Source organism: Tachyglossus aculeatus, chromosome 2, assembly GCF_015852505.1.
Source record: "Tachyglossus aculeatus isolate mTacAcu1 chromosome 2, mTacAcu1.pri, whole genome shotgun sequence".
Classification (NCBI taxonomy): domain Eukaryota; kingdom Metazoa; phylum Chordata; class Mammalia; order Monotremata; family Tachyglossidae; genus Tachyglossus; species Tachyglossus aculeatus.
This window is the reverse complement of record NC_052067.1, coordinates 173,358,529-173,485,445: the sequence shown is the minus strand read 5'-3', so window position 1 is coordinate 173,485,445 and position 126,917 is coordinate 173,358,529. Positions and strand designations below refer to the sequence as shown.

General features: G+C 45.6%; 2 protein-coding genes across 2 annotated transcripts; one reads left to right on the top strand and one right to left on the bottom strand.

The window, feature by feature from the left end:
- Positions 1-16,891: 16,891 nt before the first annotated feature.
- CAPZA3 (capping actin protein of muscle Z-line subunit alpha 3) lies at positions 16,892-17,920 on the bottom strand. Its single transcript, XM_038741851.1, has one exon. The coding sequence runs from the start codon at positions 17,863-17,865 to the stop codon at positions 16,924-16,926; it is 942 nt and encodes a 313-aa protein (XP_038597779.1). The 5' UTR covers positions 17,866-17,920; the 3' UTR covers positions 16,892-16,923.
- A 70-nt stretch (positions 17,921-17,990) lies between these two features.
- Positions 17,991-115,849, top strand: PLCZ1 (phospholipase C zeta 1). Its single transcript, XM_038771419.1, has 14 exons — positions 17,991-18,062; positions 21,736-21,909; positions 26,727-26,850; positions 36,085-36,316; positions 43,404-43,605; positions 54,374-54,518; positions 61,541-61,690; positions 66,564-66,821; positions 79,576-79,732; positions 82,866-82,982; positions 86,204-86,376; positions 95,798-95,930; positions 99,663-99,812; positions 115,679-115,849. Exons 2-14 carry the CDS (start codon positions 21,899-21,901, stop codon positions 115,759-115,761), a joined length of 1,935 nt encoding a protein of 644 aa, XP_038627347.1. The 5' UTR covers positions 17,991-18,062; positions 21,736-21,898; the 3' UTR covers positions 115,762-115,849.
- Positions 115,850-126,917: the final 11,068 nt, after the last annotated feature.

Genomic DNA, 126,917 nt, shown 5'->3' with positions numbered 1-126,917 from the left:
GTTAATTCATCTGTAAAATTGGGATTAAGATGATGAGCTCTATGCAGGACAGGGACTGTCAAACCCGATTGGCTTTCATCCACCCCAGCACTTAGTACGGTGCCTGGCACATAATAATCACTTAACAAATACCATTATTATTATTGTTATTATTATTATTATTATTATTCTCTGAGCCCCAGTCCCCTATCTGTAAAATGGGGAGCGAGACTGTGAGCCCCACATGGGGACAGGGACTGTGTCCAACCCAATTTGCTTGAGTCCACCCCAGCACTTAGTACAGTGCCTGGCACATAGTAAGCACTTAACAAGTACTGTAACTATTATTATCATTATTATTATTTACTTATTCTGTAAGTCCCAAGTGGGACCTGCTTAGTACTGTGCTCTGCACACAGTAAGCACTCAATAAATACGACTGAATGAATCTTTTATCTTCCCCAGCTCTTAGTAAAATGTTTGGCATATAGTAAGTGCTTAAGAAACATCACAATTATTATCACTACTGCATGTTTCCAAGAGCTCTGTGCAGTGCTCTGGACACAATAGGTATCCAGTCAGCGCAACAGACAGAGCAGTCGCGGAATCTAACTCACAAGCAAGATAGAAAGACCTTGTTTAAGCCAAGACGTCGTAAGGGCAGGTGAACCGTAGAGAGGTGATGATGGGTATTGCCGTCATTAATAACTGTGCCACTTTAAATCCAATTTAAAACTTCAATTAATCTAACCCAGCCACCTGGAAAGCTGGCACTGCTCTAATTGTCAATTGGCATTTTACGGTTTTATTCACAATATGTAGAACTGTGAAAAATCCATTAGGCAAACTAATTGGTTTCCCTGACACTGTCCTTTCCTGGTTCTCCTCCTATCTCTCTGGTCCTCCTCCTATCTCTCTGGTCTCTCATTCTCAGTGCTTCGCAGGCTCCTCCTTCCCCTCCCATCCCCTAACTGCAGGGATCCCTCAAGGTTCAGTTCTGGGCCCCTTTCTATTTTCCATCTCCACCCACTCCCTAGGAGAACTCATTCACTCCCATGGCTTCAACTACCACCTCTATGCGGATGATTCTCAAATCTCCATCTCCAGCCCTGATTTCTCTCCTCTGCAGTCTCCCATTTCATCCTGCCTTCGAGGCATCTCTCCTTGGATGTCCTGCCAGCACCTCAAATTTAACATGTCCAAAACTGAGCTCCTTATCTTCCTATTGTCCTCCCCATGACTTTCCCATTACCGTGGACAACACTACTACCCTCCCTGTCTCACAAGCCTGTAACCTTGATGCTATCCTAAATTTATTCAAAGCACATGTTCAATCCGTCACCCAATCCTTTTGGATGAACCTTCACAACATTGCTAAAATCCACCCTTTCCTCTCCATCCAAACTGCTACCACGTTAATACAATGACTCTTCCTCTCCCACCTGGATTACTGCATCAGCCTCCTTGCTGACCTCCCAGCTCCTGTCTCTCCCCACTCCAGTCCATCCTTCACTCTGCTGCCCAGATCATTTTTCTACAAAAACGTTCAAGTCACATTTCCTCACTCCTCAAGAGCCTTCAGTGGTTGCCCATCCATAGTCCCCCTCTACCCGGACTATGGATCCCACATTGGACTTTCCACCCCCACACACACTCTAAAATAATAATAATCATCATCATAATAATGGTATTTGTTAAGTGCTTACTACATGCCAACCACTGTTCTAAGCGCTGGGGAAATTACAAGGTGATCAGGTTGTCCCACATGGGGCTCACAGCCTTAATCCCCATTTTACAGATGAGGTAACTGAGGCACAGAGAAGTTAAGTGACTTACCCAAAGTCACACAGCTGACAAGTGGCGGAGCCGGGATTAGGAACCATTCATTCATTCATTCAATTGTATTTATTGAGCACTTACTGTGTGCAGAGCAGTGTACTAAGCGCTTGGGAAGTTGGCAGCATATAGAGACGGTCCCTACCCAACAATAGGCTCACAGTCTAGAAGGGGGAGACGGACAACAAAACAAAACATGTGGACAGGTGTCAGGTCATCAGAATAAATAAAAATAAAGCTAGATGCACATTATTAACAAAATAAATAGAACAGTAAGTATGTACAAGTAAAATAAATAGAGTAATAAATTGGACACATGACCTCTGACTCCCAAACCCGGGCTCCTTCCACTGAGCCACACTGCTTAAATGAACTTCAGCATCAATGATATCATTTTCAAATACAAACCATCTTCAAATACAATCAATCCATCAATCAGTGGCATTTATTGAACACTTACCATGTGAAGAGGAGCATACTAAGCCCTTCGGAGAGAACTATACCTATAGAGAAGGGGAGATGCAGGAGGGGGGCGGGGGGAGGTGAGAGATTAAGCAGGGAAGGCCTCCTGGAGGAGATGTGATTTTAGAAGAGCCTTGCTGGATGTGAAGGGGAAGGAATTCCAGTCATGAGGGTGACTTCCCCATCTGGCTTTTCACTTAAGGCCAGATTGAGAAGCAGCGTGGCTCAGTGGAAAAAGCACGGGCTTTGGAGTCAGTGGTCATGGGTTCAAATCTCGGCTCCGCCAATAGTCAGCTGTGTGACCTTGGGCAAGTCACTTAACTTTTCTGTGCCTCAGTTACCTCATCTGTAAAATGGGGATTGACTGTGAGCCCCCTGTGGGACAACCTGATCACCTTGTATCCCCTCCAGCGCTTAGAACAGTGCTTTGCACATAGTAAGTGCTTAATAAATGCCACTATTATTATTATTATTATTATTGCTTCCCACGTCGTGTGCCTAAATCCAGGTATGAAGGAGCTTGATTCCAGAAAAGGAATCGATGTTCAGTTCCTGCATCCCCTTTAAAAGTGCTTTGTTTGCCATTTTGTTTTCATTACTCCTCAAGAACGCTACTTTTGTGAGGTTTACGCATGAAACACTTCTGGTGTCAAACATCCGTTCTGGGGCTGGAAGGAATAACGTGTCAGGAAGAAATCTCTTCGTTCCCGAGGAATATATCCCCTGAAAATCCAGCTCCAGTGACAGCATCTACCATCTTGGGCAAATGCCATAAATACGAACTGTTATTTATATTCATAACTTCCTCACTGCTTGACTAGAACAAATAATTTCAAAGAGTCTTCAGACTGAATTTCATTATAAAAGATGACAATTTTATCCTGATAAGAACGGTTATGAAATTCTGCTTCATATTTGAAATGAAAATACATTTTTAAATGCGACACAATTATCAAACAGGTTAAGTACAGCGTATCTGGGGGAGGGGAACATCAACTGGATTTTCCCAATTCCTGAGATTCATTCATTCATTCAGTCGTATTTATTGAGCGCTTACTGTGTGCAGAGCACTGGACTAAGCGCTTGGGAAGTACAAGTTGGCAACATACAGAGACGGTCCCTACCCAACAGCGGGCTCACAGTCTAGAACGGGGAGACAGACAACAAAACAAAACATATTAACAAAATAAAATAAATAGAATAAATATGTACAAATAAAATAAATAGAGTAATAAATACGAGCAAACATATATGCATATATACAGGTACTGTGAGGAGGGGAAGGAGGTAAGGCGGGGGGATGGGGCAGCGGCGTGAAGTATGGATTGAAGTGGGGAGAGATAGGAGGATGGGAGATCAGGGAGGAGGCTGATGCAGTAATCCAGTCGGGATAGGATGAGCGATTGAACGAGGAGGGTAGGGGTTTGGATGGAGCGGAAAGGAAAGGAAAGAGATATTTGGGATGAGGCTGGGGACCCGATTTTCATTTTTCTTTTCGGTGGCCTCTGATCTCAGGGATTGGATACCGGGCAACAGGGAATGAAGAAACAACTCAAATCAGCCGGGTTTGATTTTGGCAGTTTGGGGTTTGTTTAAATCCATTGCGTGTTTTGGAAACTAAAGTCGAACTCAGTGTGGAGACAAGAGGCTCACAGACCAAATTAGTTGGTCCGTCAGTCAATCGTATTTATGGAGTGCTTACTGTGTGCAGATCACTGTAGTAAGCACTCAGGAGAGTACAATATAATTGGAAAGAGCACAGGCTTTGGAGTCAGAGGTCATGGGTTCAAATCCCGCTCCGCCAATTGTCAGCTGTGTGACTTTGGGCAAGTCACTTAACTTCTCTGTGCCTCAGTTACCTGATCTATAAAATGGGGTTGAAGACTGTGAGCCCCCTGTGGGACAACCTGATCACCTTGTAACCTCCCCAGCCCTTAGAACAGTGCTTTGTACATAATAAGCACTTAATAAATGCCATCAACATCATCATCATCAATATAACAGACACGTTCTCACTGTCTCCTGAGTCTGTCCTTCCTCTCCATCCAAACTGCCGCTTCGTAGATTGTGAAGCCCTCAGGCTCCATGTCTAAAACGTGCTGGTGGAATCTTTCCCAGTGCTCAGTACAGTGCTCTGCAGAGTTAGCACTTAATAAATGCTATTAATATTATTACTACCTCACTGGTTCCCAACTTGACTATTGCATCAGCCTCCTAGCTGATCTCTCTGCCTCCAGACTCTCTCTAACTGTCCATACTTCACTCTGCTGCCCAGATGAGTTTTCTACAAAAATGTTCAGTGCACAACTTCCTATTCCTCAAGAACCTCCAGTGGTTGCCCATCCACCTCCACATCAAGCAGACCCCTTACCATCGGCTTTAAACCACTCAATTAACTTCTCCTCCTCCTAGAGAAGCAGTTTGGTCTAGTAGAAGGAGCACTAGAACCGTGTTTGGCTCATAGTAAGGGCTTAACAAATACCATAATTATTATTAGGAGATACCCTGTAAATAATGATAGGTGTGGTGTTAAGTGCTTACTATGTACCAGGCACTGTACTAAGTGCTGCGGTGGGCAAGTCACAACTTCTCTGGGCCTCAGTTACCTCATCTGTAAAATGGGGATTAAGATTGTGAGCCCCACATGGGACAACCTGATCACCTTGTATCCTCCCCAATGCTTAGAACAGTGCATTGCACATAGTAAGCACTTAACAAATACCAAAATTATTATTATTATTATTACAAACACATCAGGTTGGGCACAGCCCCTTGTTCCCTGTGGGGCTCACAATCTCAATCCCCATTTTCCAGATGAGGAAACTGAGGCACAGAGAAGCGACTTACTCAAGGTCACACAGAAGATAAATGGTGGAGCCGGGGTTAGAATCCACGTCCTTCCAAATCCCAGGCCCGTGCTCTGTCCATTACGCCACATTACTGTCTTCTAGACTGTGAGCCCACTGTTGGGTAGCGACTGTCTCTATATGTTGCCAACTTGCACTTCCCAAGCGCTTAGTACAGCGCTCTGCACACAGTAAGCGCTCAATAAATACGATTGATTGATTGATTGATTACTGCTTTGTAAAGGTGTTTGAAATAGCTGCTCTCCCCTCCGCAGAGAAACCCAACAAAACATTTTCAATGTGTAAATATGTTTATGGGTGTGGTGATCCCACAATAAGCTGCCTTATTAATGACTGTTCGTGATCCCGCGAACAACAAGAAGGAAGAGACTGGCAAAGGCGCTGATGGACTCTACCTGAGACAGGTGATTGCACGGCATGGAGGGGGACGTGGCCTTCTCTCTCTGCTCTACCAGGTAACAGTCCTGGACCCATCCGTGACTGACACAGAGCCACAGCTGCTACATCTAAGGCAGATAAAAGACGGTTGTTTTGAGGCACGCAAAAGGGCACCTGGACATAGCTGAGAGGAGCAGAAGCATGTGGAGAAGCACTCCGAGAGCAGCACTGGAAAGCGGCAGAAGACAGTAGCACTTGGAAGCAGAAAGAAGAAGCATCGGCAGAATGGGCTCCTTTGACCCCAGGCTGGTATTGTACCCTTGGTGCAGTGGAGTGAATAAATGTGTGTGTGTGTCACTCCCTTGAACGCTGGTAAAACTAAGTAAAAAAAACTTTCTACATTGACCTTGGTGATCAGGGGTGTTGTTTGACTTCTCGTCCGTGTCACCGAGGCTCCCCTGTTCCAGGAAGGTCCCGGTTGGCATGAACCCGGGGCTCAATGGGCAGGAGTTGGCATATGTTACCAACTTGTACTTCCAAAGTGCTTAGTACAGTGCTCTGCACACAGTAAGCGCTCAATAAATATGATTGAATGAATGAATGGAGAGGTGAACAGCTTACGGGATCTGGATCAATTTTATGGGATTATTTAGTTTGAGGGCAATCTGAGACACTGGGGTTTGCTTTGGAAGAACCTTATAATAATAATAATAATAATAATGATGGTATTTGTCAAGTGCTTACTATGTGCCAAGCACTGTTCTAAGCGCTGGATTGAAACGGAAGCCAGTAACTCAGTGGGAATGAATGGATTCCAGGGGAGACTGTAGATGATGATGGTGTTTGTTAAGTGCTTACTATGTGTCAGGCACTGTACTAAGTGCTGGGGTGGATACAAGCAGTGTGGCTCACTGGAAAGAGCATGGGCTTGGGAGTCAGAGGCCTTGGGTTCAAATCCGGGCTCTGCCAACTGTCAGCTGTGTGACTTTGGGCAAGTCACTTAACTTCTCTGTGCCTCAGTTACCTCATCTGTAAAATGGGGATTAAGACTGTAAGCCCCATGTGGGACAACCTGATGACCTTAATAATGATGGTATTTGTTAAGTGCTTACTTTGTGCAAAGCACTGTTCTAAGTGCTGGGGGGATACAAGGTGATCAGGTTGTCGCATGTGGGGCTCACAATCTTAATCCCCATTTTACAGATGAGGTAACCGATGCACAAAGAAATTAAGTGACATGCCCAAAGTCACACAACTGGTAAATGGTGGAGCCGGGATTAGAACCCATGACCTCTGACTCCCAAGCCCGGGCTCTTTCCACTGAGCCACGCTGCTTCTTATCTTGTATCCTCCCCAGTGCTTAGAACAGTGCTTGAAAATAGTAAACGCTTAACAAGTGCCATCATTATTATTATTACAAGCAAATTGGGTTGGACACAGTCCCGGTTCTACATGATGCTCAGACTCTCAATCCTCATTTTACAGATGAGGGAACTGACGATCAAAGAAGTGAAGTGACAGCCAAGTGGTGGAGCCGGAATTAGAACCCGTGACCCGGGCGCTAGCCACTAGACCACACTGCCCCTTCGGCCTCCTCCAGAAGCTTGATGACTGGAGATGGAGGGGGTCTCCTCATTCGCCAAACCAGGCTCTCTAATCAGGGTCAGAGCCAGCGATGGATGAAAGAAGACAGTGTCAGTCATTCATTCAATAATATTTAATTGTATTTATTGAGCACTTACTGGGTGCAGAGCACTGTACTAAGCACTTCCCTCCTGAGACACAAACCGCTTTTAGCAGCAGGGAGGGTTTAGTTTTTCCAGAAGTTTTCTCCCTGATCTAACGGCAGCTGTGGTGTGTCTCAGCTGGGTCGTTTTCTCTGTTCACTGCTTTTTCCCCCTTGCAGGGCACATCAACATGTCTGTTGAGAAGCAGCGTGACTCAGTGTAAAGAGCGCGGGCTTGGGAGCCAGAGGTCATGGGTTCGAATCCCGCATCCCCCCACCTGTCTGCTGTGTGACCTTGGGCAAGCCACTTAACTTCTCTGTGATTCAGTTCTCTCATCTGTAACATGGGGATTAAGACTGTGAGCCCCACATGGGACAACCTGATCACCTTGCATTCCCCCAATGCTTAGAACAGTGCTTCACACGTAGTAAGCGCTTAACAAATACCAACATTATTATTATTATTAACTTAATTTATTCATTTATTTAACCTATTTATTTCTTTCTTTTAATGTCTGTCTCCCCCTCTAGACTGTCAGCTCATTGTGGACAGGAATGTGTCTCTTTGCTGATATATTTGTTCATTCATTCAATCAATCGTATCTATTAGGCACTTACTGTGTGCAGAGCACTGTCCTAAGCCCTTAGGAAAGTACACTACAATAAACAGGACTCTCCCAAGTGCTTAGTACAGTGCTCTGCACACAGCAAGTGCTCAATATACGATTGAATGAATGAATGAAATCAAACCTCGCTTATTCAAGCTCCTTATGGGCGGGGACCTGTCTCCTAATTCTGTTGTATCATCCTCTCCCAAGCACTTAGTACAGTGCTCTGCACAAAGTAACCACTCAATAAACTCATTCATCCATTCATTCATTCATTCAATCACATTTATTGAGCGCTTACTGTGTGCAGAGCACTGTACTAAGTGCTTGGGAAGTACAAGTTGGCAACATATAGAGACGGTCCCTACCCAACAACGGGCTCACAGTCTAGAAGGGGGAATAAATAACATTGATCGATGATGTCATCTGTTTCCTGCATTGCAGAAGAGGCCACTATGGGATCAATGGAAAGAGCCTGGTCTTGGGATTTAGAGGTCATGGGTTCTAATCCCAGCTCTGCCGCTTGTCAGCTGTGTGACTTTGGGCAAGTCACTTCACTTTTCTGTGCTTTGGTTCCCTCATCTGTAAAATGGGGATGAAAACGGTGAGCCCCCCGTGGGACAACCTGATCACCTTGTGTCCACCCGTGTTTAGAACAGTGTTTCACACATAGTAAGTGCTTAACAAATGCCATTATTATTCATTCTTATTATTTCTTATTATTATCGAAAAGTTTCTTGATGTTTATTGATAATAGTCTTTATTAAGCTTTTCCTGCACGCTAATCCCTGGAGTAGATACAAGGCCGGACTGGTCACAGTCCCTGTTCCACACAAGTTTCCCTGCCTAAGTAAACTGCCTAATTAATAAAAATAATAATAATAATGGTATTTCAATCAATCAGTCAATCAATCAATCACATTTATTGAGCCCTTACTGTGTGCAGAGCACTGTACTAAGTGCTTGGGAAGTACAATTTGGAAACATATAGAGACAGTCCCTACCCAACAGTGGGCTCACAGTCTAGAAGGGGGAGACAGAGAACAAAACCAAACATATTAACAAAATAAAATAAATAGAATAGATATGTACAAGTAAAATAAATAAATAGAGTAATAAATATGTACAAACATATATTTGTTACTTGCTTACTATTTGCCAAGCACTGTTCCAAGTGCTGGGGGAGATATAAGGTTATCAGGTTGTCTCAAGAGGGGCTCACAGTCTTAACCCCCATGTAGACACAGGGAAGTGAAGTGACTTGCCCAAAGTCACACAGCTGACAAGTGGCGGAGCTGGGATTAGAACCCATGACCTCTGACTCCCAAGCCTGGGCTCTTTCCATTAAGTCACACTGTTTCTCTTCATTCCCTCTACAACCCACCCGCATATTTGGCTCCCCTGATGCCAACCTTCTCACTGGGCCTCCATCTCAACTCATCTCATTAAGAAGCAGCATGGCTCAGTGGAAAGAGCCCGGGCTTTGGAGTCAGAAGTCATGGGTTCAAATCCCAGCTCTGCCAATTGTCAGCTGGGTGACTTTGGGCAAGTCACTTAACTTCTCCGGGCCTCAGAGACCTCATCTGTAAAATGGGGATGAAGCTGTGAGTCACCCATGGGACAACCTGATCACCTTGTGACCTGAACAGTGCTTTGCACATAGTAAGCACTTAATAAATGCCATATTATTATTATTATTATCCCTGTCATCGCCGACCTCTCACCCCCGTCCTGCCTCTGGCCTGGAATGATTGCCCTCTTCACATCCAACAGACGGGCACTCTCCCCCCTTCAAAGCTTCCTTGAAAGCCCATCTCCTCCAGGAGGCCTTCCCTGACTGAGCTCTCCTTTCCTCTTCTCCTACTTCCTTCTATGTTGCCATTGCATTTGGATTGCACCCTTTTCCCCCACCTCCCTCACCCCTACAGCACTTATGCTGTCCTTCCCAAGTGCTTAGTACAGTGCTCTGCACACAGTAAGCGCTTAATAAATACAATTGAATGAATGTCCATATCCACAATTTATTTATTAATGTTTGTCTTCCCTTCTAAACTGTAAACTCAATGTGGAAAGGGAACTTATTAATCAACTCTGTTATTTTGTACTGGTGCCAATCACTTCATTCATTCATTCAATCATATTTATTGAGCGCTTACTGTGTGCAGAGCACTGTACTAAGTGCTTGGGAAGTACACGTCATGGGCCTGGGGTTGACGGTGGGACAGGCGAGAAAGAGGCCCAGTGAGGAGGTGAGCAGCAGCAGAGGAGCGGAGGGTGCGGGCTGGGCTGTAGAAGGAAAGAAGGGAGGTGAGGTAGGAGGGGGTGAGGGGATGGAGAGCTTTGAAGCTGAGAGTGAGAAGTTTTTGCCTGATGCATAGGTTGACTGGTAGCCACTGGAGATTTTTGAGGAGGGGAGTAACATGCCCAGAGCGTTTCTGCGCAAAGATGATCCGGGCAGCAGCGTGAAGTATAGACTGAAGTGGGGAGAGACAGGAGGATGGGAGATCAGAGAGGAGGCTGGTGCAGTCATCCAGTCTGGATACGATGAGAGATTTAACCAGCAGTGTAGCGGTTTGGATGGAGAGGAAAGGGCCTGTGTTCTAATCCTCAGCCTCAGTGCCCTCCTCTTTAAAACAAGCATCCAATACTTATTCATTCATTCAATCGTATTTATTGAGCGCTTACTGTGTGCAGAGCACTGTACTAAGTGCTTGGGAAGTACAAATTGGCAATATAACAGTTAATCATACTCCCAAACTCAAAGCATACAGAATAAAAAGAACTGCGCAGAAGAAAGTTGCAGGACTACCTCTGGTCCTGTTTGAACCTACTTTCCATTTGGTTCACTCTGGACGCAGCTTCCGTAACAATGGTTACAGATTTTGAAGAACTTAAGGGTTGCAGCGAGAGCTGCAGATTCTGTCTCAAATATTGGTAACATCTATGCAAACTTTTGACTAATTAGTCAATTTATACTTACTCTCCCTCCTACTGAGATTGTGAGCTCCATGAGGGACATAGAATGTGTATCACCTGATTATTTTGTATCTACCCCAGCTCTCGGTATTCAGCGAGCATTTAACAAATACCCCAATTATGATTGTAAATAGAAAACAGAAAGAATTAAAAATTGGTGAATGGGACTTGAGGCTATTAATTTTGTTTTACAAGCATGCACCCAATAAGCAGCTTACATAGACTTCAATACCCTGTAATCAGATTAGTCACAGTATCTAAATCAGTATCTAAAATGGAGAATTAATAAATCAATCTGGCAGGGAGGGAAGAATATTTAATTATTACTGCAGCATTAATTGTCTATCAAAGGACAAGTTTGATTAGGCAGAAGTGTTCACAAGGGGTTTACCTTAAATTACACCCTGCTTCTTAATACTTAGATATTTGCTATCAAATTACCCTTTAAACATCCTTTTGCTGTAATTTACGAGGATCATTTCTCCTAAATTTAAGGCAGGATGATCTACATCTCCAATCACGTAAGAGTAGTTTCTGAAAATCTGCATTTGGCATATCATCAGTGGTACTTTGGGAGCATTCGCTCCGTAAAGAACACTGCACTTAGTGCTTGGGAGAATATAGTACAACAGAACTGGTAGTCATGTTTCCTGTCCACAGTGAGCTTACAGTCTAGAGAGGAAGACGAACCTTAATATACAAAAATAATTGAAGTTTAATTGTGGCGGAGGATGGGTGAATATCAAATGCCCAAAGGACACAGATTGAAGTGTGTAGCTGACACAGAAAGGAGAGGGAGACGGGGAAGAGAGGGCCTAATTGAGGACGGCTTCTTGGAGGAAATGTGACCTTAGTAATGCTTTGAAGGTGAAGAGAGTGGGGGTCTGGTGTCTATAGACAGGAAACCTGGAGGGAGTTCCAGGCCTGAGGGAGGCATCCAGAGTAAAACCTGAGCAGGTTTTGGCTGTTTCCAGTTAATCTGTTAAATTTCCCGTTGCAGTCTGGTTCCAATATTTCATTCTTTCATTCAATCGGATTTATCGAGCACTTACTGTGTGCAGATCACCGTACTAAGCACTTGGAAGAGTATCATATAACAGTAAACAGACACAAAGTCATAGTAGCCGTGTGAGCACATCTTAAGCATCAAGTCAAGAGAGGTAAGTCAGGTAAGGCCTCTTGGAGGAGGCGGGCCTTCAATAAGGCCTTGAAGGCGGGGAGAGAAATTATCTGTGGCTGTGAGAAGCAGTGTGGCTCAGTGGAAAGAGCAAGGACTTTGGAGTCAGAAGTCATGGGTTCATATCCCAGCTCTGCCACTTGTCAGCTGTGTGACTTTGGGCAAGTCACTTAACTCCTCTGTGCCTCAGTTACCTCATCTGTAAAATGGGGATGAAGACTGTGAGCCCCACGTGGGACAACCTGATCACCGTGTATCCCCTCAGTGCTTAGAACAGTGCCTTGCACATAGTAAGCGCTTAATAAATGTCATTATTATTATCTGTGGGATTTGAGGAGGGAGGGCTTTCCAGGCCAGAGATAGGATATAGGCCAGGGGTGGGCGGTGAGGCAGGTGAGATGGAGGCCCACTGAGATGTTAGCGGCACCAGAGGAGCGGATTGTGTGGGCTGGGATGGAGAGAGAAGGGAGGTGAGTTAGAAAGGGGCAAGGGAATTGAGTGTTTTAAAGCCAAGGAAGAAGAGTTTTGGTTCGATGCGGAGGTGGATGGCCAACCATTAGGTTTTTTTGAGGAGTGGGGAAACACGTTCTCAAAGTTTTTGGAGAAAAATGATCCAGGCAGCAGAGTGAAATATGGACTGGGGTGGGAGCTGAGAGGTCAAGAAGGATTAGGATGGAGTAGAGACCCTTTGGTTTTGGCAAGCAGGAGATCACTGGTGGTATATTTATTTGTACAGATTTATTATTCTATTTATTTTACTTGTACATATTTACCATTCTATTTATTTTGTTAATGATGTGCATATAGCTGTAATTCTATTTGTTTCTGACGACTTTGACACCTGTCTACATGTTTTGTTTTGTTGTCTGTCTCCCCCTTCTAGACTGTGAGCCGGTTGTTGGGTAGGGACCGTCTCTATATGTTGCCAACTTGTACTTCCCAAGCACTCTGCACACAGTAAGCACTCTGCACACAGTAAGCACTCAATAAATACGATTGAATGAATGAATAAATACGATTGAATGAATGAATGAATAAGATGGTCAGGTTGGACACAGTCCCTGTTCCACATAGGGCTCACAGTCTTCATCCCCATTTTACAGATGGGGATGAATACGATTGAATGAAGGAATGGTGAAGTCTGAGAGGGCAGTTTTTGTAGAGTGAAGGGGACAAAAGCCAGAATGAAGGGGGTTGAGGAGAAAATTGGAGGAGAGGAATTTGAGACAGAGGGTGTAGACAACTCGCTCAAGAAGTTTGGAGAGGAATGGTAGGATGGAGATGGGGCGATAACTGGAGGGAGCTGTGAGCTCAAGGGAGGGTTTTTTTTATGTTAGGGGAGACATGGGCGTGTTTGAAAGCAGTGGGGTTGAAGCCATTGGAGAACAAACAATTGAAGATGGCTGTTAGGGAGGGAAGAAGGAAAGGGGGCTAGTATTTTGACAAGGTGCAAAAAGGGGTCCGATGTGAAGCGGCATGGTTTAGGGGAAAGAGCATGGCCTTGGGAGTCAGAGATCATGGGTTCTAATTCCGACTCTGCCACTTGGCAGCTGTGTGACTTTGGGCAAGTCATTTCACTTCTCTGTGCCTCAGTTATCTTATCTGTAAAATGGGGATTAAGACTGTGAGCCCCACCTGGGACAACCTGATAATCTCGTGTCTCCCCCAGTGCTTAGAACAGTGTTTGGCACATAGTAAGTGCTTAACAAATACCATCATTAGTAGTGAAGCAGTGTGGCTCAGTGGAAAGAGCACGGGTTTTGGAGTCAGAGGTCATGGGTTCAAATCCTAGCTCCACCAACTGTCAGCTGTGTGACTTTGGGCAAGTTACTTAACTTCTCTGTGTCTCAGTTACCTCATCTGTAAAATGGAGATTAAAACTGTGAGCCCCCCGTGGGACAACCTGATCACCTTGTAACCTCCCTAGTGCTTAGAACAATGCTTTGCACGTAGTAAGCACTTAACAAATACCACTATTATTATTATTATTATATGTTCAGGTGGAGGGGGTGGATTTTGAGAGAAGGCAGGAGATCTCTATAGATACTGCTGAGAAAGATGGGGAAATTGAAGAAGTGCCAGGAGTGGGGAGGGATTGGGGAGGGTCAAGGGAGATTTTATGGAGCTCATGCCTGATAGTGTCAGTTTTCTTAATAAAGTAGATGACCAGGTCATTAGGAGCCAGGGATGGGGGAGGAGGGTGGACAGGGGTGTGAGGAAGGAGTTAAATGTCTGAAACAACTGGTGAGGGTGATGGGCATGGGTGTCGATAAGGCTGAAGAAATAATTTTGCTGGGCAAAGGAGAGATTAGGATTAAGGCACACAAGGATAAACTTGAAGTGGACAAAGTCGGCCTGATATTTTCGTTCCCTCCAGCAGCGCTCTGCAGCTCGTACACAGGAGCGAAGAACAAGGACTGTGGAGTTGATCCAAGGCTGTAGGTTAGTGGTACGAGATCAACAATGGGTTAGAGGAGATAGTGAGTTGAGTTCAGTAGAGAGGGTGGTGTTGAGAGCATCTGTTTGGTCATCCAGGGAAGGTAGTTTGACTGTAGAGGCTAAATGAGGCATGATGAGTTGAGAAAATTGGATGGGGTCAAAGGATCAGAGGTCCCTGTGGGGGGAATAGAACAGATTTATGGGGAGGAGGCATGTGGGAGAGAAGGCAAGTGAGGAGATTGTTGTCGGAGGAATTTCAGAGTAGGTGAGGGTAGAGAAGTGTAGTGGTTAGAGATGATGAGATTGAGTGTGTGTCCAAGTTGGTGAGTGGGTGAGGTGGGATGGAGCAGGAGGTCAATGGAGTTGAGAAGTAATAGCATGCGGGCAGCAGAAGGGTCATTGGGAACATCTATGTGGATACTGAAGTCCCCGTGTATCAAAGTGAAGATAAGCTAGAGAAGCAGTGTAGCTCTGTGTAAAGAGCCCGGGCTTTGGAGTCAGAGGTTATGGGTTCAATTCCTGTCCCTGCCACTTGTCAGCTGTGTGACTTTGGGCAAGTCACTTAACTTGTCTGTGCCTCAGTTACCTCATCATTTTCCTCTCCTCCTCCCCATCCCCCAAGCCTTACCTCCTTCCCCTCCCCACAGCACCTGTATATATGTTTTTTTCAGATTTATTACTCTATTTATTTTACTTGTGCATACTTACTATTCTATTTATTTTGTTAATGATGTGCATCTAGCTTTACTTTTTTTATTCTGATGACGACACCCGTCCACATGTTTTGTTTTGTAGTCTGTCTCCCCCTTCTAGACTGTGAGCCCGTTGCTGGGTAGGTACTGTCTCTATATGTTGCCAACTTGTACTTCCCAAGCGCTTAGTCCAGTGCTCTGCACACAGTAAGCACTCAATAAATACGATTGAATGAATGAATGAATGAATGAATGAATAAAATGGGGATTAAGACTGTGAGCTCCACGTGGGACAACCTGATCACCCTGTAACCTCCCCAGCGATTAGAACAGTGCTTTGTACATAGTAAGTGCTTAATAAATGCCATTATTATTATTAAAGTGGACATGGAAAAAGAGAGAAGGAATGTAAGAAAGGGATCAAACTGGTTAAAGAAGTTGGAGGTGGGACCTGGGGTTCGGTAGATGACCTTTTTTAGAATCTGGAGGGGTGGTAGAGGCGGATTATATGGGCTTCATAGGACGGGAAAGAAGGGGATGCAGGAGGTGGAATGGTGCCAGAAAGAAGCCGAAACCTTCTCCTTCCCCAGTGAGTCTGAGGGAGAGGGAGAAGATGAGGCTCCCTCATGAGAGAGCAGTAAGGATGACTGTGTCATCTGGAGAGAGCCAGGTTTCAGTGATGGTGAGGAGGAGGAGAAAATGGGACAGGAACAGGTCAAAGATGAAAGGAAGCTTATCTATGATGGAGCGGGAGGTCCAGAGGTTGCACTTGGGTGAGGCAGTGTCAGGGGTTTGGGAGGAGGAGATAGCGTGAGGGTGGGGTGAGGCGGGGTTGGATGGGAGTGAGTTAACAGGGCCCAGACTGGAGGGAGGAGGATGAGGGGTGGAGATAGGACAGGATAATAATAATAATAATAATGATGGCATTTGTTAAGCGCTTACTATCTGCCAAGCACTGTTCTTAGCACTGGGGAAGATACAAGATGATCAGGTTGTCCCACAGGGGGCTTGCAGTCGTAATCCCCATTTTACAGATGAGGTAACTGAGGCACAGAGAAGTTAAGTGACTTGCCCAAAGTCACACGGCTGACAACTGGTGGAGCCGGGATATGAACCCATGACCTCTGACTCCCAAGCCCGTGATCTTTCCATTGAGGATGACAGGGATGGGGAGGGGAGATGGGATGGGCTGACTGGAGAGCAGGGATTGAGGGGTTACGGTGCGGTCGGTGAAGTTTAAACCTTGTAGGTGAGGTAAAAGACAGCAATAACTATTTAATCTAGTGATACACCAAGGAGATGGTTGAATACTCCTTGGTTCCTCGAGGGTGAAGAGGTCAGTGTTTAGGAGAACCCTGAGGTGATGGTTAAATTGTCCTTGGGCCCCTGAGCATGAAGAGGCCCACGGTTAGGATAAAATAGGCTGGGTTGGACCAAGCCTGGGCCCTGCTGATAGACATAGTGAGCGGGGACCAGGGCCGACGTCGGACCACGTTTACCTGAGATTTTTCTGGATTCCTCTGGGCCCGTCCAACTTGAGGGATGCCCTTTAAAGACCTTCCCTGACGATGGCCCGGGCCCAGAACCCAGAATTCCCACTTCCCAGAGCAGGATTTGATCCATGCTACCCCCCGCAGAGTTCCTCGCCTCTCTCTCTTAGGCTCCCGGGACCATCGAGCAGCAAGATGGAACCAACCCCCGCCCTCCGGCCCGTCCCATTCACCAGGATGCAGACACCGTTCCCTCACGGCATCTGGGAGTGCCTGCTCCAGGCAGGCCTCCTTTATTCCACGGCCCTTGACCTCCAAACCTTCAGGGCTTTGGGTGGGGCGGGGGCGGGCGCGAGGAAGTCCCGGGGGGGCCGGAGGCGGGGGCCGGTGGGCCTCAGCTCGGCCAGGAGCCTGGGCCAGTTGAGGGTGGTGCGCGTGACTGGGAGGGCCCTCCGCAAGTCCTTCCGCAGCAACGTCTCCGCCAGGGCCCGCAGCTGGTCCAGCAAGGCCTCCTGGAACTCGCCCTCTTCCTCCTCCAGCACCCTCATCACCTGGCTCACCAGTTGGCAGCGGCCCACGGCCCCCACCGTCCGGTCCACCTCCTTGCGGGCCCCGAGGTGGACGTTGGCGTCCTTGAAGGCGTGGGCCCGGATGCGGAGGGTGCCCGACAGCTGGGCCGCCAAGGGCCCCGGGGTCACCGTCCAGGTGGACGTCCAGGCGGCGTTCCAGGGCCCCGTCGACCGGTGGCTGTGGTTCTCCACGCAGGCCACCAGGACCGGGCGGCCCCCCACGGATTTCCGGAACACGGCCCAGCGTCCGGAGGGGAAGCGGGACCGGACGTAGGCGCCCACGGCCTCGGAGAGGGCCGCTCTCAGGCCCTCTCCTTCGTCCTGCAGGAGGCCGTGGCCGTAGACCGCCCGCGCGCCGAGGCCCAACTGGTCCAGCACGAAGGACAGTCGGCTTTCAGGGTCCAGGAAGCCGTGGGGGCCGAGGTCGTTGAAGCGGGTCAGCAGGAGCCAATGGCCTTCGACCTGGACTGGCGTCAGGTGGTCCTTGTGGTGGCGGGCGGCCAGGCGGGGCCCCAGGGCCCGCAGCAGCTGCTCGTCCCGGAGCAGGACACGGAGGTCGGCCAGAACAGCCGGGAATTCGCCGGGAGGGGCCTGCCCCAGCAGACTCTCGGCCACCCGCTCTCTGGCCTCCAGGCTCAGTCCTTCATCCCCGCAGTCTTCGGGCATCTTGAGACGACTTGGCGAGAGGGGAGGGGAGGCCTGACCCAGAGCAGCTCCGGCCTTCGTCCCTCTGCTGAGGTCACAGAGAGAAGTGGGCTGGGGGTGGGGGGTGGGGGGGACACTGGAACTCCCAGAGTGTCACAATATACACTCCACCAACTCTCAGTCCGACCATCAACCCAGGCTCACGGGAGGGATTGGAGGTAAGTGCGTGGGGGCAAGATGGGAGCATGGGTGGGACGGAACGGAGCATGCTGGGTGCCAACTTTTGTCCCGGCAGGGTCTGGGACAAAGAGGGTGAAGGTCTTAGGGGGAGTCAGGGCCCTCACTGTGTCAGACCCTAGGAGTCATGGGTATCTAATGGGTGTACCCTGGCAGTGATAACAGACTCATTTAATCATATTTATTGAGTGCTTACTGTGTGCAGAGCACTGTACTAAGCTCTTGGGGAGATGTTATGGGGGTAAATAATGGGGGAAACCAGTGGGGGTATAATGGGGGAACTAATGGGGGTGTAATGACTGTAACTATGAGGGTATAACAGGGGATCGATGGGATATAATGGAGGCATCTAATGGAGTATAATGGGGATACCAATGGGGGGTAACTAATGGGAGGTATAATGGAGGTAACCAATGTGGGTATTGATAGGGGTAACTAATAACGGAGGTACAATGGGGGTAACCAATAAATGATGGAGGTGTAGTTGGTTCTAATCCCGGCTCTGCCACTTATGAGCTGTGTGACTTTGGGCAAGTCACTTCACTTCTCTGGGCCTCAGTTACCTCATCTGGAAAATGGGGATTAAGACTGTGAGCCCCATGTGGGACAAGCTGATTACCCTGTATCTATCCCAGTGCTTAGAGCAGTGCTTGGCACATAGTAAGTGATTAGCAAATACCATTACTATTCTTCTAGACTGTGAGCCTGTTGTTGGGTAGGGATTGTCTTTGTTGCCAAATTGTACTTTCCAAGCACTTGGGATAGTGCTCTGCACACAGTAAGTGCTCAATAAATATGACTGAATAAACGGAGGTGATCAAAGGGGATATGGATGGGAGAAGTGATTCGGGTAACTGTATTTCTATTTATCCCTGTTTACTTGTTTTGATGTCTGTCTCCCCTCTTCTAGACTGTAAGCCTGCTGTGGGCAGGGATTGTCTCTCTATTGCTGAATTGTGCTTTCCAAGGACTTACTATAGTGTTCTGCACACAGTAAGCACTCAGTAAATGCAACTCATTCATTCATTCAATCGTATTTATTGAGCGCTTACTGTGTGCAGAGCACTGTACTAAGCACTTCGGAAGTTCAAGTTGGCAACACATAGAGACAGTCCCTACCCAACAACGGGCTCACAGTATAGAAGAGGGAGACAGACAACAAGACAAAATATATTAACAAAATAAAACAAATGGAATAGCAAATATGTACAAGTAAAATAAATAGAGTAATAAATCTGTACAAACATATATTCTGGTGCTGTGGGGAGGGGAAGGAGGTAGGGCTAGCGGAGATGGGGAGGAGGAGAGGAAAAAGGGGGCTCAGTCTGGGAAGGCCTCCTGAAGGAGGTGAGCTCTCAGTAGGGCCTTGAAGGGAAGAAGAGAGCTAGCTTGGTGAATGTGCGGAGGGAGGGCATTCCGGGCCAGGGGGAGGACGTGGGCCGGGGGTCGATGGCGAGACGGATGAGAACAAGGTACAGTGAGGAGGTTAGCGGCAGAGGAGTGGAGAGTGTGGGCTGGCTGGAGAAGGAGAGAAGGGAGGTGAGGTAGGAGGGGGCGAGGGGATGGACAGCCTTGAAGCCGAGAGTGAGGAGTTTTTGCTTGATGCGTAGGTTGACTGGTAGCCACTGGAGATTTTTGAGGAGGGGAGTAACATGCCCAGAGCGTTTCTGCACAAAGATGATCCGGGAAGCAGTGTAAAATATGGAGTGAAGTGGGGAGAGACAGGAGGATGGGAGATCAGAGAGGAGGCTGATGCAGTAATCCCGTCGGGATAGGATGAGAGATTGAATCAGCAGGGTAGCGGTTTGGATGGAGAGGAAAGGGCAGATCTTGGTGATGTTGCGGCGGTGAGACCAGCAGGTTTTGGTGACGGATTGGATGTGAAGGGTGAATGAGAGAGCAGAGTCGAGGATGACTCCAAGGTTGCTGGCTTGTGAGACGGGAAGGATGGTAGTGCTGTCTACAGTGATGGGAAAGTCAAGGAAAGGCCAGGGTTTGGGAGGGAAGACAAGGAGTTCAGTCTTGGACATGTTGAGTTTTAGGTGGTGGGCAGACATCCAGATGGAGATGTCCTGAAGGCAGGAGGAGACCTGAGCCTGAAGGGAGGGAGAGAGAGCAGGGGCAGAGATGTAGATTTGGGTGTCATCAGCATAGAGATAACAGTTGAAGCCGTGGGAGCGAATTGGGTCACCGAGGGAGAGAGTGTAGATAGAGAACAGAAGGGGACCAAGAACTGACCCTTGAGGAACCCGTACAGTAAGGGGATGGGAGGGGAAGGAGAAGCCCACAAAGGAGACTGAGAATGAACGGCTGGAGAGATAAGAGGAGAACCAGGAGAGGATGGAGTCTGTGAAGCCAAGGTTGGATAGCGTGTTGAGGAGAAGAGGGTGGTCCACAGTGTCGAAGGCAGCTGAGAGGTCGAGGAGGATTAGGACAGAGTATGAGCCGTTGGATTTGGCAAGCAGCAGGTCATCGGTGACTTTTGAGAGGGCAGTTTTGGTGGAGTGTAGGGGATGGAAGCCAGATTGGAGGGAGTCAAGGAGAGAGTTGGCATTGAGTAATTTGAGGCAGTAGGTGTAGATGACTCGTTAAAGGAGTTTGGAAAGGAATGAATTGAACGAATGAATGAATGAATGAATAATGGAGGTAACCTAAGAGGGTATGATAGGGTAACTAATGGGGGTCATAACTAATGAGCTATGGGGGGGAACAGAGGGGTGCTATTAGGTGAATAAGAGATGGTGGTAGTTGGGTTGCTGTAGGGGAAGTGGGCACTGAGCAACTAACCCCAGGATGTCCTTCTAAGCTCTCACCTTGAGTGATAGTGTGAATGTCAAGGGACTTGAGGATTGGGAGTCTTAAGGAGAGGGAGAGAGAGAGAGAGAGAGAAAGAGAGAGAGAGAGACAGCAAGAGAGAGCAAGAGACATGAAGAGAGGGAGAGCAAGAGAGACAGCAAGAGAGTGCAAGAGGCAGGGAGAGGGAGACGGAGAGAGACAGCAAGAGAGAACAAGAGACACAGAGAAAGGGAGAGCGAGAGAGACAGCAACAGAGTGCAAGAGACAGGGAGAGGGAGAGGGAGAGAAACAGCAAGAGAGAGCAAGAGACATAGAGGGAGAGCAAGAGAGTGAGAAAACTCAAGAGACATAAAGAGAGAGGGAGCAAGAGACTGTGAGAGAGCAGGAGACAGAGAGAGGCAGAGTGAGAAAGTGAGAGAGAATGAGACAAAAAGGGAGAGCGAGAGAGACAGCAAGATAAATGTTGATCATGATGACAGTCTTAAGCCTTTACTATGTGCCAGGCACTATTCTAAGCACTTGGGTGGGTACAAGCTAACAGGATTGGACACAGCTCCTGCCCACATAGGGCTCACAGTCTTAATTCCCATTTTACAGATGAGGGAACTGAGGCCCAGAGAAGTGAAGTGACTTGCCAAGGTCACAAAGCAGACAAATGGCAGAGCTGGGATTAGAACCCCAGGTCCTTCAGGCTCCCAGGCCATGCTGCTCCTGATGGAGAGTGAGAGAGACAGCCAGAGAGTGGAAGAGATAGAGAGAGAAGGGGGCCCGGCGTGGTTGGCGGTGAATGGGATGGGGTTGGGGAAGCCAGTGGGGGAGACCCGACGCCGATGATGTCGTCTTCTTCCCTCTGTCCAGCGCTGCCAGACACCCGCGGCCCCCGTGAGCGGAAGACCACCGGAGGGACCATGAGCAGCAGGGAGAAGGAGTGATCTCTCCTACCCCTCACCCCCTAGCCCCGTCCTCACCACACACAGAGGAGGAGGAAGAGGAACAGCACAACACAGCTGGGCAGGGTGAAATGGAGGCCAAATATCCACCCAGTAGCCTCTTGGCCCACCATGTCCCTTGCTTAGCCTTCCTCTCTGGGCTCCTCCCCTTCCCCCCGCCAACCCCTCAACCTTCCCCATGGTGGCGGCTCCTCCTCTTCCTCCTTTTTCCTCCTCCTCCTTCTCTTTCCTCCTCCCCCTCCTCCTCTTCTTCTTTGTCCCAAGTCAGATCTGGAACACCCAAGACCCATCTATAGTAATAATAATAACTGTGGTATTAGTTGAGCGCTTACTGTGGGTCAGATACCGTACTAAGCGCTGGGTTGGATACAAGTAAATCAGGATGGACACAGCCCCCATCCCATATGGGGCTCACAGTTTCAATCTCCATTTTACAGAGGAGGTACTCTTGTAAATTCTGTAAACTCTAACTCCGTAAGAGAAGCAAGGAAACTTGCCCAAGGAAATGGTGGAGCCGGGATTAGAACCCATGACCTTCTGATTTCCAGGCCTGTGTTCTATCCATTGCACGATGCAGCTTCTGTATAGTAATAATAATAATAATAATATTGGAATTTGTTAAGTGCTTACTATATGCCAAACACTGTCCTAAGCATTGGGGTAGATACAAGATAATCAGGTTGTCCCACGTGGGGCTCACAGTCTTCATCCTCATTCTACAGATGAGGTAACTGAGGTCCAGAGAAGTGAAGTGACTTGCCCAAGGTCACACAGCTGACAATAATAATAGTAATAATAATGACAATGGCATTTATTAAGCACTTACTATGTGCAAAGCACTGTTCTAAGCGCTGGGGAGGTTACAAGGTGATCAGGTTGTCCCACGGGGGGCTCACAGTCTTAACTCCCATTTTACAGATGAGGTAACTGAGGCACAGAGAAGTGAAGTGACTTGCCCAAAGTCACGCAGCTGACAAGTGGCAGAGGTGGAATTAGAACCTATGACCTCTGACTCCCAAGCCCGGGCTCTTTCCACTAAGCCACGCTGCTTCAGTAGTAGTACTGGAATGTACTGAACATCCACTAGGAACTATGGGCTGTACTGAACATTTGGGAAAGTACACTAGAAGCCTGGGATATATTCCTCGCCCACAAGAAGCTTCCACTCTAATGGGGAAGGCAGATATTAAAAGATTTACAAAGGCAAATTTTATAACCAGGATTGGGTTTTGGCACCCCTCTAGTAATGGAGGGAGGGGCAGCTTGAGAGGTCAAGCAATTGGCTGTTGTTGGAGGAGATGAGCCCTCAATAAGTCTTTGAAGGAGGGGAGAGTCAGTGTCTGTGGGATTTGAGGAGGGAGGGGGTTTCAGGCCAGAGGCAGGACGTGGGCCAGGGGTGAGGGGTGAGACGGAGGCCCAAGGAGAAGGTTAACGGCAGCAAGGAAGCAGAGTGTGCGGGCTGGGCTGGAGAAGGAGAGAAGGGAGGTGAGGTAGGAGGGGGCAAGGGGATGGACAGATTGAAAGCCAGTGGTGAGGAGTTTTTTTTGATATGGAGGTGTTTAGGCAACCACTGGAGATTTTTGAGGAGGTGGATGGCGTGCCCAGAATGATTCTGTAGAAAGATGATCCAGGCAGCAGAGTGAAGTATGGACCAGAGTGGGGAAAGACAGGAGGTTGGGAGGTCAGCAAGGAGCTGATGTGGTAATCCAGGGGGGATACGATGAGTGATTGTATTCCTGTGGTAGCAGTTTGGTTGGAGAGGAAAGGACGGATTTTTTAGCGATGTTGTGAATGTGGGACTGACGGAATTTGGTTACAGACTGAAGATGTGTGTTGAATGAAAGAGAGGAGTCAAGGGTAACACCAAGATTATGGGCTTGTGAGACAGGAAGGATGGTGGGGCCGTTTACAGTGATGGGAAAGTCAGGGAGAGGACAGGATTTGGGTGGGAAGATACAGTGTTCTGTTTTGGACATATTAAGTTGAGGTGACGGGAGGACAGCCAAGCAGAGGTGTCTTGAAGGCAGGAAGAAATGCGAGACTGCAGAGAGGGAGGGAGATCAGGGCAGGAGATGTAGATGTGGGGAGCATCTGCATAGGGATAATAATAATAATAATAATAATAATGGCATTTATTAAGTGCTTATGATGTGCAAAGCACCACAGTGTGGCTCAGTGGAATGAGCCCGGGCTTTGGAGTCAGATGTCATGGGTTCAAATCCCGGCTCTGCCACTTGTCAGCTGTGTGTCTATGGGCAAGTCACTTAACTTCTCTGGGCCTCAGTTACCTCATCTGTAAAATGGGGATTAAGCTGTGAGCCCCACATGGGACAACCTGATCACCTTGTAAACTCCCCAGCGCTTAGAACAGTGCTTTGCACATAGTAAGCGCTTAATAAATGCCATTATTATTATTATATTATTATTATAAAGCACTGTTCTAAGCACTGGGGAGGTTGCAAGGTGATCAGATTGTCCCATGTGGGGTTCATAGTCTTAATCCCCATTTTACAGATGAGGTCACTGAAGCATAGAGAAGTAAAGTGACTTGCCCAAAGTCACACAGCTGACAATTGGCGGAGCCGGGATTTGAACCCTTGACCTCTGACTCCAAAGCCCATGCTCTTTCCACTGAGCCATGCTGCTCAGGACCCCTGCCCCTAATGAGGACCCCTGCCCCCAGCTGGTAGAGGGAGGTGGAGAAGAGAGGAGGGAGAGAGAGGGAAGCCATCGCATAGCCTACAGGAAAGACCCAGGCTTGGAAGTCAGAGGACCTGGGTTCTGATCCCTGCTCCATTGCTTGCCTGTCTTGTGACCTTGAGCAAGACACTTCACTTCTACGGACCTCAGTTTCCTCATCTGGAAAGTGGGAATTCAATTCCCAATTCCCACTTCCTACTGAGAATGTGAACCCTAAGAGGGACAGGGACTGGCCTGACCTGATGACCTTGTATAATAATGACGATAATAATAATGATGGTATTTGTTAGATGCTTACTATGTACCAGGCACTGTTCTAAGCACTGGGGTACATGCAAGGTAACCAGGTTAGACACAGTCCCTGTCAATCAATCAATCAATCATATTTATTGAGCGCTTACTGTGTGCAGAGCACTGTACTAAGTGCTTGGGAAGTACAAGCTGGCAACAAATAGAGACAGTCCCTACCCAACAGTGGGCTCACAGTCTAGAAGGGGGAGACAGAGAACAAAACCAAACATACAACAAAATAAAATAAATAGAATAGATAGGTACAAGTAAAATAAATAAATAGAGTAATAAGTATGTACAAACATGGGCCTCACAGTCTTAATCCTCATTTTATAGATGACGCACCTGGGGCCCAGAGAAGTGAAGCTCACTTCTCAGGTCAGACAGCAGACAGTGTGGCTTAGTGGAAAGAGCCCGGGCTCGGGAGTCAGAGGTCATGGGTTCTAATCCCGGCTCCGCCACTTATCAGCTTGGTGACTTTGGACAAGTCACTTCACTTCTCTGTGCCTCAGTTAGCTCATCTGTAAAAAGGGGATTAAGACTGTGAGCCCCATGTGGGACAAGCTGATTGCCTTGTATCTACCCCAGCGCTGAGCCTCTGTCTTGAGTCGTGAGGATGGAGACCCTGTGTGGAGGAGTTGATACTAGTGCCAGTGGCTTGCTTGGGGGGGCGGTCACACTTTCGGATCCCTGTCTGTCATGTAACTGCTGGGGATGGAGCGCAACGAGCATATTGACAGGCAGGGGTGAAGTACTTGCGGAGGGATTTGAGTGAGCCCAGGCCCTGCTGACGGACTCGGTGACCACGACCCACAGCAACATCAAGGTGAGAAGCTGCATGGCGTAGTAGATAGAGCCTGGGCCTGCGAAGCAGAAGGTCATGGGTTCTAATCCCAGCTCCACCACATCTGCTGTGTGACATTGCACAAATCACTTCACTTCTCTGGGCCTCAGTGATCTCATCTGTAAAATAGGGATTGGGAATGTGAGCCCCACGTTTTGTTTTGTTGTCTGTCTCCCCCTTCTAGACTGTGAGCCTGTTACTGGGTAGGGACCGTCTCTATATGTTTCCGACGTACTTCCCAAGCATTTGGTACAGTGGTCTGCACCCCGTAAGTGCTCAGTAAATATGATTGAATGAATAAATGACAAGGGACTGTATCCAACCCGATTTGCTTGTATCCATCCCAGCGTTTAGTACAGTGCCTGGCACATAGTAAGCACTTAACAAATAATACTATTATTATTATTATTATCATCAGGCTAGAGAATTGGGACACAGTGGCTGATACTTTCTGCCACCACTACAGTCTTGGCACTGGGGCAGACGATGACTCTTCCTCTTTTCAAACCTTATTGAAGACTTAACTCCTCCAAGAAGCCTTCCCTCACTAAGCCCCCCTTTTCTCTTCTCCCTCTCCCTTCTGTGTCGCCCTGACTTGATCCCTTTATTCCTGCCCCCACCCTTTCAGTCCATATCTGCAATTTTTTGTTTCTGTTACTATCCGTCTCCTTCTCTAGACCATACACTCGTTGTGAGCAGAAAATGTGTCTGTTCTATTGTACCCTCCCTAGCTCAAAGTACAGTGTTCTGCCCACAGTAAGCAGTCAATAAATACAACTGATCAATAAATACAATTGATTCTGACTGAGAGGCACTGAACGGAGCTAGGAGCGAGAATAAAGATCCTCAAACTTTTAGCACTTCAAAGTCTGCCAGACACCTCCAAGCTTCTCCTGATCCACTCTCTCCTGGAAGCCCCTTCCCTTTTCTGCCCCCAGACTCAAAATCAAAAATTGTCTTCCCAGGGCCTGTTTGCCACCCCCTTTGATTTCATTCTCTGCTTGCACGATTAGAATCCTTCTTTATCCCTGAATTTCTCATCTTCCTTAGCTGCCTCTTCTTAGGTGGTTTTTATCCATCATCCAGGATGATTTTAGATCAGGCAGAATTAACCTCGACAGGACCATGAAACTGCTGGAGAAACTGAAAATCCCGTGCGACTACGCTCACGTGAAATACATCTTTAAGGTGAGAAAATAGAATTTTTAAAATGAGCGTTTGAAGGACTTATTCTGGTGGGTCTAGGGACTTGGCCTGCTCTGGGCTGAACTTAAGCAGGGTGAGAAGCAACGTGGCCTAATGGAAAGAGCTCGGGACTGGGAATCAGATAATAATAATAATAATGATGATGATGGCATTTATTAAGCGCTTACTATGTGCAAAGCACTGTTCTAAGCGCCGGGGGAGATACAAGGCGATCAGGTTGTCCCACGGGGGGCTCACAGTCTTAATCCCCATTTTACAGATGAGAGAACTGTGGCACAAAGAAGTTAAGTGACTTGCCCAAAGTCACACAACTGACAAGTGGTGGAGCCGGAATTTGAACCCATGACCTCTGACTCCAAAGCCCAGGCTCTTTCCACTGAGCTCGCTGCTTCTAATCCCGGCTCCTCTGCTTGTCTGCTGTGCGACCTTGTTTAAGTCACTTTGCTTCTCTGGGCTTCAGTTTCCTCATCCCCGATCTGGGTATTCAGTCCCTGTTCTCCCTCCTATTTAGATTCTGAGCCCCATGAGGGACCTAATAACCTTGTAATCTACCCCAGTACTTATTACAGTGCTTAGCACATAGTAAGTGTTTAGCAAATACCACAATTATCATTATTATCCTAATTATTAATAATAACCTGGAGATGAGCAAATGGACGAGTGAGGCAGATGTAGTGACAAATTCCTCGGTGATGATGAAAGATCTACCGACTGTCACACTGTTCTTTCCCAAGCGCTCAGTACAGAGCACTCTACATAAGGTAAGTGTTCAATAAATATGACTGATTGACTGATGTATGTCATGGGGACCTCTGATAATAATAATAATAATAATAATGTTGGCATTTGTTAAATGCTTACTATTTATGAAGCCCTGTTCTAAGTGCTGGGGGGGGGATACAAGGTCATCAGGTTGTCCCATGTGGGACTCACAGTCTTAATCCCCATTTTACAGATGAGGTAACTGAGGCTCAGAGAAGTGAAGTGACTTGCCCAAAGTCACACAGCAGACGTGGCGGAGCCGGGATTAGAACCCATGACCTCTGACTCCCAAGCCCGGACTCTTTCCACTGTGCCACGCTGCTTCTCTACCAGACCAATTCCAAAGAGGAAGCCTGGAGACACAGCAGCAGTTAGGAACCTGGCTTTGGACAAAAGACCGAAACTTTTTATTTTTCTGAACTATGGTGAAAATAATCATTTCCTCTTCTCGTCATAAAATACAAAAGAACAGGCATGCATCTCAATTAATATCATTTAATAATAAAAAAACCTCATCTTTTCCACCCATTCATCCAATCGTGTTAGGCCATGCACCTCACTGCCCCTTGCTGTTTGGAGAAGTTGACATTTCTCCTCTACTGATCCTTTTTTCCCCATTTATCCTCCAGGATATTATTCTAGTCAGCATCCACAGTGAAGGATTAGGACTCAGAAATGACTTATGCATCTTTCATAAGGTCTTTAATTCCACAGGAAGTTCTTATCTGATCTATTTTGGGAACAATAAAGCATCTCGGTGCACTAACGAAAAACGTAGCTGATATTGGAGACCGTAGAGCTAAAGGAACCCACTGGGTAGTTGGAATTGTTTTCTCCAGAGGAGAATGGGTGGTTTATGAACACTTGGTCCACTATCAATATTTTGAAGAAAATTTTGTTTCAGTAAATAATGAGACAACAAATGCTCAGAGTGATGGAAGACCCCTTCAGATAAAATTCTTCACTGTCCTTGCCCATTGAAAGTTGTCAGATCTGTTGCATTTATTGAGAGCTATGTGCAGAGCACAGTACTACTACTACTACTAATAATAATGTTGGTATTTGTTAAGCACTTACTATGTGCCAAGCACTGTTCTAAGCGCTGGGATAGATATAAGGTTATTAGGTTGTCCCACTTGGGGCTCACAGTCTTGATCCAGCACTTACGATTGGATGAATGGGTGGAAAAGATGAGGTTTTTTTATTATTAAATGATATTAATTGAGATGCATGCCTGTTCTTTCGTATTTTATGACGAGAAGAGGAAATGATTATTTTCACCATAGTTCAGAAAAATAAAAAGTTTTGGTCTTTTGTTCGAAGCCAGGTTTGTAACTGCTCACATCCAAGCCGTCACCAAAACCTGCCTGTCTCACCTCTGCAACATTGCCAAGATCCACCCTTTCCTCTCCATCCAAACCGCTACCCTGCTCGTTCAAGCTCTCATCCTATCCCATCTGGATTATTGCATTAGCCTCCTCTCCGATCTCCCATTCTCCTGTCTCTCCCCACTTCAATCCATACTTCACGCTGCTGCCCGGATTGTCTTTGTCCAGAAGCGCTCTGGGCATGTTACTCCCCTCCTCAAAAATCTCCAGTGGCTACCAATCAACCTATGCATCAGGCAGAAACTCCTCACCCTGGGCTTCAAGGCTCTCCATCACCTCGCCCCCTCCTACCTCACCTCCCTTCTCTCCTTCTCCAGCCCAGCCCGCACCCTCAGCTCCTCTGCCGCTAATTTCCTCACCGGGCCTCGTCCTCGCCTGTCCCTCTGTCGACCCCCGGCCCACAACATCCCCCTGGCCTGGAATGTCCTCCCTCCGCATATCCGCCAAGCTAGCTCTCTTCCTCCCTTCAAGGCCCTACTGAGAGCTCACCTCCTCCAGGAGGCCTTCCCAGACTGAGCCCCCTTTTTCCTCTCCTCCTCCCCATCCCCCCAAGCCTTACCTCCTTCCCCTCCGCACAGCACCTTTATATATGTATATATGTTTGTATATATTTATTACTCTATTTATTTGTTTTATTTGTACATATTTATTCCATATATTTTATTTTGTTAATATGTTTTATTTTGTTGTCTGTCTCCCCCTTCTAGACTGTGAGCCCATTGATGGGTAGGGACCGTCTCTATATGTTGCCAACTTGTACTTCCCAAGCGCTTAGTACAGTGCTCTGCACACAGTAAGCGCTCAATACGATTGAATGAATGACTGCTTTGCACATAGTAAGCGCTTAATAAATGCCATCATTATTATTATCCCCATTTTCCAGATGAGGTAACTGAGGCAAAGAGAAGTGAAGTGACTTGCCCAGAGTCACACAGCTGACAAGTGGCGGAGCTGGGATTAGAACCTACGGCCTCTGACTCCCAAGCCCGGGCTCTTGCCACTAAGCCACGCTGGGAGAGTACAATACAACAGAATTAGCGGTTAACTTCCCTGCCCATAAGGAGCTTGCGGTTTAGAGGGGGAGAGAGACACTAATATGAGCAAATAAGTAATTTATAATTTATAATTTAAAGATATGTACATAAGTACAACAGAATTAGCAGTTAACTTCCCCGCCCATAAGGAGCTTGCGGTTTAGAGGGGGAGAGAGACACTAATATGAACAAATAAGTAATTTTTAATTTAAAGATATGTACATAAGTGCTGTGGGGTGGGGGTGGGGTGAATATCAAATGTCCAAAGGTCACATAGACAACATAGACAACGCAGAAGGGAGACGGAGCCGGGAAAAAGAGGGCTTCATCTGGGAAGGCTTCTTGGAGGAGATGTGACCTTAGTAATGTTTTGAAGGTGGAGACAGTGGCTGCCTGGTGGATATGGAGGGGCAGGTTATGGGGAGGATGTAGATTTTAAACCCTTGCTCTATAGATCAAAAAGTTTTCTCTGATTCATTTGTAACACTTCAGTTGCATCAACCCAATGCCCACTCCCAAGTGCTTATGGGTATTTTTTCCTGCCTCGGCTTGTGTGAACATATGCCTATTTTTACATGTATATTTAGATGTTTATTCAGCTCTTTGATCCTGCCATCTCTGCTACCTATTACAACCTTGCTCTTCTTTCATTCAATCATATTTATTGAGCGCTTACTGTGTGCAGAGCACTGTTATGCTGTTATGAGCACTGTTATGTTGCCAACTTGTACTTCCCAAGCGCTTAGTACAGTGCTCTGCACACAGTAAGCGCTCAATAAATACGATTGATGATGATGATGATGATGATGATGGAAAGTACAGGTCAGAAACAAAGACAGACAATCCCTGACCACAATGGGCTCACAGTCTAGACAGGGGGAGACAGACATTAGAAGAAGTAAACGGGCATCAATAGCATCAGTATCAATCAATCAATCAATCAATCAATCGTATTTATTGAGCGCTTACTATGTGCAGAGCACTGTACTAAGCGCTTGGGAAGTACAAATTGGCAACACATAGAGACAGTCCCTACCCAACAGTGGGCTCACAGTCTAAAAGGGGGAGACAGAGAACAGAACCAAACATACCAACAAAATAAAATAAATAGGATAGAAATGTACAAGTAAAATAAATAAATAAATAAATAAATAAATAAATAAATAAATAGAGTAATAAATATGTACAACCATATATACATATATACAGGTGCTATACATATATACAGGTGCTAAATAGAATTATAGATACATACAGATCATTAATATAAATGAATAGAATAATAAATATGTACATATATACGCAAGTGCTGTGGGTGAGGGGGAGTAGAGCAAAGGGAGCAAATTGGGGTGATGGGGAGGGGAGGGGAAGCAGAGGAAAATGGGGGATCAGTCTGGGATGGCTTCCTGGAGGAGGGGGGCTTTCAGTAGGGATTGGAAGGGACCCTGCCCACAACGGGCTCACAGTCTAGAAGGCAGGAGACAGACATCAAAAGAAGTAAACGGGCATCAATAGCGTCAGTATAAATAGAATTATAGATATGTACAGATCACTAATATAAATGAATAGAATAATAAATATGTACATATATACACAAGTGCTGTGGGTTGGGGGGAGTAGAGCAAAGGGAGAAAAGTGGGGTGATGGGGAGGGGAAGGGAAGCAGAGGAAAAGGGGGGCTCAGTCTGGGAAGGCCTCCTGGAGGAGGTGAGCTTTCAGTAAGGATTTGAAGGGAGGAAGAGAGCTAGTTTGGCCGATGTGAGGAGGGAGGGTATTCCAGGCCAGAGGAAGGATGTGGAGGCCCAGGGAGAAGGTTAGCGGCACCAGAGGAGTGGAGTGTGCTGTCTGGGATAGAGAAGGAGAGAAGGGAGGTGAGGTAGGAGGGGGCGAGGGGATGGAGAGCTTTAAAGCCAGTAGTGATGAGGTTTTGCTTCTTCCTGTTCCCACTATATTCATGTGACCTGTGTCCATCTCTTCTGTTAGAAAGACAGTTCCTCTAAGGCAGGGGACAAGTGTCTTACCTATTAATAATAATGATGATGGCATTTATTAAACACTTACTATGTGCAAAGCACTGTTCTAAGCGCTGGAGAGGCTACAAGGTGATCAGGTTGTCCCACGGGGGGCTCACAGTCTTAATCCCCATTTTACAGATGAGGTAACCAAGGCACAGAGAAATTAAATGACTTGCCCAAAGTCACACAGCTGACAGTTGGCGGGGCTGGGATTTGAACCCATGACCTCTGACTCCAAAGCCCGGGCTCTTTCCACTGAGCCACGCTGCTTCTCTAATTGTGCTCTCCCAAGTGCTAACTAGAGTCGGTGCTTTTGCAGGCGGCAGAGGATGCCTGTGTACTTGTTTCGATGTCTGTCTCCCCACTTCTAGACTATAAGCCCATTGTGGGCAAGGACTGTCTCTATTGCCGAATTGTACTTTCCAAGCGCTTAGTACAGTGCTCTGCAAACAGCTAGTGCTCAATAAATATTACTGAAAGAATGAATGAATGAAATATCACCAACAGAGTGATTGGAAAGACCCTGGAGAAGAGGCTCTATAATAATAATAATAATAATAATAATAATGTTGATATTTGTTAAGCCCTTACTATGTGCAAAGCACTGTTCTAAACGCTGGGGTAGATACAAGGTAATCAGGTTGTCCCACAAGGGGTTCACAGTCTTCATCCCCATTTTACAGATGAGGGAACTGAGGCCCAGAGAAGTGAAGTGACTTGCCCAAAGTCACATAGCTGACAAGTGGCGGAGCCGGCATTTGAACCCACAGCCTCTGATTCCAAAGCCCGTGCTCTTTCCACTAAGCCATGTTGCTTCCGACAAGCTCTATTTGCTTGTCGAAGGTCATCGGGATCATCTCAGGCCCTGATTCAGTTCTTATATTCTTTAAAGCTTTGAGAAGAAGCATGGTCTAGTGGATATTCATTCAATCAATCGCATTTATTGAGCCCTTATTGTGTGCAAAGCACTGTACTAAGCACTTGGGAGAGTATAGTATAACAACAAGAAGACACATTACTGCCCGCAATGAGCACACAGGATTCAAGCCCGGGCCTGGAGGTCAGAGGGACCTGGGTTCTAATCTCGGCTCTGTCACTTGTCTGCTGTGTGACCTTGGGCTAGCCACTTCACTTCTCTGGGCCTCAGTTACCTCATTTGTAAAATGGGGATTGAGACTGTGAGCTCCACGTGGGACAGAGACTGTGTCCAACCTGATTTGCTTGTATCCACTCCAGCGCTTAGTACAGTGCCTGGCACATAGTAAGCACTTAACAAATACCGTAATTATTATTAGTATTAGTATTATTCTGCTTTGCCCTGACTTGTTCCCATTCACCCCACCCCCAGCCCCACAGCACCTATGTCCTTATCCAAAATTAATTTACTTATAGTAATGTCTGTCTCCGTCTCTAGGCTGGAAGTTCATTGTGGGTTGGGAATGTGACTGTTATACTGCTATTTTGTACTCTCCCAAGCGCTTAATACAGTGTTCTGTACACAGCTAGTGCTCAATTACTCGTCTGTCATTTGATTTAATCCCTGTGCTCTTCCCCACTCCCAGCCCCACAGCACTTAAGTCCATATCTGTCATTTATTTATTTGGATTGCTGTCTGTCTCCCCCCTCTAGACTGGGAGCTCATTGTGGGCAGGGATAGTCGCTGTTTATTGTTGTATTGGACTCTCCCAAGCATTTAATACAGTGCTCTGCACACAGAAAGTGCTCAATACGTATGATTAAATTAATGAATGAATGAATAAATATGATTGATGGATTGGTCAACTGAACCCAAACAACGCAGGAGAAGTGACTGACAGACAGACTTGGAGAAAGTCAATCAAGTCAAAAGAGGCAAATCATGAGGGATTTTGAGTGTGTCTATCAATCATTTAATAAATCAATGGCATTTTTTGAGCTCTTACTATTTGTAGAGCTCTGTACTAAGCACTTGGGACAACATGTCAGTCAGTCAATTGTATTTATCGAGCGCTCACTGTGTGCAGAGCACTGTACTAAGCACTTGGCAGCATACAGTATAACAATCATCATCATCATCATCATCAATCGTATTTATTGAGCGCTTACTATGTGCAGAGCACTGTACTAAGCGCTTGGGAAGTACAAATTGGCAACATATAGAGACAATCCCTACCCAACAGTGGGCTCACAGTCTAAAAGGGGGAGACAGAGAACAAAACCAAACATACTAACAAAATAAAATAAATAGAATAGATATGTACAAATAAAATAAATAAATAAATAGAGTAATAAATATGTACAAACATATATACATATATACAGGTGCTGTGGGGAAGGGAAGGAGGTAAGATGGGGGGGATGGAGAGGGGGATGAGGGGGAGAGGAAGGAAGGGGCTCAGTCTGGGAAGGCCTCCTGGAGGAGGTGCTCCCTGCCTAAAATGAGCATACAGTCTAGAGCTCCATGGCAAGGTCTTTTAATTTCAAATGTTCTTCATTCACCTGCATCTCATTTCTCCGCATTTTTATTTACCAACTCTTCTACTATTCTTCTTCAACTCTGAAGCAGCCTGGCTCAATGGAAAGAGGTCATGGGTTCAAATCCCGGCTCTTCCAGTTGTCAGCTGTGTGACTTTGGCCAAGTCACTTAAATTCTCTGGGCCTCAGTTACCTCATCTGAAAAATGGGGATTAAGACTGTGAGCCCCACGTGGGACAACCTGATTACCTTGTATCCTCCCCAGCGCTTAAAACAGTGCTTTGCACATAGTAAGCACTTAATAAATGCCATTATTATTATTATTATTATTCTACTGATGCTAAAATTCAGAGAAGCAGTGTGGCCTAGTGGGTAAAACACAAACCTGGGAGTCAGAAGGACATGAGTTCTAATTCCGGCTTCACCACTTGTCTGCTCTGTGACACTGGGCAAGTCACTTCACTTCTCTATGCCTCAATTCCCTCATCTGTGAAATGGAGATTAATAATAATAATAATAATAATATTAATGGTGGTATTTGTTAAGCGCTTACTATGTGTGAAGCACTGTTCTAAGCACTGGGGGGGATACAAGGTGATCAAGATGTCCCATGTGGGGCTCACAGTCTTAATCCCCATTTATACGGGAGAGGTAACTGAGGCACAGAGAAGTTAAGTGACTTGCCCAAGGTCACACAGCGGACAAGTGGCTGAGCTGGGATTCGAACCCATGACCTCTGACTCCCAAGCCTGCACTTTTTCCACTGAGCCACGTGTGAGCCCCACGTGGGACAGGGACTGTGTCCAATCTGATCACCTCAGTGCTTAGAACAGTGCCTGACACATAGTAAGCACTCAACAACGGTATTCATTGAGCGCTTACTGTGTGCCAAGCATTGTATTAATCAATCAATCAATCGTATTTATTGAGCGCTTACTGTGTGCAGAGCACTGTACTAAGCGCTTGGGAAGTACAAGTCGGCAACACATAGAGACAGTCCCTACCCGACAGCGGGCTCACAGTCTAATTAAGAGCTGGAGATGACATCATAATCTTTATGGGTAGGGACTGCGTCTACAAACTCTCTTGTATTGTAGTGACCCAAGTGTTTAGGTCAGTGCTCTGCACACAATCAGGTTGTTGCAATCTATCAATCAATCAATCGTATTTATTGAGCGCTTACTGTGTGCAGAGCACTGTACTAAGCGCTTGGGAAGTCCAAGTTGGCAACATATAGAGAGACGGTCCCTACCCAACGGTGGGCTCACAGTCTAAAAGGGGAAGACAGAGAACAAAACCAAACATACTAACAAAATAAAATAAATAGAATAGATATGTACAAGTAAAATAAATAAACAAATAGAGTAATAAATATGTACAAACATATATACATATATACAGGTGCTGTGGGGAAGGGAAGGAGGTAAGATGGGGGGGATGGAGAGGGGGACGAGGGGGAGAGGTATTTATTGAGCACTTACTGCGTGCAGAGCACTTTACCAAGCGCTTGGGAGAGTACAATATCACAGAATGGGTAGACTCCATTGGCCTCTCTTTTCAGTAGGCAAATGACAGGGAAAAGACTGGAAAGATCACCATCGAGGAATTTAGAGCCATTTACCGCACTCTCGCCCACAAAGAAGAGATCCTGGAGATTTTCAACACGTACTCGGCAAACCGCAAAATCCTTCCGAAATCGAAGCTGATGGAGTTTCTCCAAAGGGAACAGTTCATCATGGACATGGTTTCTCCCGTGGCCTGCACCATCATTGACAAATATGAACCCATTGAAGAAGGTACCCTGCCCTTCTCCCCGACGCCGTTATTATCCTCCCCTAAGCTCTTAGTACAGTGCTCAGTACACAGTAGACACCCAATAAATACCATTTAAAGCCAGCAAGCTCACTGTGGGCAGGAAATGTGCCTGTTTATTATATTGTGCTCTCCCAAATACTTAGTATTTCACACCCAGCACTCATTATGTACGATTGAATGAATGAACGTAAGCTCCTTGTGGGCAAGAAACATATCTACCAACTCTATACTACTGTAATAATAATGATGGTATTTCATTCAATCGTATTTATTAAGTGTTCACTGTGTGCAGAGCACTGTACTAAGCGCTTGGAAAGTACAATTTGGCAACAGATAATGACAATCCCTAACCAACAACGGGGTCACATTCATTCAATTCATTCAATCGTATTTATTGGGTGTTTACTGTGTGCAGAGCACTGTACTAAGCGCTTGGAAAGTACAATTTGGCAACAGATAGAGATAATCCCTACCCAACAATGGGCTCCAAACCTAAAAGCAGCATGGCTCAGTGGAAAGAGCCCGGGCTTGAGAGCCAGAGGTCATGGGTTCTAATCCCAGCTCCCCCACATGTCTGCTGTGTGACTTTGGGCAAGTCACTTCACTTCTCTGGGCCTCAGTTACCTCATCTGTAAAATGGGGATGAAGGCTGTGAGCCCCATGTGGGACATCCTGATCTCCTTATATCCCCCCAAGTTCTTAGAACAGTGCTTTGCACATAGTAAACACTTAACAAATGCCATCATTATTATTATTATAAGAGGGAGACAGACAACAAAACAAAACAAGTAGACAGACATTGTTAAGTGCTTACTATGTGCCAACCACTGTTCTAAGTGTTGGGGAAGATGCAAAGTGATCAGGTTGTCCCACGGGGGGCTCACAGTCTTAATCCCCATTTTACAGATGAGGGAACTGAGGCACAGAGAAGTTAAGTTACTTGCCCAGAGTCACACAGCTGAGAAGTGGCGGAACCGGGTTTCGAACCCACGACCTCTGACTTCCAAGCCCATGCTCTTTCCACTATGCCACACTGCTTCTCTACTTTCCATGCACTTAATACAGTGCTTAGGAAGCTGTTGGTGCTCAGTATATACCACTGATTTATTGATGGTCTCCCCCTCTGGACTGTAGAAACTATCTACCAATTTTATTTTCATTTATTCATAAATATTTATTTACATTAATGTCTAGCTCCCCCTCTAGAATGTGAGCTTGTTGTGGGCAGGGAATGTGTCTCTTCTATTGTACTCTTTCAAGAGCTTAGTACAGTGCTCGGCACACAGTAGGTGCTCAATAAATATGACATTGGTTATTGTTCTGTACTATCCTAAGCACTTTGTGCAGTGCTCAGCACACGGTAGGCTCTTGGTAAATGCCACTGATTCATTCAATCGTATTTATTGAGTGCTTACTGTGTGCAGAGCACTGTACTAAGTGCTTGGGAAGTAGAAGTCGGCAACATATAGAGGCGGTCCCTATCCAACAACGGGCTCACAATCTAGAAGGGGGAGACAGACAACAAAACAAAACACTAATTGTCTCCCTCTCTAGACTGGAAGCTCCTTGTGGGTAGGGAATAGATCTTTGTACTTTCACAAGCACTGAGTACAATGCTCTGTACAAAGTGTGCTCAATACATACTTGGATTGATTGAGTGATCAATTAGCTACGCTTCAATAACTGGCTCCCAGCCTAATGGGTCAGGGTTTGATTTAATCTTCTCCTGGGAAGGCAGCTAATAACAGTAATAATAATGGTGGCATTGAAGCGCTTAGTACAGTGCTGTGCACACAGTAAGCGCTCAATAAATACGATTGAATGAATGAATGAATGAGCAGAAGCAGCATGGTTCAGTGGTAAGAGCCACTGAGCTCCTCCCCATTCCCCCCGCCTTACCTCCTTCCCCTCCCCACAGCACCTGTATATAAGTTTGTATATATTTATCACTCTATTTATTTTACTTGTACATATTTACTATTCATTTTATTTTGTTAATATGTTTTGTTTTGTTCCCCCTTCTCCCCTTTCTAGACTGTGAGCCCACTGCCGGTTAGGGACCGTCTCTATATGTTGCCAACTTGTACTTCCCAAGCGCTTAGTACAGTGCTCTGCACACAGTAAGCACTCAATAAATACGATTGAATGAATGAATGACTAAGAGCCTGGACTTTGGAGTCAGAGGACGTGAGTTCTAATCCTGGTCTGCCATTTGTCTGCTGTGTAACCTTGGGCAAACCTCTTAATCAGTCAATCGTATTTAATCAATCTTAATCAATTGTAAATTAATTTTTAATCAAATTTAAAAATTAATCAATTTAATCAATCTTAACTTCTCTGTGCCTCAGTTACCTCATCTGGAAAATGGGGATTAAGATCGTGAGCCCCATGTGGGACAACCTGATTAGCTTGTATCTTGTAGAGAAGCAGAGCGGCTCAGTGAAAAGATCATGGGCTTTGGAGTCAGCCAGGCTCTGCCAATTGTCAGCTGGGTGACTTTGGGCAAGTCACTTCACTTCTCTGTGCCTCAGTTACCTCATCTGGAAAATGGGGATTAAGACTGTGAGCACCCGTGGGACAACCTGATCACCTTGTAACCTCCCCAGGGCTTAGAACAGTGCTTTGCACATAGTAAATGCTTAATAAATGCCAACATTATATTATACCTCCATGTTTAGAACAGTGCTTGGCACATAATAAGCCCTTAACAAATGTCACCATCATCATATGAAAACAAACTCTCCCACAGAACATGTATAGGCAGAGGCTGTCTCCTTTTGTCTCTCGATAGTATTTCCATACAATAGAAACCATTTCTATATCTACGCAGTCTTCTGTATGATCTCTGCCCTCAACTTGAGAAGTTCCTTTGCTTCATAAACACGAAAGATTTAGCACTTTCCCCTACAGAGTACAACATTTTAAAATGCCATTTACAGCCAACTCCAGCTTTAATCATTTGGGTTTGAATTCTTTTCAGGAAAACAAAGAATATAAAAGCCATAAATCAGATTATAGGTTGGAGCAAGATGATGAAAGGCTTATTAACTGACTTGAGGGCACTCGCTCTAATAATGATTGTTTTTTGGTAAATTTCCATGACCGATTTCATCCACTGCAGTCTGACAAAGACATCCTTTTTAAAAAGGATGCCCAAAGTTCTTAGATGTTCTCGAATGCTGTTGCAACCATCATGCTAAAGGAAATTTGGTGTTTTACATTCAAATCAGGAGTACTTATTTTCCTGAATATAATTTCAATTAAATCATGATCCCCTGATTTTCCATTTAAACATAAAGCACACATTTCTTTCACTTTAAGGACAACATTTTGCAAACAATCAAAGCATATAACACTATGATCCTTTCAGGACTGACACATAGTGATGGAGAAAACTCAGTTCTGCATTCGACCATGGGGAGGATATTTTTAATAGTAGAAGAAGTGGTATTTATTGAGCTCTATCTTGATGTGGAGCGCTGTGATAGGCACCTGATAAATCCCACATAAAGGAAAACATGATACAGTCCACGAGTTTTGACCCGTTCTTCCAGCATGGTCCAACACATGTTGTGTTCTATCTGGCTAAACAATTTTGTCAAATCAAGTTTCCCAATTCCCCAACGACGGTATTCTATCCCCAAGCACGTCATGAAAACACACATTTTGGAAATGGTCTGATTCTCCCTAAGCTGAAAAGATCTGAAATAAGACTTGGCATAGGAGTGACAAACTCTTAGTCTTTAGACTGTAAACTCGTGGGCAGAGAATGTGTCTGTTATATTGTTATATGGCCCTCTCCCAAGCACTTAGTACTGTTCTCTGCACACAGTAAATGCTCAATAAATATGATTGACTTAGCCATGACTACTGATCAATCAATCAATCAGAATAATAATAACTACGGTATTTGTTAAGTGCTTACTATGTGCCAAGCACTGTTCTAAGCGCTGGAGTAGATACAAGGTAAGCAGGTTGTCCCATGTGGGGCTCACGGTCTAAATCCCCATTTTACAGATGAGGCAACTGAGACCCAGAGAATCAATCAATCAATCAATCAATCATATTTATTGAGCACTTACTGTGTGCAGAACACTGTAGTAAGCGCTTGGGAAGTACAGTGAAGTGACTTGCTCATGGTCACACAGCAGACAAGTGGTGGAGCAGGATTAGAACCCACTACCTCTGACTCCCAAGCCCGTGCTCTTTCCACTGAGCCACGAATCAATAAATTGAGAAGCAGCTGGGTAGAGCTGGGGCCTGGAAGTTGGAAGGACCTGGGTTCTAATTTTAATAATAATAATAATGATGGCATCTGTTAAGTGCTTACTATGTGCCAAGCACTGTTCTAAGCGCTGGGGTAAATACGAGGTAATCAGATGGTCCCATGTGGGGCTCACAGTGTCAATCTCCATTTTCCAGATGAGGTAACTGAGGCACAGGGAAGTAAAGTGACTTGCCCAAGGTCACACAGCAGACAAATGGTGAAATCGGAATTAGAACCCACGACCTCTGATTCCCAAGTCCGGGGTCTTGCCACTAGGCCCTGCTGCTCCTCACTCTGCCACTTGTCTGCTGTGTGACCTTGGACAAGTCACTTCACTTCTCTGTGCCTCGGTGGCTTCACCTATGAATTGGGAATTAAGACTGTGAGCCCCACGTGGGACAGGGACTGTGTTCAACCTGATTATCAGGTCTGTACCTCAGAGCCCGGGCTTGGGAGTCAATCAATCAATCAATCAATCAATCGTATTTATTGAGCGCTTACTATGTGCAGAGCACTGTACTAAGCGCTTGGGAAGTACAAATTGGCAACACATAGAGACAGTCCCTACCCAACAGTGGGCTCACAGTCTGAAAGGGGGAGACAGAGAACAGAACCAAACATACCAACAAAATAAAATAAATAGGATAGAAATGTACAAGTAAGATAAATAAATAAATAGAGTAATAAATATGTACAACCATCTATACATATATACAGGTGCTGTGGGGAAGGGAAGGAGGTAAGATGGGGGGATGGAGAGGGGGACGAGGGGGAGAGTCAGAGGTCATGAGTTCTAATCCCGGCTCTGCTGCTTGTCAGCCATGTGACTTTGGGCAAGTCACTTCACTTCTCTGGGCCTCAGTTCCCTCATCTGTAAAATGAGAATTAAGACTGTGAGCCCCACGTGGGACAACCTTGATTACCTTGTATCCCCCCAGCACTTAGAATGGTGCTTGGCACACAGTAAGCGCTTAACAAATACCGACATTATTATCATTATTATATGGACATAAGTGGTGTGGGGCTGCTAGGGGGGAAGAGCAGAGGGAGCAAGTCAAGGAAAGGAGAGTGGGAGAAGATGAAAAGGGGGCTTAGTCAGGGAAGCCCTCTTGGAGGAGATGGGCTTTCAATACGGCTTTGAAGCCAGGGAGAGTAACTGTCAGGATTGAGGAGTGAGGGCATTCCAGGCCAGAGGCAGGATGTAGGCGAGTCATTGCGCACCGTACTAGGTATTTGTGAGTACGGAATAAAGAACTGATCAGGTTCCTGCCCAGAAAACAGGCACATAGCACACAGAAACCGCTTAGCAAATACTAATACTAATGATAATAATGATGGCGTTTAACAAATGCTGGCATTTGTTAAATGCTTACCATGTGCAAAACACTGTCCTAAGCACTAGGGAGGATACAGTCCCAGACTAAGCCCCCTCTTTCATCATCATCATCATCATCATCATCAATCGTATTTATTGAGCGCTTACTATGTGCAGAGCACTGTACTAAGCACTTGGGAAGTACAAATTGGCAACATATAGAGACAGTCCCTACCCAACAGTGGGCTCAGTCTAAAAGACTGAAAGACTAAAAGACTCTTTCCTCTCCCCCTCCCCATCCCCCCCACCCTACCTCCTTCCCCTCCCCGCAGCACCTGTATATATGTTTGTACAGATTTATTACTCTATTAATTTTACTTGCATATATTTACTGTTCTATTTATTTTGTTAATGATGTGCATCTAGCTTTACTTCCATTTATTCTGATGGCTTGACACCTGTCCACATGGTTTGTTTTGTTGTCTGTCTCCCCCCTCTAGACTGTGAGCCCGTTGTTGGGTAGGGACCGTCTCTATGTGTTGCCAACTTGTACTTCCCAAGTGCTTAGTACAGTGCTCTGCACACAGTAAGCGCTCAATAAATACGATTGAGTGAATGAATGAACGAAAAGGTGATCAGATTGTCCGACGTGGGGCTCAGAGTCTTCATCCCCATTTTACAGATGAGGGAACTGAGGCCCAGAGAAGTTAAGTGACTTGCCCAAAGTCACACAGCTGACAATCGTCCCCCTCTACATCCCCCCATCTTACCTCCCTCCCTTCCCCACAGCACCTGTATATATGTATATATGTTTGTACAAATTTTTTTACTCTATTCATTTATTTATTTTACCTGTACATATCTATTCTATTTATTTTATTTTGTTAGTATGTTTGGTTTTGTTCTCTGTCTCCCCCTTTTAGACTGTGAGCCCACTGTTGGGTAGGGACTGTCTCTATATGTTGCCAATTTGTACTTCCCAAGCGCTTAGTACAGTGCTCTGCACATAGTAAGCGCTCAATAAATACAATTGATGATGATGATGACGATGATGATGACAATTGGGAGAGCTGGGATTTGAACCCATGACCTCTGACTCCCAAGCCCATCCTCTTTCCATTGAGCCATGCTGCTTCTCTACTACAATTTTCATTACCACTTAGGAGGCTTACAATCTAATTGGTCTTCCAGCCTACATTATTTCTTCAAAGCTTTGCTATTCAGTGTACCATATGAATTAGATCACCAGGCTTAATTGATTTGGATGTTTTCCTCATCTGAATGCCGTAGTGGAAGAATATCTAAATAGCAGAACACAATTTGATTTTTATAGGATAGTTTTTAAACTTGAAATCCTTCATCTGCATCTAACTGCACTTCTATGATTTAAGATGTTTTCCACCCTGAAAAAATTAACAGATAAGATACTGAGTCCTTTTCAGATGTGAGATGCGATTTCTGCTTCTTTGTCATTTTTTTTTTCCAGTCAGGGGTAAAAAAGAAATGACATTTGAAGGGTTCTCAAGATTCATGGACTCACAGGATTGCTTGCTGTTTAAAAAGGACTATAGAAAAGTCTACCAAGATATGACTCGCCCATTACGTGACTACTTCATTTCAAGTTCACATAATACCTACTTGATATCTGATCAACTAATAGGACGGAGTGACCTTTGGGGTTACATAAGGTATTTTCTTGTGATTTTTAGTTCATATCAATAGTTTTTGCAAAGGGAACCATGTTATTCATGTTAAGGAATGTCTTTACCAAACAGAAGGTAAAATTATTTATGTGTCAATCAATCGATCGTATTTTTGAGCTCTTTCTGTGTGGGGAGCACTGTACTAAGTGCTTGGGAGAGTAAAGTATAACAGAGCTGGCCGACAGGTTCCCTGCCCGCAACAAGAATTCAGACGAGAGGGAGACACAGACATTAATATGGATTAAAAAATGATGAATATGGACATAAATGATGTAGGACTGAATAAAGTATGCAAATCCAGAGCCAAGGTGATGCAGAAGAGGGTGGAAGAAGAGAAAATGAGGGTTTAGTTGGGTAAGGCCTCTTTGAAGGTGGGGAGAGTGATCATCTGTTGGATATAAGAATAATAATAATAACCATAATAATAATGGTATTTGTTAAGCACTTACTATGTGCCAGGCACTGCAGTAAGTGCTGGGGTGGATACAAGTAAATCAAGTTATGAAGAGGGAGGGTTTTGCAGGCCAGAGGCAGGATGTGGGGGAGACGTTGGCAGTGAGATGGTTGAGGCGGAGGCCCAGTGAGGGGTTGACTTTAAAGGAGCTAAGTGTGTGGGCTGGGATGGAGAAGGAGAGTAGTGAGGTGAGGTAGGAGGGGGCGAGGGGATGGACTGCTTTAAAGCCAATGATGAGGAGTTTCTGTTTTATGAGAAGGTGGATAATCAATCACTGGAGGTTCTAGAGAAGTGGGGAAACGTGGCCAGAATGTTTCTGTAGAAAAGTAACTCATTCATTTATTCATTCAATCATATTTACTGAGCACTTACTGTGTGCAGAGCACTGTACTAAGAGCTTGGGAAGTACAAGTTGGCGACATATTGAGACAGTCCCTACCCAACAATGGGCTCACAGTCTGGAAGGGGGAGACAGACAACGAAACAAAACATGTGGACAGGTGCCAAGTCGTCAGAATAAATAGAATTAAAGCGAAATTCACATCATTAACAAAATAAATAGAACAGTAACTATGTACAAATAAATGAAGTAATAAATCTGTACATATATACAGATGCTGTGGGGAGGGGAAGGAGGTAGGGAAGAGGGGGATGGAGAGGAGGATAAGGAAAAAAGGGGCTCAGTCTGGGAAGGCCTCTTGGAGGAGGTGAGCTCTCAGTAGGGCTTTGAAGGGAGAAAGAGAGCTAGCTTGGCGGATGTGTGGGGGGAGGGAATTTTGGGCCGGGGAAGGACATGGGCCGGGGGTCGGCGGCGGGACAGGCAAGAGTGAGGTACAGTGAGGAGGTTAGCGGCAGAGGAGCGGAGGCTGTGGGCTGGGCTGGAGAAGGAGAAGTAATCCGAGCAGTAGAGTGAAGTATGAGAAGCAGCATGGTTCAGTGGAAAGAGCCCGGGCTTGGGAGTCAGAGACTGTGGGTTCGAAACCCAGTTCCACCACTTGTCAGCCTTGTGACTTTGGACAAGTCCCTTAACTTCTCTCTCTGTGCCTCAGTTACCTCGTCTGTAAAAGGGGGACTAAGACTGCTAGCTCCATGTGGAACAACCTGATTACCTTGTATCTACCCCAGTGCTTAGAGCAATGCTTGGCATAGTAAGCGCTTAACAAATGCCATTATTACTATAAGTATGGACTGGAGTGGGGCGAGACAGGAGGCAGGGAGGTCAGCAAGGAGGCTGATGTAATAATCAAGGCAGGACAGGAGAAGTGCTTGGATAAACATGGGTCATGGGTTCAAATAATAATAATGTTAATAATGTTGGTATTTGTTAAGCGCTTACTATGTGCAAAGCACTGTTCTAAGTGCTGGGGTAGATATAAGGTAATCAGATTGTCCCATGAGGGACTCACAGTCTTCATCCTCATTTTACAGATGAGGGAACTGAGGCCCAGAAAAGTGAAGTGACTTGCCCAAAGTCACACAGCTGACAAGTGGCGGAGCCGGGATTTGAACCCACGGCCTCTGACTCCAAAGCCCGTGCTCTTTCCACTGAGCCACACGGCTGCTCCACCAATTGTCAGCTGTGTGATTTTGGGCAAGTCACTTAATTTCTCTATGCCTCAGTTCCCTCATCTGTAATATGGGGATTAAGACTGTGAGCCCCCCGTGGGACAACCTGATCACCTTGTAACCTCCCCAGTGCTTAGAACAGTGCTTTGCATGAAAGTAAGCACTTAATAAATGCTATTATTATTATTATAAAAACAGCAACAGTTTGGTTGGTAAGGAAAGGGAGGATTTTTAGCAGTGTTGTGAAGGTTGAAGTAACAGGATTGGGTGACAGATTGAATAGGGGGCTGAATGAGAAAGATGAGTCACGGATAACAATTATGGTATTCGTTAAGTGCTTGCTACATGTCAGGCACTGTTCTAAGTGTTGGATTGGATACAAGTAATGTGGGACTTTTTCCCACATAGAGCTCATATTCTCAATCCATATTTTACCGATGAGGCAACTGAGACACAGAGAAAGGAAGTGACTTGTCCAAGGTCACTCAGCAGACAAGTGGTGGATCCAGAATTAGAACCCAGGACCTTCTGACTCCCAGGCCCAAGCTCTAGTGACTAACGCCATGGGTTTGGAGATAAGGAGGATGTTGATGCTGTCTACAGTGATGGGAAAGTCAGTGGGAGGACAGGGTTTGGGTGGGACGATAAGGAGCTCTGTTTTGGACATGTTAAACTGGAGGTGATGGGAGGACATGCTCTGCACATAGTAAGCGCTCAATAAATACGATTGATGATGATGACATCCAAGTAGAGATGTTCTGAAGGTAAGAGGAAATGCCAAACTGCAGAGAAGAAGAGAAGGAGAGAAATCAGGGCTGGAGATGGAGATTTGGGAATCACCCTCAAAGAGATGGTTGTTGAAGCCATCAGAGTGATTGAGTTCTCCAAGGGAGTGGGTGTAGATGGAGAAGAGAAGGGGACCCAGAATTGAACCTTGAGGGACCCCCACAGTGAGGGGGGTGGGAGGCCGAGGAGGAGCCCGTGAAAGAGACCGAAAATGAACGGCCAGAGAGATGAGGAGAACCAGGAGAGGACAGCGTCAGTGAAGCTGATGTTTCCAGGAGAAACGGGCCGTCGAAAGTGTTAAAGGCAGCTGAGAGGTCGAGGAGGAATGGGATGGAGTAGAGACTGTTGCATTTGGCGAGAAGGAGATCGCTGTTGCCCTTTGAGAGGGCAGTTTCTGTGAAATAAAGGGGATGGAAGCCAGTTTGAAGGGGGTCAGTGAGAGAATTGAATCAATCAATCAATCGTATTTATTGAGCGCTTACTGTGTGCAGAACACTGTACTAAGCGCTTGGGAAGTACAAATTGGCAACATATAGAAACAGTCCCTACCCAACAGTGGGCTCACAGTCTAGAAGGGGGAGACAGAGAACAAAACCAAACATATTAACAAAATAAAATGAATAGAATAGATATGCACAAGTAAAATAAATGAATAAATAAATAGAGTAATAAATATGTACTAACATATATACATATATTCAGGTGCTGTGGGGAAGGGAAGGAGGTAAGACGGGGGGAGAAGGGGAGGAACTGAAGACAGCAGGTGTAGATGACTTGCTGAAGGAGTTTGGAGAGGAAGGGTAGGAGGGAGATGGGGTGGTAACTGGAGGGAGCCGTGGGGTCAGGGGAGGGGTTTCTTAGAATAGAGAAGAATAGAATAGAATAGAGAAGGCATGAGTATGTTTGAAAACTGTGGGGAAGAAGCCATTGGAGAGTAAATTGTTAAAGATGGTGGTCAGGGAGGGAAGCGGGGCGAAGCAAGTGCTTTGATAAGGTGTGAAGGAATGGGGCTGAAGCATAGGTTGGAGGGGTGTTGAGAAGGCAGGAGATCTCTTGAGATACTGTGTCATCCCCCGGGCCTGGAATGCCCTCCCTCTGCCCATCCGCCAAGCTAGCTCTCTTCCTCCCTTCAAGGCCCTGCTGAGAGCTCACCTCCTCCAGGAGGCCTTCCCAGACTGAGCCCCTTCCTTCCTCTCCCCCTCGTCCCCCTCTCCATCCCCCCATCTTACCTCCTTCCCTTCCCCACAGCACCTGTATACATGTATATATGGTTGTACATATTTATTACTCTATTTATTTATTTTACTTGTACATATCTATCCTATTTATTTTATTTTGTTAGTATGTTTGGTTTCGTTCTCTGTCTCCCCCTTTTAGACTGTGAGCCCACTGTTGGGTAGGGACTGTCTCTATATGTTGCCAATTTGTACTTCCCAAGCGCTTAGTACAGTGCTCTGCACATAGTAAGCGCTCAATTAATACGATTGAAGATGATACTGCTGGGAAAGATAGGAGAGTTGAAGAAGGGACAGGAAGAGAAAGGAGAAGAGCAGAGGAGATTTAAGGGTGATCACTCCTAACGGCTTCAATTTATTTATGAATAATAATAATACTGTTTGTTAAGCACTTACTATGTGCCAGGTACTGTTCTAAACTCTGGGGTAGTTACAAGGTAATCAGATTGTCCCACAGTCTTAATCCTCATTTTCCAAATGAGGGAATTGAGGCCCAGAGAAGTGAAGTGACTTTGCCCAAGGTCACACAGCGGACAACTGGCGGAGCCAGGATTAGAACCCGTGACTTTGGACTCCCAAGCCCTGGCTCTTGCCACTAAGCTACGTGGCCAGGTCTTTAATAATAATGAGGGCATTTATTAAGCACTTACTATGTGCAAAGCACTGTTCGAAGCGCTGAGCACTGTTCTAAGCTTTAGGGGAAAGGGGAAGGCAGGGGAACAGGGGGTTTAAGGAAGGAATTCAACATCTCCCCCCGCCCCCATTCCCACGCCTTACCTCCTTCCCCTCCCCACAGCACCTGTATAGGTGTATATGTTTGTATGAATTTATTACAATATTTATTTTATTTGTGCATATTTATTCTATTTATTTTATTTTGTTAATATGTTTTGTTTTGTTCTCTGTCTCCCCCTTCTAGACTGTGAGCCCACTATTGGGTAGGGACCATCTCTATACGTTGCCAACTTGTACTTCCCAAGCGCTTAGTACAGTGCTCTGCACACAGTAAACGCTCAATAAATGCGATTGAATGAATGAATGAATGAACGAATGAATGAATGAACTGGTGAGAGCAATGGGCATAGGAATCGATAAGGATAAAGAAGTATTGTTGTCAGGCAGAAGGGTAGGCAGAGCAAAAGCAGGTAAGGATGAATTTGAGGTGGATGAGGTCAGCTTGATATCTGGATTTCTGCCAGCATCATCATCATCATCATCAATCGTATTTATTGAGCGCTTACTATGTGCAGAGCACTGTACTAAGAGCTTGGGAAGTACAAATTGGCAACATATAGAGACAGTCCCTACCCAACAGTGGGCTCACAGTCTAAAAGGGGGAGACAGAGAACAAAACCAAACATACTAACAAAATAAAATAAATAGAATAGATATGTACAAGTAAAATAAATAAATAAATAAATAGAGTAATAAATATATACAAACATATATACATATATACAGGTGCTGTGGGGAAGGAAAGGAGGCAAGAAGCCTTCTGCCTTTCGGGCATAAGAGCAAAAAAGTGGACTGTGGAGATGATTCGGGGCAGGGGGTCAGAAGTATAAAATCCACAGAGCAATAGTGAAGTGTGTGAGTTGAGCTGAGTGGAGATGGCTGTGCTGAGAGCGTCAATTTGGTCGTCAAGGGAAGGTAATTTGGGTATGGAGACTAAATGGGGCATGATGAGTAGAGAAAATGCGATGACTGTGAGCTCATTTGGGCAAGGATCGTCTCTATTGTTGTATTGTACTCTCCCAAGCGCTTAGTACAGTGCGCTGTACATAGCAGCAGCATGGCTCAGTGGAAAGAGCAAGGGCTTTGGAGTCAGAGGTCATGGATTCAAATCCCCACTCCACCAATTGTCAGCTGTGTGACTTTGGGCAAGCCACTTAACTTCTCTGGGCCTCAGGTATCTCATCCATAAAAATGGGGATTAATCAATCAATCGTATTTATTGAGCACTTACTGTGTGCAGAGCACTGTACTAAGTGCTTGGGAAGTACAAGTTGGCAACATATAGAGACGGTCCCTACCCAACAGTGGGCTCACAGTCTAGAAGAGTGGGCTCACAGTCTAGAAGATTAAGACTGTGAGAACCCCCGTGGGACAACCTGATCACCTTGTAATCTCCCCAGCACTTAGAACAGTGCTTTGCACATAGTAAGCGCTTAATAAATGCCATCATTATTAGTATTATTATTATGGATTGGGAGTCAGAAGGACCTGGGTTTCAATCCTGGCTCCGCCACTTCTCTGCTGGGTAACGTTGGGCATTCATTCATTTGCTCAGTTGTATTTATTGAGCGCTTACTGCCTGTAGAGCACTGTACTAAGTGCTTGGGAAAGTACAGCAGTAAACAGACACATTCCCTGCTCACAGCGAGCTCACAGTCGAGAAGAAATCACTTAACTTGTGCCGGCTCTGCCACTTGTCTGCTGGGTGACCTTGGGCAAGTCACTTAACTTCTCTGTGCCTCAGTTACCTCATCTGTAAAATAGGGATGGAGACTTTGAGCTTCACATGGGACAGGGACTGTGTCCAACCCGATTAGCTTGTGTGCACCCAGGGCTTAGTACAGTGCCTGACACACAGTAAGTGCTTAACAAATACCCTATTTATTATTATTACTTTCTGTGCCTCAGTTCCCTCATCTGTAAAATGGGAATTAAGACTGTGAGCCCCACGTGGGACAGGGACTGTGTCCAACTAGATTAGCTTGTATCTATCCCAGCACTTAATACAATGCCTGGCACATAGTGAGTGATTAACAAAGCAGCGTGGCTTAGTGGCAAGAGCCCGAACTTGGGAGTCAGAGGATGTGGGTTCTAATCCTGGCTCCGCCACTTGTCTGCTGTGTGACTTTGGGCAGGCCACTTAACTTCTCTGTGCCTCAGTGACCTCATCTGTCAAATGGGGATTAAGACTGTGAGCCCCATGTGGGACAACCTGATTACCTTATATCTACTCCAGTGTTTAGAATAGTGCTTGGTACACAGCATCTAACAAATATCATTATATGAAGAAATATCAAAGTTATTATTATTATCATTATTAGTAGTAGAGAAGATGATAATAAAATAATGAAATAAAATATCTGTGCCATTTGTTAAACACTTACTATGTGCTAACTACTGTACTAAGCGCTGGGGTAGATACAAGTTAATTAGTAAAGAAAATCTTTGCTTTCAAGGGGGTTACAGTTTCCGGCCTGCAAAGCACTGAACTCAAAGCTGGGAAGAGTACAACAGAGTGAGAAGACGAGGAGCTTATAGCATTTGTTATTTAATAATAATAATAATAATAATGGCATTTATTAAGCGCTTACTATGTGCAAAGCACTGTTCTAAGCGCTGGGGGGGGATACAAGGTGATCAAGTTGTCCCACGTGGGGCTCACAGTCTTCATCCCCATTTTGCAGATGAGGGAACTGAGGCTCAGAGAAGTTAAGTGACTTGCCCAAGGTCACACAGCTGACGTGTGGCGGAGCTGGGATTCGAACCCAAGACCTCTGACTCCAAAGCCCGGGCTCTTTCCGTGGAGCCACGCTGCTTCTCATTTGTGTTGTTTGTTATTTGTTTGTCATTTGTTATTTGTGTTGTACTCTCCCAGTCACTTAGTGCATAGTAAGTGCTGAATAAATACTACTGATCGATTGATTATTGAGGATTTAACTATTTTCAAAAGAAACTTTTTCACTCTCTGTTCCGCCGCTTCTATTAGGTCTCTTTAGACTTTCTGCTCCCCTCTGGAACAATTCCTCTCTTCCCGGTAAACTAACCCAATAAGCACAAAAGGCCACCTTGGAACGGGGCAGAACCGAGTTAACTTGATTATCTCAATTTTTAGCGTTGAGCTGGAGAGCAGATTGTTGGCAAAACAACGTCTGGTTAATCCAATTTCCCAGTTCTGCTGAGACGGTATTTTCTGACATCCGTTGAACTGAGAATTTTTAGCTTAGGGAAAATGGCTGATCTAAGTGACAAGGAGGGCGATCCGGTAATGGGATATGCTTGGGCTAATTAAAAGCGAATGAAGAAAATGGCCAAAGAATAATGACCTTTCACATCCATCTCATCAGGTGGAAATGGAATTTGTCTCTGATGATTTGGATGAAATATTATCCAGGTCGCAGAACTAGGTAGCACGGTCGGTTCTTCTGAATGGGGGCTTCCCCAAAGTGCTTGGAAAGGCCCAGGAGTCAGAAGGACCTGGGTTCTAGTCCTGGCTCTGCCGTTTGTCTGCTGTGTGACCTAGGGAAAGTCGCTTCACTTCTCTGGGCTTCAGGTCCCTCATTTGTAAAGTGGGGATTAAGAGTGTGGGACAGGGACTGTGTCCAATTTGATTACCTTGATTCTACCCCAGTACTTAGTACACATAGCGAGCACTTAACAAATACATTAAAAAAAATTAAAGTCATTGGTCGACACCTGCAAGCTTACCTTAATACAGTGCAAAGAAGTGATAAAAAATTGCTCTTTTAGGACATTTGGACTTCCACCCTTCCTTTACCTCCCCTTGCCCTCCAGCCCCACAACACTCATATCCATAGGCTCTGCCACATGTCTGCTGGGTGACCTTGGGCAAGTCACTTAACTTCTCTGTGCCTCAGTTTCCTCATCTCCAAAAAATGGGGATTAGGAGGTGAGCCCCATGTGGGTCAGGGACTGTGTCTAACCTGATTAACTTCTATCTATCCCAGCGCTTACAACAATGCCTGGCACATAGTAAGCACTTAAGTATTATAAAAGTAGCAGTGTGGCTCAATGGAAAGAGTGCGGGCTTGAGAGTCAGAGGTCATGGGTTCTAAACCCAGCACCACCACTTGTCTGCTGTGTGACTTTGGGCGAGTCACTTCACTTCTCTGTGCCTCAGTTCCCTCATCTGGAAAATGGGGATTAGGACTGCGAGCCCCATGTGGGACAACCTGATTACCTTGTATCTCCCCCAGTGCTTAGAACAGTGCTTGGCACACAGTAAGCGCTTAGTAAATACCATCATCATTATTATTACTATTATCATTAAATTATTATCTATTTAATGTCTGCCTCCCCCTTTAGACTGGCAGCTCCTTGTGGGCAGGGAATCAATCAATCAATCGTATTTATTGAACGCTTACTGTGTGCAGAGCACTGTACTAAGCGCTTGGGAAGTACAAGCTGGCAACATATAGTGGAATGTGTCCACTAACTCTGTTGTCCTCTCCCAAGTGCTTAATACAGTGCTTTTCACTTAGTAAGAGCTTAACTAATACCAATGATTTATTTGATGTGCTTTAGTGACCTCATCTGTAAAATGGGGATGAAGACCATGAGCCCCATGTGGGACAGGGACTGTGTCCAGCCTGATTAGCTTGTAGCTCCCCCAGCGCTTAGTACAGTGCCTGCTACATAGTAAGCACTTAATGCCATTAAAAAAAAATTAGGTTGATATTTCTACTAGGTGACTTGCAGCCTGAGAATATGGCTTCTGTCTACTTTATCAACCTCAGGTCTTCAGTAACCTGGGGTTCATCAGGAAAGTGACCCTGGATTATTGGCTCTGCCACTTGTCTGCTGTGTGACCTTGGGCTAGTCACTTCACTGTATATATGTATATATGTTTGTACATATTTATTACTCTATTTATTTTACTTGTACATATCTATTCTATTTTATTTTGCTAGTATGTTTGGTTTTGTTCTCTGTCTCCCCCTTTTAGACTGTGAGCCCACTGTTGGGTAGGGACTGTCTCTATATGTTGCCAACTTGTACTTCCCAAGCGCTTAGTACAGTGCTCTGCACACAGTAAGTGCTCAATACATATGATTGATTGACTGATTGATTGATCTCATCTGTAAAGACAAACAGCATTGCATAGCAGAAAGAGCCCAGGCTTGGGAGTCAGAGGTTATGGGTTCTAAACCCGCTCTACCACTTGTCTGCTGTGTGACTTGGGCAAATCACTTAACTTCTCTGTGCCTCAGTGACCTCATCTGTAAAATGGGGATTAATCAATCAATCAATCAATCAATCGTATTTATTGAGCGCTTACTATGTGCAGAGCACTGTACTAAGCGCTTGGGAAGTACAAATTGGCATCACATAGAGACAGTCCCTACCCAACAGTGGGCTCACAGTCTAAAAGGGGAAGACAGAGAACAGAACCAAACATACCAACAAAATAAAATAAGTAGGATAGAAATGTACAAGTAAAATAAATAAATAAATAAATAAATAAATAGAGTAATAGAGTAATTAAGTAATAGAGTAATTAAGACTGTGAGCCCCATGTGGGACAACCGGATTACGTTTTATCTACCCCAATGCTTAGAATAGTGCTTGGCACATAGTATGCACTTAAAATCATCATCATTATTATTATTATTATTTATAATAATAATAAAATGGGGATTGAGACTGTGAGCCCCTGTGGGACAACCTGATTACCTTGTATCTACCCTAGTGCTTAGAACAGTGCATGGTTCATAGTAAGCGCTTAACAAATACCATGGTCATTATTACTTTTGTTACTCAAGGAACAAACCTAATCCATCCTGATTAAAATACAATGAAGAGAGGAAGGGTCCGTGTCCAACCCGATTAGCTTATATTCACCCCAGCGCTTCGTACAGTGCCTGGCACATTGTAAGCACTTAAATACCTTAATTATTATTATTATTACTGAAAAATGCTTGGGTCCTGTCTATGGCTGATACTGTCTTCTTTTGTTCAGTGCCCTACTCAAGGGATGTCGCTGTCTGGAAATTGACTGCTGGGACGGCTATCAGAATCAGCCCGTTGTCTACCACGGACATACCTTGACGAGCAAGATCATGTTCAAAACCGTCATCGAGGTCATCAACATGTACGCCTTTATGGTAAGGGTAAGTCCCTTCTAGACTGTGAGCCCACTGCTGGTTAGGGACCGTCTCTATATGTTGCCAACTTCTACTTCCCAAGCGCTTAGTCCAGTGCTCTGCACACAGTAAGGGCTCAATGAATACGATTGAATGAATGAATGAATAAAGGAACGCTGTCGTTGACAATGAACTTTTGGACAGGTATACTTTGAGTGCTCGCTGTGTACAAAGCACCACACTGAAAGCCTTTTGTAAGGCTTTTTGGAAAACAGCGTGGCTCAGTGGAAAGAGCCCAGGCTTGGGAGTCAGAGGTCATGGGTTCTAATCCTGCCTTCAGGACATCTCCATCTGGATGTCTGCCCGCCACCTAAAACTCAACATGTCCAAGACTGAACTCCTTGTCTTCCCTCCCAAACCTTGCCCTCTCCCTGACTTTCCCATGACTGTTGACAGCACTACCATCCTTCCCGTCTCACAAGCCCGCAACCTTGGTGTCATCCTCGACTCCGCTCTCTCATTCGCCCCTCACATCCAAGCCATCACCAAAACCTGCCAGTCTCAGCTCCGCAACATTGCCAAGATCCGCCCTTTCCTCTCCATCCAAACCACTACCCTGCTCGTTCAAGCTCTCATCCTATACCGTCTGGACTACTGCATCAGCCTCCTCTCTGATCTCTCATCCTTGTGTCTCTCCCCACTTCAATCCATACTTCATGCCTCTGCCCAGATTGTCTTTGTCCAGAAATGCTCTGGGCATGTTACTCCCCTCCTCAAAAATCTCCAGTGGCTACCAATCAATCTGCGCATCAGGCAGAAACTCCTCACCCTGGGCTTCAAGGCTGTCCATCACCTCGCGCCCTCCGACCTCACCTCCCTTCTCTCCTTCTACAGCCCAGCCTTCGCCCTCCACTCCTCTGTTGCTAATCTCCTCACCGTGCCTCGTTCTCACCTGTCCTGCCATCGACCCCCGTCCCATGTCATCCCCCGGACCTGGAATGCCCTCCCTCTGCCCATCCGCCAAGCTAGCTCTCTTCCTCCCTTCAAGGCCCTACTGAGAGCTCACCTCCTCCAGGAAGCCTTCCCAGACTGAGCCCCCTCCTTCCTCTCCCCTTCGTCCCCCTCTCCATCCCCACCGTCTTACCTCCTTCCCTTCCCCACAGCACCTGTATATATGTATATATGTTTATACATATTTATTACTCTATTTATTTTACTTGTACATATCTATTCTATGTATTTTATTTTGTTAATATGTTTGGTTTTGTTCTCTGTCTCCCACTTCTAGACTGTGAGCCCACTGTTGGGTAGGGACTGTCTCTATATGTTGCCAACTTGTACTTCCCTAGCACTTAGTACAGTGCTCTGCACACAGTAAGTGCTCAATAAATACGATTGATTGATTGATTGACTCCACCATTTGTCAGCTGTGTGACTTTGGGCAAGTCACAACTTCACTGTGGCCCAGTTCCCTCATCTGTGGATTAAATGGGGATTAAGACTGTGAGCCCCGAATGGGACAACCTTAATTACTTTGTATCCCCCACCCCCAGCGCTTAGAAAGGTGCTTGGCACATAGTAAGCGCTTAACAAATACCAGCATTATTATTATTATTATTTTGTATCTGTTGCCTGTGCCCTCTCCGGTTATTTTAATAATAATTATGGTATTTGTTAAGCGCTTACTATGTGCCAAACACTGTACTAAGCGTTGGAGTAGATACAAGCAAATCAGGTTGGACACAGTCCCTGTCCCACGTAGGGCTCACAGTCTCAATCCTCGTTTTCCAGACGAGGTCACTGAGGCCCAGAGAAGTGGAGTGATTTGCCCAAGGTCACATTGGAGTCAAGCGGCGGAGCCGGGATTAGAACCCATGACCTCTGACTCCCAAGCTATCTACAGTGACAGGAAAGTCAGGGGGAGGAGAAGGTTTGGGTGCTAAAATAAGGACTTCTGTTTTGGACCTGTTAAGTTTGAGTTGTCGGCAGGACACCCAAATGGAGCAATCCTGAAGGCAGGAAGAAATGCAGCGTGGAAGCAGTGTGGCCTGCTGGATAGAGCCCAGGTCAGAAGGATCAGGCTTCTAATCTTGGCTCCGCCACCCACCTGCTGTGTGACCTTGGGCAAGTCACTTCACTTCTCTGTGTCTCAGTTCCCTCATCTGTAAAATGGGGATGAAGACTGTGAGCCTAACATGGGACATGGACTTTGTATCTACCTCAAGGCTTAGTACAGTGCCTGGCACACAGTAAGGGCTTAACAAATGCCACAATGATTATCATTAATAATAATGATAATAATGATGGTATTTGTTAAGCGCTTACTATGTGCCAAGCACTGTTCTAAGCACTGGGGAGGTTACAAGGTGACCAGGTTGTCCCACGGGGGGCTCACAGTTTTAATCCCCATTTTACAGTTGCAGTAACTGAGGCACAGAGAAGTTAAGTGACTTGCCTAAAGTCGCACAACTGACAGTTAGCGGAGCCGGGATTTGAACCCATGACCTCTGACTCCAAAGCCCATGCTCTTTCCACTGAGCCACACTACTTCTCCTGCAATGATTATTACTGAGCAGTTGGGAGAGCACAATACAGTGATCTGCCATGAATCCTGCTCACAAGGCATTTATGGTCTAGGGGCTGACCTGTCATAATGAGTTCAAGCTCATTCATTCAGTTGAATATATTGAGAGCTTACTGTATGCAAAGCACTGTACTAAGCACTTGGGAGAGTGGAATATAATGATAAACAGACACATTCCCTGCCCACAACAAGCTTACAGTCTAGAGGGGGACATTAAAAAAATAAATAAAGAAATGACAGATAAGGACGTAAGTGGTATGGGGTTGGCGGGGGGGATGAAGAAAGGGAGCAAGTCATGACAGGGCAGAAGGGAGTGTGAGAAGAGGAAAGGAGAGCTTAGTCGGGGAACAATAATAATAATAATAATAATAATCATAATGAAAATGATATTTGTTAAGTGCTTATTATGTGCCAAGCACTGTTCTAAGTGCCGGGGTAGAAACAAGCTAAGCATGTTGGACGCAGTCCCTGTCATTCTTTCATTCAATCACATTTACTGAGTGCTTACTGTGTGCAGAGCACTGTGCTAAGCGCTTGGAAAGTACAAGTCAGCAACTAAGATAGACAATCCCTGCCCACAATGGGCTCACAATCTAGAAGGGTGGAGACAGAGAGCAAAACAAGTAAACAGGCATCAATATAAGTAAATAGAATTAGAGCTAGATATACACATCAGAAAAATGTGGGGCTTAAAGTCTCAGTCCCCATTTACATATGCTGTAACTGAGGCCCAGAGACGTGAAGGGACTTTCTGAGGTCACACAGCAGACAAATGACAGAGGCAGGATTAGAACCCATGACCCCTTGACTCCCGAGCCTGGGCTCTTGCTACTAGGCCACGCTGCTTCTGCTTGCAGTCCAGGGAAAGTCAGTGCTTAGTCAGGGAATAATGCCGCTCTGTTCTTCCCTGCTCCCGGAGTGCTTTCCATCATGGCCACGGAACGAGAGTGTGAAGCAGAGGAAGACTAGGCCGATGCTCCTTTTCTAAAGGAATTTATCTTAGGTTAGCCCTTCCCTCCCAAGGTATCCCTATACAATATCAGGGGTGGAAAAAAAGAGACATTTATTGCTGGGGGTGAGGTGGATATCAAAGTACTTAAGTGATTAGATGATGCAGAAGGGAGTAGGAGAAGAGGAAAGGAGGACTTAATCAGGGAAGACCTCTGGGAGGAGATGGGCCTTCAAGAAGGCTTCGAAGCAGGGGGAGAGCAATCCTCCGAAAAATATGGAGAGGGAGGGCATTCCAGGCCTGAGGCGGGATGTGCGCAAGAGGTCGACAGCGAGATGGATAATAATTAATAATGGTATTTGTCAGCACTTACTATGTACCAAGCACTGTTCTAAGCACTGGGGTAGATTCAAGGGAATCAGGTTGTCCCATGTAGTGCTCACAGTCTTAATCCACATTTTGTAGATGAGGTATCTGAGGCACACAGAAGTGAAGTGGCTTGCCCAAGGTCAAACAGCAGACAAGTAGCGGAGCTGGGATTAGAACCCATGTCCTCTGACTCCCAAGCCGGGGCTCTTTCCCTAAAACTACGCTGCTTCTCTGCGCAGAGTGAGAAGGTTGGCATTAGAGGAGCGAAGTGTGCCAGCTGGGCTATCGTAGGAGGCTAATAATAATAATAATAATAACAATTATGGTATCATTTAAGCCTTTTCTATGTGCCAGGCACTGTACAAAGCGCTGGGGTGCATACAAACAAATCGGGTTGGCTACGGGTCCCGTGTCCCACATGGGACTCATAATCTCAATCCCCATTTTGCAGATGAGGTAAATGAGGCACAGAGAATTTAAGTGATTTGCCCAAGGTCACGCAGCAGACGAGTGGCAGAGCTGGGATTAGAATCCATGACCTTTTAACTCCCAGGCCTGTGGTTTAATTTATCTTATTTTGTTAGTATGTTTGGTTTTGTTCTCTGTCTCCCCCTTTTAGACGGTGAGCCCATTGTTGGGTAGGGACTGTCTCTGTATGTTGCCAACTTGTACTTCCTAAGCGCTTAGTACAGTGCTCTGCACACAGTAAGCGCTCAATAAATACGATTGATTGATTGATTGATTTAACCACTACACCATGCTGCTTCATCTGTATTCACTCATTCAATAGTATTTATTGAGCGCTTACTGTGTGCAGAGCACCGTACCAAGAGCTTGGGAAGTACAAGTTGGCAACATAGAGAGACGGTCCCTACCCAACAGCGGGCTCACGGTCTAGAAGGGGGAGACAGACAACAAAACAAAACAAGTAGAAAGGCGTTAATAGCATTAAAATAGATAAATAGAATTTTAAATCTACACATCATCATCATCATCATCAATCGTATTTATTGAGCGCTTACTATGTGCAGAGCACTGTACTAAGTGCTTGGGAAGTACAAATTGGCAACATCTAGAGACAGTCCCTACCCAACAGTGGGCTCACAGTCTAAAAGGGGGAGACAGAGAACAAAACCAAACATACTAACAAAATAAGATAAATAGAATAGATAAGTACAAGTAAAAATAAATAAGTAAATAGAGTAATAAGTAGAGTAAATAAATAAATACACACACCATTAATAAAATAAATAGACTAATAAATATGTACAAATAGACACAAGTGCTGTAGGGCAGAGGGAGGGAGTTGGGGCGATGGGGAGAGGAGGAGGAGCAGAGGAAAAGGGGGCTCAATCTGGGAAGACCTCCCGGAGGAGGTGAGCTTTCAGTAGGGCTTTGAAGGGGAGAAGAGAGCTAGTTTGGCAGATGTGTGGAGGGAGGGCATTCCAGGCCAAAGGCAGGACGTGGGCCGGGGGTTGGCGGCGGGACAGGTGAGAATGAGGCCCAGTGAGGAGGTTAGCGGTGACAGAGGAGCGGAGGGTGCGGGCTGGGCTTTTATTTTTCTGGTAATTTTCCAGTTGTTGGGACTGAATGTGCTTGTATCTCTCCAAATCACACTGCTCACCTCGAGGTGCAACAGGTGGCTTTCTAGCACCTCCAAATATTCTTCTAATTGGGTCAGAGTTGCTGTCGTGGGTTCCAGATCGTCTGGAAATCCTGGAATTTGTTGGAGTGCGGTAAAGCGGGGTAAATCTGTAGCGAGGTGAAGTAGGAGGGGTCAAAACGCTCTGACCCTGACCTGCTGTGTGACCTTGGCCAAATCATGTAACTTCTCTGGGCCTCTGTTTCCTCTCCTGGAAAAAAGGCAAAGACACATGGTGAGTCAAAGGTCTATGTCCAATCTGATAAACTTGTATCTACCCCAGTGCTTAGAACAGAACCTGCCACGTAGGAAGTGCCTAAAAAATACCATTATTATTATCCTGCCTCTCAGCTCATAGAAAATATCTATTAATCAGACAGCCCTATTTATCAATCAATCAATCGTATTTATTGAGTGCTTACTGTGTGCAGAGCACTGTACTAAGCGCTGTGCATACAGCACTATATTACATAAGCACTGGGGAGAGTACATCACAGCAGAGTTGGTAAATATGCTCCCTGCCCACAAAGAGCTTACAGTCTAGGAGGGGAGATATTAATATAAATAAATTATGGATATCAATCAATCAATTTACTGAGCACTTACTGTGCATTAGGCACAATATACTAGGCACTTGGGAGAGTCCAATAATAATAATAATAATGATAATGATGGTATTTGTTAAGCGCTTACTGTGTGCAAAACACTGTTCTGAGAACTGGGGGATACAAGGTGATCAGGTTGTCCCTCGGGGGCTCACAGTCTTAATCCCCATTTTACAGATGAGGGAACTGAGGCACAGAGAAGTGAAGTGGCTTGCCGAAGGTCACACAGCTGACAAGTGGCGGAGATGGGAATCGAACCCACGACCTCTGACTCCCAAGCCCGCGCTCCTTCCACTGGGCCATGCTGCTTCTCATAATCACAGAGTTGGTAATAATGATAATTGTGGTATTTGTAGAAGCAGTGCGGCTCGGTGGAAAGAGCACGGGCTTGGGATCAGAAGTCATGGGTTCGAATTCTGGCTCCGCCACTTGTTAGCTGTGTGACCTTGGGCAAGCCACTTAACTTCTCTGGGCCTCAGTTCTCTCATCTGTAAAATGGGGATTAAGATTGTGAACCCCATGCGGGACAAGCTGATTACTTCGTATCCCCCAAGCATTTAGAACAGTGCTTTGCACATAGTAAGCGCTTAACAAATACCATCATTATTATTATTATTAAGCGCTTACTATGTGCCAGGCACTGTACTAAGCTCTGGGGTGGATACAAGCCAATTGGTTTGGACACAGTCCCCGTCCCACGTGGGGCTCATGATCTCAATCCCCATTTTACAGATGAGGTAACAGGCCCAGAGAAGTGACGCGCCTTGCCCAAGGTCACACAGCAGACAGGTGGCGGAGTCAGGATTAGAACCTATGACCCCTTCCCTGCCCACAGTGAGATTACAGTCTAATCAAGGCCAGTGTTTTTGTTCTGATGGTGACCTTTCTCCTCAGGCTTCCGAATATCCAGTGGTCCTTTCCCTGGAGAACCACTGCTCGCCGAAGCAGCAGGAGGTCATGGCGGATGTCCTTGAGCGAATTCTGGGAGAGAAATTGCTGTCGGAGACCCTGTATGACTATCCCGATGAACTGCCCTCCCCGGAGGTAACACTGAGGGTGGGGCTGGGACGGAACTATAAATCATCATCATCATCATCAATCGTATTTATTGAGCACTTACTGTGTGCAGAGCACTGTACTAAGCGCTTGGGAAGTACAAGTTGGCAACACACAGAGACAGTCCCTACCCAACAGTGGGCTCACCCACCTGTCAATGCTGGGCACTTCTGTCCGTTTCTTTTTTTAATAATAATTATGATAGCATTTATGAAGTGCTCACTATGTGCAAAGCACTGTTCTAAGTGCTGGGCAGGATGTCCCACGGCGGGGGCGCTCACAGTCTTCATCCCCACTTTACAGATGAGGTAACTGAGGCACAGAGAAGTTAAGTGACTGGCCCAAAGTCACACAGCTGGCAGTTGGCAGAGTCAGGATTTGAACCCATGACCTCTGACTCCAAAGCCCGTGCTCTTTCCACTGAGATAATAGTATCTCAATCAATCGGTGGTATTTACTGAACACTTTGTTTTTTATGGCTTTTGTTTCACTATTACTATGTGCCACGCCCTGTACAAAGGGATGTGTCAATCAATCAATCAATCATATTTATTGAGCACTTACTGTGTGTAGAGCACTGTACTAAGCGCTTGGGAAGTACAAGTTGGCAACACACGGAGACAGTCCCTACCCAACAGTGGGCTCACCCACCTGTCAATGCTGGGCAGTTCTGTCCATTTCTTTTTTTAATAATAATTATGATAGCATTTATTAAGTGCTCACTATGTGCAAAACACTGTTCTAAGTGCTGGGCAGGATGTCCCACGGGGGGGCTCACAGTCTTCATCCCCATTTTACAGATGAGGTAATTGAGGCACAGAGAAGTTAAGTGTCTGGCCCAAAGTCACACAGCTGACAGTTGGTGGAGTAGGGATTTGAACCCATGACCTCTGATTCCAAAGCCCGTGCTCTTTCCACTGAGATCATCATCAATCGTATTTATTGAGCGCTTACTGTGTGCAGAGCACTGTACTAAGCACTTAAAGATAATAGTATCTCAATCAATCGGTGGTATTTACTGAGCACTTTGTTTTTTATAGCTTTTGTTTCACTATTACTGTGTGCCACACCCTGTACAAAGGGATGTGTCTATCAATCAATCAATCAATCATTTATTGAGCACTTACTGTGTGCAGAGCACTGTACTAAGCGCTTGGGAAGTACAAGTTGGCAACATATAGAGACAGTCCCTACCCAACAGTGGCTCACAGTCTAGAAGGGGGAGACAGAGAACAAAACCAAACATATTAAGAAAATAAAATAAATAGAATAGATATGTACAAATGTCTATTGTTCTACTGTCCTCTCCCAAGCGCTTAGTACAGTGCTCTGCCCAAAGTAAGCGTTCAATGAATGCAATTGAATGAATGAATGAAAATAAGCACTCAGTAAGTACAATTGAATTAATGAATTTGGGACAATACAATACAACAGAGTTTGTTAAGCCCTTACTGCGTGCCGGGCATCGTACTATTCATTCATTCACATTTATTCAGTACTTACTGCGTGCTGGACATACTAAGCGCTTAGTACAGTGCTCTGCACACAGTAAGCGCTCAATAAATAAATACGATTGATTGCGGAGCACCATATTAAGTGCCTGGGAAAGTACTAGTACTGTACAGTCTCAAGAGTGTAAACTCATTGTGGGCAGGGATCATCATCATCATCATCAGTCGTATTTATTGAGCGCTTACTGCGTGCAGAGCAGTGTACTAAGCGCTTGGGAAGTACAAGTTGGCAACATATAGAGACAGTCCCTACCCAACAGTGGGCTCACAGTCTAAAAGGGGGAGACAGAGAACGAAACCAGACATACTAACAAAATAAAATAAATAGATGTGAGGAGCAGTGTGGAATAGTGGAAAGAGCCTGGGCTTGGGAGTCAGAGGTTGTGGGTTCTAATCTCATTTCCCCCACTTGTCAGCTGTGTGATGTTGGGCAAGTCACTTAACTTCTCTCTGCCTCGGTTCCCTCATCTGTCAAATGGAGATTAAGACTGTGAGCCTCACGTGGGACAACCTAATTACCTTGTATCTCCCCCAGCGCTTAGAACAGTGCTTGGCACAGAGTAAGTGCTCAACAAATACCATCATCATCCTCATCATCATGTGGGCAGGGAATGTCTCTCTTTATTGCTGTATTGCACTCAGTACATCTCATCTGGAAAATGGGGATTAAGACTGTGAGCCCCCGGAGGGACAACCTGATCACCTTGTAACCTCCCCATCACCTAGAACAGTGCTTTGCACATAGTAAGCGCTTAATAAATGCCATTATTATTATTATTATTATTATTCTTTGCATACAGTAAGCACTCAATAAATGAGATTGAATGAATGAATGAAAATACTTGGGCAAATACAATCCAATAGAATTTTTTAGGCACTTACTGTGTGCCAGGCACTGTACTAAGTGTTGGAATAAGACACAAATTAATCAGATTGGACACAGTCCCTGTCCCCCACAGAGCTCACAGTCTTAATCCCCATTTTACAAGAGAGAACTGAGTTACAGAGAAGTGATTTGCCCAAGGTCCCACAGCTGGCAAGAGGCCAAACTGGGATTAGAACCCAGGTCCTCTGACTCCCAGGCATGTGTTCTTCTTTTCATGGTATTTGTTAAGCCGTTACTATGTGCCAGGCACTGTACTAAGCCCTGGGGTAGATACCAGTTTAATCGGGTTGGATCGTCCCTGTCCCAGAGGGGCCTCCAGTCCTAATCCCCATTTTACAGATGAGGAAACTGAGGCCCAGAGAAGTGAAGTGACTTGTCCAAGGTCCCACAGCAGACAAGTGGTGGAGCTGTGATTAGAACTCAGGTCCTCTAACTCCTAGGCCCAGGCTATTTCCCATTACGCCACTCTGCTTCTCACTAGGCCAGGCTGCTTTTCATTTCTTTAAACTCTGCTGCTTGTGTCCAACCTGATTTGCTTCTATCCACCAGGCTGGGCACATAGTAAGTGCTTAACAAATATCATCATCATTATTATTATTATTAATAATAAGGACTAACAATAATTATGGAGTTCATTCATCAATCGTATTTATTGAGTGCTTACTGTGTGCAGAGCACTGTACTAAGCGCTTAATGCGCTTACTATGTACCAATCACTGTTCTAAGCACTGGGGTAGATATAAGGTTATCAGGTTGTCCTGGCTCACAGTCTTAATCCCCATTTTACAGATGAGGTAACTGAGGCCCAGAGAAGTGACTTTTCTTTTGAATGGCATTTATTAGGCGCTTACGATGTGCAAAGCACTGTTCTAATAGCTTGGGAGGTTACAAGGGGATCAAGTTGTCCCATGGGGGCTCATAGTCTTAATCCCCATTTTACAGATGAGGGAACTGAGGCACAGAGAAGTTAAGTGACTTGCCCAAAGTCACACAGCTGACATGTCAAAACCTGAATTAGAACCCTTGACCTCTGACTCCCAAGCCTGGGCTCCTTTTACTATGCCACGCTGCTCCTCTTTCAAGAAAGCTTCCCTGACTAAACTCTCTTTTCCTTTTCTCCCACTCCCTTCTGCACCATCTTGATTTGCCCCCTTTATTCATCCTCACTCCTAGCCCCAAACCACCTTTATAAATATATGTAATTTAATTTATTAATATTTATGTCTGATCCCCATTCAGAATGTAAGCTCACTATGGGCAGGGACTGTGTCTGTTGCAGTGAACTCTCCCAAGCGCTTAGTACAGTGCTCTGCACACAGTAATGGCTCAATAAATACGAATGACTGACTGACTGCCCCTCCCGTCCCACTCCTCCATATTGTCTTTCATTCATTCAATCCTATTTATTGAGCGCTTACTGTGTGCACTGTACTAAGCACTTGGGAAGTACAAGTTGGCAACATAATGGTAAGAGATGTGCTGTGTTGAGAAGCAGCATGGCTCAGTGGAAAGAGCCCAGGCTTTGGAGTCAGAGGTCATGGGTTCGAATCGCGGCTCCGCCACATGTCTGCTGCTGTGTGAACTTGGGTAGGTCACTTCACTTCTCTGAGCCTCAGTTACCTCATCTGTAAAATGAGGATTAAGACTGTGAGCCCCACGTGGGACAACTTGAACAACTTGATCACCTTGTATCCACCCTCAGCGCTTAGAACAGTGCTCTGCACATAGTAAGCGCTTAACAAATGCCATTATTATTATTAAATGTCTAGAATTCTATTTATAGTGATGCTATTGATGCCCATTTACTTATTTTTATGTCTGTCTTCCCCCTTTTAGATTGTGAACCCACTGTGGGCAGGGATTGTCTCTCTTTGTCGCCGAATTGTACTTTCCAAGCACTTAGTACAGTGCTCTGCGCACAGTAAGCGCTCAGTAAATACGACTGAATGAAAGAGCACAGGCAGTAAGCGCTCAGTAAATACGACTGAATGAAAGAGCACAGGCCTCGGAGTCAGGAGACCCAGCCTGCTGAAGCAGCTTGGCTCCGTGGAAGAAGCACAGGCTTTGGAGTCAGAGGTCTGGGGTTCAAATCCCAGCTCTGCCAATGGTCAGCTGTGTGACTTTGGGCAAGTTTGGGACTTCTCTGGGCCTCAGTTACCTCATCTGGAAAATGGGGCTTAAGACCGCGAGCCCTTTGTGGGACAACCTGATCACCTTGTAACCTCCCCAGTGCTTAGAACAGGGCTTGGCACATCCTAAGCACTTCATAAATGCCGTCATTATTATTATTGTCGCTTCACTTCTCCGGGCCTCAGTTTCCACCCTCGCCAAGAGTCCCTTCTCCCGGGGAGGCCGGGAGGGCGGAACGGGGGTCCTTGAGGCGAAAGCGCCTGGGAGCCGTGGAGGCCATTAGTCCATGGAAGTGGGAAGCCCAGACCCTAGTTCTCCCGCTTCGGCTCCGTAGGCCCTGAAGTTCAAAATCCTGGTGAAGAACAAGAAGATCGGCACGTTGCGGGAGACGGCGCTGAGGAGAGGCACCGACAGGCACGGGCAGGTCGGGGAGTGCGAGGAAGTGGAGGACGACGAGGAGGACGCAGAGGACGAGGAGGAGGCCGAGAAGAAGGAGAGCCAAACCTTGCTGAGGGACAGCTTGGTCAAGAAGACGGCGGAGGACCGGAAAGTCTGGGGAAGGAGGAAGTATCCCTCCACTAAAAGAAACAAGGTGAGCAACCCTCTCGCATCACAAGCTTTTATTTATTCTATTTTACCCATCCACCAAGCTAGCTCTCTTCCTCCCTTCAAGGCCCTGCTGAGGGCTCACCTCCTCCAGGAGGCCTTCCCAGACTGAGCCCCTTCCTTCCTCTCCCCCTCGTCCCCCTCTCCATCCCCCCATCTTACCTCCCTCCCTTCCCCACAGCACCTGTATATATGTATATATGTTTGTACATATTTTTTTTACTCTATTTATTTATTTAATTTATTTCTACATATCTACTCTATTTTATTTTGTTAGTATGTTTGGTTTTGTTCTCTGTTTCCCCTTTTAGACTGTGAGCCCACTGTTGGGTAGGGACTGTCTCTATATGTTGCCAATTTGTACTTCCCAAGCGCTTAGTACAGTGCTCTGCACATAGTAAGCGCTCAATAAATACAATTGATGATGATGATGATGATGATTTTATTTCCATCCCACCCCTTGTCAACATCCTGCCTCTGGCCTGGAATGCCCTCCATCCTCAAATCCCACAGTGATTTGCTCTCCTTGTCCTCCCCCATTTGCAGCCCCACAGCACTTATCAATCAATCAATCATATTTATTGAGCACTTACAGTGTGCAGAGCACTGTACTAAGCACTTATATCTATTCTATTTATTTTATTTCGTTAGTATGCTTGGTTTTGTTCTCTGTCTCCCCTTTTTAGACTGTGAGCCCACTGTTGGGTAGGGACTGTCTCTATATGTTGCCAACTTGTACTTCCCAAGCGCTTAGTACAGTGCTCTGCACACAGTAAGCGCTCAATAAATACGATTGATTGATTACGTAAATACCTGTAATTTATTTATTTGAATTAATGTCTGTCCCCCCCAACTCTAGACTGTAAACCTGTTGTGGGCAGAGAATCTGTTTATTGTTATATTGTACTCTCCCAAGTGCTTAGTACAGTGCTCTGCACACAGTAAGGGCTCAGTAAATATGACTGAATTAAATGAATAAGTTTATTGAGCACTCACTGCACGCAAAGCACTGTACTAAACACTTGGGAGAGTACCATGTGTAGCAGATAGAGCACGGGCCTTGGGAGTCAGAAGGTCATGGGTTCTAATCCTGTCTCTGCCACTTGTCTGCTCTGTGACCTTGGGCAAGGGACTTCACTTCTCTGTGCCTCAATTTCCTCATCTGGAAAATGAGGCTTGAGACTGTGAGCCCCACATGGGACAGAGACTTTGTCCACTGCCATTTTCTTGTACCACCCCAGTGCTTAGTACAGTGCCTGGCACATAGTAAATGCTTAAAATATACCATAATTAATTACTACGTAGCAATAAGACACATTCTCTGCTCACTACCAACTTTTACAGTCTAGAAGACATCATCATTAGAAGCAGCGTGGCTCAGTGGAAAGAGCCCGGGCTTGGGAGCCAGAGGTCATGGGTTCTAATCTCGGCTCTGCCACCTGTCTGCTGTGTGACTTTGGGCAATTCACTTCACTTTTCTGTGCCTCAGTTACCTCACATGTAATTTGGGATGAAGACTGTGAACCCCACGTGGGACAACCTGATCACCTTGTATCCCCCCCAGCACTTAGAACAGTGCTTTGCACATAGTAAGCGCTTAACAAATGCCATCATTATTATTATTATTATTATTATTATCACCCACCTCACTTCTCCCACCTTAAATCACCACAGACTCTAGATCCAGGCTATAGCTCACTGTGGGCAGGGAATGTGTCTAACAACCTTGTCGTATTGTACTCTCTCAAATGCTTAGCCTACTACTCTTCTCACAATAAGTGCACAATAAATAATAATAATGATAATAATAATAGTAATAATGATGGCATTTGTTAAGCGTTTACTATGTGCAAAGCACTGTTCTAAGTGCTGGGGAGGTTACAAGGTGATCAGGTTGTCTCATGGGGTGCTCACAGTCTTAATCCCCATTTTACAGATGAGATAACTGAGGCCCAGAGAGGTGAAGTGACTTGCCCAAAGTCACACAGCTGACAGTTGGAGGAGCCGGAATTTGAACCCATGACCTCTGACTCCAAAGCCCGGGCTCTTTCCACTTAGCCACACTGCTTCTCAAATAGCACTGATTGATTGACCAGGGTTCTAATCTAATCTACCCCAGTGCTTAAAACAGTGCCTGACACAGAGTAAGCCCTTAATAAATATCACTGTTAATAAATGAGAAGCAGCGTGGCTCAATGGAAAGAACCCGGGCTTGGGAGCCAGAGGTCATGGGTTCTAATCCCGGCTCTGCCACATGTCTGCTGTGTGACCTTGGGCAAGTCACTTAACTTCTTTGAGCCTCAGTTACCTCATCTGTGAAATGGGGATGAAGACTGTGAGCCCCACATGGGACAACCTGATCACCTTCTATCTACCTCAGTGCTTAGAACAGTGCTTGGCACATAGTAAGTGCTTAAAAAATACTGTAATTATTATTATTAAATATCATTGTTATGGCACTCAATTAGCTTCCCCTCTCAACTCTCTTCTGCACATCACCCCAGGACATAGTCTATTTTCTTGTCAGGCTAACCTACTCACTATGGCTTTTACTCGTCTCTTCTGTATCCGACTCCTTTCTCGTACATTTCCCCCTTCCACAAACAAGCTCACCCTTCACATGGGACAGATCACTCCACTCCACTTCTTCAACGCTCTTCTGAAATCACACTTCCTCCAGGAGGCCTTCCCCTTTCCTCCTCAGATTTTATCCCCCAGCATGGCGTAGTGACCAGTGAGAAGCAGCGTGGCTCAGTGGAAATCAATCAATTAATCAATCGTGTTTATTGAGTGCTTACTGTGTGCAGAGCACTGTACTAAGTGCTTGGGAAGTACAAGTTGGCAACATATAGAGACAGTCCCTACCCAACAGTGGGCTCACAGTCTAAAAGGGGGAGACAGAGAACAAAACCAAACATATTAACAAAATAAAATAAATAGAATCGATATGTACAAGTAAAATAAATAGAGTAATAAATATGTACAAACATATATACATATATACAGGTATATATACAGGAAATATACAGGTATATATACAGGAAAGAGCCCAGGCTTTGGAGTCAGAGGTCATGGGTTCAAATCCTCTCACCGCCACTTGTCAGCTGTGTGACTTTGGGCAAGTCACTTAACTCGTCTGTGCCTCAGTTACCTCATCTGTAAAATGGGGATTAAGACTGTGAGCCCCCCCGTGGGACAACCTGATCACCTTGTAACCTCCCCAGCACTTAGAATAGTGCTCTGCACATAGTAAGCACTTAATAAATGCCATCATCATCACCATCACTTAGGGAAGTTACTTCATTTCTCTGTGCTTCAGTTCCTTCATCTGTAAAGTGGGGGTTGAGACTGTGAGTCCCATGTGGGGCATGGACTGTGTCCAACGTGATTTGCATGTACCCACCCCAACACTTAGTACAGTAGCTGGCACATAGTAAGTGCTTAAAAATGCCATTAATATTATTATTAACAATAATAGTCTAATAATCTCATCGTATCCAGGAGAAAATCACTCTCTCCACCTTTTCAAAGCCTTATTAAAGGTCCACCTCCTCCAAGAGGCCTTCCCTGACTAATCCCTCATTTCCTCTTCTCCCACTCCCTTCTGCGTCACCCTGACTTGCTCCCTTTAATCATCTCCCGTTCCCAGCCCCACAGCACTTCAGTCCATATTGGCCATTTATTTCTTTCAATTCATTCAGTCATATTTATTGAGCACTTACTGTGTGCAGAGCACTGTACTAAGCGCTTGGGAAGTACAAGTTGGCAACATATAAAGACAATCCCTACTAAACAACAGGCTCACAGTCTAGAAGGGGGAGACAGACAACAAAACAAAACATGTAGACAGATATTCTATTAATATCTGTTTCCCCCTCTAGACTATAAGTTTACTGTGGGCAGGGAATGTGTCTGTTTATTGTTATGCTGTACTCTCCTAAGCGCTTAGTACAGTGTTTTATATACACTAAGTGCTCAATAAAGACAATTGCATGAAAGAATGAATAATCCCAACTCTGCCAGTTGCCAGCTGTGTGACTTTGGACGAGTCATGTAACTTCTCTGTGTCACAGATACCTCAACTGGAAAATGGGAATTCGGTGCCTGCTCTCCCTCTTACTTTGACTGTGAGCCTCATGTTGGACAGGGACTGTACCTGACCTCATTAACTTCTATCTGCACCAGTGTTTAGAACAGTGCTTGGCACATAGTGAGCACTTAATAAATACCATTCAAAAATTAAAAAAGAGGAACACCTGCTCTGCCACTCTGGGACCAAGAGCTGTAATTGAGGATCAGGGAAGAAAAGGAGAAACAGTGTGGCCTAGCTGATGGAACCCAGGTCTGGGAATCAGGAGGACGTGGGACGTGAGCTAATCCCGGCTCCATCACTTGTCTGCTGTGTGACCTTGAGCAAGTCACTTCTCTTTTCAGTGCCTCAGTTCCCTCATCTGTACAATGAGGATTAAGACTGTGAGCTCCATGTGGGACAGGGACTGTGTCCAACCCGATTACCTTGTGTCTATCCTGGTGTTTAGAACAGTGCTTTTTTTAAAATGGCACTTAAATGCTTACAATAATAATAATAATAATAATAATAATAATAGTATTTGTTAAGCACTTACTATGTGTGAAGCACTGTTCTAAGTGCTGGAGAGATACAAGGTGATCAGGTTGTCCCACTGGGGGCTCACAGTGTTAATCCCCATTTTTACAGATGACGTAACTGAGGCCCAGAGAAGTTAAGTGACTTGCCCAAAGTCACACAGCTGACAATTGGCGGAGCCGGGATTTGAACCCATGACCTCTGACTCCAAAGCCCGTGCTCTTTCCACTGAGCCATGCTGCTTCTCTACCATCATTCATTCATTCATTCAATCGTATTTATTGAGCACTTACCGTGTGCAGAGCACCGTACTAAGTGCTTGGGAAGAACAAGTTGGCAACCATCATTATTGGTATTATTATTATCTACGCCAGAGTCACACTTCACATAGGAATGGATTCGAGGATCAGCATGATGAGAGTGAGAGACTGGGGTCAGAAAGGCAAAGTTAATACAAAATTTATTCCACATGACCCCAAATGAACTTAGCTTTCAGAAGGACTACTCTTATTTAGTTACTTAGAGAAGCAGCGTGGCTTAGTGGAAAAGAGCCCGGGCTTTGGTGTCAGAGGTCATGGGTTCAAATCCCGGCTTGGCCAATTGTCAGCTGTGTGACTTTGGGCAAGTCACTTCACTTCTCTGGGAATCAGTTATCTTAACTGTAAAATGGGGATTAAGACTGTGAGTCCCCCAAGGCACAACCTGATTGCCTTGTAACCTCCCCTGTGCTTAGAACAGTGCTTTGCACATAGTAAGCGCTTAATAAATGCCATTATTATTATTATTATTAGTCACGTTTGGCTAAGCATCTAGCTCCCACCAACTGTTTCCACTCTGGAGGAATACAACTACGTGGCCAGCAAGGTTTTCCCCTTCCCCGGCTCTGCCAGTTGTCTGCTGTGTGACTTTGGGCAAGTCACTTCACTTCTCTGGGCCTCAGTTCCCTCATCTGTAAAATGGGGATTAAGACTATGAGGCCCCCTTGGGACCACCTGATCACCTTGTAACCTCCCCAGTGCTTAGAACAGTGCATTGCACAAAGTAAGTGCTTAATATATACTATTATTATTATTATTATTGTTCCTCTTCTTCTCAAGGCTGCTGTCCACCAGATTGTGAACGCTTCCACCAAGCCAGCTGAGAATCATTCCAATAATAATAATAACAATGACATTTGTTAAGTGCTTACTATGTGCCAAGCACTGTACTAAGCATGGGAGGATATAAGGTGATCGGGTTGTCCCACGTGGGGCTCACAGTCTTAATCCCCATTTTACAGATGAGGCAACTGAGGCACAGAGAAGTTAGGTAACTTGCCCAAAGTCACACAGCTGACAATTGGCGGAGCTGGGATTCGAACTCATGACCTCTGATTCCCAAGCCCGTGCTCTTTCCACTGAGCCACCTGCTTCCGATGTCGGCTGACCCAGTTGGCACCCCACCTAGGAGAGTTCCACCCCTGGTCCTTCAGGAAAAGGTTCAGGAAATCCATTCCAGTTGCCTCCAATCCCACTTCTGACACCAAATTTATGTTGCGGGGCTGAACCAGCCTCCTCCGGATAACTCGTGACATCATGGATCGGAGGGTTGCAAATGGATTCACAGACTCGATGGCTTTGGGTAATAGAAGCAGGCTTATTAAGTTGAGGGCTCAAAGAATCCTCAATGGGTAACTCTCAGAGAAAAGCTATTCTGGGGCTAATTAGCAGTGGGCACTCTAATAATAATAATAATAATGGTATTAGTTCAGCGCTTACTCTGTGTCAAGCTCTACTGTAAGCGCTGAGGTAGATACAAGGTAATCAGGTTGTCCCATATGGGGCTCACAGTCTTCACCTCCATTTAACAGATGAGACAACTGAAGCACAGAGAAGTTAAGTGGATTGCTCAAGGCCACACAGCAAACAAGTGGCAGAGCCTGGATTAGAATTCAAGTCCTCTGACTCCAAAGCCCGGGCTCTCGCCAAAGTCATACTGCTTCCCTACTCAGCCTGGTATTCAACTTCTTGCACCTGGTAAAACAGGGAAGGAGACCCGGGTTCATTCATTCATGCAATCATCATCATCATCATCAATCGTATTTATTGAGCGCTTAGCGCTTAAGGTGTGCAGAGCATTGCACTAAGCACTTGGGAGAGTACAATACAACAATCAACAGACACATTCCCTGCCCACAATGAACTTACAGTCTAGAGAAGGTTGGCTATATCTTTGAGCTAACTTTCAAAGTCACCCAAAATGGGCTACCCTTCACCATCACCCGGGGCTACCTTCAAACCAGCCCAAAATGGGCTACCTTTAATAATAATAATAACAACAATGATAATAATAACTACAGTATTTGTTAAGCACTTACTATGTGCTAAGGATTCATTCATTCAATCACATTTATTGAGCATTTACTGTGTGCAAAGCATTGTACTAAGTGCATAGAAGAGTACAATATAATAGCTCTGTTTTAAATGCCGGGATAGATAAAAGAAGCAGTATGTCATAGTGTTTAGAGCCCATGCCTGGGAGTCAGAAGGGAATGGGTTCTACTCCTGCTTCAGCCACTTGTCTGCTGGGAGACCTTGGGCAAGTCACTTCACTCTCTGGGCTTCAGTTCCTCATCTGTAAAATGGGAATTGAGACTGTGAGCCCCATGTGGGACAGGGACTGTGCCCAACCTGATTTGCTTGTATCCACCCTAGCGCTAAGTACAGTGCCTGGCATATATCAATCAATCAATCAATCGTATTTATTGAGCGCTTACTATGTGCAGAGCACTGTACTAAGCGCTTGGGAAGTACAAATTGGCATCACATAGAGACAGTCCCTACCCAACAGTGGGCTCACAGTCTAAAAGGGGGAGACAGAGAACAGAACCAAACATACCAACAAAATAAAATAAGTAGGATAGAAATGTACAAGTAAAATAAATAAATAAATAAATAAATAGAGTAATAAATATGTACAACCATATATACATATATACAGGTGCTGTGGGGAAGGGAAGGAGGTAAGACGGGGGGATGGAGAGGGGGACGAGGGGAGAGGAAAGAAGGGGCTCAGTCTGGGAAGGTCTCCTGGAGGAGGTGAGCTCTCAGCAGGGCCTTGAAGGGAGGAAGAGAGCTAGCTTGGCGGATGGGCAGAGGGAGGGCATTCCAGGCCCGGGGGATGACGTGGGCCGGGGGTCGATGGCGGGACAGGCGAGAGCGAGGTACAGTGAGGAGATTAGTGGTGGAGGAGCGGAGGGTGCGGGCTGGGCAGTAGAAGGAGAGAAGGGAGGTGAGGTAGGAGGGGGCGAGGTGATGGAGAGCCTTGAAGCCCAGGGTGAGGAGTTTCTGCTTGATGCGCAGATTGATCGGTAGCCATTGGAGGTTTTTGAGGAGGGGAGTAATATGTCCAGAGCGTTTCTGGACAAAGATAATCCGGGCCGCAGCATGAAGTATGGATTGAAGTGGAGAGAGACACGAGGATGGGAGATCAGAGAGAAGGCTAGTGCAGTAGTCCAGACGGGATAGGATGAGAGCTTGAATTAGCAGGGTAGCGGTTTGGATGGAGAGGAAAGGGCGGATCTTGGCAATGTTGCGGAGCTGAGACCGGCAGGTTTTGGTGACGGCTTGGATGTGAGGGGTGAATGAGAGAGCGGAGTCGAGGATGACACCAAGGTTGCGGGCTTGTGAGACGGGAAGGATGGTAGTGCCGTCAACAGAGATGGGAAAGTCAGGGAGAGGACAAGGTTTGGGAGGGAAGACAAGGAGCTCAGTCTTCGACATGTTGAGCTTTAGGTGGCGGGCGGACATCCAGATGGAGATGTCCTGAAGGCAGGAGGAGATGCGAGCCTGGAGGGAGGGGGAGAGAGCAGGGGCAGAGATGTAGATCTGGGTGTCATCAGCGTAGAGATGATAGTTGAAGCCGTGGGAGCGAATGAGGTCACCAAGGGAGTGAGTGTAGATTGAGAACAGAAGGGGACCAAGCACTGAACCTTGGGGAACCCCCACCGTAAGAGGATGGGAGGGGGAGGAGGAGCCTGCAAAAGAGACTGAGAAAGAACGACCGGAGAGATAAGAGGAGAACCAGGAGAGGACGGAGTCAGTGAAGCCAAGGTCAGATAACGTGTTGAGGAGAAGGGGGTGGTCCACAGTGTCAAAGGCAGCTGAGAGGTCGAGGAGGATTAGGACAGAGTATGAGCCGTTGGATTTGGCAAGCAGGAGGTCATTGGTGACCTTTGAGAGGGCAGTTTCCGTGGAATGAAGGGGACGGAAGCCAGACTGGAGGGGGTCGAGGAGAGAGTTGTTGTTGAGGAATTCTAGGCAGCGCGTGTAGACAACTCGTTCAAGGAGTTTGGAAAGGAATGGTAGGAGGGATATGGGACGATAACTAGAAGGTGAGGTGGGGTCAAGAGAGGGTTTTTTTAGGATGGGAGAGACATGGGCATGTTTGAAGGCAGAGGGGAAGGAACCAGTGGAGAGTGAGCGGTTGAAGATGGAAGTTAAGGAGGGGAGAAGGGATGGAGCGAGAGATTTCATAAGATGAGAGGGAATGGGGTCAGAAGCACAGGTGGCCGGAGTAGCACTTGAGAGGAGGGAGGAGAGTTCCTCTGAGGATACCGCTGGGAAGGATGGGAGAGTAGCAGAGAGTGTTGAGAGCCGGGGGGTTGGAGAAAGGGGGGAAGAGACTTTGGGGAGGTCGGACCTGATGGATTTAATTTTGTTGATGAAGTAGGAGGCCAGATCGTTGGGGCATATAGTAAACACTTAACAACCACCATATTATACAAGCTAATCAGGTGGGACACAGTCCCTGCCCCGCATGGGGATCACAGTCTTAATCCCCATTTTACAGATAAGGTCACTGAGGAGTTGGGATTACCTTCCAACTACCCCAACAAGGGTTACCTTTCGCTATCACCCGGAATCAAGTTCCCAAGGAGGTATACTCACTTCTCCCAGTTCCAGTGAGGAAGTCCGATCGGTCTCTCGACACCGCACATGAGGGAACTGAGGCACAGAGAAGTTAAGTGACTTGCCCAAGGTCACACAGCTGACAAGTGGCAGAGCCGGGATTCAAACTCATCACATCTGACTTCCAAGCCTATGATCTTTCCACTGAGCCACGCTGCTTCTCTAAACAGCAAGCTCACTGTGGGCAGGGAATGTGCCTCCTTATTTTTACATTTTTCTCTCCCTACCACATAGTATAGTGCCCTGAACACAGTAAGCACTTAATAAATACCACCGACTGACACACTTTCAAGCAATCACCTCCCCCGACAGCCCCTTTTAAGCTCTGTCTCAGAACAGGAGACCATTTCCCCTTCTGACCTGCATGCTGAAGCCAGTTCCTCCTGAATCCTCTCTTTGACTGATTTGGTTCAGTTGGGTTTCTAGTTAATGACTGGTACAGCAAGATAATTGACTCTTCTAATTGGGAAGGGGCTACTCCCCTGGAGAACAACAAGGCAAACAAGCCCCTTCCTCTCTTCATTGTATTTTAATCAGGATGGGTTAGGAAGGTTCCTTGAGTAATAAAAATAATAATGACCATGGCATTTGTTAAGCGCTTACTATGAGCCAAGCACTGTTCTAGGCACTGGGGTAGATCCAAGGTAATCAGGTTGTCCCACGTGGGGCTCACAGTCTTAATCCCCCATTGACAGATGAGGGAACTGAGGCCCAGAGAAGTTGTCACCTGCACAAAGTCACACAGCAGACAAATGGCAGAGCAGGGATTATCATCATCATCATCAACCATCATCAATCGTATTTATTGAGCGCTTACTATGTGCAGAGCACTGTACTAAGCGCTTGGGAAGTACAAATTGGCAACATATAGAGACAGTCCCTACCCAACAGTGGGCTCACAGTCTAAAAGGGGGAGACAGAGAACAAAAACAAAACCAAACATACTAACAAAATAAAATAAATAGATAGGATTAGAACCCAAGACCTCTGACTCCCAAGCCCCGGCTCTTTCCACTAAGCCACTCTGCTAGCAACTCTCTCCAAAGGTTTCCCTTCTCTCTTATATTCTCTATTTACATTACTTTATAAGGTGGTATAGGTATTGTCTGCCTCCTTGAGTGGATATCAGAAATAACTAAACTTATTCCTCTATCAATCCCTTAACTTCCTTTTTCAGATGGGCTGATATCTATGGCACCAGTTTTGGTGTACAGACAATGATAATTATGGCGTTTAATAAATGCTTACTCTGTGCTAAACACTTGGGTCGTTGCAAAATAATCGGATCAAACCCAGTCCCTGTCCCACCTGGGGCACTTAGAGATAAGACAAGAAAGATATTTTATCCCCATTTTCAGATGAGAAGCAACAAGGCTTAGTGGCCAGAGCACGAACCTGGGAGTCAGAAGGTCATGGGTTCTAATCTTAGCTCTGCCACCTGTCTGCTGTGTGACCTTGGGCAAATCACTTCACTTCTCTGTGCCTCAATTACCTCATCTGTAAAATGGGGATTGAGATTGTGAGCCCCACGTGGGACAGGGACTGTGTCCATCCCGATTTGCTTGTACCCACTCCAGCACTTAAGAAAGTGCCTGTCACATAGTAAGCGTTTAACAAATGCCACAGTTATTACTATGAGACCACTGAGACAAAGAGAAGTCAATGTAATATGGAATAATAATGATGGCATGTGTTAAGCGCTAACTACATGTCAAGCACTGTGCTAAGCTCTGGGGCAGATACAAATTAATCAGGTGGGACATAGTCCCTATCCCACATGGAGATCACAGTTTACATAAAATGGAGAGCAAGTGTTTTATTTAAAATCACACAGTAGGCCAGAAGCAGAATGCAACTAGAAGACAGGTCTCTGACTCTCAGTTCTTCATTCCTTCCACTAAACCTCCCTAAATCCCGTGAAATCAATCGATCAGTGATATTCACTTAATAATAATGATAATTATTATTATTATGGTATTTGCTGAGTGCTTCCTATATCTGCCAAGCCCTGTATAAGCACTGGAGTAGATACCAAGTGTTTGCTATGTGTGGAGTACTTTTCTAAGCACGAGGGACACAGCATGGCTTAGTAGATGGAGCGCGGACCTGGGAATCAGAAGGACCTGGGTTCTAATGCTGCCTCTGCCACTTGTCTGCTGTGGGACCTTGGGCAAATCATTTAGAAATTAATGATTCATTTAGAAATGATTCTCTGTGCCTCAAAAAAAAATTGTGGTATTTGTTAAGCGCTTACTATTTTCCAGGCACTGTATTAAGCACTGGGATGGATACTAGCAAATAGGGTTGGACACAGTCCCTGTCCCATGTAGAGCTCACAATAATAATAATGATGGTATTTGTTAAGTGCTATGTGCAAAGCACTGTTCTAAGTGCTGGGGAGGTTACAAGGTGATCAGGTTGCCCCACGGGGGGCTCACAGTTTTAATCCCCATTTTACGGATGAGGTGACTGAGGCACAGAGAAGTTAAGTGACTTGGCCAAAGTCACACAGCTGACAGTTGGCGGAGCCGGGATTTGAATCCATGACCTCTGACTCCAAAGCCCGGGCTCTTTCCACTGAGCCACACTGCTTCTCTTGCTTTGCCCAGGGTCACACAGCAGACAAGTGTCAGAGTCAGGATTTCATTCATTCATTCAATCGTATTTATAGAGCACTTACTGTGGGCAGAGCACTGTACTAAGCACTTGGAAAGTGTAATTCAGCAACAGATACAGACATTAGAACCCAGGTCCTTCTGAATCCCAAGCCTATGCTCTACCCAATAGGCAACACTGCTCCTCAGTTACTTCTTCCATAAAATGGTACCTAAGATGGTGAGCAAGTGGGACAGGGACTTTATGCAACCTGATTAGCTTGTATCTATCTACCCAAGGACTTAGAATAGTGCTTGATATATAATAAGTGCATAATACCATTATTATTATTATTGTCGTTATTGTCATTGTTATCGTCATCATTGTTATTATTAGGAGAGTAAAGTCCCACAGAGTTGGCAAACACATTCCCAGAGAGCTTCCAATCTAGAGGGGGAGACAAACGTTAATCTAAATAAATAAATAATTTAAAACATTCAAAGGTCACCATCCTGATTTCCTGGGTGGAAAGAGAGAGACTTTTCCGAAGGAGGAATGCCGAGTTCTGAATCGGTTCCGCTCAATTTTAGATCCGGAAGATTAAAATAGCCCTGGAGTTATCCGATCTCGTCATCTATACCAAATCACAGAAGTTCAGGAGCTTCGAACAGTCGAGAGCCACTCAGAAATTCTACGAGAATAATTCCATCGGGGAAACGCGTGCAAGAAAACTGGCTAAGATGGCAGGTGATTGTTTTTCGTCTCCTCGGCTAAATTGCTCCTCGAGCCGCAGCTCACCTTTCTCTGCTCGCGAGGTCCACGGGTTTTAATAATAATGATGGTATTTGTTAAGCGCTTACTATGTGCCAGGCACTGTACTAAGCGCTGGGGTGGATGCAAGCACATTGGGTTGGACACTGTCCCTGTCCCATGTGATGATGATGATGGCATTTGTTAAGCGCTTACTATGTGCAAAGCACTGTTCTAAGCGCTGGGGGGGGGGGGATACAAGGTGATTAAGTTGTCCCAAATGGGGCTCACAGTCTTAATCTCCATTTTACAGATGAGGTAACTGAGGCTCAGAGAAGTTAAGTGACTTGCCCAAGGTCACACAACAGACATGTGTTGGAGCTGGGATTCGAACCCGTGACCTCTGACTCCAAAGCCCGTGCTCTTTCCACTGAGCCACGAGGCCACACAAAGCGCTTATGATGTGCAAAGCACTGGGGAGATCACAAGGGGCTCACAGTCTTCATCCCCATTTTACAGATGAGGTCACTGAGGCCCAGAGAAGTGAAATGACTTCCCCAAAGTCACACAGCTGACAAGTGGTGGAGCCGGGATTTGAACCCATGACCTCTCACGCCAAAGCCCGGGCTCTTTCCACTGAGCCACGCTTCTTCCTTGCTTCTGTGGGGCTCACAGGCTCAATCCTCATTTTACAGATGAGGGAACTGAGGCCCAGAGAAGTGAAGTGACTTGTACAAGGTCACACAACAGACGAGCGGTGGAGCCGGGATTAGAATCCATAACCTTCCAACTCCCAGGCTGGGTTCTATCCACTACTCCATGCTACTTCTCTTTATGCCATGATGCTTGTGTTGAACCATGTCTGTCAACAATGACATTACCATGTTGCGGCCTTTAGATTTTAGCCGGAGATTCCGAAGGGACAAACAATCGGCATTTTGGCGCAAATCCGCCAGGCTGCTATAGGAATCAGCACAAACTAATGGAAAAAAACCCGGGCTGGAATAATTAGCAGCGTGGGTCAGTGGAAAGAGCACGGGCTCTGGAGTCAGAGGTCATGGGTTCAAATCCTGACTCCGCTAATTGTCAGCTGTGTGACTCTGGGCAAGTCACTTTACTTCTCTGGGCCTCAGTTACCTCATCTGTAAAATCGGAAGACTGTGAGCCCCCTGTGGGACAACCTGATCACCTTGTAACCTCCCCAGCGCTTAGAACACTGCTTTGCACATAGGAAGCGCTTAATAAATGCCATAAAAAAAATCCTGGCTCCACCACTTTGTCTGCTGTGTGTCCTTGGGCAAGTCACTTCACTTCTCTGGGCCTCAGTTTCCTCAACTATAAAATAGGGATTCAATCCCTGTTCTCCCTCCTCCTCAGCCCAGGAACTGAATGATCTTGTATCTACCCCAGAAGTTCATGGTTCATGAATTTCACAGTTATCACCATTAAATGAGCTTTTCATGGTATCGTAAATAGTAATTAATAATTATTGTGGTATTTGTTCAGTGCTTTCTATGTGCCAAGCACAGTTCTAAGCACTGGGGTAGATACAAGCGAATCAGGTCGGACACGGTCCCTGTCTCATGTGGGGCTCACAATCTTAATCCCCATTTTACAGATGAAGTAACTGAGGCCCAGAGAAGTGAAGTGAGCGGCTCAAGGCCACACAGCAGACATGTGGCAGAGCCAGAATTAGAACCCACGACCTCTGAACTCCCAGGCCTGGCTCTTGCCACCGGGCCATGCTGCTTCTCTAAACATTTTCATTACAGTTTGGGCGGTGCAGCTGGTCTCAGCTAATAAAATGTCAGAATTATTTGGAACAAATTGATTGTGAGAAGGGGAAATTTCTCTCTATGTGCTGGGTTAAGTACTGGATGGGGAAAAAAATCTGGAATGGATTTCAAATACTTGGTACATCAACTGCAGCATGATATATTGGTTAGGCTTAATTCACAGAATAGTGAGTCGTTACTACGTTAGCCAGTGTTATAATAATAATAATGATGGTATTTATTAAGCACTTACTATGTGCCAAGCACTGGGGTAGATACAAGGCAATCAGGTTGTCCCACATGGGTCTCACAGTCTTAATCCCCATTTTACAGATGAGAGAACTGAGGCCCAGAGAAGTTAAGTGACTTGCCTATGGTCACACAGCGGACATGTGGCGGAGCCAGGATTAGAGCTCATTCATTCAATCGTATTTATTGAGCACTTACGGTGTGCAGAGCACTGTACTAAGCACTTGGGAAGTACAAGTTGGCAACATATAGAGACGGTCCCTACCCAACAACGGGCTCACTGCCACTTGTCTGCTGTATGACCTCAGTTGGGCAAGTCACTCCACTTCTCTGTGCCTCAGTTATCTCATCTGGAAAATGGGGATTGAGACTGTGAGCCCCATGTAGGACAGGGACTGCGTCCAATCTGATTTGCTATGTCCACCCCAGTGCTTAGTACAGTGCCTGGCACACAGTAGACCCCCTGCTCTAGTCTGTGAGCTCACTGTAGACCGGAAAAGTCACTGTTTAATGCTGTATTGTACTTTTTCAAGTGCTTAGTACAGTGCTCTGCACACAATAAGCGCTCAATAAATACGATTGAGTGAATGAATGAGAGTAGAGTTGAGTTAGCCCATCTCCCATCTCCACCAACTGTAAGCTGTGTGACTTTGGGCAACTCACTTAACTTCTCTGTGCCTCAGTTACCTCATCTGTAAAATGGGGATTAAAACTGTGAGCCCCCCGTGGGACAACCTGATCACCTTGTAACCTCCCCAGTGCTTAGAACAGTGCTTTGCACATAGTAAGCGCTTAACAAATACCATCATTACGTTAGCAAACATGAGCCCAGCCCCCAAGGAGTTTCCATTTGAATGGGGGCGATGGATGAGAAAATATTTATAAGGAATGAAAGGAGCTACCATTTTAATTTCTGAACTTAAATTCCACTTAAAAAAGAGGGATAGAATTTGAGTTTTGTTCCGTGAATTTTTCTGACATTAATGAGAACAGCTGTCCTACGGTCAAATACATCCTGGTCGTAAAATCGCTCGGGAAATCTTTTATTTTCGTAGCAGAGTTTATGCCACTGATGTGTTTTCAATGATGATCTCTATCGTATTCAGCCCGAGAATTTATTTCTCACACCGGCAAGTTCATCACCAGGATTTATCCCAAAGGAACCCGAACGGACTCTTCCAATTACAATCCTCAAGAATTTTGGAACCTGGGGTGTCAGATGGGTAGGTGAGAAGCTGCTTTCTTGTAAGCTATAGCTCCGTAGACGTCTTGCTCCTGTGTCCTTTACTAGGGGAAGCAGCGTGGCTCAGTGGAAAGAGCACAGGCTTTGGAGTCAGAGGTCATGGGTTCAAATCCCGGCTCTGCCACTTGTCAGCTGGGTGACTCTGGGCAAGTCACTTCACTTCTCTGTGCCTCAGTTCCCTCATCTGTAAAATGGGGGTGAAGACTGTGAGCCCCACGTGGGACAACCTGATGACCTTGTATCTACCCCAGCGCTTAGAACAGTGCTTGGCACATGGTAAGCGCTTAACAAATACCAACATTTATTATTATTATTACTAGAAATATTTTCCCAGCGATCAAGTTTCCTTTAGTAGAATTGGAAATATTTTCCCGGCGATTGAAAGTGCCAAGATCCATCCTGGGGCCAGGGGAGATCTCTGTCCATTGAAGAGTTACCAACCCTGTCTGCTACAGGAGGAGGAAGATATCTTTTGGGGTCAGGGAGGTGACTCTTTGGGCCTCCCTTTGGGAGCAGGGTGGTGGCTTGTTTGAGCCAATCTGTGATATTTATTGAGCGCTGGGTCTGCACAGAGTGCTGTAGTGAGTGCTTGGGAGAGTTCAATAAAGTACTCTAGATCCTTGCCCTCATTCATTCATTCAATCGTATTTATTGAGCACTTACTGTGTGCAGAGCACTGGACTAAGTGCTTGGGAAGTACAAGTCGGAGCTTGCAGTCTGTGCTCAGAGCACTGCACTGACCACTTGGGAGAGGACAATGGGGGACACTTGGAGGAAGCAGTGTGGCCTAATGGCTCGAGCCCGGGCTGGGATTCTGAAGGACCTGGGTTCTAATCCTGGCTCTGCTGCTTGTCTGCCTTGTTACTTTGGGATAGTCACTTCACTTCTCTGGGCCTCAGTTCCCTCATCTATAAAGTTCATTCTTTTTCTTTCTTTTTCTTTCTTTCTTTCTTTCTTTCTTTCTTTCTTTCTTTCTTTCTTTCTTTCTTTCTTTCTTCCTTTCTTCCTTTCTCCCTTTCTCCCTTTCTCCCTTTCTCCCTTTCTCCCTTTCTCTCTTTCTCTCTTTCTCTCTTTCTTTCTTTCTTTTTCTTTCTTTCTTTCATTCAATCGTATTTATTGAGCGTTTACTGTGTGCAGAGCACTGTACTAAGTGCTTGGGAAGTACAAGTTGGCAACATATAGAGACGGTCCCTACCCAACAGCGGGCTCACAGTCTAGAAGGGGGAGACAGACAATAAAGCAAAATATATTAACAAAATAAAATAAATAGAATAGTAAATATGCATAAGTAAAAGAAATGGAGTAATAAATTGGTACAAACATATATATAGGTGCTATGGGGAGGGGAAGGAGGTAGGGCAGGGGGGATGGGGAGGGGGAGAGGAAGGAGGGGGCTCAGTGTGGGAAGGCCTCCTGGAGGAGGTGAGCTCTTAGTAGGGCTTTGAAGGGAGGAAGAGAGCTAGCTTGGTGGATGTGCGGAGGGAGGGCATTCCAGGCCAGGGGAAGGACGTGGGCCGGAGGTCGACGGTGGGACAGGAGAGAACGAGGCACAGTGAGGAGCTTAGCAGCGGCAGAGGAGCGGAGGGTGCAGGCTGGGCTGGAGAACAAAAGAAGGGAGGTGATGTAGGAGGGGGCGAGGTGATGGACAGCCTTGAAGCCGAGAGTGAGGAGTTTTTGCCTGATGCGTAGGTTGACTGGTAGCCACTGGAGATTTTTGAGGAGGGGAGTAACATGCCCAGAGCGTTTCTGCACAAAGATGATCCGGACAGCAGCGTGAAGTATAGATCGAAGTGGGGATGTGAAGCACTTTCATGAGTGTTTACTGTGTGCAGAGCACTATACTAAGCGCTCAGGAGAGTACAACAATAAAGAGTGACAATCCCTGCCCACAACGAGCTCATATTCTAGAGAGGGGGAGACAGACATTGATAGAAATAAATACATGACAGATATGGACATAAAGGCAGTGGGGCTGGGAGGGGGATTGAATAAAGGAAGCAAGTCAGGATGATGCAGAAGGGAGTGGGAGAAGGGGAAAGGAGGGCTTAGTCAGGGAAGGCTTCCTGGAGGAGATGGGCCTTCAATAAGGCTTTGAAGGCTGGAAGTGTCATTGTCTGGCGGATTTGAGGAAGGAGGACATTCCAGGACAGAGTCTTGATGTGGGCCAGGGGTTGGCAGGCAAGATGGAGGTCCAGTCAGAAGGTTAGCACTAGAGGAGTGAAATGTGTGGGCTTTAAAGCCAATGGAGAGGAACTTGCAATACAAATGTGAATGGGCAACCACTGGAGTTTTCTGAGTCATGAGGAGACATGTACTGAATGTCTTTGTAAAAAAATGATCTGGGCAGCACAGTGAAGTATGGACTGGAGCGGAGAGAGGCAGGAGGCTGGGAGGTCAACAGGGAGGCTGAAGCCAGGCACAGGCAGGATAGGATGAGTGATTTTATTAATGTGGTAGCAGTTTGGATGGAGAGCCAAGGGTGGATTTTAGTGATGTTGTGAAGGTGGGACTGACAGACTTTAGTGATGGATTGAATATGTGAGTTGAATGGGAGAGAGGAGTCAAGGATAACACCAATGTCACAGGCTTGTGAGACGGGAAGGATGGTGATGCCATTCATTCATTCATTCAATTGTATTTATTGAGCGCTTACTGTGTGCAGAGCACTGTACTAAGTGCTTAGGAAGTACAAGTAGATGGTCCCTACCCAACAACGGGCTCACCATTTACAGTGATGGCAAAGTCAGGGGCAGGACAGGGGATTAAGATTATGAGCCCCAAGTGGGACAAGGACTGTGTCCAATCTGATTTTTTTGTAGCTACCCCAGTGCTTAGTATAATGCCTGGCACATAGTAGCGCTTAGTTCAGTGCTCTGCACACAGTAAGCACTCAATAAATACAATTGAATGAATAGTAAGTGCTTAACGAATACCATAGTAATAATAATAATAATTATTATTTTTAGACAAATGCTGGCTCACAGTGCTAATTCTTTGGTGTCACTCTCATGGTGGGCCAATAGTAAAACATTTTTAGTAAAGCATACGATATGATGAGTTCTCAAATATATTATAATAATGATGGCATTTGTTAAGCGCTTACCATGTGCAAAGCACTGTTCTAAGCTCTGGATGTTCATCCTAGGTTATCAAACCTCACCTACCTATCCTGAAAATGTCCAACTCTTGTTTTCCACACAGTGGCCTTAAATTTCCAGACCCCTGGGTTACCCATGGACCTCCAAAATGGGAAATTTCTGGACAACGGGGGATGCGGCTATATCCTGAAACCAGAAATCCTAAGAAACCCTGAGTTGTCCTTCAATCCTATGGGCCCTTCAACAAATGACAGCCCGGTGACTTTTTCAATACGGGTAAGTTTATGGAATCAATCAATCAATTATAATAATAATTATTATGGTATTTGTTAAGTGCTTACTATGTGCTGGACACTGTACTACGCGCTGGGGTGGATACAAGAAAATTGGTTGGGACGCAGTCCCTGTTCCATGGGGGGCTCACAGTCTCAAAGCCCATTTTACAGATGAGGTAACTGAGGCACAGAGAAATGAAGTGACTTGCCCAAGGTCACACGGCAGAAAAGAGGCAGAGCTGGGACTAGACCTTCTAATTTCTAATTCCGAGGCCTGTGCTCTATCCACTATGTTATTGAGCACTTACTATGTGCAGAGCCCTGTACTAAACACCTGGGAGAGTTCAAGGCAACAGAATTACCAGACACGTTCCCTGCCCATAACAAGCTTATGGTCTAGAGGAGGAGATGCACATTAATGCAAATGAATAAGTAGTTCATAATATACAGCATAAAATTTAAAGTTATATACATAAGTGGGGTTGGGGCAAATATATATTCAAAGGTCACAGACCCATGTGTTTAGGTGAAGCTCGGAGGGAAATATTCCTCTCTCTTGAGGTTCTCTGGTGTAACATCGGCACTTTGAACTGTGGACATAGAAGGGACAGGTAGGATGGTGGGTGGGACCGGGAGTCAAAGGACCCGGGTTCTAATTGAGAAGCAGCATGACTCAGTGGAAAGAGCCCGGGCTTTGGAGTCAGAGGTCATGGGTTCAAATCCCAGCTCTGCCAGTTGTCAGCTGTGTGACTTTGGGCAAGTCACTTAACTTCTCTGGGCCTCAGTTGCCTCATCTGTAAAATTGGGATGAAGACTGTGAGCCCCTCGTGGGACAACCTGATCACCTTGTAATCCCCAGTGCTTAGAACAGTGCTTTGCACGTAGTAAGTGCTTAATAAATGCCATTATTATTATTATTATTATTATTATTATTATTATTATTATTATTATTATTAATTCTGGCTGGTCCACATGTCTGCTGTGTGTCCCTGGGCAAATCACTTCTCTGGGCCTCATTCCCTTTACCTGAGAAGTGAAGCAGTGTAGAGCGGCAGCTGCTTCATAGAGAAGCAGTGTGGCTCAGTGGAAAGAACACAGGATTGGGAGTCAGAGGTCATGGGTTCTAATCCCAGCCTTGCCACTTGTCAGCTGTGTGACTTTGGGCAAGTCACTTCACTTCTCTGTGCCTCAGTTACCTCATCTGTAAAATGGCGATTAAGACTGTGAGCCCCATGTGGGACAACCTGATTACCTTGGATCCCCCCCCAGCGCTTAGAACAGGGCTTGGCACACAGTAAGTGCTTAACAAATGCCGTCATTATTATCTGGAAAATGGGGATTCAATATCTGTTCTCCCTCCTACTTAGACTATGAGCCATGTAGGAACTGATTTTCTTGTATCTACCCTGGCGTTTAGTACAGGGCTTGAAACATAGTAAGAGCTTAATTATATCTAAGCGCTTAGTACAGTGCTCTGCACACAGTAAGCGCTCAATAAATATGATTGATTGATTGATTGATATCAATAATTCTATTTTTTGTATCTATCATTCTATTTATTTATATTGATGCTATGGATGCCTGTTTACTTGTTTTGATGTCTGTCTCCCCCCCTCTAGACTGTGAGCCCATTGTTGGGTAGGGATTGTCTCTGTTGCTGAATTGCACTTTCCAAGTGCTTAGTACAGTGCTCTGCACACAGTAAGTGCTCAATAAATACGACTGAATGAATGAATGAAATGCCCTAACATTATTAGTAGCAGCTTCACATTCGGCGGCAAGCTGCTTTGCCCATCTTTAAAGCCCTACTAAAAGCCACACCTCCTCCAGGAAGCCTTAATAATCACTGATTGCAATTTTTGTTAAGCTCACTATGTGTTAAGCACTATCCTATGGGCTGGAGTAGTAGATACCAGATAATCAGGTCCCGAGTGGGGCTCATAGTTGGAGTGGGAGGGAGAACAGGTGTTGAATGCCCATTTTGCAGATGAGGGAACTGAGGCACAGAGAGATTGGGTGGTTTTCTCCAGGGCGCACAGCAGACCGGTGGCAGAGCTGGAATTGGAACCTGGGCCCTCTGACTCCCAAGCCGTAACTTTTCACTCTCCATCCCCTTTCAGGTAGTACTTTTAGACTGTAAGCCCGGTGTGGACAAGGATGGTCTCTCTTTATTGCTGAATTGTAATTTCCAAGCGCTTAGTACAGTGCTCTGCATGCATCTGCATCAGTAAATAAGATGGAATGAATGCAGTACTATCTATGAAATCTATGAAGCGTTGTAGTTGTATCTACGAAGAATCTATAAAGTACTGTACTAAACTTTGGGAAAGAAATACATTTCCTACTCCCAATGGCTCATTCATTCATTCATTCATTTATTCATTCATTCAGTCATATTTATTGAGCACTTACTGTGTGCAGAACACTGTCCTAAGCGCTTGGGAGAGCATAATACAACAATAAACAGACACATTTCCTGCCCACAATGAGCATACAGTCTGGACAGAGGGAGACAGACATTAATGTCATTAAATAGATAATAATAATAATGGCGTTTATTATGCACTTACTATATGCAAAGCACTGTTCTAAGTGCTGGGGAGGTTACAAGGAAATCAGGTTTTCCCACGAGGGGCTCACAGTCTTAATCCCTATTTTACAGATGAGGCAACTGAGGCCCAGAGAAGTGAAGTGACTTGCCCAAAGTCACACAGCTGACAATTGGCAGAGCTGGGATTTGAACCCATGACCTCTGATTCGAAAGCCCAGGCTCTTTCCACTGAGCCACGCTGCTTCTCTGGACATAAGCGCTGGGCATAAGCGCTGTGGGGCTGGGAAGGAAGGTGATAAACAAAGACAGCAAGTCAGGGTGACGCAGAAGGGAGTGGGATCAATCAATCAATCAGTCATATTTATTGAGTGCTTACTGTGTGCAGAGCACTGTACTAAGCGCTTGGGAAGTACAAGTTGGCAACACATAGAGACGGTCCCTACCCAACAGTGGGCTCACAGTCTAGAAGGGGGAGACAGAGAACAAAACAAAACATATTAACAAAATAAAATAAATAGAATAGATATGTACAAGTAGAATAGAGTAATAAATATGTACAAACATATATATATATATATATATACAGATATATATATATATATATATATATATACATATATATATATATATATAATCACCTGGTAACCTCCCCAGCACTTAGAACAGTGCTTTGCACATAGTAAGCACTTAATAAGTGCTGTCATAAAATAAAAATTTCCTGCCCCGAGGGGGTGGGAACAACAGGGATGTACTGGCAACCTCCCCCAGAGGCGGGGGGGAAAACAGACCAGGTTTTTCCCGAGGTGCTCTCGTGGGATGGAAGGGGGGCTGCAAAGGTTCCCGGGAGCAGGGAATGTAGGAGGTGGTGGCTGGGGACACTTCCCTTTCCCCACAAATCTTTCACCTCACTGGTCATGGGGGGAAAGGGGGAAAGAAGGGAGTTTAAGAAGTACAAACACAGCAAAAGTGCTTTTATTCTGTGGGCAGTGGGATGAGAGGATAGGGGGATTTAGGGAAGGCTTCTTGGAGGAGATGGGCCCCAATAAGGCTCTGAAGAGAGGGAGAGTCATTGTCTGGTCTGATATGAGGAGGGAGGACGTTTCAGGCCAGTGGCAGAACATGGGTGAGAGGTCGGCGGTGAGATAGATGAAACTTGCCCAAAGTCACACAACTGATCAGTGGCAAAGCTGTGATTAGAACTCAAGACCTCTGACTCCCAACCCTGGATCCTTCCACTGTGCCACATTGCTTCTCTTTATACTGTATTTTCCCAAGCCCTTAGTACAGTGCTCTGCACACAGGAAGTGGTCAATAAATATGATTGATGGATTCATTAATTTTTAATGGTATTGTTTAAGCACTTACTGTGTGTCAAACACTGTTCTAAGCCCTGGGATAGAGCCAAGACAATCATATCAGACACACTCTGTTCCACCTATAGGTCACAGGCTAAGTCAGAGGGCTTAGGATTTAATTCCCACTTTACAGGTGAGGTAACTGAGGCATAGAAGAATGATGATAATGACGATGGTATTTGTTAAAAAAATGGTATTTTTTAAGCACTTACTATGTGCAAAGCAGTGTTCTAAGTGCTGGGGGGGATACAAAGTGATCAGGTTGTCCTACGTGGGGCTCACAGTCTTCATCCCCACTTTACAGATGAGGGAACTGAGGCACAGAGAAATGAAGTGACTTGCCCAAGGTCACACAGCTGACAAGTGGCAGAGCCGGGATTAGAACCCATGACCTCTGATTTCCAAGCCCGTGCTCTCGCCACTAAGCCACGCTGCTTCTCATATAATGATGGTATTTGTGCCAAGCACTGTTCTAAGCACTGGGGTAGATATAAGGTTGTCCCACATGGGGCTCACAGTCTGAGTCCCCATTTTACAGATGAGGTAACTGAGGCTCAGAGAAGTTAAGTGGTTTGCCCAAAGTCACACAGCAGACAAGTGGCAGAGCCGGGAATCAAACCCACGACCTCCTACTCCCAAGCCCAGGCTCTTTCCACTAAGCCACGTTAAGTGCTTACTACGTACCAAGCACTGTTCTAAGCCCTGTGATATCAGTGTGGCTTAGTGGAAAGAGCCCAGGCGTGAGAGTCAGAGGTCGTGGGTTCTAATCCCAGCTCTGCCACTTGTCAGCTGTGTGACTTTGGGCAAGTGATTATTGAGTGTGCAACAAGGTGCTGAACAATGTGCTAAACACTTGGGTGGGGGCAATACAACAATAAACGGACACATTTCCTGCCCACGATAAGCTTACAGTCTAGTCTAGAGCACTTTCTAAGTGCCAGGCACTGTACTAAACGCTGGGGTAGATAGAAGCTAATAGGGTTGGACACAGTCCCTGTCCCGCATAGGGCTCACAGTCTTAATCCCCATTTTACAGATGAGGCCACTGGGACCCAAAGAAGTTAATAAACTTGCCCACAGTCACACAGTAGATGAGTAGATGACAAGGAGCATGGCTCAGTGGAACGAGCCCGGCCTTTGGAGTCAGAGGTCATGGGTTCAAATCCCGGCTCTGCCAATTGTCAGCTGTGTGACTTTGGGAAAGTCACTTAACTTCTCGGTGCCTCAGTTACCTCATCTGTAAAATGGGGATTAAGACCGTGAGCCCCCGTGGGACAACCTTATCACCTTGTAACCTCCCCAGCACTTAGAACAGTGCTTTGCACATAGTAAGTGCTTAATAAATGCCATCATTATTATGATTAGGACATGGGCCAGGAGTCAACGGCGGGACAGGTGAGATGGAGGCCCAGGGAGAAGGTTAGTGGCAGCAGAGGAGCGGAGTGTGCGGGCTGGGATGGAGACGGAGAGAAGGGAGGTGAGGTAGGAGGGAGCAAGATGTGGACTGCTTTGAAGTCAACCTCACCGTCCCCACCGTCCCCTCTCTTCTCTCCTTCTCCATCCCAGCCCACACACTCTGCCCCTCTGGTGCTGCTAACCTTCTCACTGGGCCTCCATGTCGCCTTTTTCGCAGTTGTGGACTCCTGGCCCACAACCTGCCTCTGGCCTGGAACGCCATCCTTCCTAAAATCCCACTGACAACTGCTCTCCCCTCCTTCAAAGCCATATTGAAGGCCCATCTCCTCCAAGAGGCCCTCCCTGATTAAGTTCCCATGTCCTATTAATAATAGTAATAATAATGAAGGCATTTATTCAGCGCTTAATATGTGCAAAGCACTGTTCTAAGCGCTGGGGAGGTTACAAGGTGATCAGGTTGTCCCACCTGGGGCTCACAGTCTTAATCCCCATTTTACAGATGAGGGAACTGAGGCACAGAGAAGTTAAGTGACTTGCCCAAAGTCACACAGCTGACAAGTGGCGGAGCTGGGACTTGAACCAATGACCTCTGACTCCAAAGCTCGTGCTCTTTCCACTGAGCCACACTGCTATTCTCCCACTCCCTTCTGGATGGCCTTGATTTGCTCCCTTTGCTCTTCCCACCTCCCATCCCCAAAGCACTTATGCTCCCATCTGTCATTTGATTTACTTGTATCGTTGTCTGTCTCCCTCCACACCCCAGACAGTGAGCTCATTGTGGGCAGAGAATGCCACTGTTTATTGTTGCATTGTACTTTCCCAAGCTTAGTGCTGTGCACACAGTAAGCGCTCAATAAATAGGACTGAAGGAACGAGTGGAAACGGGTAGCAATAATTCCAACTGAGCAATTTCCCATGCAGTGCCTGCTTTGTTCTCCAGGTGTTCAAATACCACCGATAAGCACAGAACAGCTTCTCTTTGTTTGTGTTTATATGCTAATCTCTCCCAGATCATCATCATCATCAATCGTATTTATTGAGAGCTTACTGTGTGCAGAGCACTGTACTAAGCGCTTGGGAAGTACAAATTGGCAACATATAGAGACAGTCCCTACCCAACAGTGGGCTCACAGTCTAAAAGGGGGAGACAGAGAACAAAACCAAACATACTAACAAAATAAAATAAATAGGATAGATTTGTACAAGTAAAATAAATAAATAAATAAATAAATAGAGTAATAAATATGTACAAACATATATACATATATACAGGTGCTGTAGGGAAGGGAAGGAGGTAAGATGGGGGGGGATGGAGAGGGGGACGAGGGGGAGAGGAAGGAAGGGGCTCGGTCTGGGAAGGCCTCCTGGAGGAGGTGAGCTCTCAGCAGGGCCTTGAAGGGAGGGAGAGAGCTAGCTTGCCGGACTGCTAGCTTGTCTTGTTGTCTGTCTCCCTCCGCACCCCAGACAGTGAGCTCATTGTGGGCAGAGAATGCCACTGTTTATTGTTGCATTGTACTTTCCCAAGCTTAGTGCTGTGCACACAGTAAGCGCTCAATAGATAGGACTGAAGGAACGAATGGAGACAGGTAGCAATAATTCCAACTGAGCAATTTCCCATGCAGTGCCTGTTTTGTTCTCCAGGTGTTCAAATACCACCGATAAGCACAGAACAGCTTCTCTTTGTTTGTGTTTATATAATAATAATAATAATAATGGCATTTATTAAGCGCTTACTATGTGCAAAGCACTGTTCTAAGCGCTGGGGAGGTTACAAGGTGATCAGGTTGTCCCACGTGGGGCTCACAGTCTTAATCCCCATTTTCCAGATGAATTATATGCTAATCTCTCTCAGATACGACCAACAAAATGGACAAAAGGGAAGAGGGGTGTGATATGCTTGCCCTGAATAACCCTCTCTGAGACAATCAAGTGTGTCTAGAGGAAAAATCAATCAATCAATCAATCAATCGTATTTATTGAGCGCTTACTATGTGCAGAGCACTGTACTAAGCGCTTGGGAAGTACAAATTGGCAACACATAGAGACAGTCCCTACCCAACAGTGGGCTCACAGTCTAAAAGGGGGAGAAAAAGAGCTCAGAGGGGTGGGTCAGAAGAGAGGAGGGCAAACTCAAGGCCCTGGCCACTCTGTTTCACATCTCCATCTTTCACAGAGAACCTCATGGCATAATGGGTCAGAAGGACCTGGGTTCTAATCCTGACTCTGCCACAGGTCTGCTGCGTGACCTTGGGCAAGTCGCCCCACTTCTCTGGGCCTCAGTTACCTTGCCTGTAAAATGGGGGTTAAGACTGTGAGCCCCATGTGGGACAGTGTCTGCATCCAACCTGACACCTTCGTATGTATCCCGGGGCTTAGAACAGTTCTTAGCAAAGTGGGAAAAGTGGGAAGAGCACGGACTTTGGAGTGAGAGGACGTGGGTTCTAATCCCGGCTCCACCACTTGTTTGCTGTGTGACCTTGGGCAAGTCACTTCTCTGTGCTTTAGTTACCTCATCTGTAAAATGAGGATTAAGACTGTTAGTCCCATGTGGGACAACCTGATAACCTTGTATATACCCCAGCGCTTAGAATAATAATAATAATAATAATGTTTGCATTTGTTAAGCGCTAACTATGTGCAAAGCACTGTTCTAAGCGCTGGGGCGGATACAAAGTGATCAGGTTGTCCCACATGGGGCTCACAGTCTTAATCCCCATTTTACAGATGAGGTAGCTGGGGCTCAGAGAAGTTAAGTAACTTGCCCAAGGTCACACAGCAGACATGTGGCGGAGTCAGGATTCGAACCCATGACCCCTGACTCCAAAGTCCGTGCTCTTTCCACTGAGCCACGCTGCTTCTCAAACACTTAGAACAGTGTTTGGCACATAGAAAGCACTTAAATACTATAATAATAATGATGAGAATAATTATGGTATCTGTTAAACACTATGCACCAGGCATAAGTATTTAAGTACCATTATAATTATTATTGTTATGGTTCTTTAGAATTCTTTCTAGTTACATTTTTAGTAATAATGATAATAGTTGTTAAGCGCTTAGTATGTGCCAAGCACTTTTCTAAGCACTGGGGTAGATACGACTTAATCGAGTCGGACACAGTCCCTGTCCCGCATGGGGCTCACACTCTTAATCTCCATTTTACAGATGAGGTTATTGAGACCCAGAGAAGTGAAGTGACTTTCCCAAGGTCACAAGGAAGACAAGTGGCTCTATCTACTGGGCCAAGTTGCTTCTATCCTTTCTGTTGTCTTTGGCCCTCCTGTGTTTCCTCTCCCTGAAGAGTTAACCTTGCAGGGGAAGACAAACATACAAGTAGTGTTGCCTAATAGAAAGACCCCTGGCCTAGGAGTCAGAGGATGTGGGTTCTAATCCTGACTCTACCACCTGTCTGCTGTGTGACCTTGGGCAAGTCACTTTACTTCTCTGGGCCTCAGTTCCCTCATCTATGAAATGAGGATAAAGACTGTGAGCCCTGTGTGGGACAGGGGCTGGGTCCAACCCACTAATAATAATAATAATGGTACTTGTTAACTGCTCACTATGTGCCAAGCACTGTTGTAAGCGCTGGGTACAAGTTGATCAGGTTAGACACAGTCCCCGTCCTACAATGGGCTCGTACTCTTAATCCCCGTTTTTCAGATGAGGGAACTGAGGCCCTGAAAAGTAAAGTGACTTGCCCAAGGTCACACAGCAGACACGTGGTTACTCAAATGGCTCTCATGCACTCAATCAAACTGAGGGAAGTAATAATAATAATTATGATAATGATGGTATTTGTTAAGCGCTTACTAGGTGCCAAGCACTGTTTAAGTGATGGGGTAATACAAGATAATCAGGTTGGCCCATGGGGGGCTACCAGGTTAATCCCCATTTTCCAGAAGAGGTAACTGAGGCACAGAGAAGTGAAGTGACTTGCCCAAAGTCACACAGCTGACCAGTGGCAGAGCCAGGATTAGAACCCATGACCTCTGACTCCCAAGTCCAGGCTCTTGCCGCTACGCCACGCTGCTTTCCTGTGTGGTCCATCTGTTTCCTCTTCCTTAGTAACCGTGCCTTGGTTTCCCTTTCCTTCCCTCCAGCTCATCAGTGGCTTTCAGTTACCGCCGAGTAATTTCTCAGCTACTAATAAAGCTGACCCCAGAGTAATAATAGAGATCCACGGCGTCCCCGAAGATCAGTGTAAACAGCCGACAAGAGTCATTAAAAAGAATGGTAAGAGTAATAATAGTGATTGTATTTGTTAATGATAATAATAATAACAATGATGGCATTTATTAAGCACTTACTACGTGCAAAGCACTGTTCTAAGCACTGGGGAGGTTACAGGGTGATCAGGTTGTCCCACATGGGGCTCATAGTCTTCATCCCCATTTTAATAATAATAATAATGATGGCATTTATTAAGCACTTACTATGTACAAAGCACTGTTCTAAGCGCTGGGGAGGTTACATGGTGATCAGGTTGTCCCATATGGGGCTCACAGTCTTCATCCCCATTTTAATAATAATAATAATAATGATGGCATTTATTAAGCACTTACTATGTACAAAGCACTGTTCTAAGCGCTGGGAGGTTACAAGGTGATCAAGTTGTCCCACGTGGGGCTCACAGTCTTCATCCCCATTTTCCAGATGAGGTAACTGAGGCTCAGAGAAGTGAAGTGACTTGCCCAAAGTCACACAGCTGACAAGTGGCGGAGTTGGGATTTGAACCCATGGCCTCTAACTTCAAAGCCCGGGCTCTTTCCACTGAGCCACGCTGCTTCTCTATGCAGCGCTTCCTCTGTACCAGGCACTGTATTAAGCGCTGGAGTATGTAACCCAGTGCTTGGTACATAGTCAGCGCTTAACAAGTACCAGAATTATTCATTGCTGCGTGACCTTGGGCGAGGCATTTCACTTCTCTGGGCCTCACTTCCCCCATCTGGAAAATGGGGATGAAGACTGGGAGCCCTACGTTGGTGAGGGTCTGTGCCCAATGTAATAACCTCGTATCTAGTCCAGCGCTTAGAACAGTGCTTGGCACATAGTAAGCACCTAACAAACGTCATTATTATTATTAATTATTACACAAACATACACATTCAGGTATAAACACCTACACACCTAGGCCCACATGAACACACACACACACACACACACACACACACACACACACACACACAAGTTCTAGACGCCTTGTGCTGGACTGAACCATTTGGAGAGGAGTTGAGGGAAGATGAGACTGTGAGCCCAATCTTCTAGACTGTGAGCCCAATGTTGGGTAGGGACCGTCTCTATATGTTGCCAGCTTGTACTTCCCTTAGCGCTTAGTACAACGCTCTGCACACAGTAAGCGCTCAATAAATACGATTGAATGAATGAATGAATGAATGAGAAGCAGAGAAGCAGTGTGGTTCAGTGGAAAAAGCCCGGGCTTGGGAGTCAGAGGGCATGGGTTCTAATCCCTGCTCCGCCACTTGTCGGCTCTGTGACTTTGGGCAAGTCACTTCACTTCTCTGGGCCTCAGTTACCTCATCTGTAAAATGGGAATTAAGACTGTGAGCCCCCCAGGGCTTAGAACAGTGCTTTGCACATAGTAAGTGCTTAACAAATATTATTATTATTATTATTATTATTATTAGGGATCCTGTTGGTCATCTGCAAGCCAGACAGTCCAGTATAGAACTGGACTGGCCTCCATATGAGCCCTAGGCCAGAGGAAGGTGGACTGGAGGCGTCAGAGGAGCGGGAAATGGAAGCAGAGACCTGACTACCAACCCCCATTTAGACAATCTCCACTGAGCCTAGAGTTGACCTGACCTCTAACCTTGGGATGACCCGGAAGTGGAAGCAGTGAACTACAAATTTCTCTGGGCACATTATCAGTTCCACCAATTTTGAGGAAAAAGGATTGAACTACAGTGAACATGCCAGCGTATAATAATAATAATAATGGTATTTGTTCAGTGCTTACTGTGTGTCAAGCTCTGGGGTAGCTACAAGCTACATCAATGCTATTTTTTGAGTGCTTACTGTACTAAGTGGGTGTTTTTGGTATTTTTAATGGCATTTATTAATCGCTTACTATGTGCAAAGCACTGTTCTAAGCGCTGGGGAGGTTACAAGGTGATCAGGTTGCCCCACGGGGGGCTCACAGTCTTAATCCCCATTTTACAGATGAGGTAACTGAGGCACAGATAAGTTGACTTGCCCAAAGTCACACAGCTGGCAATTGGCAGAGCTGGGATTTGAACCCATAACCTCTGACTCCAAAGCCCGGGCTCTTTCCGCTGAGCCAGGCTGTGGTTTGGAGAATGCCATTCAAAGGAGTTAATAATGATAACAATGGTGTCTGTTAAGTGCTCACTATGATAATAATAATGATGATGGTATTTGTTAAGCGCTTACTACGCGTCAAGCACTGTTGTAAGTGCTGGGGGAGATACAGGCTAATCAGGGTGGACACAGTCCCTGTCCCACATGGGGCTCACACTGTTAGTTCCCATTTGACAGACACAGTAGCTGAGGCACAGAGAAGTGATGTGACTCGCCCAAAGTCACACAGCTGACAAGTGGCGGAGCCGGGATTAGAACCCAGGTCCTTCTAAATCCCAGGCCAGGGCTGTATCCACTAGGCAATGCTGCAGAGTTGGAAAACATGATCCTCGTCTACGGGGAGTTTACGGTCTAGAGGAGGAGATGCACATGAAAATACCGCCTCAATGCCTTCTCGGATGGGTGATGTTTCTTGCGGGCAGAAACGGGTCACTTAAGTAAGCACTTACCGAACATAATAATAATAACAATGATGGTAATAATTATAATCATCATTACCATCATTATCACCCTCTCTACAGTTCCAATGACCGTGCAGTGTTCTGTACCAATTGAATAAATAACACTGGTAGACTGAGCTAGGAGTCAAGCAAGGACGCAGTGAAGGGAGGAAACACTTCATTTCAGTTGATTAACCGAGCAGATCCATTCCCTCGCTTCTCTGCAGGGATAAGCACAACTAGGGCAGGGATAAGCAGCGTGGCTCAGTGGGAAGAGCCCGGGCCTTGGAGTCAGAGGTCATGGGTTCAAATCCAGACTCCACCGATTGTCAGCTGTTTGACTTTGGGCAAGTCACTTAACTTCTCTGGGCATCAGGTACCTCATCTGTAAAATGGGGATGAAGACTGTGAGCCCCACGTGGGACAACCTGATTGCCTTATAACTTTCCCAGCGCTTAGAACATTGCTTGGCACATAGTAAGCGCTTAACAAAGTCATTATTATTATTACATTATTAATAATTATAATAATCAAATTATTATAATAATTACAATATTATGATATTATTATTATTAATAATAATAATGGCATTTGTTAAGCACTTACTATGTGCCAAGCATTATTCTAAGCACTGGAGTAGATACAAAGTAATCAGGTTGTTCACGTGGGGCTCACAGACCTCATCCCCATTTTACAGATGAGGCACAGAGAAGGCACCTGATCACCTTGTATCCTCCCCAGTGCTTAGAACAGTGCTTTGCACATAGTAATGATAGCATTTATTAAGCACTTACTATGTGCAAAGCACTGTTCTAAGCGCTAGGGAGGTTACAAGGTGATCAGGTTGTCCCACGGGGGGCTCACAGTCTTAATCCCCATTTTACAGATGAGGTAAGTAAGGCGTAGAGAAGTTAAGTGACTTGCTCAAAGTCACACAGCTGACAAGTGGCAGAGCCTGGATTTGAACCCATGACCTCTGTCTCCAAAGCCCAGACTCTTTCCACTGAGCCACGCTGCTTCTCTAAGCACTTAACAAATGACATCATTATTATTACTATTATAAACAGACACATTCTGTGCCCACAATGAGCTTACAGTAAGCCCTTAACAAGTACCACAACTATTATTATTATTATTATTATTATTATTATTATTATTATTATTGTTATTATTGTTCTGTCCACAGCTCTGCGTCCTAGATGGAACGAAACCTTCACGTTCACGATTCAGGTTCCCGAGTTGGCCTTGGTTCGCTTTGTTGTTGAAGATCAAGTCTCCCTGGCTTCCAATGAATTTCTTGGCCAGTACACACTGCCGTTCTATTGCATGGATAAAGGTAATTCTTTTCTGAGGATTCCCATGAGGAACAGAATTGAGTCTCACTCCTGCGGTAATTGGTGGTATGGTGCTATTTGTTGAGCACATACTATGTGCCAGGCACTGTACTAAGCACTGGGGATAGATAAAAGAAAAGCAGCATGGCTCAGTTGAAAGAGCCCGGGGTTGGGAGTCAGAGGTCGTGGGTTCTTATCCTGGCTCCACCACTTGTTAGCTGTGTGACTTTGAGCAAGTCACTTCACTACTCTGGGTCTCTGTTGCCTCATCTTTAAAATGGGGATGAATCAATCAATCATATTTATTGAGCGCTTACTGTGTGCAGAGCACTGTACTAAGACTGTACTGTACTAAGACTGTACTAAGACTGAAGAATGTAAGCCCCTTGTGGGACAACTCAATTACCTTGTATTTCCCCCAGCACTTAGAACAATGCTTGGCACATAGTAAGCGCTTAACAAATACCATTATTAGTATTATTATTATTATAAGATAATCAGATTGGATGCAGTTCCTGTCCCACATGGGGCTCACAGTCTTAATGCCCATTTTGCAGATGAGGGACCCGAGGCACAGAGAAGTCACGTGATTTGCGAAGCAGCGTGGCTCAGTGGAAAGAGCCCAGGCTTTGGAATCAGAGGTCGTGGGTTTAAATCCCAGCTCTGCCAACTGTCAGCTGTGTGACTTTGGGCAAGTCACTTAATTTCTCGGTGCCTCAGTTACAGGCTGTGAGCCCCCTGTGGGACAATCTGGTCACCTTGTAACCTCCCCAGCGCTTAGAACAGTGCTTTGCACATAGTAAGCTCTTAATAAATACCATTATTATTATTATTATTATTATTATTTGTCCAACGTCACCCAGCAGACATGTGACAGAGTGGAATTAGAACCCAGCTCCTCTCCCTCTCAGGCCCAGGCTCGCTCCACCAGGCCATGCTGCTTCTCTTCTCTGGGCCAAGCAGCGTGGCTCAGTGGAAAGGGCCTGGGCTTGGGAGGCAGAGGTCATGGGTTCTAATCCAGGCTTTGCCACTTACTGGCTGTGTGACTTTGGGGAAATCACTTCACTTCTCTGTGCCTCAGTGACCTCATTTGTAAAATGGGAACTAAGACTGTGAGGCCCACGTGGTACAACCTGATCACCTTGTATCCCCCCAGCGTTTAGAACAGTGCTTTGCACAGAGTAAGCGGTTAACAAATACCATTATTATTATTATTATTATTCATTGTCTTGAGTTCTTAGGATACTGGCCCTTTGAGAGTAGGGATTCATTTAATCATGTTTATTGAGTGCTTACTGTGTTTAGAGCACCTTACTAAGCACTTGGAAGAGAACAACATAGCTATAAAAAACACATTTTGTGCTCTCAATGAGTTTATAATCTAGAGGGAGACTTTATGTCCCTGATTGTCGAGAAGATAGTCATTGAAATTCACTGACTTTGGGAGCCTCAATTCGTTTTTGCAGCGTGGCTTAGTGGTAAGAGCCTGGGGTTTGGGAATCAGAGGGCATGGGTTCTAATTCCGGCTCTGCCACTTGTCTGCTGTGCGACCTTAGGCAAGTCACTTCACTTCACTGTACCTCAGTTCCCTCATCTTTAAAATGGGGATTTAACACTGTGAGCCGCTGTCCGCCTCCTTCTCTCTTATGCTCGAGCTGCTGAACGCTGCTGGCGAAAGTCTAAACACCATGCCAACCCCGTTCACTTCAAGTTTATCCTTTCATGCCTTAACTCTGCCTCTCCTCTGCCAGACAAAACTATTTCTCCTCCCTTATTGACACCCATGCCCATCATCCCTGTCAGCTCTTCTGTACATTCAATTCCTTTCTCAGGCCCCCGTTTTCTCCCCCTCCTCCTTCCCTCACCCCCAGCGATCTGGCCTCCTACTTCATTAATAAAATTAAATCCATCAGGTCTGAGCTCCCCAAAGTCACTCCTCCCCCTTCTCCAACCTCCCGGCTCTCAACCTTCTCCGCTACCCTCCCATCCTTCCCAGCAGTATCCTCAGATGAGATCTCCTCCCTCCTCTCAAGTGCTACTCCGGTCACCTGTGTTTCTGACCCCATTCCGTCTCATCTTATGAAATCTCTTGCTCCATTCCTCCTCCCTTCCTTAACTTCCATCTTCAACCTCTCACTCTCCACTGGTTCCTTCCCCTCTGCCTTCAAACATGCCCACATCTCTCCTAACCTAAAAAAACCCCTCTCTTGACCCCACCTCACCTTCTAGTTATTGCCCTATCTCCATCCTACCATTCCTTTCCAAACTCCTTGAATGAGTCGTCTACACACGCTGCCTTGAATTCCTCAATGCCAACACTCTCCTCGACCCCCTCCACTCTGGCTTCTGTCCCCTACATTCCACGGAAACTGCCCTCTCAAAGGTCACCAATGACCTCCTGCTTGCCAAATCCAATGGCTCCTACTCTATCCTAATCCTCCTCGACTTCTCAGCTGCCTTCGACACTGTGGACCATCCCCTTCTCCTCAACATGCTATCCAACTTTGGCTTCACAGACTCCGTCCTCTCCTGGTTCTCTTCTTATATCTCCAGCCATTCATTCTCAGTCTCTTTTGTGGGCTCCTCCTCCCCCTCCCATCCTCATACTGTAGGGGTTCCTCAAGGGTCAGTTCTTGGTCCCCTTCTGTTCTCTATCTACACTCACTCCCTCGGTGAACTCATTCGCTCCCACGGCTTCACCTACCATCTCTACGCTGATGACACCCAAATCTACATCTCTGCGCCTGCTGTCTCTCCCTCCCTCCAGGCTCGTTTCTCCTCCTGCCTTCAAGACATCTCCATCTGGATGTCTGCCCGCCATCTAAAACTCAATATGTCCAAGACTGAACTCTTTATCTTCCCTCCCAAGCCCTGTCCTCTCCCTGACTTTCCCATCACTGTTGACGGCACTACCATCCTTCCCATCTCACAAGCCCGCAACCTTGGTGTCATCCTCGTCCCCGCTCTCTCATTCACCTTTCACATCCAAGCCATCACCAAAACCTGCCTGTCTCACCTCCGCAACATCTCCAAGAACTGCTCTTTCCTTTCCATCCAAACTGCTACCCTGCTGGTTCAACCTCTCATCCTATCCCAGCTGGATTACTGCATCAGCCTCCTCTCTGATCTCCCATCCTCCTGTCTCTCCCCACTTCAGTCTATACTTCACACTGCTGCTCAGATCATCTTTGTGCAGAAATGCTCTGGGTATGTTACTCCCCTCCTCAAAAATCTCCAGTGGCTACCAGTCAACCTATGCATCAGACAAAAACTCCTCACTCTCGACTTCCAGGCTGTCCATCCCCTCGTCCCCTCCCACCTCACCTCCCTTCTCTCCTTCTCCAGCCCAGCCCGCACCCTCCACTCCTCTGCCACTAACCTCCTCACTGTGCCTCATTCTCGCCTGTCCCACTGTCAGCCCCCGGCCCACGTCCTGCCCCTGGCCTGGAATGCCCTGCTCCCTCTGCCCCTCCGCCAAGCTCGCTCTCTTCCTCCCTTCAAAGCCCTACTGAGAGCTCACCTCATCCAGGAGGCCTTCCCAGACTGAGCCCCCTCCTTCCTCTTCCTCCCCTCCCCATCCCCCCTTCCTTACCTCCTTCCCCTCCCCACAGCACCTGTATATATGTTTGTACATATTTATCACTCTATTTATTTTACTTGTACATATTTACTATTCTATTTATTTTATTTTGTTAATATGTTTTGTTGTTTGTCTCCCCCTTCTAGACTGTGAGCCTACTGTTGGGTAGGGACCGTCTCTATATGTTGCCAACTTGTACTTCCCAAGCGCTTAGTACAGTGCTCTGCACACAGTAAGTGCTCAATAAATATGATTGATTGATTGATTGAATGATTAGTACAGTGCTCTGCACACAGTAAGTGCTCTAGACTGTGAGCCCACTGTTGGGTAGGGACCGTCTCTATATGTTGACAAATTGTACTTTCCAAGCGCTTAGTACAGTGCTCTGCACATAGTAAGTGCTCAATAAATATGATTGGGTAGGGACTGTCACTATATGTTGCCAACTTGTACTTCCCAAGTGCTTAGTACAGTGCTCTGCACACAGTAAGCACTCAATAAATACGACTGATTGATTGATGATTGAATGTATGATTGAATGAATAAATACGATTGAATGAATGAAGGAATGATCCCTACCCAACAACAGGCTCACAGTCTAGAAGGGGAAGACAGACAACAAAACAAAACATGTGGACAGGTGTCAAGTTGACAGAACAAATAGAATTAAAGCTAGATGCACATCATTAACAAAATAAATAGAATATTGAATATGTACAAGTAAAATAAATAGAGTAATAAATCTTTACAAACATATATACAGGTGCTGTGGGGAGGGGAAGGAGGTAGGGCTGGGGGAGATGGGGAGGAGGAGAGGAAGAAGGGGTTCAGTCTGGGAAGGCCTCTTGGAGGAGGTGAGCTCTCAGTAGGGCTTTGAAGGGAGGAAGAGAGCTAGCTTGACGGCTGTGTGGAGGGATGACATTCCTGGCCAGATTAACTTGTATCTCCCCCGCTGCTTAGAACAGTTCTTGGCACATAATAAGCCCTTAAAAATACAATTATTATTTTTGTTATTATGATTGTTTTTGCTAAGTGTCCTGGATTTCTTACTTGGGTAACGAGTCCCACAGGCTGGCTAAGCATTCTCCTAATGCAACAGACTGGTTCCCAGAAACTCTCTCACCCTTCCGATTGCTTGCTATAGGAAGATCGAGTTCCGGTTCCCTATTTCATTCAATCGTATTTATTGAGCACTTACTATGTGCAGAGCACTGTCCTAAGTGCTTGGGAAGTACATTTCGACAATATATAGAGACGGTCCCTACCCAACAATGGGTTCACAGTCTAGAAGGGGGAGACAGACAACAAAACAAACCATGTAGACATATGTCAAAATCGTCAGAACAAATAGAATTAAAGCTATATGCACATCATTAACAAAATAAATAGTAAATATGTACAAGTAAAATAAATGGAGTAATAAATCTACACAAGTGCCATGGGGAGGGGAAGGGGGTAGGGCTGGGGGGATGGGGAGGAGGAGAGGGAAAAGGGGGCTCAGTCTGGGAAGGTCTTCTGGAGGAGGTGAGCTCTCAATAGGGCTTTGTAGGGAGAAAGAGAGCTAGTTTGGTGGATGTGTGGTGGGAGGGCATTCCAGGCCAGGGGAAGGACGTGGGCCAGGGGTCGACGGCGGGACAGGAGAGAATGAGGCCCAGTGAGGAGGTTAATGATGGTAGAGGAGCGGAGGGTGCAGGCTGGGCTGGAGAAGGAGAGAAGGGAGGGGAGGTCGGAGGGGGCGAGGGGATGGACAGCCTTGAAGCCAAGAGTGAGGAGTTTTTGCTTGATGCGTAGGTTGACAGGCAACCACTGAACATTTCTGAGGAGGGGAGTGACATGCCCAGAGCATTTCTGTACAAAGATATTTGATTTTACCTACCATTTTATCGCATCATTCTGCTTGATGGTTGATGATGATGATGACATTTGTTAAGCGCTTACTATGTGCGAAGCACAGTGGGAGCTTCTGTTGCTATGGAATATTCGGGGTCTAGTATAGGGACCCCTCTCAGGGTCGACGCTGGGGAGTTTCCAGCCCTCTACTAGTCTTGGCTATGGGAGGGAGAGTGAAACAGAGGCCTGTCCTTGCCATTCCTAGCTTGGGTAGTGGCTAGTGAGTGTCAGGTCATCTGCTACAAGGCAAAACTCCCCCATGCTGGGCAGCAGCGGCCCGGGACAGAGTCCAGGGTGGAGACTCGAGTTGACTGCGCGGAAGGAGGCAATGGTCAATCGATTCTGGATTTTTCCCAAGAAAACTCTGTGGATCCACTACTGGAACGATGGCAGATGGAGAGCGGGGCCTTCTGCGAGAGATGGGTCTGTGGTGTCGCTACGGGTCGGAGAGAACTCGATGGCATAAGATGAGACATCATCATCATCATCAATCGTATTTATTGAGCACTTACTATGTGCAGAGCACTGTACTAAGCGCTTGGGAAGTACAAATTGGCAACACATAGAGACAGTCCCTACCCAACAGTGGGCTCACAGTCTAAAAGGGGGAGACAGAGAACAAAACCAAACATACCAACAAAATAAAATAAATAGGATAGATATGTACAAGTAAAATAAATAAATAAATAAATAGAGTAATAAATATGTACAAGCATATATACATATATACAGGTGCTGTGGGGAAGGGAAGGAGGTAGGATGGGGAATGGAGAGGGGGAAGAGGGGGAGAGGAAGGAAAGGGCTCAGTCTGGGAAGGCCTCCTGGAGGAGGTGAGCTCTCAGCAGGGCCTTGAAGGGAGGAAGAGAGCTAGCTTGGTGGATGGGCAGAGGGAGGGCATTCCAGGCCCGGGGGATGACGTGGGCTGGGGGTCGATGGCGGGACAGGCGAGAACGAGGTACGGTGAGGAGATTAGTGGCGGAGGAGCGGAGGGTGCGGGCTGCGCTGGAGAAGGACAGAAGGGAGGTGAGGTAGGAGGGGGCGAGGGGATGGACAGCCTTGAAGCCCAGGGTGAGGAGTTTCTGCCTGATGCGCAGATTGATTGGTAGCCATTGGAGGTTTTTGAGGAGGGGAGTAATATGCCCAGAGCGTTTCTGGACAAAGATAATCCGGGCAGCAGTATGAAGTATGGATTGAAGTGGAGAGAGACACGAGGATGGGAGATCAGAGAGAAGGCTGATGCAGTAGTCCAGACGGGATAGGATGAGAGCTTGAAGGAGCAGGGTAGCAGTTTGGATGGAGAGGAAAGGGCGGATCTTTGCAATGTTGCGGAGCTGAGACCGGCAGGTTTTGGTGACGGCTTGGATGTGAGGGGTGAATGAGAGAGCGGAGTCGAGGATGACACCAAGGTTGCGGGCTTGTGAGACGGGAAGGATGGTAGTGCCGTCAACAGAGATGGGAAAGTCAGGGAGAGGACGAGGTTTGGGAGGGAAGACAAGGAGTTCAGTCTTCGACATGTTGAGCTTTAGGTGGCGGGCAGACATCCAGATGGAGATGTCCTGAAGGCAGGAGGAGATGTGAGCCTGGAGAGAGGGGGAGAGAGCAGGGGCAGAGATGGAGATCTGGGTGTCATCAGCGTAGAGGTGATAGTTGAAGTCGTGGGAGCGAATGAGGTCACCAAGGGAGTGCGTGTAGATCGAGAACAGAAGGGGACCAAGCACTGAACCTTGGGGAACCCCCACAGTAAGAGGATGGGAGGGGGAGGAGGAGCCTGCAAAAGAGACTGAGAAAGAACGACCGGAGAGATAAGAGGAGAACCAGGAGAGGACGGAGTCTGTGAAGCCGAGGTCAGATAGCGTGTTGAGGAGAAGGGGGTGGGCCACAGTGTCGAAGGCAGCTGAGAGGTCGAGGAGGATTAGGACAGAGTAGGAGCCAAGTATAGGGAACTCAGTTTCTTGGGAAGGAAGGGATGGAATTCAGTGGAGAAGAAGGCAGGGCTGGGGAGACGGTCATTCAGTCAGTCACTCATATTAATTGAGTGCTCACTGGGTGCAGAGCACTATACTAAGGGGTTGGGAGAGCACAATGCAACAGAATTACCAGACACTTTCCCTGTCCACAGTGAGCGTACAGTCTAATAATAATAATAATGATAATAATGGCATTTATTAAGCGCTTACTAGGTTCAAAGCACTGTTCTAAGCGTTGGGGAGGCTACAAGGAGATCAGGTTGTCCCACGTGGGGTTCACAGTCTTAATCCCCATTTTACAGATAAGATAACGGAGGCACAGAGAAGTTAAGTGACTTGCCCAAAGTCGCACAGCTGACAATTGGCAGAGGCAGGATTTGAACCCATGACCCCTGACTCCAAAGCCCATGCTCTTTCCACTGAGCCACGCTGCTTCTCTTCTAGAACGGGAGACAGACATTAACTGAAATAATATAAAGTCCACATGCCTCAGTCAGTGTCTGGGAGTTTGGTAGGTGATTCATTCATCCATTCAATCAACCATATTTATTGAGCGCTTAGTGTGTGCAGAGCACTGTACTAAGCGCTTGGGAAGTACAAGTAGCAACACATAGACACAGTCCCTACCCAACAATGGGCTCACAGTCTAGAAGGGAGAGACAGGTGATAGAAGTGAGGAGGAGAGGTTGCTGAATAATAATAATAATAACAATAATAAAGATGATAAAAGCATCCTTTAGACTTTAAGCTCATTGTGGGCAGGGGTTATATCTGTTATCATGCTGTTGTACAAGCACTCAGTATAGTGTTCTGCACATAGTAAGTGCTTAATAAATACCATTGATTGATTTATAATAACAATGATAGTATTTGTTAAGGGATAATAAAGATGATATAAGCATCCTTTAGACTTTAAGCTCATTGTGGGCAGGGGTTATATCTGTTATAATGCTATGTTGTACAAGCGCTCAGTATAGTGTTCTGCACATAGTAAGCGCTCAATAAATACGATTGATTGATTTATAATAACAATGTTAGTGTTTGTTAAGGGTGTGCCCTGTGCCAAGCACTGTACTATGCACTGGGGTTAACAGAGGATAATCGGGTTGTACTCAGTCCCTGTCCCATACAGTGTTCAATCAATCAATCAATCAATCAATCAATCAATCAATCGTATTTATTGAGCGCTTACTATGTGCAGAGCACTGTACTAAGCGCTTGGGAAGTACAAATTGGCATCACATAGAGACAGTCCCTACCCAACAGTGGGCTCACAGTCTAAAAGGGGGAGACAGAGAACAGAACCAAACATACCAACAAAATAAAATAAGTAGGATAGAAATGTACAAGTAAAATAAACAAATAAATAAATAAATAGAGTAATAAATATGTACAACCATATATACATATATACAGGTGCTGTGGGGAAGGGAAGGAGGTAAGACGGGGGGATGGAGAGGGGGACGAGGGGGAGAGGAAAGAAGGGGCTCAGTCTGGGAAGGCCTCCTGGAGGAGGTGAGCTCTCAGCAGGGCCTTGAAGGGAGGAAGAGAGCTAGCTTGGCGGATGGGCAGAGGGATTGGGGGCATTCCAGGCCCGGGGGAGGACGTGGGCCGGGGGTCGATGGCGGGACAGGCGAGAGCGAGGTACGGTGAAGAGATCAGCGGTGGAGGAGCGGAGGGTGCGGGCTGGGCTGTAGAAGGAGAGAAGGGAGGTGAGGTAGGAGGGGGCGAGGTGATGGACAGCCTTGAAGACCAGGGTGAGGAGTTTCTGCCTGATGCACAGATTGATCGGTAGCCATTGGAGGTTTTTGAGGAGGGGAGTAATATGTCCAGAGCGTTTCTGGACAAAGATAATCCGGGCAGCAGCATGAAGTATGGATTGAAGTGGAGAGAGACACGAGGATGGGAGATCAGAGAGAAGGCTGGTGCAGTAGTCCAGACGGGATAGGATGAGAGCTTGAATGAGCAGGGTAGCGGTTGGGATGGAGAGGAAAGGGCGGATCTTGGCAATGTTGCGGAGCTGAGACCGGCAGGTTTTGGTGACGGCTCGGATGTGAGGGGTGAATGAGAGAGCGGAGTCGAGGATGACACCAAGGTTGCGGGCTTGTGAGACGGGAAGGATGGTAGTGCCGTCAACAGAGATGGGAAAGTCAGGGAGAGGACAAGGTTTGGGAGGGAAGACAAGGAGCTCAGTCTTCGACATGTTGAGCTTTAGGTGGCGGGCGGACATCCAGATGGAGATGTCCTGAAGGCAGGAGGAGATGTGAGCCTGGAGGGAGGGGGAGAGAGCAGGGGCAGAGATGTAGATTTCACTGTTCACAGTTGAAGTGAGAAGGAGAGCAGGTACTGATTCTCCATTTTATAGATGAGGAAACTGAGGAAACTAAAGGAGTTGTGACCATCCAGCAGACAAGTCACCCAGCAGACAAGTGCTCAGTGCAGGGCCCTGCACAGTCAGTGCTCAATAAATACCTCTGGCAGTGCTCTTCGGTCACTTCCTATTGAAATCAATCAATCAATCAATCAATCATATTTATTGAGCGCTTACTGTGTGCAGAGCACTGTACTAAGCGCTTGGCAAGTACAAGTTGGCAACATATAAAGACAGTCCCTACCCAACAGTGGGCTCACAGTCTAAAAGGGGGGGAAATCACATTTTGATGCATATTCATATTCATTTTGATTCATATGTTGAAATCACACAATCCCTTTCGAGCCTGCAGTTCATTTCTGGAAAATTAGCACTCATTTTGTGTCTGCTTTGCTGATCTCTCAGGGGTGAATCTGGGTGCCTCCCCTCTGTTGATCACTCAGTCGAGCAGTGGTATTTACTGAGCACTTACTGTGTGCAGAGCACTGTACTAAGCGCTTGGGAGAGTACAATGCAACAGAGTTTGTAGGCATGATCCCTGACCTCTCTGTGCAGCCCAGTGGAGAGAGCTCAGGCCTGGGAGCCAGAGGCCTTAGGTTCTAATCCTGTATATATGTATATATGTTTGTACATATTTATTACTCTATTTATTCATTTATTTATTTTACTTGTACATATCTATTCTATTTTTTTTATTTTGTTAGTATGTTTGGTTTTGTTAACTGTCTCCCCCTTTTAGACTGTGAGCCCACTGTTGGGTAGGGACTGTCTCTATATGTTGCCAACTTGTACTTCCCAAGCGCTTAGTACAGTGCTCTGCACACAGTAAGTGCTCAATAAATATGATTGATTGATTGATTGATAATCCTGGCTCCACCACATACCTGCTGATTGTCCTTGGGCAAGTCATTTAACTTCTCTGGGCCTCCCGGAGAAGGGAGGACGAGTCTTTTGATCATTCATTCAGTTGTATTTATAGCTCAGAACAGTGCTTGGCACATAGTACATGCTTAACAAATACCATTATTATTATTTATTGAACTCTTACAGTGTGCAGAGCACTGTCCTAAGCTCTTGGGAGAATATAATATAGCAACAAATGGACACATTCCCAAATTCAATCCCTGTTCTGTCTCTTGCTTAGACTGTGAGTCCCGTGGGACCTGATTAGCTTGTATCTACCCCAGCGCTTAGTACAGTGCTTGCCACATAGTAAGCACTTAACAAATACTATTTTTATTATTATTAATATTATTGTTAGGTCATGGGTTCAAACCCCGGCTCCACCACTTAGCTGTGTGACTTTGGGCGAGTCACTTGGCTTCTCTGTGCCTCAGTTCCCTTATCAGTGAAATGGGGATTGAGACTGTGAGCTCCCCGTGGGACAACCTGATCACCTTGTGACCTCCCCAGTGCTTGGAACAGTGCTTTGCACATAGTAAGAGCTTAATAAATGCCAACATTATTATTATTATTATTATTATTATTATTATACAAGTGCTGCTATACGCAGGGGCTGTGTCCATGAATTCTGTTGTAACAGACTCTCCCAAGCACTTAGTACAGTGCTCTGTGCCCAGTCAGCGATCAGTAAATACCATTGATTTACTCTCCTACTGAGAGCTCACCTCCTCCAGGAGGCCTTCTCAGACTGAGCCCCCTCCTTCTTCTCCCCCTCCCCATCCCCCCACCTTATCTCCTTCCCCTCCCCACAGCACCTGTATGTATGTATATATTTGTACGTATTTATTACTCTATTTATTTATTTATTTTATTTGTACATATTTATTCTATTTATTTTATTGTGTTAATGTTTTGTTTTGTTGTCTGCCTCCCCCTTCTAGACTGTGTGCCCGCTGTTGGGTAGGGACCATCTCTATATGTTGCCAACTTGTACTTCCCAAGCGCTTAGTACAGTGCTGTGCACACAGTAAGCGCTCAATAAATACGATTGAATGAATGGTTATTATTGTTGTTGTTACAGAGAAGCAGCATAGCCCAGTGGAGAGGAGCATGAGCTTTGGAGTCAGAGGTCATGGGTTCAAATGCCGGCTCTGCCAATTGTCAGCTGTGTGACTTTGGGCAAGTCACTTCACTTCTCTGGGCCTCAGTTCCCTCATCTGTAAAATGGAGATTAAGACTGTGAGCCCCCCATGGGGCAACCTGATCACCTTGTAACCTCCCCAGCACTTAGAACGGTGCTTTGCACATAACAAGCGCTTAATAAATACTATTATTATTATTATTATTACTATTAGAGAAGCAGCATAGCCCAGTGGATAGAGCACGGGCTTTGGAGCCAGAAGGATCTGCGTTTCAATACCTACTCTGCCACTTGTCTGCTGTGTGACCTTCATTTCTCTGGGCCTCAGTTCCCTCATCTGTAAAATGGGGATTAAGAGTGTGAGCCCCCACTGGGACAGGGACCATGTCCAACCTAACTTGAATCTACCCCAGCACTTAGAGCAGGGTTTAGCACATAGCAAGCTCTTAACAAGTACCATAATTATTATTATTATTGTTGTTGCATTGAGTTTACAGTCAAGAGGGGGAGACAAATTGAAATGAATTACAAATACGTACAAAAGTGTTAGAGGGAAAGAAGGAGGGGTGACTGTCAAGTGCTTAAAGGCTGGCACATAATAAGTGCTTAACAAATATTGTAATTATTTTTACAGATCCAGGAGATAAAGAAGGGAGGGAGTAAAGGAAATTAGGGATTAGGCAGGGAAAATCTCTTGGAGGTGATGTGATTTTAATATGGATTTGAAGGTGGGGAGAGGGATCATCTACGGGATATGAAAGGGAAGGGAGTTCCAAGCCAGAGGCGGGATGTGAGTGAGAAGCCACCAGCAAAACAGATGTAAATCTATAATTCTATTTATCTATTTTGATGGTATTGACACCTGTCGACTTGTTTTGTTTTGTTGTCTGTCTCCCCCTTCTAGACTGTGAGCCCATTGTTCATTCATTCATTCATTCAATCATATTTATTGAGCGCTTACTGTGTGCAGAGCACTGTACTAAGTGCTTGGGAAGTCCAAGTTGGCAACATGTAGAGACGGTCCTTACCCAACAGCGGGTTCACAGTCTAGAAGGGGGAGACAACAAAACATATTAACAAAATAAAATAAATAGAATAAATATGTACAAGTAAACTAAATATTCATTCTTTCATTCAATCGTATTTATTGAGCGCTTACTGTGTGCAGAGCACCGTACTAAGCGCTTGGGAAGTACAAGTTGGCAACATCTTTTAGACTGTGAGCCCACTGTTGTTGAGTAGGAACTGTCTCTGTTGCCAAATTGTACTTTCCAAAGGAAGTCAGTGCTCAATAAATATGATCGAATGAATGATGAATGCTCCACACACAATAAGCACTCAATAAATACCACTGAATGAATGACTGAATGAGATCCCTTGAGATCAGCGAGGAGCAAAGTGTGCGGACTAAAGAGCCCAAGCTTGGGAGTCAGAGGTCATGGGTTCTAATCCTGGCTCCACCACTTATTAGTTGTGTGACTTTGGGCAAATCACTTCACTTCTCTGTGCCTCAGTTACTTCATCTGGAAAATGGGAATTAAGAATGTGAGCCCCACATGGGACAGCCCGATAATCTTGTATAGTAATGATAATAATGATGGTGTTTGTTAAGCACTTACTATGTGCAAAGCATTGTTCTAAGCACTGTTCTAAGGGGATACAAGGTGATCGGGTTGTCCCACGTGGGGCTCACAGTCTTAATCCCCATTTTAAAGATGAGGTAACTGAGGCACAAGGAAGTTAAGCGACTTGCCCAAAGTCACACAGCTAATTGGCAGAGTTGGGATTAGAACCCATGACTTCTGACTCCCAAACCCGCGCTCTTTCCACTAAACCATGCTACTTCTCTGTATCTATCCCAGCACTTAGAACAGTGCTTGGCACATAGTAAGCGCTTAACAAATACCATCATTATTATTATTTAGTAGGAAATTGGGGAAGTGTGGTTGGAAGAACAAGGCGATTGAGGGTTTTAAAGATGGTGAAGAGGAGTTTCCATTTGATGCGGAGGTAGACAGGGAAACATTGGAGGTTCAATCGATCATTCATTCAATCGTATTTATTGAGCGCTTACTGTGTGCGGAGCACTGTACTGAGCGCTTGGGAAAGTACAATACAACAATGAACAGTGACATTCACTGTTCACAGTGAGCTGGAAGGTCTTGACTAATGGGGAAATATGGATTACCATCTCTATATGTTGCCAACTTGTACTTCCCAAGTGCTTAGTACAGTGCTCTGCACACAGTAAGCACTCAATAAATATGATTGATTGATTGATTATATTTTTGCAAAAAAATGATCTGAGCAACAGAGAGAAATGGAGTGGGAAGAGTCAGGAGGCTGGGAGGTCAGCAAGGAGGCCGACGCAGTCATCCAGGTGGGAGAGGATGAGCGATTGGATTAATGTGCTAGTGGGTTGGATGGAGAGGGAAATGTGGATTTTAGTGATGTTCTGAAGGTGGGACTGACAGGATTTAGTGAAGCAGTGTGGCTCAGTGGAAAGGGCCCAGGCTTTGGAGTCAGAGGTAATGGGTTCGATCCCAGTTCTGCCACTTGTCAGCTGTGTGACTCTGGGCAACTCACTTAACTTCCCTGTGCCTCAGTTCCCTCATCTGTAAAATGGGGATTAAGACTGTGAGCCCCCTGTGGGACAACCTGATCTCCTTGTAACCTCCCCAGTACTTAGAACAGTGCTTTGCACGTAGTGAGCGCTTAATAAATGCCATTATTATTATTATTATGGATTGAATATGTGGTTGAATGAGAGAGAGGAGTCAAGGATAATGCCAAGGTTGAGGGCTTGTGAGGCAGGAAGGATGGCGGGGCCATCCACAGTGATGGGAAAATCAGCGAGTGGACTTGGTTTGGTTAAGGAGATGAGAAGTTGTGTTTTAGACAGGCTAAATTTGAGGTGGGGCAGGACATCAGGTAGAGAAGTCCTGATGGAGGGGGAAACACGAGACTGCAGAGAAGGTGAGAGATCAGGGGCAGAGAAGATGTGGGAATGGTAGAGATGGCAGTTGAAGCCGTGGGAGTGAATGAGTTCATTCATTCATTCATTCAGTCGTATTTATTGAGCGCTTACTGTGTGCAGAGCACTGGACTAAGCACTTGGGAAGTGCAAGTCGGCAACATATAGGGATGGTCCCTACCCAGCGACGGGCTCACAGTCTAGAAGGGGGAGACAGACAACAAAACTAAACGTGTGGACAGGTGTCAAGTCATCAGAATAAATAGAAATAAAGCTAGGTGCACATCATTAAGAAAATAAATAGAATAGTAAATATGTACAAGATAAATAGAATAGTAAATATGTACCATATTATATTATATTATTATATTATATTATATTATTATATTATATTATATTATATTATATTATATTATATTATATTATATTATATTATATTATTATATTATATTGTATTATATCACATTATACTATACTATATTATATTATATTTTATATTATGTTACATTATTTCATCATATGTTATATTATATTATATTATATTATTATATATTTAGTATATTATATTATTTTATTTTATATTATGTTATATTATATCACATATTACATTACATTATATCATATTATATCATACCATATCATATTACACAATATTATATCATATTACATTATATTATATTATATTACATTATATCATATCATTATGTATTATATTATATCATATTATAATATTATATTATATTATATTATATTATATTATTATATTATATTATATTATATTATATTATATTATATTATATTATATTATTATATCTATTATGTTATATTATAGTATATTACAACATTATTATATTCATATTTATATTATCATTTATTATATTATATTATATTACTATATTATTATTATATTATATTATTATATTATATTATATTATATTATATTATATTATATTATATTATATTATATTACATTATATTATATTATATTTTATAGTAAATATGTAACTCTGAGGGAGTTAATCGGATGTGATTCCCTTGGTAGGTTACCGACGAGTCCCTCTGTTTTCCAAACTGGGTGAGAGCCTCCATCCGGCATCTCTGTTCGTCTACATCTGGTACTACTGAGAGCGTTGATTCTGACCTCAAGAAAACTCTCCGCTGTCGTCATGGTCTCTGGCCGCCACTGCTGCTGTATTCCTCAATAAAGCAAGGTCCTGCACCCATGGGTCCTGTTTTCCCTCGGCAGGATTGGGCTAGAAAAGCAGCACGGAATAATGGATAGAGCGCAGGCCCGGGAATCAGAAGGTTGGGGAGTACTTGGCACATAACGCTTAACAAATACCATTAAGATTTATTGTCATTATTATCATTAATCCCGGCTCCACCCCGTGTCTGCTGTGAGCCCGCTGTTGGGTAGGGATTGTCTCTTTTTGTTGCCGAATTGTACTTTCCAAGTGCTTAATACAGTGCTCTCCCCCCCGCCCTACCCCCTTCCCCTCCCCTCAGCACTTGTATATATTTGTACATATTTATTACTCTATTTATTTTATTTGTACATATTTACTACTCTATTTTATTAATTATGTGTATATAGCTATAATTCTATTTATCCTGATGGTATTGACACCTGTTTACTTGTTTTGCCTTGTTGTCCGCCTCCCCCTTCTAGACTGTGAGCCCGTTGTTGGGTAGGGACCGTCTCTATATGTTGCCGACTTGTACTTCCCAAGCGCTTAGTACAGTTCTGTGCATACAGTCAGCGCTCAATAAATATGATCGAAGGAATGATGAATGCTCCGCACACAGTAAGCTCTCAATAAATACCACTGAATGAATGAATGAATGCTGTGTGACTTTGGGCAAGTCACTTTGCTTCTCTGTGCCTCAGTTACCTCATCTATAAAATGGGGATTGAGACTGGGAGCCCCATGTGGGCCAGGGACTGAATCAACCCGATTTGCTTGTATCCACCCCAGCATTTAGTACAGCTTCTGGCACATAGTAAACAATTAAAAAATACCACAATTATCATTCTTATGGTGGATGATTTTAAAATTATGGGTCTTTGGAATTGGGAGGCCAAACACTCTGTAAATCCTATGGTAGAAGAGCGTGATGATAATAATAATAAAAATAATGACACATTAAGCGCTTACTATGTGCGAAGTAGTGTTCTAATTACTGGGGGATATAAGGTAATCAGGTTTTCCCACGTGGGGCTCACAGTCTTCATCCTCATTTTACAGATGAGTTAACTGAGGCACAGAGAAGTTAAATGGCTTGCCCAAAGTCACACAGCAGACAAGTGGCAGAGCCGGGATTTGAACCCTTGACCTTTGACTCCCAAGACCATGCTCTTTCCACAGAGCCATGCTGCTTCTCTACACCAGGCACTTATGTGCTGTTTGCTAATAATAATAATTATCCTGTCTAGCTGTTTTGTTTTGTTGTCTGTCTCCCCCTTCTAGACTGTGAGCTTGTAGTTGGGTAGGGACCATCTCTATATGTTGCCGACTTTTACTTCCCAAGCGCTTAGTACAGTACTAGGTACACAGTAAGTGCTCAATAAATACGATTGAATGAATGAACTCAATAATTACTACTCTGTTTATTTTATTAATGATGTGCACATACCTATAATTTTATTTATTCTGACGGTATTGACACCTGTCTACATGTTTTGTTTTGTTGTCTGCCTCCCCCTTCTAGACTGTGAGCCCGTTGTTGGGTAGGGACCATCTCTATATGTTGCCGACATGGACTTCCCAAGTGCTAAGTACAGTGCTCTGCACACAGTAAGCGCTCAATGAATACGATTGAATGAATGAATGAGTGATTTAGTGTTAGTGATTTATGAGGGGCCACTTGCACTCAGGAATGGAAACCCGTGTGAAGGAACTGATTGTAGTGCTAGTGGTTTGTGAAGGGCCACTCAAACTCGAAATGGAAACCTGGGTGAAGGAACTGATTCTAAGTCTGTTGTGGGCAGGAAAGGTGACTGTTGATTGCTGTATTGTACTCTCCCAAGCTCTTAGTACAGTGCTCTGCACACAGTAAGCACTCAATAAATACGATTGAATGAATGAATGAGTGACTGTGCTAGTGGTTTATGAAGGGCCACACAGGCACTACCATCCTTCCCGCCTCACAAGCCCGCAACCTTGGTGTCATCCTCGACTCTGCTCTCTCGTTCACCCCTCACATCCAATCCGTCACTAAAACCTGCCACTCTCACCTCCGCAACATCGCCAAGATCCGCCCTTTCCTCTCCATCCAAACCACTACCCTGCTTGTTCAATCTCTCATCCTCTCCCAACTGGATGACTGCCTCAGCTTCCTCTCTGATCTCCCATCCTCCTGTCTCTCCCCACTTCGATCTATACTTCATGCTGCTGCCCGGATCATCTTTATGCAGAAACGCTCTGGGCATGTTACTCCCCTCCTCAAAAATCTCCAGTGGCTACCAGTCAAGCTACGCATCAGGCAAAAACTCCTCACTCTCAGCTTCAAGCTTCTCCATCCCCTGGCCCCCTCCTACCTCACCTCCCTTCTGTCCTTCTCCAGCCCAGCCCGCACCCTCCGCTCCTCTGCCGCTAATCTCCTCACCGTGCCTCGTTCTCTCCAGTCCCGCCGTCGACCCCCGGCCCACGTCCTCCCCCTGTCCTGGAATGCCCTCCTTCCGCGCATCTGCCAAGCTAGCTCTCTTCCTCCCTTCAAAGCTCTACTGAGAGCTCACCTCCTCCAGGAAGCCTTCCCAGACTAAGCCCCCTCCTTCCTCTCCCCCTCCCCATCCCCCCCACCCTACCTCCTTCCCCTCCCCACAGCACCTGCAAATATGTTTGTACAGATTTATTACTCTATTTATTTTACTTGTACATATTTACATATTCTTTTTATTTTATTCTGTTAATATGTTTTGTTTTGTTGTCTGTCTCCCCCTTCTAGACTGTGAGCCCGTTGTTGGGTAGGGACCGTCTCTATGTTGCCAACTTGTACTTCCCAAGGGCTTAGTACAGTGCTCTGTACACAGTAAGCACTCAATAAATACGATTGAATGAATTGAAGGAATGAATGGAAACCTGTGGGAGGGAACAGATTGTAGTGCTAATGGTTTGTGAATGGCCACTCAAAATCAGAAATGGAAACCCGCATGAGGGAATGGATCATAGTGCTAGTGTTTATGAAGAACTAATCACACTCACTCCTCTCAGCCTATGGAACAAGTCAGAAGAATCAAAACACCCTGCTCTCAGAGCCTTTCCTTTATTCATTTAATAATAATAATAATAATAATAATAATAATAATAATAAAAATAATGTTGGTATTTGTTAAGCGCTTTCTAAGTGCTGGGGGAGATACAAGGCGATTACGTTGTCCCACATGGGGCTCACAGTCTTAATCCCCATTTTACAGATGAGGCAACTGAGGCACAGGGAAGTTAAGTGACTTGCCCAGAGTCACACATCTGACAAGTGGCGGAGGTGGGATTAGAACCCATGACCTCTGACTTCCAAGCCCAGGCTCTTTCCACTAAGCCACGCTGCTTCTCTTCTCTTTATTCATTCAATGGTAGTTATTGAGCCCTTACTGTGTGCAGAGCACTTTCATTCATTCATTCATTCAATCGTATTTCTTGAGCGCTTACTGTGTGCAGAGCACTGTACTAAGCGCTTGGAAAGTACAGTTCGGCAACAGATAGAGACAATCCCTAGCCGCCAACAGGCTCACAGTCTAGAAGGGGGAGACAGACAACAAAACAACTAGACAGGCATCAATAGCATCAGAATAGATAAATAAAATTATAGATATATACACATCATTAATAAAATAAATATAATAATAAATATGTACAAATATGCACCAGTGCTGTGGGGTGGGGAAGGGGTAGAGCAGAGGGAGGAAGTCGGGGTGATGGGGAGGGGAGGAGGAGCAGAGGAAAAGGGGGGGGGGAATCACTGCACTTGGGAGAGTCCAATATAACAATAAACAGACCCATTCCCTGCCCACAGCAAGCCTACACTCTAATACACTCTAATAGAGAACACACTCTACACTCTAGTACACTCTAATACACTCTACACTCTAATAGAGAAACAGTGTGGTCCAGTGGAAAGAGCCTGGGCTTTGGAGTCAGAGGTCATGGGTTCTAATCCTGGCTCCGCCACTTGTCAGCTGGGTGACTTTGGGCAAGTCACTTCACTTCTCTGGGCCTCAGTTACCTCATATGCAAAATGGGGATTAAGAATGTGAGCCCCCAGTGAGGCAACCTGATCACCTTGTAACTTCCCCAGTGCTTTGCACATAGTAAGTGCTAAATAAATGCCATTGTTATTATTATTATTATTAATACTTGTATCCACCCCAGAGCCGAGTACAGTGCCTAGCACATAGTAAGCACTCAACAAATAGCCTAATTATCGAAAAGCAGCGTGGCGTAGTGGAGAGACCACGGTCCTAGGAGCCAGAAAGACCTGGGTTTTAATATTGATTCTGTCACCTGTCTGCTTTGTGAACTAGGCCAAGTTACTTTACTTCTCTTGGTCTCAGTTCCTTCATCTGTAAAATGGGGATGAAGACGGTGGGCCCCACATGGGACAGGGACTGTGTACAACTACTGAGCCCCGCTGAGAGCTCACCTCCTCCAGGAGGCCTTCCCAGACTGAGCCCCTTCCTTCCTCTCCCCCTCGTCCCCCTCTCCATCCCCCCATCTAACCTCCTTCCCTTCCCCACAGCACCTGTATATATGCATATATGTTTGTACATATTTATTACTCTATTTACTTATTTATTTATTTATTTTACTTGTACATTTCTATCCTATTTATTTAATTTTGTTGGCATGTTTGGTTCTGTTCTCTGTCTCCCCCTTTTAGACTGTGAGCCCACTGTTGGGTAGGGACTGTCTCTATGTGTTGCCAATTTGTACTTCCCAAGCGCTTAGTACAGTGCTCTGCACATAGTAAGCGCTCAATAAATACGATTGATTGACTGATTGATTGATTGATTGAACTACATAACCTTGTATCTACCCCAGCACTTAGAACAGCGCTTAGCCCACAGTAAGCAGCATGGGGTAATAATAATAATAATAATAATGATGGCATTTGTTAAGCACTTACTATGTGCACTTACAGAGAAGCAGCGTGGCTCAGTGGGAAGAGCCCGGGCTTTGGAGTCAGAGGTTGTGGGTTCGAAACCCGCTCCACCACAAGTCTGCTGTTTAACCTTGGGCAAGTCACTTAACTTCTCTGAGCCTCAGTTACCCCATCTGTAAAAATGGGGATTAAGACTGTGAGCCCTACGTGGGACAACTTGATCACACTGTATCCCCCCAGCGCTTAGAACAGTGCTTTGCACGTAGTAAGTGCTTAACAAATGCCTTTATTATTATTATTGTTATTATTATGTGCAAAGCACTGTTCTAAGTGCTGGGGAGGTTACAAGGTGTTCAGGTTGTCCCACGGGGGGCTCACAGTCCTCATCCCCATTTTACAGATGAGGGAACTAAGGCACAGAGAAGTGAAGTGACTTGCCCAGAGTCACACAGCTGACAATTGGCGGGATTTGAACCCATGACCTCTGACTCCAAAGCCTGTGCTCTTTCCACTGAGCCATGCTGCTTCTCTATAGAGAATGGATACACTATTGGGAGTCAGAAAATCAAAAGCATTTCAACTGGGCCTCCACCTCACCTGCTCCACCACCGACCCCTGGGTCACGTCCTACCCGTAGCTTGGAACGCTCTCCCGCCTCAAATCCCGCAGACAATGACTCTTCCCACCTTCAAAGCCTTACTGAAGGCCCACCTCCTCCAAGAGGCCTTCCCAGACTAAGCCCCGCTTTTCTTCCACTCCCTCTGCATCCCCCTGACTTGATCTCTTTGCTCTTCCCTCTCTCCCCGCCCAACAGCACTTATTTATTTATATTGACATCTGTCTCCCCCCATCCAGACTGGGAACTCGTTGTGGGCAGGGATTGTCTCTCTTTATTGCTGAATTATACTTTCCCAAGCGCTTAGTACACTGCTCTGCACACAGAGCAGTGCTCAAGAAATACATATTTACTATTATATTTATTTTGTTAGTGATGTGCATCTAGCTTTATTTCTATTTATTCTGACGACTTGACACCTGTCCACATGTTTTGTTTTGTTGTCTGTCTCCCCCTTCTAGACTGTGAGTCTGTTGTTGAGGGACCATCTCTATATGTTGCCAACTTGTACTTCCCAAGCACTTAGTACAGTGCTCTGCATACAGTAAGCACTCAATAAATACGATTGAATGAATGAATGAATAAATACAGTTGAATAAATGAATGAATGAATGGGTTCTAATCCTGGCTCTGCCACTTGTCTGCTGTGTGACGTTGGGCAAGTCACTTCACTTCTCTGGGTCTCTGTTGCCTCATCTGGAAAATGGGGATTGAGACTGTGAGCCCCACGTGGGACAGAGACAGTGCCCAACCCGTATTGCTTGTATCCACCCAGGCCCATAAAAAGTGCACAACAAATACCATTATTATTATTTTTATTATTAATATTAATGGAGAAGACAGACAGGCACAGATTATGGACCAAGGAAAGTAGCAGGAAGAAAAGGAGGGATATTGTCATAATAATAATAATAATGGCATTTATTATGTGCTTACTATGTACAAAGCACTGTTCTAAATGCTGGGGAGGTTACAAGGTGATCAGGTTGTACCACGGGGGACTGTCTTAATCCCCATTTTACAGATGATGGAACTGAGGCCCAGAGAAGTGAAGTGACTTGCCCAAAGTCACCCAGCTGACAATTGGCAGAGCAGGGATTCGAACCCATGACTTCTGACTCCAAAGCCCAGGCTCTTTCCACTGAGCCACGCTGCTCATCCACCCTAATCTGCTTGTATCCACCCCAGCGCTTAGTACAGTGCCTGGCACATAGGTGCTTAACAAATACTATAATTACTATTAATTATTATTATCCACAGCTTTCCCTTACAATTTCAATCATATTCATTAAGTGCTCACTGTGCGCAGAGCACTGTGTTAAGCACTTGAGAAAGTACAATATAATGGAGTTGGTAGACATGATCTCTGCCTACTGTGAGTTTACAGTCTAGAGGGGGAGACAGAAATTAATATTAGTGAATTACATATATGCAAATAATAATAATAATAATAATAATAATGGCATTTGTTAAGCATTTACTATGTGCGAAGCACTGTTCTAAGCACTGGGATAAGTGATGTGGTACTGAAAGAGGGGTACGTTGGCTCACCGTGGGCAGGAATGCATCTTTTTGTTGTTCTATTGTACTCTCCCAAGCGCTCAGTACAGTGCTTTGCACACAGTAAGTGCTCAATAAATATGACTGATTGAATGAATGAATGAGTAGAGAACAGGCCTTGTAGTCAGCAGGGCCTGGGTTCTAATCCCTGCCCCACCTCTTGTCTGCTGTGTGACCTTGGGCAAGTCACTTCACTTCTCTAGGCCTCAGTTCTTTCATCTGCACAATGGGGATTAAGACTGTGAGTCCCATGTGGGACAGGGACTATGCTCAACCCAATTTGCTTGTATCCACCCCAGCGCTTAGTACAGTGTCTGGCACAGAGTAAGCGCTGAACAAATATCAATAATAATGATGGCATTTATTAAGCGCTTACTATGTGCAAAGCACTGTTCTAAGCGCTGGTGAGGTTACAGTGTGATCAGGTTGTCCCACATGGGGCTCACAGTCTTAATCCCCAATCAGAGAAGCAGCGTGGCTCAGTGGAAAGAGCCCGGGTTTAGGAGTCAGAGGTCATGGGTTCAAATCCCGGCTCCACCACTTGTCAGCTGTGTGACTTTGGGCAAGTCACTTCACTTCTCTGTGCCTCAGTTACCTCATCTGTAAAATGGGGATTAAGACTGTGAGCCCCATGTGGAACAACCTGATCACCTTGTAACTTCCCCAGCGCTTAGAACAGTGCTTTGCACATGGTAAGTGCTTAATGAATGCCATTATTATTATTATTATTATCAATAATAAGAATAAATCCAAGTGCAAGGGTGACACAGAAAGGCGTGTCCCTGAAATCTTCCTTTCCCCTCAAATTCCTCCCATTGCCGCTGTCTTCTAGGTCATCCTCTAATCTATTTTTTAAATGCACAGCAAAATCCCTCCAGAGGCGAGGGTGAAATCAAAAAGGAGCAGAGATAACCGGGAGAGAAGGGAGAAAACTCCCCTTACCTTCTCCCAGGCCTTCCACTTTCAAGTTCCTCTTTAAAACCCACTTTTATCAAGCCTTTCCTCATAATCTTAACATCTCCACTCTCCTCTTCCCCTTAAGGTAATAAGGCAAAGCAGATGGGTTCGGTAGGAGGGCTGGGAGAAAAAAGGAAAAGAAGTAAAAAAAAAAATCTTCCTTATGTCAATTACCTCTTACCTCTGAGTCTCATCCTGAGCTTGTCCTGTCCATCTGCCTTCCCATCTCCTTTATTTTGATTATCGGCCGCCTGACGCAGACTTCAGCTTGGGGAAGGCTTCGTGATGAGCCCAGGGAAATCATCCTCGTCAGAGAGTGAATAATAATAATAATAATAATGATGGCATTTATTAAGCGCTTACTATGTGCAAAGCACTGTTCTAAGTGCTGGGGAGGTTACAAGGTGATCAGGCTGTCCCTCGTGGGGCTCACAGATTTAATCCCCATTTTCCAGATGAGGGAACTGAGGCCTGGAGAAGTTAAGTGACTTGCTCAAAGTCACACAGCTGACAATTGGTGGAGCCGGGATTTGAACCCATGACCTCTGACTCCAAAGCCCGTGCTCTTTCCTACTGAGCCACGCCGCTTCTCAAGTGAAGGATCCACTTCTCCTCCAACCCTGCAGAGAAGCAGTTTGGCCTAGTAGGAATAATCGATCAGTCAATCAATCATATTTATTGAGCACTTACTGTGTGCAGAGCACTGTACTAAGCGCTTGGGAAGTACAAGTTGGCAACATATAGAGACAGTCCCTACCCAACAGTGGGCTCACAGTCTAAAAATAAGAATAAGAGAGGCCTGGTGGCCTCTGGGAATCAGAGGACCTGGGTTCATTCATTCAATCGTATTTATTGAGCGCTTACTGTGTGCCGAGCACTGTACTAGCACTGTACTTTAGAGAAGCAGCGTGGCTCAGTGGAAAGAGCCTGGGCTTTGGAGTCAGAGGTCATGGGTTCAAATCCCAGCTCCGCCACTTGTCAGCTGGGTGACTTTGGGCAAGTCACCTAACTTCTCTGGGCCTCGGTTACCTCATCTGTAAAATGGGGATTAAGACTGTGAGCCCCCCGTGGGACAACCTGATCACCCCGTATCCTCCCCAGAGCTTAGAAGCGCTTAATAAATGCCATTATTACTATTATTATTATTATTACTAGCTCACTGTGGGCAGGAAACATGTCTGTTTAATAATATGTTGGTATTTGTTAAGCGCTTACTATGTGCCAAGCACTGTTCTAATTCTTTCATTTATTCAATCGTATTTATTGAGTGCTTTCTGTGTGCATGTGCTTGGAAAATACAATTTGGCAACAGATGGAGACAATCCCTACCCAACAACGGGCTTACAGTTAGAAGGGGAGACAGACAACAAAACAAGTAGACAGGCATCAATAGCATCAAAATAGATAAATAGAATTATAGACATATACACATCATTAATAAAATAAATAGAATAATAAATATGGGCAAATATACACAAGTGCTGTGGGGCAGGGAAGGGGGTAGAGCAGAGGGAGGGAGTTGGGGCGATGGGGATGGGAGGAGGAGCAGAGGAAAACTGCTGGGGTGGATATAATGGAATTAGGTTGTTCCAAGCAGGACTCACAATCTTAATCCCCACTTTACAGATGAGGTAACTGAGGCACAGAGAAGTGAAGTGACTTGCCCAAAGTCACACAGCTGACAAGCTGCAGAACTGGGATTAGAGCTTGCAACCTTTGACCCCCAAGCCCGGGCTCTTTCCACTAAGCACGTGTTGCCTTGTACTCTCCCAAGCGCTTAGTACAGTGCTCGGCACACAGTAAGCGCTCAATAAATGCTATTGAATTTCATTCATTCATTAAATCATATTTATTGAGCGCTTACTATGTGCAGAGCACTGTACTAAGCGCTTGGGAAGTACAAGTTGGCAACATATAGAGACGGTTCCTACCCAACAACGGACGGGCTCACAGTCTAGAAGGGGGGAGACAGACAACAAAAGAAAATACGTGGACAGGTGTCAAATCATCAGAATAAATAGAAGTAAAGCTAGATGTGCATCATTAACGCTTAGAACAGTGCTTTGCGCATAGTAAGCGCTTAACAAATGCCATCATTATTATTATTATTATTAGCAAAATAAATAGAATAGTAAACATTGAATGAATACTAAGCCTTTGGGAGAGTACAATACAACAATAAACAGACACATTCACACTCCCTGCCCACCATAAGCTTAATGTCTAGAGGCAGGGAGACTGACAATATAAAAAACTTAAATTGCAGATGTGTATATAAGTGGGGTGGGAGGGGGAGAACAGTGTTTGGCACATAGTAAGCGCTTAACAAATACCTTCATTATTATTATTATCAATAAAAGGAGCAAGTCAGGGTGACGTAGAAGGGAGTGGGAGAATAAGAAAGGGAGGCTTAGTCAGGGAAGGCCTCCTGGAGGAGTTGGGCTTTTAATCTGGTTTAATCCGTTTAATCCGGGTTCTGCCACTTGTCTGCTGTGTGACCTGGGGAAAGTCATTTCACTTCTCTGAGCCTCATTTACTTCATCTGTAAAATGGGGATTAAGACTCTGAGCCCCAGATGAATCATGGTGTCCGTCCAACCTGATTCCTGATTAGCTTGTATCTACCCCAGCGCTTAATACAGTGCCTAGCACATAGTAAGTGCTTTGGAGAAGCAGCGTGGCTCAGTGGAAAGGGTTTGGGAGTCAGAGGTCGTGGGTTCAAATTCCGCCTCTGACACTTGCCAGCTGTGTGACTCTGGGCGAGTCACTTTACTTCTCTGTGTCTCAGTTTCCTCATCTGTAAAATGGGGATTAAGACTGTGAGCCCCGCGTGGGACAACCTGATCACCTTGTATCCATCCCAGCGTTTAGAACAGTGCTTGACACATAGTAGGCGCTTAACAAATGCCATAATAATAATGGCATTATAGAGACAATCCTTACCCAACAACGGACTCACAGTCTAGGAGGGGGAGACAAACAACAAAACAAAACAAGTAGACAGGCATCAATAGCATCAAATGGCATTATTGTATAATTATAGTATTCGTTAA

Coding starts and splice junctions, on each gene's coding strand:
- CAPZA3 (XM_038741851.1), bottom strand. CDS start 17,865: ATGCCCGAAGACTGCGGGGATGAAGGACTGAGCCTGGAGGCCAGAGAG.
- PLCZ1 (XM_038771419.1), top strand. Junction 61,691..66,563: donor ATGAACTGCCCTCCCCGGAG/GTAACACTGAGG, acceptor TCGGCTCCGTAG/GCCCTGAAGTTCAAAATCCT. Junction 66,822..79,575: donor CCTCCACTAAAAGAAACAAG/GTGAGCAACCCT, acceptor GCTCAATTTTAG/ATCCGGAAGATTAAAATAGC.